A 144,179-nucleotide genomic window follows, 5' to 3' on the forward strand; every position below is an offset into this window, starting at 1 on the left:
TGCGTGCACGTCGTTTTACAGACGTCTTAATGACGTCTTTTTGGAGACGTCTTTTTATGTCTGCTGCTATTCTGTTTTGCATAATTCGAATTATTTTAAAATCGTTTTACAGGTGTAAAATGTGATCTGCAGCTGCAAAATAAATGCTGTTATATAAAATCTACAGGTGTAATTTTGAAATAATTACGACTGTAATTTTTAACAAAGATACAGATCTTTCACATCTGCAAAATTTCATATAGGGCTCTTTTGTTTGCTGGGTATAAGTTTCAGTCTACACTGTAAAATGAATACAATACTATAACCTACATATTTTCACATAGATTATCTCGTTTCATGTCTCATAAATCAGCATTGACTTTTGCAAACCTTTTCGACAGATACCCAGTTCAAATTTCTTTTTCGTTTTCGTGACACTGACTGTAAAGCACTATGAATAGCGCTTGATATATAACCGCCAGATAAAATGGGTCAATCTTTAACTCCACGTATGGGTTGTTAACATTTTCTTTTTTTCCTATTATAAGGAGGTAAATGTGAAAAACTGTGTAAAATTGATTTTCTGATAAACTCTACAAAAAAAAAAAAATCTAAAAAGACTTCAAAGTCCTCTGTTACCTTCAGTTTCTTTTTTTTTTTTTTTTACTATATTGTATAGTTTACATGTAATACAAACCAATATAGAAATAACATGAATGGCCTTTTGTTTCAAGTATTGGACACTGTATGAACTCATATTTGACATTAATAGAGATAAACACAATTTATCAGTAGCATTAAAATATATATACCTGCTTAATATCGAGTAAATAATCAGGTATCAGGACAATAGAAAATAGAAAATGCATCTTTTTAAAGGATAACTTATTTTGTACAGATATTATATTTCTAAGGCATTCAGTACATAGCAAATCATTGTGACCATGATCAATTTATGCAGTTTGGACATGTGTTTCTAAACAGGATACAATACGAGTATTATTGACATACCATTAAATTATTTCCCTCATACTGTAAATATGCATTGCACCTTCGTTATTCTGTTATTCTATTTATTATCATTTATCACGAAATCACTATTTTTTTACATTTGATACCCATATATATTAATATTATATTTGGAGTATAAAACACAAATGAAATATGTTTCGTTTTTACATCAGAGCGCAATCTGACTAAAATACTTGATCTTCTAAACGAAGATCTGAGGATAACCCATCCACATTCATCTTTCTGTATATCGCAAATCTATTTTTATTTGAAGCAATCAGACGACTCGTTTCAACAAGCATTCGGCCGAACCATCAAAATGGCTTCGATGAAGTTTTATAGTGACCCGTTTCCTATCTTGTCACCGGGATAAGCACCGTTCAATAGGCATGCACAGGGAGACACTTCTTTGATATTAATGTATTAATTTCAATTCGATGTATACATAAAGAAGCAGGTGATAGACAAAAGAGCTCTGGAGAAGTAAAAATAAAACTGCCGTAAAAGTGCTCATGATAGACAATAGTACTTCCTTGAATCCTGATGATTTCCAGGTGATAGCACTAAGAGCCCCCGTGATAGGGATAAGAACCCCGTTGATAGCAGCAAGAACCCCGGTGACAGGCATTAGAATCAACCACGAAGATAGCAGTAAGGACGCGGGAGATTGCAGTAAGAACCCTAATGATAGACATCAGAAGCCCAGTCTAACCCCGTTGAAAGCAGTAAGAACCCCGGTGAAAGACATTAGAACCCCGGTGACAGCTGTAAGAATCCTGTAGATAGATATTAGAAGCCCAGTGACAGCAGTAAGAACCCCGGTGATAACAGGAAGTACCCCCAGTGATATCAATAAGAACACCGGTGATATTTATTGGAATGTAATAGCAGAAGGAACCAACCTTGATAGACATTAGAACCCTGCAGAATGTAGTAAGAACCTCGGTGATAGGCATTAAAACTTTGGTGATAGCAGTATGAACCCATGTGATAGGCATACGAAACCCGGTGATAGTCATTACACCCCCATTGGTAGATATTACAACCCATGTAATAGGGGATAGAATCCATTTTGATAGACATTTGAACCGTGGTGTTAGTAAAAAGTATTTTTAAGAAGCCCGATGATAGATATTTCAACCCTGGTGACAAGCAGAACTCCTATGATAGCAGTTAGAACCACAGTGATAGGCATAACAACCCTTGTGATAAGCATTAGAACCCTGGTGATAGATATTAGATCCCTGACGATAGACATTAGAACCCCGGTGATAAAAGTAAGAATCGAAGTAATATGCTTACAACCCCGGTGATAGGCACAACAACATCCCTGGTGATAGATATAAGAGCCTTGTCTCGATTTTACGAAGATACCGAGTCAAGTAAATGTCATGAACAGTCACAAACAAGGATTCACTTTAGCAGTCACAAACAAGGATTCATTTTAGCAGTCACAAACAAGGATTCGTTTTAGCAGTCACAAACAAGGATTCATTTTAGCAGTCACAAACAAGGATTCATTTTAGCAGTCACAAACAAGGATTCATTTTAGCAGTCACAAACAAGGATTCGTTTTAGCAGTCACAAACAAGGATTCATTTTAGCAGTCACAAACAATTCGTTTAAGAGAAGTCACGATAGTGTTATATCTTTGGGCTAATATATATTATATTAGCTTTATGGAAACTTTCAACTCAGCTTACACGAACACATCGTCCATGTTCATATCATAAACGCTTTCCGAATGTTTATTACAGGTAGAAGCATATTCGTATCTGTAGAAAATAATATTCAGCCTACAGCGCCGCGGACGGTGAATCATATTGACCATGACCATGTACAGACATTGATGCAATAATTCCAACAAATACAAGGTAGCTTCGGAACACTCTAAGGCCTGCCAACCTTGAAGGAGATAGAAGGAGATGCTGTGAAGAGGTAGTGGAAACCATACAACGACAAGCTGTTAATAATATGAATATACGGGGTAGATAATTGATAAGTACAGTTATAAAATGCGCAATATAGAAAAAAAGTCTAAAGCAACATCAAGCGCATCACCCTTCCGCCGCCAGATCCTCGGAAATACAAAATCTATAAGAATAAATCCTCCGACGTTGAGGAAAGGTAGCAGACAGTGTGCAAAAAACAGTCAACATAGAAATATGTTATAATTGTAACATCCTCGACAAGTGCAGCACCTCAAGTGTATCATAAACTCATAACAATGAATGCGTCACAACGTTTACCATATGTCTGCAAATGGCCGACTACCAAGGATCTTATATTTCGTATATTATGCTGCATAACGTTACGTAACTAATTTTGGTTTATGATTGCTCGAACATAACTTGTGTGTATGTTTACAAAATATGTTAACTATATTTATTATGTTTCTGAGGAACAACATAAAGAATTATGCTTGCATTAATTAAACTAAGATGCATTTTATGAAGAAGGAGAACTCCAATGCGTCAATTTTTAAAACAGAATAATGGGATCCGATGGAACATTTCGTATTATTGTATTACTATTATTTTAATATTTGAATTTTATTTCCTCAGCAAAGGAAACACATTATTTATTACGTTGCTCGGGCAATATACTGCATTTTTACATTTTCTTCAGTATTAGCATATCCTGTTCCCATTAAACTTTGAATGAATATATTTTTACGAGGCATTGATTATTTCAGTTAACTAGTCCGTTTTCGTACAATCGTAGTAGGTGAAAAGCATTTTTATCTGCCATTGTGACCTTAAATCTGCTTTGACTGCGCGGAAGAGAGCTGCCCTTCCTTTTTTATAAAACCAATATTAAGGCGTTAGAATACTTCATGAAACTGTTAGCTGTACATTTTATATGTCATGGCTAGCGGACGAGTACCTTTTGTGTCTTTGTTGTGAGTTGAATATGTAAAATGTTTATTATGGGTGATTGAATGTTGTTAAAATGTTAAATTTGACCAGCTGTTTACTTTTTTAAAGAGAAAACTCTTTATGAAATCTCTAACTGCACGTTCTTTCTTAGCTCTTTTGTAACGATTAATGTATTGTTACATCATTTAATGATAGTGATAATTGCAATCAATCGATATGATATTATACGGAAATGAATCGATTGAATACTAATTCAAACCATAAAATCTATCTGATATTTAAATTTGATGTTGAAATGTACTTCGAAACCGGCACAATGTAATAAATGTTTGTAAAGTGTGATGCAGTAGCAATTTCTGCAATTAAATTTCGGGGAAAAAAACAGCTGAAATAATCTCGCGAGATGTTCTGCAGAAAGCTGGTATTGGGTCGACCATTTTCATGAATAGAAAAAAACCTAACAATTCGGCAGAAATTTCCACTCAATGCTGTGGGACAAATGTGTATGCTGAAAATAAAAAGTACCCAACTTTCATATGTCCTTGTATTTGGACAGAAAACTCTGCCAGAAAGAAATATTTTAGCAGCGTTTACAGGCACTGCAGATTTTACAGTGTGTACATGATATACAAGCGTTTCTTATGCAAATATACACGATATATTGACCGCTGAAATGCATAAAGCCTAAAACAGAAAAAAAAGAGTTTCCATTTATTATTTTGGACACCACTAAGTGTCTACTAATTGCTCTACTGAATGCTCTTACTGCTATCACCGGAGTTCTTACTACTATCACCGGGGTTCTTACTGCTATTACTAGTTTTTTCAGCTACCACCGAGGTTCTAACGACTTTCAACGGGGTTCTTATGTTTATTACCGGGGTGCTTACAATAACTACTATTAAAGGGGTTCTAATGGCTATCACCGTGGTTCTTACTACTATAACCGGGGTTCTAATGCCTATAACCGGGGTTCTAATATCTATCACCGTGGTTCTTATGCCTATCAGCGGGGTTGTAACGCCTATCAACGCGGTTCTAATATCAATCCTCTAGGATCTAATGCCTAACATCAGGGGTCTTATTACTATCACCGGGGTTCTTATTACTATAACCGGGTTTTAATGCCTATCACCGGGTTTTAATGTATTATGGTTTTAACAGATATTAATATTACAGAAGTGTATATAAAACGCAAGAAATGTCTCCCCGCGCATGCGAACTGAGCCACGACTAGATACAGACACTCATTAATATGATACCTCTCAAAACATGGGGGCGCAGTCATGATGTGATCGTCATAAGAATTATTAACATGAAAAATACAGGCTAAATATAGATTTTTTTAAACTTCTACTTTCTACTTCAAAAACATGAAAGCAAGGCTCTGATTGTCTAGCGGAAGGGTCGTCAGAACGAGTCTATCAATAGCACACCGTCAGATCCAAATCGTAGCGTTAATTGGAGATTTACTTTTGTCAAATTGCACCAGAGCGAAGTTCTGATGCGGAAATATTTAAACAATGGAGATAACCCATTTATATATCGATAATCATTAATGTCTATGTCTGATACATTGTCAAACTAGGAAAATGGCATATTGTTAGAAACTTGGAAGGCGGCCCCACTAACAGGAGTTGTTCCATGCTAAAATACATCCCGCATAAGCCGGTGCTAGGGGGCGCGAGGGGTAATGCACTTTTCATCACTGTTTCACGTGTCATGAACAGATTTAATCAAACTGAGTCTGCTATTAGTTTGCTTGCTTGCATTCTTTGCTTCCGAAGAATCTTCTTATAGATTTTATTAAATATCACAATAACAGTATTAAAGTGACGTGTGGCGATCCTACAAATTTCCCCGTTCTTGGATTCAGTGTTCTTACATTTTCTGGTCCTTATAGACAATGGTGTCCGTTCAATATCTGTGTATAAGAATTTCCCTTAAGCTGGTGCTTGGAGGTGGGGTGGGGTAATCGGGCGAGGGGTGTTGCACTTTTCATTAACTCTCTTGAACAGGCTAATTAAAACTTAGTCTGCTATTATTTTGCTACGTCGCATTCTTTGCTTCCAAAGGAGCTTCTTATAGATTGTACGCTGTATTCAGTCTGAACGAATTTCATGTTGACCAGTTTCTGAAACAATAGATTTCTATAAAGTTAACCAAATCTTCAATACGAAAAATGAAATCTACCAAAAACAATCCACCATGCTGGTTAACTTCCGATGCCAAATTATCTTTAATTTTTCCTATTGTTGGGGTAAAGGTGAGGTTAGGTGCACCATAAACCGGTTTAAGATCCCCAGTGGTGGTTTTGCCGCTGACCGTTCCAAGGCGGTGCCCCCCACCCCCACCCCCATTGTGTTCCTTTATTTGATCGTTTTGTCCTAGTTTGCTTGCTTTGTGTGAGTGTGTGTGTGTGTGTGTGTGTGTGTGTTGATCTTGTGCATGTCCGCGTGCTGTGTTAAGGTTTGGGGAGGCTGCGTTTTTGGAACGTGGTTTTCCCTGTTGGACATTCATCCTTAACTTTTTCATTCCATACCAGCATGTGCTGATATGAACAATGCCATCCAAGTGTTCCCGGCACAGAAGTTTGAAATCTCTGAACAGCACAAAGAATCATCAGAAGCTAGAAGTGCAAGGGATAACGCAGACCGTCTTACCACATCTCACTATTCAATGTACAAAACCTTCCTCCAACGGGTCCACTATCAGGAATATTGAAACAAGAGAACTGATGTAAAAGAAATAATTATGAATGAAATAAAAAAAAACGAAAAAAAAAACAACAAACAATGTGTTTGAATATAGTTTTAAACCCACAAACAAAGCAGTTAACAATTTGGAAACTCAGTGTGGATCCTTAATGACATTTTCAGCCCTAAGTAACCGTCTCAGACATCTCTTCAGAAAATAATTAACACATATTTGAATAGTAACTCTGTGCTAATCCATCTGCTTTATGCAAACCGTGTTAGCTCTTGAGTGAAGCACATAAACCTTCACTAGCAGATGCAATTTGAGACATAAGGTCTTATTGTTTTGATAAAATCCCACAGAATAATCCAGACTATGTTATAACTGGTGGGTCTCTCAGACTGGTACATATACCCGTGATACCTAGGAATTATGGAGGATCTTTTGACCAAATACGTTCTAAGAATGTGCATCTTGTAAAGAGCAAATATGGTCAAGCTCATATCATTTTCGATGGGTACAGCTGTGGTCTTATGATAAAAGATGTTTCACATGAACAGCGAGTGACGGTACAAAGATGAATTTGATAGGGGAATTCCGTTAAAAGAAACCTTTCTGTCAATCGATAGCAAAGATGAATTTTGACTAGGGAGCAATTCGTTAAGAAAGCAAATTTCGCTTTCTTTGTCAAATATGTGCGTTTTGACTAGGTGACTAGCATTAAACACCTTTTCGGTGTTTTTTTTTTCTTTCATAGTTGATCTTTAAAAATACAAGTATAGATCTAACGATTTGAGTATAAAGTCTATATGACACGTGAACATATACAAACGAACAAGTAATCATTACACCGCTATTCTTAGACTAGATCACTCTTTATGGGAGTCCTAGATGTTAGAATATGACACATGTTTGTGTGTACGTGTACATTATCTTACTTGTATGAATTAAGTAACTGGTACACTATTAATCTAATTAGCAAACTAAATAGTTTTTAAAGTAATCATTGCATGGCATGGAAAGGGCTTGTTTAAATTATGATTAACCTTTTTCAATAAGAGCATAATAAATATTAAAACAAGAACAAAAATATAAAAGTTTAAGCGCAACCGAAATCTAAACGCCGTAACAGTGTATGTATAATGTATATTTTCAACGTAACGTATACACAAAAAAGAAAGAACAACAACAGCAAACAGCAAACGAGGCAAAAACATATAGTGGGGTACCACATATAACCGGTCAATTGCAAAAGCACAAATGGTGCAGAATCCCCAACATGTTCTTAAGTTAATGATTGGTATGAGTAAAAGTATTCCCTGCTAGGTGAATCTTTACAAGGCAGAATTATCAAAAAAAATAAGTTCAATCCGATTGCGAATGACTTGTCTAAAAAGTATGTAAAAAGGAGTGCAGAGGCGGGGGTGAAATCAATTATGAAGTTTCAGCGTTTACTCATCTACAAGACAATTACAAAATATATATCTATATATACCGCTTTAAGTGTGCTTACATCTCGCGTTTTTTTTTCTTTGTAAAACTAATGACGTCTTTTGTTTGTATTACTACATGTATGTCAATTGTGATTGTATGTCCTGACAATGTTTGCAAATGCTGTTCATAGTGATATGAATATTTTTGTATGTTCTGGTCTGATTCCCTTTAAAATTTTAAGAGAATTTCAACTAAACAAAAGCTGTCAGAGGACAGCAATGCACGAATTTTAAACAGCCTTATCACTAAAGAGAATTAATTGAACTAACACTAAATTCGAAAAAGGAGCCTAATTTAGAAGCATGTAAAACACAACTTTCAGAACCTGTACAAGGCATGTCTTGTCACCACAGTGTACAAGTGTGTAAAGCGTCAATCCTTTCCCTTTAGTGGATACTAGGTTACAAGCTTTCTTGCAAAAAAAAGTGCATATACTTATTTTGGTAAGATTCGGTTTTAAGAGAAGTTCAACTGAGCAAAAGCTGTTAGAGGATAGCAACGCAGGATTTTCAACAGCCTTGTCACTAATGAAAATAAATTGAACGAACACTAAAATCGAAAAAAGAAGCATAACTTTGTAAACAATACAAAGTAGAGTAGTTATGAAACCTGCGTACTGCAAGTCAGATCTGACTATCAGATTATCACAATGGACAAATGTGTGAAGTTACCATCCATTAATGGGTACTGAGATACATTAAACCAAAAATTACGACGTCGTTAAAGGAGCATAATTTTGTAAATCCAATGCAAAGTTGAGTTATGATACCAGTCCTGTACGATGCATGTTAGGTCACCAGAGTAAATAGGTGTGTCAAGTTTTTAAATTAATCAATTCCAGTCAGTTCACACACAAACAATTAACTTAAAATTTCGAGGTCTAAAAGGAGGCATTATTTTGAATAAAAGCAAACAAAGAGGCTAATAGAATGTCACAATTCGTACTGATGTGTTTCATATAAATGTTCTATGTGAAATTGAGGAGAAAATGAAAAAGCTTCAGTTGACACGTTGCGCAAGTCGTCTTCCGTATAGAATCTTTTGTAACCTAAAAAATCTACAGCATTTATGCACGCTCTGTCTATAACTACCATGGCTTTAACACTTAATTCCAGTCTCCACCAATTAGCATAGTTCTCATATTCTTTATTGATAGATTTTCTATTTTTAAACACATGCACCTCTTCGGGAACTAGGAATGGTCTGTCTAGGTCATTATAATTATTTCTTTCAAGTCCATAAAATCTGAATAAGATTTCAGATTTTAATTTTTGGTTTTCCAGCAGATCTTCAAACATCACAAAAGCAAATCTCTTTGGATATTTTTGTTTAAGTCTGATGCCAGCTCTAAGGTCATGAATTATTCGATTACACAAGTCTGTAGCATCCGCTTCAAGCAACTTATAGTCATTATAAAGGGATTCTTTCACATCAAACCACTTTGTTGTAAGTCTAGAATTCATTATTGCACGTGGATCTCGAAACAGATGAATCGCTTTCACTGCTTGGTTATTTCTTAGAATTGTTTCTACATTGTCTAGAGTTAAACGCACAGTTTTTGTAGCTCTGTGTTTTGAAGTTTTGCAAATATTTTCCATAGCAAGTAGACATTCTGAACTGGAAATGTTCTTCTTTCTGCATTCGTTATAAGACTTCCATGTTCTGCCTGTGTCAAAGATATACATTATATTGAACAGGTTTACTATGTTCATAAATCACCGTTAGGCATTAAATTTAAAATACAACATCTGAATCTGTCTGAATTAAATATTCTGAAATTTCAGTTTATCAGAACTTATAAAGTCAACAAATACTTGAATCAGCCCAATGCCATGTCCTTCAAGTATTCAATGATTTCTATGCGTATGTAATAGTAACAATTATTTGACTATTGTATTATATTATTATTATACCAGATTTATATAGCGCCCTTTTCATGATCAATTTCACGTTCAAAGGCGCTTTACATAGTTCAAATGCAGCCACACAGGGCGCATAATTCATCCTCTACTAGTACAGACACAGAGCAATCTGACCAGAGGGACAGAGTGAGACAAAGCCCCCACGACAGAGAGATCAGAAATCAGATACAGGCTAGTCCGGCTAACTTAGCCTAGCTCGTTTCGAATAGACAGCCTGGTTCTTTAACGTGCCCAGTGTATAGCACTGATACACGCAAGGATTGCCTGGGTTCCTGACCAGTACACCTCTAGTTGGGTGGGAAACACTGAAAAGCGTTTCTGAAAATTCCCGAGTAGCTGCCGGGGATCGAACCCCCGACCTCAGGATTGGAAGGCCAGTGTGCAAACCACTGAGCTATCCGTCCATCCGGACTGAAATAAACGGACCTGTATGATTATGGAGCAAGTGTTAAATGCAGACATACCATGCCAACTTATTCTGTTGAATTATAAAAGGCGCTTATTAAAATAAAAAAATGGAATTTTAAAAGGATTTGATCTTACTCCAGTCAAACTCTTATAATCTCGTAAAAATACAAAAAGATATTGTTAGGAAAAGACGTACCAGAGTGGTCGGGTGTCGAATGTTCTGCAACTGCAGTAGAGAGAGACGTTAAGTTGCAGCTGTATATGGCGTCAAATGTAGAGTACACTTGAGATATGTTGTGTCTTGTTTTATTTTTGGCAATCCTTTAAAAATAGATATACGACAGTTAATTGCTATATCAGATTGGTTTAAACTAAGTTCAAAGCAACATACATTAATATTCAAAATATATTTGATACAAATATGTTTAATAAATTTACTACAGCGACTGCTAAAGGCAAAGGCATCCTCTTCTGGCGAAAGGATTTTGCATTATTATGAGATATATTTACAAAGAATTTTTTATGCTTCAGATATCTATGCCAACTGAAACATAATTTATTGTGGATAATATTGTTTGTTTAAAAAAGAAAACATAGATAAAACTCTGTCCTATCACCAGCTTTTAAATAAAAACTTTTAAAGTTTCTTACCCACAAATATTTTTTCCGACACAAATCAGCTCCGAGCCCCAATAATAGACCCCGCTGTCGTAGTTCCAAAGAGGTTCGTACCAATAAAATGTGTCTTGATGCCAGGCAAGTAGCCGACCGAGGAAGCTTGAACCGCTGCGCATGTACGAATTAATCAAAATGTCGTAGGGTTTTTCTGCTAAAACAAATCAACGGCAGAAATTTATAGTTTCTAGATTGTTGAACATACTTGATTGCCAAAACTTTCAGTATAAAATCATAGCCTGGCTATTACGTGAACTTTCGTTTTATATTCATTTATAAACTGTTGTACCTATATTATTATTTTGTTTCGTTTTACATAAGATGACAGTAAAAAGTCTCAACACTTCTTAAATAGAATATATGTTATCACTGACCATCGAAACCAATGGCAAATACATAGATAGAGCTTCGAAATATTCTATAAATATGTCATTCAAATTTGGAATGAATGTATATAGTCTCGGTTGCAACTTGGGTTGGGTGTAATAACTGAGGAGAGTTAACGAATATGTACTTCAGAATAACCAGCTTACTTTTCAAGAGAAATATTATACATATTTTACATTTAGGGAGACTTAATTGCACTGCCTAACAGTCTACGAAAATGACAATGAAACATATTCAGAGACAGCCTGATACAGGGCGTTAAATACGGCATTGAAAACTATCGGCGTTGGTACGAATGGAACTGTGATAACATGAAAAGATATTAACTGAGTATATAGAAGATAACAGAATGATAATGAATAATGTAAACTGATAGAATCTGATATAAATTAAGCAAAGTATTAATACTGTATGAATTGAAAGTACTTAAAGAGAAATCTTTTAACAGATTCAATAAAGCAGTTTTCGGACTTATTCAGTATAGATCTGAATCCTGACATTTTATCTACCGAGCTATGAAGTTATTTTCCAAACATTAACTGCTAATTTAAGGTAGTTCTGCACGTTAGGATCAAAAATTTTTCTACAATGTAGAATTTGATTAAACTCTGATTTTTCAAAACTGCGGAATGTACTAAGAAAATTCAGCAAATAAAAAAGATACTAGGGTGGTGTGCATGATTTTTTGCTAGACGGATTTGAAAAAGTTCGACCTCACGCAAATTTTCATAATGGGAGTCTATGGGAAAAACGCAACTTTCATAACTTTTTCGCGAATAGAATTTTTTCTACAATGTAGATTTTAATGAAACTTCTCACAGTCGTAAATAAACGTATGGCCTAAAATATCGTGAAATAAAATGTATAGGTCCGTGAGTTTATTTTTGAGATATTTGGCTATCATTAAAGTGAACTATTTCAAGCTAATTTTAAGACATTATTTTGAATTATTTAACGTGTAAGATGTTTTAATATTATATTTTAACTTTAGAAAGATAGAAACAGTGCCATTTTAATACATTTATTCACTGGTTGTCCTTAATTCATAAACTGATTTTCGTTTCCGTACGCCGAATCCAGGCATTATTCTACGTTTTCCGGATAAATGACGTTACGCCATCACTTCCGGTATATCAAACGTGCAGAACTACCTTAAGAGGCATAGTGTTTATATACAACATATGAGAGTCCGTCCGCATATCTAACAGCTTGTTTCAAAGAAACTGGTCAGAGGTCAGGGAGGCGCTGTAATGAACACTTCACACTCAGGTTTTTGATGTCACGGGTGACTTGCCTATCAACACTATATTGCTTGTATTCTGTGCAGTGATGAACTACAACAGTATGATTTCATTTGTAACAGTTCTTACCTGAATATATTCCAATCCAAAATGAATGTTGTAGTACCGCTATGTTTAAGATGGTCAAAACAGTCGCTGTAACAAAACATTTCTATTGGTTTATTTCAAGCTGTGAAACGAGAGGAACAGTCAATTCAAATACATGTATATAGAAGTACGTATTTATATAACCGTTTGTCAACCTTAATTCTGTCCAAGAAAGTTCAATTAAATAGAAAAGTAATATGTTTATGCTTCCTGTGAAACAGAACAACATTGTCACGAACTAAACATACTCAAAGTGTTTTATCTGATTTGTTTTCCATATTTCCAGATATTTGATACCTATATTGATGCAATTAATTAATTATTACATAGGCAACAGACACTTTCCACTTACAGTCCGTAGCTTCCTCAACATATTTCACTTTGTAAAACTCTGTGAGTTTTAATCTCTTTTTAAACAAGTCCTCTGCTTGTTGACAAAATATATAGCAGAAATCACATTTTCCGTAGGTCAAACCTTGATTTGATATTTTTTTTTCTTTTGAACCACATTGATAACAGACCAATTTAACCTCTACTCAAACCCATCTACACTTTATATGTCTCTGTGTGTGTGTGTGTGTGTCTGTTGTGTGTGTGTGTGTGTGTGTGTGTGTGTCTGTTCGGATTGTCTTCTTTAACAATTTTGCAGTCACATAAACGACGGTGTCTACTTGTAGCAGTGAGCACAATACCCAACTTCATGGTGCTGCCTCACTGGAATATCACGCTGTAGACTAGTGACATGATACCCCACCAAGTCAAATTTTAATGACACCGGGCTGACCAGTCCTATCACTAGCCTCTTAATGCTGAGCGCCAAGCGAGGAAGCTGCTAGTACCATTTATAACGTCTTTGGTATGACGCGGCCGGGGATCGAACCCACGACCTCCCGCACTCGAAGCGGACGCTCTACCACTAGGCTACTGAGGCGGTATACCTTATATGTCTCCTTTTAACTACATGTCTGGGAGTATAATGGAAACGCATGGTTTGAAAGAGAAGAAAAGTACCTAGTTGTCCCCATATGTCTCAAATATCTTACCGAGAATCCGTCTTTCCTGCTTGTTAACCTTTAGCCTACTAAATTTCTAAAATGGCCTTGTCCATCATTCAATTTGGACAGTACCGCTTATCATTTAAAGGGGTGTTCGTTGTAAATTTACTGACTAAATAGCGAACAATGCGGACCATGATCAGCTTGCACGGATGTGCAGGCTGATCTATGTCTGCACTGGTCGTAAAGGCAGAATAATGTGCCACCAGCAGACTAAAGGTAAATAAGCAAAAACTTTCTCTTAAAAGTTTTCGGAATTGAAATCTGATGCTGTTTACTGCACGTATTTATTTGAAATTAAGGAATATTAAAAACGAAAACAGGTTTTTTGCTAAATATAAAAATAATTATGTAAAAATCTCATGTCATTCAGTTGTGACTCTTCTTTTTTTCCTATGATTCAGTATAACCATAATTCATATCATTTTAAACAAGGAATCTAACATATTTTATGTTAATTCATGGTAAATATAAAAGTGAAAAATATGAAATAGATTCCACAATTTAAATCTAAGGAAAAATTAAAGCAGAAAAATAAAATAATAATAAAAATAATAAAATAAATGGGTTAATTATAACCAAATCTCAAAGTGAGATGATCTTTCACAATATAAAAATGGTATGGATAATTTAGTTATTTTATTATTTCAATTTAGAAAAGCTTAATGGTTTAAAAAATGAAATTAACAACTGTTGTATTTAAACCCAATTTATACATTAAATGATTTTGGTAGCTGCCATATTAGCGAAGAAAGCTTAGCACAATACTAAAATTCAAGGGTACGGGCGTTTAATCCATAGGAGCGGCATGCTGGGTGTGAGTTCGATCCCTGGGCGCCCCGTGTGATAGGAGTGGGGTCGATCCTGGGCGCGGCATATGTTGGACGGTAGTTCAATCCCATGGCGAGGTGTATGACATTGTTTGATAACAAAAAGCTTTTAAAATTTCCTAGGCGAGGCGTAAATTGGATAACATAAAGCTTTTTTTTTTAAATCAACAGCGAGTTTATGAAAAATAATCCACGGTTACAATAGAATGAATTCACTAACATGACCCTTTAAATGTATTTAAATGTCTGCATTTATTTATCAGAATAAATGTCACACTTACCCGCGGCAATGCAAAATTTAATCGCGCTTTTCCTTCGTACATGAAGCATATTATCATATACTCTTTCGCCTGCTATCATTAATACTTATTGTATAAAAGTTTGATTAATGAAATCATTCATGTATTATGTTTGTGCATTTATCAATAATAAAGCGACAAGATGTAATGAAACATGAGATTTGTTGATTACATTTAAATAACCTCGAGTCATTTGTATTGAATTAAGACAGTTAAACTTCCAAATGACCATTAATTTACACATCGTTTGACGTTTTAAATAGCTCGCTTACGCTAATTTAAATGGATTTTTAAATTTAGTTTAGGTCAAATATAAGTAAGTATATGAATTGGTATGACACGACCAGAAAGATACTTCCCTTGAACGTCATAAATACTGGATAACAGTACGGTTTAGTCTAATAATAAATGTCATCGTCACTATCAAAATAAGTGAGTGACAAAACTGCTATAATTTCATTTATAATGACATATACAAATTTTCCGAATTTAGTGCAATCATGCATATTACAGTTCATTGATTGATACATTTTGTAATATTGCCATGAATCGTGCAAATGGCACAGAGATTTTAATTTGTATAATTGTGATCAAGGGCTTAGAGAAAGGGCCAGTCACCAATGGTTTGATGTTAAGTGTTGAAATTAGTCCAAATGGACAATATCTTAAAATGACAAATAATTTTCGGGATGACCGTCCACTGATTAAAATAACTGCTACACAGTACCAATCCTTACGATGATTTTCCTACTAGATATTTATGATATTTATCATTTTTATTCTTTAGTCAAAACTCAATTCATTGCTATTTGCCATTTGAAATGACTATTCGTAAAAACAAATCTTTAAGCCTGTTAAAATCAATATTTACACAAAATATTTTTGACCGGCACACAAGGGAAGTTAGATATATGATCAACGTTCGTTGAAAATGTTCTCCAACAATGTAATGTTGTTTTAGACACTTATATATGACTTTGTATTTACTAAAGGAGAAACAAATGATACAGAAAAGAAATTTAAAAAAAAAACGATTTAAAATACGAAACTATAATATTTTGCCCCAATTGAAAGAGCATTTTCTAAATTGGCTGCTTAAGATATTGTATAAAAAGAAATATAACTGATATAATAAAAACAATACATTCTGCGTGTTTTCATTATTTGGTAAAAGCACAATTTAACGTTCCATTGCCCTTCAACGGGAAGAGCACAGACCGAAAAATTGTAAAACAAAGGCACTGAGCACAGACAAAGCAAACAAAAGCGAGCTTGTCTTAGTCACCGAGTGACTTCATGTAGTACCTTTTATTTCTGTCATGTTTATTTAAGTGTAGAATGATATTTACATTTCATACAAGATATATAAGTCAGACTCAGGTAAGAATTTAACTTCTTTTTCTTCTTGTTTTTTTTTTTTTTTTTCTTTTTTTTGCTATAATTATTGTTTTTGTCATATTTATTTATAATATTTATTATGTGCTTTTGTTAATTTCATACCTATAACGTTCAGAATTATTAATTATGTTTGTAACTTGTATCAGAGCAATATTCTAACTTCAAGCTATGTTAATTACTGTATTATTGTGATACTAGATATGTGTGACAAAATATTCAAACTTATCATTGATTTTACAGTTGCTAAAATCAGCTCAATGGTGATTTGGAACTGATGGACAAAATGGGAGATATAATTGAAGAGACACCAATAGAAACATACCAGCATGTTCCCGACAAACTTGATATATATGGCTGTATAGAAGACATAGCAAAATATCCAGAGAGAGCAAAAACCAGACTAAAAACAATAGAAAATATTGTACAGGAGCTGGTGATTCAAGACAGGTTATCATATCTAGAGAAAGGTATGTTTCCTTTATATCTTTCAGCATATATATATAATTATATTATATGTCATCCAAGATATCGGTTTAAATAAGTATTGGCCACGATTTAGTATAAACTTAAAATTAGATTTGGTTATCAATGTCATTTAATACAGAAAACTGATATGTCATTGCGCTGCATTTCCTATTTTTATGTACTTATAATTTGGTCAACAGATCAAAATTGAAACATTTGTGTTATTAGTTATAGTCTATCACCTTTTGCTTTCTGTGTAGTAGACGTTTCATATTATGTCTAATGAGAATTTCGAAAAGATTTCCTTTGATAACCAGCTGTTTTTCTTTTGTTTTTACCTGACCTATTTGATTGTATGCATCATACACATAAAGACATAAAGAGTTAAGCATACTTTTTACAGATGCAAACGAAAATAGAAGAGGAGAGACTGCTCTCCACACGGCAATCAAGTTTTTCCAGTTTAAAAGCAACGAAGAAAAAGCAGTTGTTGAGTTATTGATCTCGAAGCTTCCAAAGCTCATACTGCAAGACCGTGGGAGCACGGAATATGCCGGACAAACGCCGCTGCACATGGCTGTATGTAAAGGAAATATCTGGTTAGTAAATACGTTGCTGAAACAACTGTCCAAAAAGGACACAAAACATTGGAAATCAACCCTGTTGAAGAGGAAAGCAACTGGGAAGATGTTCACAAATACCGTCATGATGGGAGAATTACCTCTATCCATTGCAGCACTGACGTTCAACAAGGGTAAGTTTCTGTTAAGATATAGAAAACAGATATTATATCTATTTAAAACGAGGACAAACTTGTACTTAAGGTATTAGGTCACTAATAGAGAACCTCCTTTTTGAAGAGTATTCAATTCCTACAATAAAACCTACTTTTACTGCAATTCTAACGGGTGTGTAGGTTCAAGCCCTACTGGGACCAAATGTTTTTTTCCTTATTTTCCTTTTTTTCTAGTAAGTTTTTACTTCTTTCAAGACTTTTTATTGATTTCTTGTACCAAAAGGGAAAAAGATTAATCTTATAAGCGATTTCTTGGTGTTCAAAGTGAATTTACTACTTAAACAGAAGGGGTAGAGTTACACATCTTTAAAAATATTGAGTTACGCGCGGTGAAAGTTCTCTATTTTGCTTTCACTCTTAGATTATATATTGTGGAAGAAATTTAGGTGGGTTTTACGTCTGCCCTAAGGTTATTTTTAAATGGAGTAAGCAAAATTCAAAACAGAAACACAGCATTCGACCTTATTTTTTCAATGTTGAAGTATGAATTCTGTCACATTAAATCCGTTTACTTGAGGCACCATAAAAAAAAAAAAAGTTGAAATTTTTCTTTTTTGTTTTATAATTGTTTACCAATAGTTTGATGGGTTTTTTTTTATTAAAATTAATGGTAAAATGAGTTCCCTGCAAACGATTTGGATAGTGGCTATCACTTTGAAATTTGTCTCTACCCGAGATGGAGGAGAATCCATAAGTTATACAAAATTTATAAAAAAAACGGCACGGTAAAAGTTGTTTAAAAATTACAAAATAGTGCAAAACACGGTTACCTTTCAGAATATACCGAGCAGAGGCCATTTTGTAAACATTACTATTAGTGATCTAATACCTTAACGCATTTTATTGCATCAATCTCGATATAGACATAAATTTCCTTCTAGATTGACTCATTTATGATTACTATCATTGTATGAATAGTAGGGCAAATGGCCGGTGTTGATTAACTCATTAGACTTGCTGTTGTTATTTTCTTCATTTTGTATATGTTATTATATGCATGCTCTCTTCTTTTGTTATAATTCTGATAACCTTCCACACACATGTCAACGGTTTTCTGAAGGTTGCAAATGCTTATGTGATTTGATAGACTATGACTTTTTCTTATTTAGGAATGTTTGACTTGTTACTTAATGAAGGGGCAGATCTTGATGGCACGAATAGATTAGGTGACAATGTATGTCATTCACTTATAAGGTAGGTGTGGCTTACTTTTATTTTGTAAAACTTAGCTCTTTGTTAAATCAGGCATGTTTAGCACAAAACGTTCAATCCATTGGATCCGGCATATACTGACATAAGACAGTGTGACTGAAGTAATGTGAAGAAGTTATTAGTGATACTTTCGGAAATTTAAACAAGTCAGTTCTGGTACAGAAATAAAGAGCAGTCGTTTGCTAAAATACTAACCTATCGACATTACATTATTGAAATGATGTTTCAATCACTGAGTTTAACACATACAAAATAACAAACTTAGCTCTAAGTTTCTTATCATTTCTTTGAACAAAATTAGTGCTATTTGTATAAAGGTACGAACATACTAGCACGTTTATATAATATAATATGTGAGTTTTATTTTGTTGTTAAAATGTTCCGTTGCATTGTAGATATTCATTCTAATGCCATATTATTAAAAGACTCCTACAAAAACTATACTAGACTATATTTCAAGCGCCTTCTTCAGATTATATGTTCCTAATTGTGTTTATCATTTTATTACAGATACGGATATTTGTATCCAAATAAGCTAAATGATGTCCTAGACATGTGCCAAAAAATAAATGAGGATCCAGCGCCTTACGAAACCAGTGCACGGTCTATAAAGAACAGAAAACTGAGGAAGAAGATATGGTTGATGGAGAATCTAGAATGTCAAAATCCCTTGCAACTAGCAGCAGCACTTGGACAACACCAAGTATTTTCGTTCATCATGGACCAAGAGGTACTTCAGAAATCTATCCAGCTTACGAAAATAAAGATTATTATATTATATAATTATTAATACTTATTGTCCTCTTACCATATACTATAAACGTACAAAACAATGTAAAAATTGAACATTTTGATGTCGTGTTGTAACAATATTAATTTGCCACAACATATGGAACGTTATACAAAGAAACTACATGTATATAGCAGTTGTTTGACTTGCTAATTTCGTATCGGTGTAGGCATTTCAAAATGGCGTAAAGAAATACAGTCCTGAGAAATCTTTTACCTTATTGTCAATGTGTCCCCCTCAAGATATCCGTTTACTTTTATTTTATCACAATGTCTTGTCTAAAGAACTGGTTATCGCAAGAATATTTTACCTCATTATTTCTGTCGGCATAAACAGTAGCTGAAAAAAAAAAACATTCTGTTTAATATTGATCGTGTTTTCCTTTTTCCAGGCATACTGTTTCGAAAATTCAAAAGATGGACTGTTTGATATAAAGATTTATGACGTCACAGAAATAGACGCAATTTCCTCGATGAAATCCAGAGAAATAACCGGAGTAAACGAAAGCATGCCAAGCGGATTGACACCCGAAAATATTTCCCGAAGGCAGACTACATTTGAATTTCAACCATTCCGAAAGTCTGTGCTCATGATGCTATTTGACTTGGAGCCTTCTGTTGCATTCCAGTTTATTTTGTTTCCACCACTAATGAGAGTTGTAAACCAGAAATGGAATGCTTATCGGAAATACTTCTACCCTTGGTGGATATTCCACTCCGTTTTTATGTTTTTCCTGACATGGTACTGCGTGGAGCGCTCCAGACACAATCAAAACACTTCAGCAGGCTTTGATGTCAATAGTGCCCCAGTCTTTACAAAAGACATTCCAAACGATGCATTTGTTACGGCCTACGGTGTAATATGTATTGTTGTTTCAGTGTTATATATTGCCCAAGATGTAGTACGTATGATTAAAGGACGGATGAGTTGGACTTTGAAATCATTCTGGAATCCGTACAGCAGCGGATGGTTTCGTGTCCTATTTATTTTGGTTGGACTATGTCTTATCATTGACTTCTTCCTGGCTATTTGGAGTACCTATTATGAGAACTATTTATTAATTCTCGCTATGATGCTCGGCTGGTTTCTCACAATATTTTTCATTAGAGCTATTCGACCATTTAGTTTTTTCTCGGTAATGATTCAAAAGGTTCTCATTGGTGACATGTCCCGTTTCTTTGTGATAATTGGTATAGAAGTACTCGCTTTCGCCACAGCAATGCATATGGCAATTCAAGGGTCAAGTGTTGCAGATGATACTGACTACAAAAACATATGGAGAGTTCTGTTTTCTATGTTTAATCTTATGGTTGGCATCGGTGACATGGCTGCAATTTACGACACCCGTCATCCAGGCTTATGCATCGTAATATTGGTGGGTTTTGTTGTCATGACTACTTTGCTTATGGTAAATGCGCTGATAGCCATGATGTCACGAACATGTATGGAACTAGTTGAGAACGTGGGTAACGTGAGAACAAGAGACCGTCATTGGAAACTCCAAAAATTGTCTGTGATACTTTTCTTAGAAAGCATATTACCAAATCGGTTCATCTTCAGAGTCGGAAAAGAGCAGGAGATTGTCCGCTACAACAATACTATACACCGGCGGAAACTAATGAAACGATACATGCTTGAAGTTCGTTCCTTGCAGCATGAAGATGGGTCTGAAGATGAAGATGGTACATTTACTACTAGCTGGGGATTCAGGACTGCTGTTTTTAATGCCCTCAGAAACCAACAAAACGCTTCCAAGGACAGGCCTCTTTCTGGTATCAGTGAAAAACTTCGACACATTTTCAAGAAGAAAGATAAAACGAAGAAAAAACTTCACGATGCCAATGAACAGGAACAGTATGTAGAGCCTTCAGAACAACTGCCGGTACAAGTCCAGCCGCCTGTGTCACATGTTTTTGGTCTGAACCCTATGGCAGCCGATAATGGATTCCCAAATGGGGGAATAGCAGTTGGAAACCCAAGGCCTGCTGAAATCGACATCTATCATATATCTCATTGCAGACAATGTTCAGTAAATGATGTGTCACATGATTTTAACCACTGAAAACGTAGACATTTCAAATAAACATGTAAAAATTGTTTCATCCATTCAATCAAAGAATTTGGGTCTTTTTTTTTCATTCCAGTCACTGGGAAAAAAATAAACCATTTAATTTCTTCTTTATAATAAATTTCAGACATTTTATAAGCAAATGTTATTTCGCGTCTACGCAGGGATGCATCCAGAAATTTTACGTTGATATTAATTTGATGTGCAAGAAAGGAAAACGGAATAGTACACGAACGTTTTCGTTTCTATGATATGAAATCTTACATAGCTTACCGTGAAGGCTCGTCGCTGCTAAAGGAAACTGATCGAGAGTACACGACAGCAGCATTTGTCGTTATAAGCGTTTGAGGACAAGTCTCAGAATACAACGTTGCTATTGGTCAATATCAGATTTATACACAGAAACAGCTATTCAAATTCGTGAAGATTGAGACTAGTCTAAAAACAGTGGATCCTTGTTTTATTCTGGAATTCGTCTGAAAATTACATATAAAAGCGCTGCAATTCAGCATTGTTTATTCGTACAAAGTTCCATTGTCGAGAAATATTTGCTTTTACAAGTAGAAAAAAATCTTATATCATTTCTGTATGCGAGACATCGTAATCTCATTTGTAATTTTACCCCTGAACTGTTGGGGTGGTTTGTGTTTTTGAAATACCAGGATCTTCTGGAATGTTCTTAAGCATTTTAATAAATGCCTGTATCTCTTTATTAACGATTGTAAAACAATAAAAAAGTACATCTAACTTGCATTATCCTTTTACATTTTCGTCAAATTTTGAATTCAAAATGAAATGAAATTTTCATTTTCCAGGCAGGAGAATTTGAAAATCCATGATCCATGTAACTAAATACTCATAATAAAATTCAGAAAATATCTGGAAATTTTTAATTGCGTTACACTTTTGTTAATGACAAAATTAGACGGCTGCTACATGTATTCTAAAAATGGATATGTAAATCCCGGAACAAGAAATAGGCTATGTAATGAGATAAACTGTTATAATAGCGAATTACGGAAAATCGTTCGTAACTTGGTCAGAACTGATTCAATAAGCTATTTTAAAATAGTACTATATATATATATATATATATATATATATATATATATATATATATATATATATAGTTTTATCGTTTAAAACTTATTTTAAACATTGGTGTTGATGTTTATTTGCTTAAATCAGGATACATCAAATTGCTGATGCATGCCATCATAAAATTCTTCTTTCATTCAGCTACTTGTGTTTTTGGCTCGAGCATTTTGGTTGTTCATACTTGTTTTTACAGGAATGATTATCTCAATTAAACTGCCCTAGTCATGTGAAGCAATGAGTTTAACAAATTCACTAAAAGTGTCTGAAAACAATTGCTGGAAAAAAGAAACGGTTGCAGTATAACGAAATATAATGTTTGTAGTTTATGTAACATTAAGAAATATTAGAGACTGTTCCACCTAAAGGTCTATTACATTTCTGTCACATTACATTTAAAGTTGTCTTCGTTTTCCACAGCCGCAATATTATTGGCTATTCGGCTCACCAAAGCATCAAATTCATCTTTTCCAAGACCGGCCTGCCATAATTCAGTAAGTGTATCACTCACTGACATGTCATGAAGACTAGTAGAGTTGAAATTTGTATGAAGCAAGAGAAATATCGCCGAGCTCTTAAAAGGTGCGTTATCTCCGTCACAATACCCATGTAAGAGCAATGCTACATCCGCTTCAAGCATTTCCAGATGATCAAGAAGTACTCCTTTGTTCGTATTCAAAGCAGCTTGCAAAAGTTCATCCAAGTCTTGTTTTCTTTTGGCAGCTGATTCGCCTTTTAACGATCTAAGATCAATAAATGTATCTGAAAAAGTTCCACCATACACATTGTTTATACTGTGAATGATATCCAATGCCAAGCACATTCCAGTCTGCGATTGTCCGAGTGGTATGGCGATCATGATTACAGCCGGGTAATTCTCTGTGGTTTCAGTTAGCAGTCGCTTTAACTGACTTTCTACTATTCTCCAAAATCTCTCCGTTTGTTTTAGATACTTTATTTTGACCAACTCAATCTTATCTTGAAATGATTGATATCTGGTATTTGGTACGTCTGTATGTGATCCCCTTACTTCATCATTTTGCCCGGGTGTCATAATCCAATACAGTATAAGAACAAGTACAACTACGGCGGCACACAGAACATACCAAGGAAACTTCCTGGAAGCTTTAATGTGTTTTATATTGTGATCAATTATTTCAACGTTCTTGGCATGCTTCTTTTCATTTCTGTTCAATTTTGTATCATAATCTAATTGACCTTTTTCCATATAGCTGCGAACGGTCGGTGTTTCTTTATTTATTTCGTGTCGTTTTCGGACAATATTACATCCATCTTCCGAAAATTGCGTGAAGCTTTCAGTTACTTCAACATTTGTCTCATTCCTTTCGTCATCTATCACCTTGTACGGGTTGTCGTTCCGAGTCATGGTATCGGATTTACTTTCAGTCACCATCTTTGAAGATGAATGCTTGTTGTCTCCGAGTACATTTTCTGACAGACCTTTATCCATATTTTTGTCGACTGATTTCCCACTTTCAGTAACCATGTTGTCATTGTTCTTTGTTTCCTGTACCAAATCTTCTGTATGGTCTGACAAACGATGTGGTTCTTCTTTCGTCTTCTGTTTATTGGATCTAGTTCTCCTTGACACTGGCTCGGTTTCTGAACTTTCCGTAACTGATTTCTTGTGAGCCATATTCTATTGTGTTGGAATATTTCTATGAAGAAACAAATAAATATGTCTGCCACTAACTATATAAATACTAAGCAAGCAAAGCAAACATAGTTGAAAAGGTGTACATGTTATGAAATTAACTTGAAATTATTAATATTGATTTCCATGACTAAAGAAATGCGACCGAGTTTCGTCATCTTTTTTCCGCTTCTACCTATCACAAAATTTATTTGAAAGTTTAGTGTGCTCGGGAACTCTAAATAAAATCTTACGTATTATAAAAATATCATAAGTAAATCCAGTTTGGTATCGTCTTGTTTTGTTCTATATTTATTTGTTAGTAATGTAGCAATTTAAAACGAATAATTTAGAATCACGTTCTCTGACAGAACTTCTACACATTAAGGCCTATGCTATTTTGACAGTGCAAAATTCCTATGTAAAACTGAGATTGTCGTAACAACGCGAGAAATGCACGGGGATAAAAAAGAGACTAATAATAATACAAAACAGTATCTCCCAATAAATTATAAAGTAACAGTGACACTCAAAACCATGTCCCAACAGTGCACTAGAAGAAAATGCATAGACATTTTCGGGATAAGTGTTTGGTACCGTAAGTCTCTCATATATATATATACAATATATATATTATTCAATCGAGGATATGTCAGTGAAAATGAGCTGAGCATTAGTTTTCTATGTAAACGTCGTTAAACTGTGTTACACAAACCACACGTGCACCGCTCTTTTACAAAAATATGTCCGCCATGTTTTCTTCAGTGAACGAAATGAAAGGAGTATTTTGTCTTAGATTTCCTTATTGCAGAGTAAGATTGACATTCTAATCTGAATAAAGCATCACTTTTTCATATCATCCCACTGTCCGATCTTTTTGATCACTTTACGATCACTCACAATTACAAAATAAAACCAATGTATCATCAAAATTATCACTTTACACGGCTTCATGGACATCACGGCCTACTAGCATTAAATTTGTAATCATGCGCTAACCAAACAAATGATGACAGATCGAGACTTTTTCAAAGATATGTTTTATTTTCTGTAATTTTCTGATATTCTTACCTTTAAACAACCGGATTGTATGCACAGAAATAACGAAAGAGTTATGCAAATATAGCCTTTAGTTTAAATTTTGGACCTATCTTTTTCAAGCCCAACAACAGACATGTATATGTCAAAAACACGGCCTGTCCCCGAAATCAGTGTCAAAGGTTATTAGAATATGAACTTATACAAAAAATAAACAACCGCCTAATTACTATGTTCTTGTAAGTCCTGTAAGATGAAACGATTCGTGTTTATACATTCATATGTATTCCGTATCGGGAACATTGACAATCACAAGTCGATCCTTACCAAAAAACATGAAAATTCCTTTGTTTACATTTCAAACATGACAATTCACATAAACGTTCAAGAACGTAAATTTCGTGCTTTCCGACCCACATGGTGTGTAAACTTTTGTAATTAAAAGTATGGTGTATTCGGCAAACCATTTGTAATTGCCGACGTGGTAAATGTCATTGAGAGTATCAGTTATGTTCACGAAATTTAATTGAATATTTATGTTATATACTTGCAAAAGAAAAACTTGATGGACATGGTCGCTGGCTTCGAATTACTCGCCCATCACCGAAGTGGGATTAAAAACTCACTTGATGTGTAAAACTTTTCACGTAAGGAAGCCATCCAACTGAGGTTAGTGTCTCGATCCAGGTACTAGTATGAGCCCCAAAAAATGTCTGGAGGAGCACCTGGAGTCTCTCCCCACCAACAAAACCTGGGAAAATTAATTGTGTCGTTTCGGTGTTACTCTCAATCAAACAAAATAAACATTGTTCGCGTTTTTGATCGTTTGTTTATATTTGTATATAAATAAATACAAAACGGGTTTGTTTGTTTCAGTGTAATACTGCATTATAATATAATCTTACAATTATAGATCAAATGTGAGCGCCACTTGCATTATATTTTCACGGTCGTTTAATGGTTTAAACTTACATGTAAAACAAACATATTCCTAATGTATAGAAGGTAAAGGTAAATATATCTATATTTGTATATGTATGTGTACTCGTAGAATTGAATGTTAAGTGTAAAAAGTATATACCCACAGTGCTAAATAATACGTACGATATGTTTGCTCTCTCACTGTCTAGTATGTCCGAAATGATCTATTCGATTTTTATCACAGAGTTCTAGTTAATTTTTCACCTTAAATTAAAGCATATGTGTTCAATATAATTCTATACTTGAACTTTGAAACTTGTAGGTTGTAGCATTTTGTAGTTCAAGGGTATTTTTATTGCCTTCTGTAGTCAGTCATTATCTGTTGTAAAAAAAATCTTTTTAACCAAAGTGGAAAATTTCAGGTACTTGAAAATGCAGCTTTCTAAAAGGTCAGCTTTCTCGATGTCATTTGTCAGACATACCTTGTAAATAAATAATATTATTACAAAATTAATAATGTTATTTCTTTTGTTGCACTTTGCGGATTTATGATAAAGTTATATATATATATTTATCTGAGCAGTAGACTCCCTGTAAATGAACACTACGTAAGCGCTCAGGCCCTTCTCGCACACCATACCTATATTTCGGACTTCATGTGTAAAGGCATGTGCACAAAATGACAAATTTTGCCAACATCTGGTAAATTGTAATGTGTTTTTTAGAAAAGTAATAAGCGGAAATAGGAAAATAGCTCTCAGCTCATTTACACGGATAGTGTAGCTTTATTATGTATGTTATAGTTTTTCGCAGTTATGCACGATGACATAGAATACTTACCCCGAAAAATGTGACACGAACATACTGATAACTTTTCCCACTTTATTTTTTCAATTAAAGTAAGGAGTTCAGCACTTCGTGGTTTTGATGTATTGTCACATTGGAATAACGTTTGTTTTACAGTAATTTCAAAATTCCTCAGAAATAATAGCATGTACCCCACCCACCTAATTCATAATTTCAAAATAGCATAGGCCTTAATGCGTAGATAGCAGCAATGATAGACCGTAATAATGAACCAAATGAATGAACTGTGCTATAAAGTCATGATAAATACTTTTTTGGAAACAATAATAACAAGATCATAAAATACATACCTGGGTGTTCCCTTAATAACACAAATCTTGCATACTATCATTACTAATTTGGCCAGTTTTATCGTCTTTTCAAGTAGTTTTATTCGCCAGCTTAAACATAGTGTAAATAAAAAAATTATCTTTGTTGATTATAGTTTGTCCATACGTCCTCGTTTGATAAAGATTGTATCAGTCTGTGTGTAATATATGTTTCAAGAACATGTATAAATTAGACGATATGTCGACATGATTCAGTTGCTGTAGTTTACATATATTTTCCTACAGAAAATAGTTAAAGCTAAATTATTTTTTCTGTGATTACTACCGGTAATATTAAGAAAAGCCGTGGCTGCTTTAACGGTAAATCAATCACAGCAGACAAGTATAACGTTAGTTATTTTCCATTTTAATAATAAAAATGTTTTCCTTTATATATCTTTATATATAATTTCAAAAAAGTTTTTTTTCAAATATGGTAGGGGTATTACAACACTACCTTTAACTGCAATTTTGTAATCGATTCAAGTGGATTTTGCGTATCTTTGCATGTCTTTGTACGATACATATCTCTGTTAAAATTCTGAATATTTTGTAACATTTTATTTATCATTTTTATTATTAGAGGGGCCTCCGTGGCCGAGTGGTTAAGGTCGCTGACTTCACATCACTTGCCCCTCATCGATGTGGGTTCGAGCCTCACTCGGGGCGTTGGATTCTTCATGTGAGGAAGCCATCCAGCTGGCTTACGGAAGGTCGGTGGTTCTACCCAGGTGCCCGCTCGTGATGAAATAATGCACCTGGGGTCTTCCTCCACCATCAAAGCTGGAAAGTCGACATATGACCTATAATTGTGTCGGTGCGACGTTAAACCCAACAAAATAAATAAATAAATTTTTATTAGATAATTGTTCCTAAAAATCACCGTTTAGAAGTTGATATACCAGTCTACATTCAAACATGTCTTTGTAACCGTCTTTGCATGGACTTTCTGATAAGATCAAGCATAATTTGTAACAATTTTATTTATCTTTATTATTTTCTTTTTAATAAATATCCCCTAAAATCTCAGTTTAAACATTAAGATACAAGTCTGCCTTCAAATATGTGTCTCTGTGACCATGTTTGCTTGTCTTTGTGTGCCTTTGTATGTCTTTGTATGTTAATGTATCCTCGAGATCAGACATTTCAAGATTATCATGTTTTACAAGATATACCACCAAAAAGGTTCCAAAATGTTTAGGAGCCAGTGCTAGGTTAGACCGGCGTATGAGTCCCCTCGGAGGTCCTTGAAGTCACGTTCCCACCTGTTTCCGTACATGACGGATACCGGAATATGTACTGGTCTTTTTTTTTATTATAATTTTTATCTCCCTTTTATAAAAATTCGCCATTTGCAGTACTTTTGAGAAAATCACTAAAAGCAGGAAACAAATTATTTTCGCACTGGGTAATACGGTTATTATTATTTTTATGTCTCTCATTGATCTATGCATAAGGCCTCAATTAACAACCTAGTACTAGAGTGTCCGCTTTGAGTGCGGGAGGTCTGGGGTTCGAACTTCGATCCCCGGCCGCGTCCACTGGCACCAGATCAGAAAGAAAATGCCTCCGTACGTGTTATACCCTACCCCTAGGTATTCTATAAGAACCATGGTCATGAACGGTAAAATATACTAACCCGTTTCAATTGCGCATTTCATACCTAAAACATGCACGCAGTGCGGTAAATGTATACTATGGATATCAAACAAGTGGTAATAGCAACCCCAGCTGATGAGCCTTGACAGTGCTTATCTACTGGAATGTTTCCAATATCAGATGGTCACTTGAATTATTTGTTCATAAAATCATTATTCACAGAGATAACAGATTGCATCATACACCTTTAGAAAGCCTATAAAATTCTCTTTCCAGTGATATAAATTACTTAACAGACACTTGTGTAAGTTAAACCACATGGCTATATAAACACAGGATGTTGACCTGTTTATTGCACCTCGCTGTTAATTGAGATCACGGACCGTGATGCAAAGTACATGCATGTTTTGCCGACACATGCGGGTACCTAAGACCTAATTAATATTCACAATTTTTTTAACGTCACGTGAAAGCTGATTGGTCGATCTTTCAGTAGGCGTTCGAATTTTTAATGTGGGCCGACCCTTTCCCGAGATATAGTTCGGCGAAAATTTAATCAAAGTCACAACTCGGGGAAAATTATTTGTCCGAAAGTCTTCATACATAATTGAAAAATTCAGTCTTTTATCTTTAATTTGATACCAAAAACATGTTTCGGAACCTATTCTAAGTATACCGCATTTTGATTTGAAAAGTATGACCCTTGACCCGAATCACGCGAATGCTGTCAAAATGGCGGCCGATTTTTCAGTCAGGGGTGTAACTGTTTCAAGTTATCACATTTTATAACCCATTTGAGTTATTGCGTTTACTTTCATAACTTGTTTCAGTTATCATAAAATATTACAAAGCCCTCCTGTGCCAGATCCTTATTTTGAATGTGACTAATGCAATAATTTCCTGAATCCTTGGTCTTTTATCTTTCCAGCTATGCAGTAATTTTTTTTACGCAAGGCTGATAAAGTCTTACGCAAATGGTTTTAAAGCTATAAAACTCTTAACATCCCATTATGCTCATCAGGCCATGATCAGACTAAAAGAGAATTTGATTAACCACAGTTTGCTACTAATTACACTTTGATGGTCAATTTGTGAGAACAGCAAAAAGGCTTTTTATGAATAACTTACCTGGGTTATCTATATTTTATAACTCATACAGGTTATAAAATGCTGGAAAAAGTAACTGAAATAGGTTACATAACTTAAAACAGTTACACCCCTGACTGTTTAATTTTCCAAATAGCGGTATCGATAAAAGGCTTCGTCTTGAATACATTCAACGTAAAAAACCATCATAGCCGACGTAAATCAATGGCTAAGTTAATAATTCATACGAGAATATTATTATTTTTTAAATAATACGACGTAAACATGCAGTAGAAAGGGGATTTTGTGGTTGAATACTGTTCGTCTTTTTCAGCCGCACCGTATACTATTACTCGCCGAATATTTTCCGTTCTACTGGGAATCAAATTCCATAATTGCCTGTAAAAATCGATTTGTATATGATTGGAAACATATTCTCGAAACATATTTACAATAAAAACAATTATTTGCATTTGTATTATCACATAGTGTATGTTATGTTGTGGTCACAAATTTCTCGTGACCACTTTCATTATCGAGGTGTTTGAATATTCGGATAAAACGATTCGGATTACTGGCAAGCTGTGTATCATGTTCAGATATTTATGTGTGATATACATATTATTTTTGGGGGACATCCATTGTCTGCTGTTGGTATCATTGTTGAACATGAAAATGGTTTTTGAAAATGAATCATTTACATTATTAATATCATTTTTGGTGGGCAATAGATTGTGAAACTTTGACCATTCTGTAAGTTTCTAGGACTGACAGAAACCCTACTTGCTGAAGGATTTATATCAGTTTTTACAGTACATCAAACGGTGTGTCTCTTGAACTTAAAAGTTATTGCGGCACTAAGAATTTGACTAAGAAACAGTACATTAACATCCCATATTCAGTCAAGCTGCAGGTTACCCGAAAGTACAGTCCATCCAACAGCAACTACAATTAATGTACAGGAAAATCATCGAACGTGAAAACATGCATTGACAAAGTTTACAGAAAGTTTCATTCAATGTTCTTTTAATTATAAAAAGTAACACAAAGTGGAATTTACACAAAATTACTATGATATATTTGCTAAAAGTCTTGACCAGTTTAATATATATATTAAAACATTACCATCTGTATTATGATGATATTTTTTTATGAAATTAAAATGTATTCTAAATATTTTAGTCGGCATCTGATAATGTTTTAAACTAAACAGTGTCTTTTATATGAAGTATATCACTGTATGCATTTGCTTTTAAAAACACTACACTATGATTGATGAACATTCACAACATTGTATCACATACTGATTGTTGGAAATTAAATTGCTATATAATTTTATGCGGAGACTGAAATAAAAAATGAAAAAAAAACCCCTGAATTTCCTTGAATTTTTCTGTATTATGGCAGTGCCTGTTTGCACTACACAAAAACTGATGACAGAAATGGATTCTACAGGAAAAATCCTATCTGACTGTGAAGTTTCATGAGTATAGCTTAAAAAATAAAATAGTTATGAAGATTTGATGTTGAAAATTTCCCTTTCTTCGGTCCGTGAATGCGAGTTGATTTCCTATATAATATACTGGTAAAAATTTCCAGAAAAATGCGACTTTTTCCAAACTTCAATTCTTCATAACTTTTTTATTGTTTAAGATATTTCAAAAATTTAAACTGTTCTGAGTTAGGAAAACACAGCCCTTTAAGATGAATTTAATTAATTTGCAATATTTTGATTTTGAAAATTTAGCTGGGGTTGCTAGTGGTAATTTAGCTTCCATTGTGTACCGGTCACATTTTTTCAATACATCTTATCTTCGAAAAACAACGCGTAGTTTATAGTTATTTCAACGTTACACAAAAAACTTGCTTGAACTTCCCTGGTGAAGTTCCGTTCTAGATTACAAAACCATTCTGATTGACTGTTGTGAAAATGTATGTCAAGCGTCATTTTACTACACGTGTTCGCTAAAATGTGAAAATGCAGCATAAATGTGCAAAATAAATAAAATAAACAGAACAGATGCAGACCAATGTACGATTTCAAATTAAAGATCATATACAAGATGAATTTCATTCATCATTTCGAGTTCTAGTGTAAAATTGTGATTTGTTTTAAATTCTGTTCATGTTTGTTCACGTTTCGACAAACGTGCACACTGCTGTGACCTCTAGACAGGATGTTCATTAGGGAAGGTCAAGCAAGTTTTTTCAGTAACGTTGACGAAAGCATAAAATATGTTGATAATCTCAGCAATATGGAATATTGAGACAATGTGACTGACGCACGATGGAAGATAAATTATCGCTTGTTCAATATACTAGGCACCCATTCACCGAACTGTGCGTTTAAGTTGAGAAATGTATGATTGAAACGGGTTAGTGCACTTTCCCGTTCATGACCATGATTCTTATAGAATACCTAGGGGTAGGGTATAACACGTACGGAGGCATTTTCTTTCTGATCTGGTGCCAGTGGCTGCGTCATCCCAAAGACTAGTCCTATCAATAAGACCTGACATAGCATATTTTAACATTTTGACATCTATCGGTTATGTCAGGTCTTATCGGATCGCCATTTATAACATGTAGTGAGAAGAGAACACACTTCATGTCGCCTTTAATTTTCAAATTATGATCAACATAAATTAATCCGAAGTGAAAGAACACTACTTACACCGAAAATAATCCTTTTTTCAACTGCATATGTGAATAATTACAAAATAAAAGTTACTTTTCATGTATAAATATCGAGTTGTTTCTTTCCACTGTATGTATCGCCGTGTATCTGTATTATGGTGTGCAACATTGCCAGTCTATTCCGAATGTTGTGTAAACACAGTTTATTTTGGGAATCAATTTTAGACGAAATATTTTCCCTCTAGATCACTTGGCAAATACTAGTTCACATGGAAAATTGTTTTCGTCTAAGTCGATTCTAAACATACTATAACCAGCTGAATATGCTTGAAAAATGGCGGAATGTGTATTCAAAACTACACAATTGACATATATTGGATATAAGGGGTTATAAAGATAAATTAAAACGATATTTTACTAGAATACGGTAAATAACGGTAGGCTAAACTGTTTAAACCTGCATACATCGTATATTTTACGTATGAGAAAATGCTACATTCTACTGATTAGGGCCCTTTTAGACGTTACAATGCAGATTGAAAATGAAATGTAAAATAATAAAATAATGAATGTTGAAGGTAAAATGAGCATGTATACGTCTAATATTTTGGACTACCCAAAGATGTTAAAAATGAGTACTGCTAGCTCCCATGCTTGGCACTCAGCACTGAAAGCGTTGTCCCAGGAGGTAAAATAAGCACAGGTAAGTATCTGTTACTTGATATCTAGTTTGTCACACAAGAGCTAAATGTAGCTCATGTTGTACATTGGATTATATGCGAAATTGCGATGTATTACAAAAATGGCAGTGGCTAGGATTACGGTACCGTAATCCTAGCCTCCGAGTCTAGGATTACGGAAGTTCCATATTCCTAGACAACCCTGTGCATAAATGATGATGTAGACTTACTTTTTTTTTCACTTAAAATAGCGATTGTTCATGCTTGTCGTATCATGTTAATGATCCGCCACTTGTCGTATCGTGTTAATGATCCGCCATTTAGGATTAACGATATATTAATGGCGGCAATCGCTACCGGGTGTATAAACAGAGTAACAGCTGTTAAAAATCTGTAGTCAAATGTTAAAAAAGAGAGACACCAAAAAAGAAGGAAAAAACAATAAAAAAAAGAAAAAGAAAAAATAAATAAATAAAAGAAAAGAAAAAATAGAAAAGAAACAATGAAAATGAAAGAAAAAAATGCAAAATCATTAATAACACACACACACACACACACACACACACACACACACACACACACACACCCACACACACAAAAAAAATGGGTCTGAAGTCGCCACCGTTAATATATCGTAACCCAAAATAATGGATCGACGATAACACAAAATAGTATGACTAGCATGAAATCGCTATTTTAAGTGAAAAAGGTATGTTTACAACATAATTTATACATGTTCTAAAATATATTTGATGCCTCGATCTTAAATACTTCAGTAATCCTAGCCTATCCTTGTAGGGCTGTCTAGAAATATGTAACTTCAGTAATCCTAGACTCTGAGGCAAGGATTATGGTACCGTAAACCTAGCCACTGCCTACAAAAATAAAGCTTACCGTTACCTTTAGTAATAAGTAAATACGAAATTGGCGCTGCCAGCTTAATGGGAAGGGAGTGTCTAGGTTCTTCTTCTACATGAGGGACATATCCTACTCGAACTAAAAATGTTCAGCTCAGACAGAGATGTTTATAATAATATGCTGTTATCTCTTGACATGTCTGAGCTGAAATGAATCCTGTATTGAAACCTAACCAGAATTTGTGCCAGAAGTCAATGCCACGCTATAATTTCATCAAATGAAATGCAATGGACTCATTTTTTACTTTAAAATATTTCTATTCCATTTTACTTTTGATCTGGCACAAAACAATACATGAAACATATTTTGAAGTTATACACACAAGTTTCAAATTGGTACCCCTGTCTGCAATATTTTGTCCACCATTGCAGATGTCATGTGGTCAGGGTACTCTTCATTTTGAAAACAAATATTAAAGCAGAATAGAATCATTTTTTATTGACTTTTTCTGAGAACTTTAACCTTCTAAGGTATGGGTTTTTTTTTATGAATTTTATTGAAAATGGTTAATTTTATGATTAAATTAAATTCATAAATAGGTAAAATTTTTATCTTGATTTTCAAAAATAACCACATGCTCTGAACTGTTGCATTACGTCATCAGTTTCTCACAAGAGACTGTGCAAGACGTTGCGGTTTGATACTGGTTAGTTAACCAAATGGGGTTTCGCCATAACGTAATGGACGCAACCATCAGAAAATAAAAACAGCGTCAGTTAAGTTATGGTAGCCAGAAGTAATCCTAATCCTAGATAGGCCTCTTATAGTCAGAATTATTGTACCCCCCGACAACAAAGTTGTAATGGGGGGTATACTGGTTTCAGGTTGTCTGTCTGTCTGTCTGTCTGTCCGTCTGTCTGTCTGTCTGTCCGTCTGTCCGTAGACGAAATCTTGTGCGCACCATCTCTCCTTATCCCCTTGACAGAATTTAATGAAACTTCACACAAGTGATCAGTACCAACAGTAGTTGTGCATGGGGCATGTTAGGTTCTTTTAGAAAAAAAATTTGCAGAGTTATGGGACTTTGTTTTTTTGTTACTATGCTATATACATAGACACAATCTTGTGCGCACCATCTCTCCTCATCCCCTTGACACAATTTAATGAAACTTCACACAAGTGATCAGTAACAATAGTAGTTGTGCATGGGGCATGTTAGGTTCTTTCAGAAAAAAAAATTGCAGAATTATGGGACTTTGTTTTTTTGTTACTATACTATATACATAGACACAATCTTGTGCGCACCATCTCTCCTCATCCCCTTGACACAATTTAATGAAACTTAACACAAGTGATCAGTAACAACAGTAGTTGTGCATGGGGCATGTTAGGTTCTTTCAGCGACAAAAATTGCACAGTTATGGGACTTTGTTTCTTGTTAATATACTATGTACATACAGTCTGCGAATGCAATCATGTGCGTGCCTAATCTACCAAACCCTTACACACAATTTAATGAAACTTCACACAAGTGATCAGTACCAACCCTAGCTGTGCATGGTGCATGTTTACGTTCTTTTAGATAAATATTCTGCAGAGTTATGGGACTTTGTTTTTTGTTACTATACTGTATACATACAGTCTATATACACACAGTCCACATAATTATGCAATCTTGTGTACGTTAAATTGCAATGTACTGTGTCAGTGCATGCGGGGGGTACATTCATCACCTTTAGTGATAGCTCTAGTTTGGTCAGATAGTTTCATATTTGTGACGGGCAATATAACTGGTATTTGGGAATACCCAAAACTACTCCATTACTGAAAACTACATAAATATAACTGTCAAAACTTCGAACGGCCAAAATAATGGAGGAAAAATCACAGTACACCGTCATGTAAAGTTATTGGTTTTATCGCTTGCACATATTGGGTGGTGACGTGATAAACGTTAATCGTGCACAGTATATATATGTAGGTTTGAATGAACAGAAAATTCATAATTTTGGAAATTATTTGATAATTTTTACATAAATCAATGAGGAATTGCAGGGCTCGCGCTGGCATTCGCCAATTGAGCCATTGGCTCAAGAAAACGAAAATTGGCTCAAGAAAATTCCGATTGGCGAAAATCGTCAAAAAGTATGACTTTTGACTTTTGGGGAAAACCTACGTACTAAAAATAGACCAAATTGGTAGTTTTGGACCTCGCTTTGAAATATCGCGTGACTGATTTTCCAATACATTGCCGAAGGCGCTCCAGCGAGAGATAATTGTTGGGCACAGTCTACTTGATTGTGTATTTTTAGAAGCGGGTCATGGTCGCAGTTTGTCAGCTGTGTGGCAATTAAAAGGATGACACCTTCGTCAATTGACTATGATTGCGGATAATCGTTAAACAAACAGCAGTCGAATGTAACGAAGATCACAGGCGGCGCCTTTCAAGTGATTATCGAGTAGTTTGATTTGTACAGGGTCGGTAAACAAAATCAAAGGAACCGTTGGTGGTTGTCTCTAAATAATTTCGGTAATTGACTTTATTTGTCATAATGATAATCGGTAATTTATTGGTGAGCATTGTCGAGTAAATTATTGAAGTTATATATACTGATGTTCCTTACTTATTTCATTTCTGCTTGAAATTGAAAAACATGGCATCAAAACGTAAAATTGACTCTGGCATTTATCCCCCTGCTAAAAAATCAAAAACAGAAAGATCTTTTTGGATAGTTGGAAATCTGGCAATGCTTGGTTAACGTTTGATTCTGAAACTAAATGCATGTACTTCAACCTTTGTAAGAAGCACAGTAAATCAAATACATTCACTTCTGGGTGCCCAGTCATGAAGAAAGATGCTGTTACCAAGCATGCTACAAGCACAGGAGCCTGAAATTCTATCTATAATGCTCCAAAATGGGTAAATATAAAAATGACCCCTCCTATATTTTTATATATATAGGAGGGGTCATTTTTATATTTACCCATTTTGGAGCATTATAAATAGAATTTCAGGCTCCTGTGCTACAAGCAAAGGTATTGTGATTAGTTTATTAAGAGTTTTGTACATGTAATTACAATTGCTCAAGTTGAAAGTCTCTTGTTTAAAAGACCAAATTTAAAGTTATGTTGTTTTTTTTAACAAAGTAAATGTGTTAGCCATAACTACATGTATGTATGTTGCACTTCAGTCAAAATAGCTATCATAGCACCATTCACACTTGAAATTCACAAAAGTTTTCATCCCGCAAACAGCCCCGCGCCCCGCCCCACATCCGCGACATACAATTGGCTCAAAGAAAATCTGACCCAGAGCAGGCCCTGGAATTGTGTCCCCTTTTGATAATATAAATTTTATTTGATTTTTCTCATATTCAGCATTTAAACCCGAATCGGCAGCAATGACAATTTCATCGGAAATTTCCTCTGGACACTATTTTGTGCTTTCCGAGTGTTCCACGTGGTTGTAGATATTGCGTAGATAAGAAAAATAACTCATTATTTCCTAGTATTGCATCAAATTTGTCAGACTATGCCTCTTAGGGATTTTTTACTAGTATAGACCTCCTTTTTTATGAATCTTTATTTTTCTGCAAATAAAGTATCTAATAAGATTTATTTAATATTCACCCAAAACTTGAATTTAAATGGTTCACAGATATAAATGTTCACTCATTTGATTACATTTTCTTTCAAAAGGTAAATAACCAAAGAACATCAATAAATCGTGAGGAATTGAACTGGCACTAATGGATTTAGACAAAATGTTCATAACTTAAAATATATGGTGACAAACCCTTTTTAGCTCACCTGTCACAAAGTGACAAGGTGAGCTTTTGTGATCGCGCGGTGTCCGTCGTGCGTCTGTGCGTCCGTAAACTTTTGCTTGTGACCACTCTAGAGGTCACATTTTTCATGGGATCTTTATGAAAGTTTGTCAGAATGTTCATCTTGATGATATCTAGGTAAAGTTCTAAACTGGGTCACGTGCCATCAAAAACTAGGTCAGTAGGTCTAAAAATAGAAAAACCTTGTGACCTCTCTAGAGGCCATATATTTCACAAGATCTACATGAAAATTGGTCAGAATGTTTATCTTGATGATATCTAGGTCAAGTTCGAAACTGGGTCACGTGCCATCAAAAACTAGGTCAGTAGGTCTAAAAATAGAAAAACCTTGTGACCTCTCTAGAGGCCATATATTTCGCAAGATCTTCATGAAAATTGGTCAGAAAGTTCACCTTGATGATATCTAGGTCAAATTCGAAACTGGGTCACGTGCCTTCAAAAACTAGGTCAGTAGGTCAAATAATAGAAAAACCTGGTGACCTCTCTAAAGGCCATATTTTTCATGGGATCTGTATGAAAGTTGGTCTGAGTGTTCATCTTGATGATATCTAGGTCAGGTTCGAAAGTGGGTCACGTGCAGTCAAAAACTAGGTTAGTAGGTCTAAAAATAGAAAAACCTTGTGACCTCTCTAGAGGCCATATATTTCATGAGATCTTCATGAAAATTGGTCAGAATGTTCATCTTGAGGATATCTAGGTCAAGTTCGAAAGTGGGTCACGTGCCGTCAAAAACTAGGTCAGTAGGTCAAATAATAGAAAAACCTTGTGACCTCTCTAGAGGCCATATTTTTCATGGGATCTGTATGAAAGTTAGTCTGAATGTTCATCTTGATGATATCTAGGTCGAGTTCGAAAGTGGGTCACGTACCTTCAAAAACTAGGTCAGTAGGTCAAATAATAGAAAAACCTTGTGACCTCTCTAAAGGTCATTTTTTTCATGGGATCTGTATGAAAATTGGTCTGAATGTTCATCTTGATGATATCTAGATCAAGTTCGAAACTGGGTCAACTGCGGTCAAAAACTAGGTCAGTAGGTCTAAAAATAGAAAAACCTTGTGACCTCTAGAGGCCATACTTTTCATGGGATCTGTATGAAAGTTGGTCTGAATGTTCATCTTGATATCTAGGTCAAATTTGAAACTGGGTCAACTGCGGTCAAAAACTATGTCAGTAGGTCTAAAATTATTAAAATGTTTTGACCTCTCTAGAGGCCATATTTTTCAATGGATCTTCATGAAAATTGATCTGAATGTTCACCTTGATGATATCTAGGTCAGTTTCGAAACTGGGTCACGTGCGGTCAAAAACTAGGCCAGTAGTTATAAAAATAGAAAAACCTTGTGACCTCTCTAAAGGCCATATTTTTCATGAGATCTTCATGAAAATTAGTGAGAATGTTCACCTTGATGATATCTAGGTAAAGTTCAAAACAGGGTCACGTACCTTCGAAAACTAGGTCAATAGGTCAAATAATAGAAAAACCTTGTGACCTCTCTAGAGACCATATTTTTCAATGGATCTTCATGAAAATTGGTCAGAATTTTTATCTTGATAATACCTAGGTCATGTTCAAAACTAGGTCACTGTCAGTTAATAGAAAAAACGACGTCATACTCAAAACTGGGTCATGTGGGAAGAGGTGAGTGATTCAGGACCATCATGGTCCTCTTGTTCATAATATTGAGGGCATGATTCTTGATTTAAAAAATCAGGGTATTTGTTTTCCTCACATAAGGTGATCATTATGAGATATACTTAGGGAAAATTCACTAGTCTTTCTGCTTGATTACTGTGAAATCATTTTTAATCCCGTAGGACGAATTTTCGCGTATTTCATGCTAGGATCGATGCGCAAATTAAAGACCATGCTATTACTATTTTTATATTTATTTTTCATTCCTAAAACTGAAAATGCGCGAATGAAAGCCCGCGCGAAACTGTCCTTTTTCACATATGCGCGAAATTTCATGCCAGCGAATTTAAATGATTTCACAGTATGTCAGTGAATTGATTATAAAATACACTGTTTCATACCAGTCAATCAGTTGTTAATTAATAGCATATAAATTAGTGCATATATAAGCCTTCCCATAGTGCAACTCTTGTTTTATCAGTTTATCAATGTTTATGTTTTTTCTGCTGAATTCTAAGTATAATTCAGTAAAGGATTTGATACATATGTTAATATCTTAAAAACAGAAGTTCTTCAGCATGGAACATACATGTGTGTTTATTTGGTGTTCCTCATTTATTTACGTTTTGAAAGAATAATAATGTAAACAATTTGGGTGAACAACGTATCTGTGAACCATTTAGGTTCAAGTTATTTGTGGATATTGGTTACATTTTAAATGTATATTATATTTCATTTGCAGCAAAATTAAAGATGTTAAGATGTGATTATATCTGGAAAAAGGAGGTCCGTACTACTAAACTACCACTGTCAGGCTTGTCTATGTCTACAGATCCGTACATTTAAACCTAGAATAAGATTCTAGAGGTATAGATCCATACCCTGAGATGCTTCCTAACAGAAAACCCTTGCATGTACCACAAATTAATTTCATGAATATTCAAGCTCATTGAATAACCCGCAAATGATTGACCGCGGGAGCTATGAGCCAGTTCAGGTGCACTCGGACATTATTGGTGATTTACCTGAAATTTTCACTGTGTATTGCATTTAACCTCCGATTAAAGCAAAATGATATAACTCACAAATATAAGATTTATATCAAACGGAAGGTAATTTTATCCTCTTTTAATATATATAATTTTTATTAATACCAGTCAAATAGTTTTAAAGATATGAATTATAAACCAAAACCAGGTATTGATTTTTACCAATATTCTTAATGGGCAAGGCTTATCAGCTATGGTTGCTACCGCAATGCACAGGTAGAAGCAACATACCTAGGATACAGTATGGGTCCATGAGCCATATACACTTAATTATGTAACAATAATAATGTTTTCAGAGGAAAATAAATACCAAAAAGTCATTTGCAAACTTTTTTTCCCAGTGACAGTGAGCCATTAGCAAGGTGGAAAAAAGCATTTGACATGTACTTTGCTGCAGGGTCTGCAGTTTTTAAAAAAATATTTGAGCCGTGCCATGAGAAAAACAACATAGTGGGTTTGCAACCAGCATGGATCCAGACCAGCCTGCACATCCGCGCTGTCTGGTCAGGATCCATGCTGTTCGCTAACGGTTTCTGCAATTCCAATAGTATTTAAAAGCGAACAGCATGGATCCTGACCAGACTGCATGGATGCGCAGGCTGGTCGGGATCCATGCTGGTCGCAAACCCACTATGTTGGTTTTCTCATGGCACAGCTCATTTCTTTGTCAATGGTTGGCAGTCTTTTTAGGCAAGTGTATAATTTTTTCAAAAAAATCTTTCTTTAAAGCCCAGTTGCAAAAGGTTTACGCACAAAAAGCAAGTAAAAATTAGGTTTGATCCTACTTAGTTATACTAATTTACAGGTTTGCTATTTAACTTTTACCTTTCACAAATTACCTTCGCCTGCCATAGCTACTTAATATTCGAGTAAGAAGTGGATTTTATCATTGTATATAAAAAGGAAATTGTCCCTGCTAATGAAAACCGTCTTTACATCTGCGATTTTGTCATTGAAAATCATGGCAGGCTAGATTAGTTTTTCTAAGACATTTCTAAAAAAAAGTATCAATGTAATTATCCTGTGATCAAATTTACCACTCACACAAAGTGAATGAGAGTCTTTAGAAGTTTTAACCATCGGTAATTACATTTAGCTTTCTACAAATTTGTTGATCAGACAGTTACGCTACCTATGAGTCGGTTCTCGAAAGATTTTCAATTCAGTTTTTTTTGTATAATGAAAATAGACTGTAGACAGTTGGCAAGTCTTTATTCAAACTGATAACAAAAGGTGTGGCTTCCTTTTGTTCTGTTCTGTTAAAGATCTGTCAAATGGCAAGTAATTATTCGCAGTTAGCAGGGAGGCCTGCTATGTCACCTTGTGTGAGTCAGTTAATGAACACTTTGGTTTGATAAGCTACACTCTGAAACCCGAGAGACTGTTATAAGTCTTTGGAGTAATCGAATAGTCTTTTCTTCTTTTTGTTTTTTCAGATATTCATTTATTCTAGACAGTTCTTAAATAAGATATGGTGGCAGTGACAGTGTGAGGGTGTTATCAACATGTCTGCTACAAGCATGGCGGAGAACCGGGATGATGATGAACTGAGTATACCTAGAGCATCACTGAACAAAATGATCAAGGAGATAATACCCAATGTGAGAGTGGCCAATGATGCTCGGGAACTCATACTTAACTGTTGTACAGAGTTTATTCATCTCGTCTCTACAGAAGCAAATGATATCTGCAATAAACAGTTCAAGAAAACAATCTCACCAGAACATATACTAGCTGGTAATGTTTTGATCTGTTATTTGAACATAATAAGTATATAATAGTACCTTGATCTAGATGTTGTATTTGGCTGGAGCGGATTTTGCCAGGTCAAGTGATTTAGTCCGGCTAAATCCAAGAGACCTGAACACATTATACAGGGCTCCAGTCTGGCTAAATCCAAGAGACCTGAACAGGGCTCCAATCCAGATGATTTTTTTTTGTCTCTATAAAGTATTTACTCATCATAATTCTTTTAAATGAGTAAAATGGTAAAACCTGAAATTGACTAGGAGTAATTTTACTCCTGAAATGTTGTAAATGAGAAAAAAAACAGAAATCAGTTTTATAATGTATTTTTGGGGTGTAACACCCATGAATTTGTTTGCAGTTCAGTTTCAATTCAGCATTTTAAGTTTTGCTGGCTTGCTTTGGCACTACCAAATCCAATAGATTATTCAATATACCGGTTACCATTGCCAAGTGGTTAAGGCATCTGCCTCGGAATCGGGAGGTGGAAGGTTTGAGCCCCATAGGGAGCTTTCATCCTGGGAATGTTTGTCATTGGACTTGTTCCAAAATGCCCAGTTTGTGAGCCCCCGAGCTTGTTAAATGAATGGTTACTGTAAAAATGTTTTGGGGACCATACACTACCGTACCATTAATATATGAATTCCAAACTGTTTTTGTTATGCATGCATTGAGTGTATAATATAATTTAACCTAACTTTATAGAGTCCGTTCAATGTGGGAGAATTATTGCCGACCGTGCTCTGTTACGCACAGCATCCAGATGATTCAGATTTTGTATATGCTAGTAAAAAGTCTTTGATTGTGCATTTCTGTATTTTCACATGCATTTTTATATGCTAGAAAATTATCAGACATTCCAATTAGCATTTTTTCAAAGCGTAATTTATGCTAATATGCATCTTATCTGGAGCCTTGATCAAGTTTCTGTTATAATGTTCCTTTTACTCTTTACCGCAGCCTTTATTGATTTGTTTTTGACTAACGAACAACGGGCGAAATCTTCAAAGTTAATTAATTTTAAAATAGAACTGAATGGGTTATTCCTGTTACAGTAAACCTCACCTATAAGGAACTCGGATATAAAGAAGACTCGGTTATGTCGGTTATAAGGAACAGTTTTCAATTCCCCGACCTAATTCCTTCTTTATTCAATGTAAAAATCCTCGGTTATAAGGAACTGGGTTATAAGGAACACTGTTATAAGGAACACTTTTTCAAGTCCAAAAGTACGAAATTCAATGGAAAACACCTCGGTTATAGCGAACAGACATAAAGAATAAAAATGATTGAAAACCAGAAATAAACAGCAGAATCGCTGATGACGTCAGAGTAAAGCCAACACTTTCACGTGCTTTCATGCACATGAATAAACAAAATTATTTCATTTTTATGATATTCATGGATACGATAAAAAGAAAATATATAATAGTATCAGTAACATTTACCAATTACTAGAAGATAGTAGACTAATATTTACTCAAAATTATGTACTACTCTGAGCTGCATGTATTAAGGTGTTTCATGTTAACAATAGTGAACGGAAATCGGTCACGATCACGGTCATACTGTCCTAAACAAATGTGCTAATTACGCGTGATTAACAATGGCAAACAGTCCAGTTTACCAAATTTCCAATTGTAAAAAATAAAGCAAGTGCTAAAATGGACAGTAGGGAATTATAGGTATATAATTTACACTTTAATCCGTATGTCGCAATACAGTGTATGTCAAAACACCCTACTTTTGAATCTTAATGTGTAGTCTAATTTAACATTTTTGTAAAAAAAAAAAATTTGAACATTTCTTTTAATATTGATGCCTATTCACATAACATGCAGTTGAGCAAGGTAAGGGGAGATACTGCAACATATCTTATAGTCATAATGAAGCGCTCTCTAAAAAGAAGACAGAAATAACCGACAAAATATAAACACAAATTACAGTCATTCTTATCGACGTACATTTTGGCTTAGGGTTTAACGCCGTGTTTCAACATTATCTCTGCAATGTAAATGCAGACCTTACCATCTGTCCAGGAAAGGACCTGTACTAGACTCGTAACTTTCTCACATAAAGATTCATGGTTGGTCCAGAGTGTGAGTGTGCCCTTTTCAAACGTTAGTCAAACAGTGTTTGCAATACAAATTGTGTCCATTATACAAACCTCTGTTACAAGGAACTAGTTCGCTATATGGATATAAGGAACCTCGGTTATAAGGAACAATTTTTAGAGGCCCCAAGCTGTTCCTTATAAGCGAGGTTTACTGTATAGAACTGTGTTTAGTGATGAATATCAATTAATGAAAGCTGTCTGGCAACATGCACAAAACACAGGATTTATGGTACAGTACAGAATTTCTGTTTTCTGCCTGTGAAATGCAAACTTTGCAAATTGTATTTTTAGCTAGATTTTATGTAGGTACTACATACATATAACAAAAAGCTGTATCACAAGTTTACATTATAAGGAGTAGCTAACTGATCTTTATGGAATTTTACATGACAAAATGTACCAGTTTCATAAAAGGTCTAAAAAAGTGTGTTTTCTTTTTTTTTTAAGAAGATCAACTTTTAATCTCCAGTTTATACATTGTTCATTAATGGTTTGCCTTTGTATTATGAGGGAAGTAACATATTTTTTTGAATGGAACTGAAAATTTTCATTAGTAAGTAGTTACTATAAAGCACCTTCAATCAAAATATTCTTCACACATGAATTCCTAGCATATTTATTTCAATAGCTTCATTGTACTTACAATTGTTATATTGCAGAACTCTATATTGTAGATTTATTATTTGCTGTGTTATTACAGAATGCATGTACATTGAAGTAAACAATTCTATCATGTATTTAAATGTCTTGCAACCTTATTCTCTACGTATAAAAAAAACAAAGTTGGTATTATTATTTATTATAGTTATACCAGATTTATATAGCGCCCTTTTCATGATAAACACACTCAAAGGCGCTTTACATAGCACAAAGGCAGCCACTCAGGGCGCCAAATTCATCCTCTACTAGCAAAGACACAGAGCGATCTGACAAGAGGGACAGAGTGAGACAAAGCCCCCAGAGCAGAAAGAGTGAAATCCTTTTAGATACGGGTCTGTCCGGCTAACTTAGCCTACATGTAGCTCTTTGCGAATAGATAGTCCGGTTCTTTAACGTGCCCAGTGTATAGCACTGATACATACGAAGCCGTCTTTCCTGGGAAGGACCAGTGCATTATCTATAAATGCAACTACATCAAAGTTCACCAAAGAGAGTCATTCGTTATAAGACAGGAAATAAAGGAAAACAGATAAATAAATACATAAGCCATACATGTATGTATTATAATTCATTTATGTCTTGAAGGAATACACATTTACATTACACAATATTAAGAAAGAATGTTCACGCTATTTCAGCTTTAGACAGTCTAGGATTTGGAGCATACAAAGAGGATGCTACAGAAGTTTTAAAAGAAGCTAAAGCTGTAGCAGCGAAAAAGAGACGGGGAAGTTCTAGACTTGAGAATCTTGGTATACCGGAGGAGGAATTGCTCAGACAACAGCAGGAATTGTTTGCACGGGTTTGTTTCCATTCCTTTAATAATTTTGGTTTGACTGTTCAAAGAAAAGTGAGAGCTACACTGACATTGACAGTGTCTTCAGCATTACAGTTTAAGTTGTGCTTGCATTGTCATCTTAGAAAACATTACATATATTTCAATGGAACTTCACACAAAGCTTTCCAGTCAACACATCTATCAAAATAACAGACAATATACTTGGTTGAATTTAATATAGGTTGTTGCCCTTTTTATGCTCTCCTTCTAAAGAAGGAGGGTTATATTGTTTTGCAGATGTTGGTCAGTCGGTCTGTCAGTCGGTATGTAGACCAATCCGTTTCCAGATGATAACTCAAGAACGCTTAGGCCTAGGATCATGAAATTGAAAGTTGATAGGGAGGTTGGTCATAACCAGCAGATGACCCCTATTGATTTTGAGATCTGTAGGTCAAAGGTCAAAGTCATAGTAACCCAGAACAGTTTGACAGTTTCCAGATGATAACTCAAGAACGCTTGGGCCAAGGATCATGAAAATTCAATAGGATGGCTGGCCTTGACTATCAGATGACCCCTAATGATTTTGAGACCTGTAGGTCAAAGATCAAGGTCACAGTGACCCAGAATAGTTAAACAGTTTCCAGATGATAACTCAAGAACGCTTGGGACCAGGACCATGAAAGTTGATAGAGAGGTAAGTCATGAGCAGCAGATGACCCCTATTGATATTGAGGTCAGTAGAGCTAACGTCAAGGTCACAATGACCCAGAACAGTTAAATGATTTCCGTATGATAACTCAAGACTGCTTGGGCCTAGGATCATGAAATTTGATAGGGAGATTTATCATGACCAGCAGATGAACCCTGTTGATTTGGCGGACAGTAGGTCAAAGGTCAAGGTCACAGTGACCCGGAAAAGTTAAACCATTTCTTGATGATAACTTGAGAATGCTTAGCTTAGGAAATCAAAATTTGATAGGGAAGTTGATCATGATCAGCAGATGACCTCTATTGATTTTGAGGTTAGTAGGTCAAAGGTCAAGATCACAGTGACCTGGAACAGTTAAACGGTTTCCTGAGGATAACTCAAGAACGCTTGGGCCTAGAAACATGAAAGTTGATAGGGAGGCTGATCATGACCAGTAGGTGACCCCTATTGATTTTGAGACCAGAGGTCAAGGTCACATTGACCCAGAACAGTTAGTTTCCGGACGATAACTTGAGAATGCTTGAGCCTAGAATCGTGAAAGTTGATAGGGAGGTTAAAAGGTCAAAGGTCAAGGTCACATTGACCCAGAACTGTAGAACTTTTGTGTACAGTGACTAAATAATTTGTGTTCCTTGTGCATTTACTAAATGCATCAAGGGGGGCATTTTGTGTTCTATGAGCTCTTATTCGATTTGGAAAGTTTTGTAAAAGTTTTTTTTATTTTTTTTTTGTGCAAGTACATGTATCCAGTTATATTACAGTAAGAAATATATGAATTTGGCTAAAATTAAATGCAATGCTTCCTAGCCATCAAGTATCCTAGCCATCAAGTATAGTGAAATATCTAAGTTATATTACTCATTATTAAATATTTTGTAAATTACCGGTATAGCCTTTTTAGCTCTCCATAAATTTGTGAACATTACATTGTTTTACAATGGCAGCATTCGCTGAGTTATCTTCCCAAATGATTTGACAGGTGTCGCTACGGGCGAATAGGTCCTATCATGCGGTGTACTCTCGGCTTTTAGCATAGTGTTCAAACTCTCTTCTTAACCTTTCATGCATTTGACAGCTGAATAAAAAAGTATTTAATTTAAAAGTATTTAAAAAAATAATTCTAATTGTGTAATTTATCAATATCATCTATTCGGATAGCTGTTTCTTCTTCATTTTTTAACATAAAATTTAAAGCCTTGTAAAATTTTCATCATTTCAAAATGCTGGCTAGTTGGCTAGTAATATATAACTGAAATTATTGTTATAGCATTAATTTAAGCGAGTCACATTTCCATTTAATTTATAAGCAAAGAGGGGCTAGCTAATGTAGCTAGTTGAAAATATTGCTAAATTTCACCCCTGAATGGAAGCTTTGTTTCAAATAGACAGTGGTTACTCTGGATACATTAAGTTTGCATAAAATTTCCTATCCAGTGGCTGCATACTGATTGTTATCATAAAAATGTGCATGCCATGTGTCCTGCTAACTCTAGGGGGTTCAAGAATATGTCCTTGAAGCAGACTTAACACTTCCTGCTCCCACTTAGGTGTTAAATGTCGGTCAGTCTGATGTTAATTTAATGTGTATAATAAGTTTTCTTAATACTTTCAACAATTTAAAAAAATAATGTCTAATCGGTGTTACATTTGTTTTTATTTTCAAAGCTTTACAAATTTGTGGTCTGTGTATTAAAAATCCTACAGGTGTTTTTATTAAATGTAAAGATTTATATTTTCATAATATGTGGGCAAGTTGCTGTGAATTTGAATTGACTGAAAATTAAAGAGGCAGCACCATCAAATTAAATTAACACGTGGTTTGTCAACTTGTCAATAGAGATCATTTATGCCTATGGATGATATTTTTCATGAAATATATGAGAAAACAGCTATAATAATTAATTGGGCTGATGGAAAATTGAAGGGACATCTTATCACAAGGGCATATATTCTAACATTTTACATTAATTACATTATAATTTCTATATTATTCAAGATCTCATTGCATTAAGCTGTGTATGCAGATCTTTTGGATTAAGATGTAACTTTAGGAATATATACTGTCTATATTGATCCTTATTTTAAGAATATAGTCTGAATACTTGCACAATGATAAAAGGATTTTCCAAGGAGGGCATTTCAATATTGAAAAATACTTTAAAGCTAAATAAAAGCATGTATTGTCACAATTATAAAACATAACAATCATACAGTCCATAAATAAACTGACACACAGATAATGCACTTCAGAATAGTCCTTACAGCTAGTCTCATATTTTTCAAGGCATAGAATATCAATAAATATAAATAAAGCTCTTTTCTCAATTGCTCAAGGGATAAACAGCTGAACTTTGATGACATTATCGGATACTTTCCAAATCTACTAATATAGTTTGAAGTGCCAGCGACTGAATAATGATGTAAATAACGTAGACAAACTTTTCTAGGACCTATTTGCATGTAGCGCCATCAATACGCGCACCTGTTTAATCAGGGGAATTAACTGACCAATATCGCCCATTGGCCACTTAATAGCTGGAGCACTTTATATTTGTTCTAATATATTTATTTTCAGTCATTCTCTTGTGGAATGTTTTACTATAACATTGAAGCAAAGTTTGAAAACCAGCTAGCCCAGACAAATTTTCCAGAGTTATGGCTCCTGAATTAGGCAAAGCTACAGACTTTTGAGTGTCTGCTAATTTGCTAAATAATAAATATATTAAATTAGTTAGCTGTGACACGCTTATTTAGCAACTTGGGTTGTACTTTTCATAACAATGCTTAAATTATACTTTATTTAATCAATTTTCAAGGTATGACTTGGTTCCAAGTGACTGTGAAACAGGTATATATGAAAGTACATAAAATAGTCCTGTGGTTGGTAATATGACGCAGTTAAGACTTTTTGATTTGCTCAAAATATTATAGCACCTACATTTTCACCAAAATGTGAATTCATTATAAAAACAAACAGCACTTGATCTATCATACTGACTGTCAAGCAAATATGATATTGAACATAACTTGTTTTCACGTCTATAACAACACAACCCTTAGTTTAATGTCGCACAAGTACGTAGCCATGTGCAGTGTGTAATATGTCATACAAAACAGTTTTTAGCTACTGCTACAGTATGTATATTTTAAGTGTTTTTAGTAATTCTAGTAGAGATCAGTAGTACAGGAGTGATCTCAAGTGATATAGAATTATGCAACATGGTGTCTAGAATTACACAATAAAACATGACAATAACATCTTAACATTAGTTTGCTTGATAATTATTTGCAAATTAAGATTATTCCTCAGATTTTAAATTTCTGCTGGAAAACATGAATCCTTTAAAATATTCAATGTTCAAATTATAAAAATTGCAATCTACCCAAACATATTTGCGCCCTATAATACAATAGTATGCATGTTTTTGTTGTAATGGAAACATACGATCGATGTCATTCCAAAGTCTAAAGATGTGCTTAGTGTAAAATGAACATTTGCTTAAAATTACTATAGCTGACTATTCATGTAGTACTTCCCCGTTTTTTACCTCCCTAAACGCGTTTTTACTTAGCAGATTTGCCACAAACAAGTATTTTACATGTATTATAAATAGCGACGTCAATTGAGCCATATTACCAGCCACGCCATATTACAGGCTTTTGTGATATTTCAGAAACAAATAATAGTATGTTATCTGAGATAAAAAAACATTTAAAGTCTCATGATTGACATTCCTTTACAGGCAAGACAAGAACAGGCTCAGTTAGAGCAGCAGCAATGGCAGCAAATGCAGCAAGCATTACAACAGCAGCAGCAGCAACAACAACAAGTGACCAACAGTGGGGAGGATGAAGATGATGATTATTCATAAAATTGTGAAAATTTGTTCCCTGCAAAATTAACTGTTGTTTTGATGTACATCATTTTAGTGACATTGTTTAAAACTGAATGTAAAAATAAAAAAGCCATGAAAATTGATTTTAGTTTAGTCTGTCCTGTAAGCAGAAATAGCTTAACAGCAATACATCCAAACTGTTGGTCGCAGATTTGAATCCAGGGATGCTTCTCAATGATGCTTGGCTGAATATGATATATAGGAAGTCATTTTGCCTGTCTCTGATTTTTTTGAAGGTAGTCATTTACTTCTTAGGGAGAACAGATTACTGTTAATATTGTAGTAACACTACTTGTATTACATAAAAAGCATAATTAGTCACCTACTGGATTAAAACCATTTAGAGACTACAGGTTTACACCTTATTCATCTGTCAGTCCATTTTATGCTTGTAAGGTCAATACCTCTGCACTGAAATTGAATTCAGTCCATTCATCCGGAGCCTCCATGGCCAAATGGTTAAGGTCGCTGTGTGGGTTCAAGCCTCACTTTGGGCATTGAATTCCTCATGTGTGGAAGCCATCCAGCTGGCTAATGGAAGGTCGGTGGTTCTACCCAGGTGCCCGCACGTGATTAAATGCACATAGGGGCACCTGGAGTCTTCCTCCACCACGAAAACTGGAAAGTTGCCATATGACCTACATGTTTGATTGTGTCAGTGCGGTGTTTATCCAAACAAAAGGAAAAGTCCATTTATCCGTTTAAGATTTATCAAACGGATGGTTAAATTTTAAGCAGAAAAGGTGTCATACTTGTAACGGAAATAGACTTGGGTCTGTATTTTTATGTATTGTTACCAAAAAAAAAAATGAATTCAATACATTTATTTAGAGTCTAATTAGAGGCATTACTTCGAAAAAAAGCGAAGTAGAGTTATGGAAAATGTGTAGTGTAAGTCAGTTTATCACTAAATAAGTGTGTGAAGTTTCAATCCATCCCACAAGTGGTTACTGAGATACCAGCTGTTTGACTTTTTTTCAGTTGACGAGGCTGTTAAATAGTTGAGCGTTGTTGTCCTCCTACAGCTCTTAGTCTAGATGTCACTGTTACCTAGACGTTTGACCTATAAATCACAAAACAATAGGGGTCTTGTCATCATGTGAAGTTAGACAAATATAGGCCATAGCATTCTTTCATTACTCAGTGGAAATTGTTCTCCCCTTCTATGTCACTGACTTGACATCTGACTTACTGATTCCTAAAAACAATACTGGGCATCTCTTCATCACATGCAGTCATTCTGTGAAGTCTGATGACAGTTGACCAAAACGTTCTTTACTTATCGAGTGGAAATCCTTTTAGTTTTGTGATCTCTGTGACCTTGACCTTCCATCAACTGATACACTAAAACAACAGGTCATCTACTGACCACCAACAATCACGTTATGAGCTTTGATGATTTGAGACCAAGCATTCTCTGATTAGAAACCAAATGGTGTACCAACACAGACAAACCAACTGAAAGTGAGCAAAACAATATACCAAAGTGACACAATATTTAGCTCACTAGAGCACAAGTACTAGAGGTAAGCTACTGTTTTCGCCCTGTATCTGTTGTCTTATGTTGTGCAGTGTTAGAAATGTTACTGTTTGCCCTAATAAAATTTGCTTCAAGTTTGAAACTGGTTTATATTGGGTCAGAAAATGGGTAGCTGGGTCAAATTGTGGAAAATCTTAGATAACAATAGACGCTACATTTACTATGTCACTGACACTAGGTCACAGACCTGGGGTCAATTACTTTAAAATGTAATTAATTAAATTACAATTACATTGAGAAATGTCCAATTAAATTACAATTACCATTACATGAAATTTAGCGATGTAATTAATTAAATTACAATTACATTGGAAGTTGTAATTAATTACATTCAATTACAATACCAAATGTGATGCTTCTTACACGAACACTGTAGCAAAGTTCTTTACTTTGTACTACACAAACATGATAATCCACATGTAAACTGATTTCAGTTATTTCAAAATTGAATTTAAGCTCAAAGTAAAATCTGTGTTTGCGGGAGAACATTATTCTGTCTTCAATATTATTGCAAAAGGAGCTACAAGTCAGCCCTAATTAATAGTTAATACATCGTCTAGCAGAATTCGGTTAGAGAAGATGCATGTAAAGTCAGGTATTTCTCTGAGGTCTGTATTTCTCTGAAGTTTATAGGATCATGGTTCTGCAATATATTTCAAATTTAACTAGTCTAGTTCAGTATTTAATCATTTACATTTTAAACATATATTTTAAGTTTTTATCCTTGACACTACAAGTTATCCAAAGGACCACATTGAAAATAAGTTGTAAAACATTCATGAGTCATCCTAGAATAACTATGTCACCAAAACTGTAGAATACTCATAATGTCTACAATAATAATTAAATTTTTTATCTTGTTAGAACTGTGAAATGCTATGTTGTTTATATCATTTAATACAACAAATTTTATCACAGATAAAAATGATTAAACTAAATGCCAAGCATTTGCTCCGATAAAAATCTAAATACATTGTAATAATTATGCAAATAACAATTTCAAATCCTAATTTGATCATTGTCTCCAAAAACATAGTGACAAACATCATCAAAGATTACCAGTTGGTTCTAATGAAACAAATATCAGAACAAAGGAGCTATGTCCAAGGGGTTAACACCTACCATAATATTCTATTGTTGTTTTTCACAGCTATGAAATGCATATTAGCATGTTAAAGTGAAGTGTCACTGGTAATAAACATAAAATAATAATCCAGTTTGTTGAACAAATTATATATACTATTTGTTCAACAAACTGGATTAGCATGTGCCACGAATTGGAAAGTAATTGAAATGTAATTGTCAATTACACCCTAGAACTGTTCTGTAATTAATTAAATTACAATTACATGTAATTGATAAATGACCCAATTACAAATTACATTCAATTACTTGGGAAATGTAATTTAATTGCAATTAATTACAATTACATTTTTAATTACCCCAGGTCTGCTAGGTCAAATTAATTTTATTATTTTTTCTACCTTGTATACATGAAACTTCATAAGAACGTTATAATGAAATCTAATTCTGGTTAGATATGTGGTCCATGTGGAATACAAAGTAGGTCACTAGGTCAATTCTTAGCAGAACATTGTTAAATTCCTGAGGCCACATACATGAAAACTAGTCGGAATTATGCTTTTCATTATGGTATATTTTGTCATGAACAAACTAGGTTATCTGTTGGCTAGACCTCTCTTTTGTAATTCAGTAAAATGTAATGTCAAATTAAATCAAATCAAGGTGCAATTTTGCCTATCTCATAAAGGGTAACTAAAATGTATGAACATTTCCTCAAGGAAAGTCACATCACCAATGTTATTTATAAGAAAATGAACACTTTCTTTCCTTTTTCTATAATTAAAATATAGTAAATATAAATATATATATATAAAAATTCACAATAATCGTACACATAAATCAAGCATAAAATAGTCAGATGCTCTAAAATCTAAATTCATATATTAACATTTGCAGTTAAACAAATCTTCAAAAATGAAATTCGGCTTGCTCCAAATATAAAAACCCACAAAAAACATGCCCTATGCAAGTTACCAATACACTACCATGTAAGGATCTTTGAGTAACAAATGGTTGTAAAATCATTTATAAATAAGAAACATGTCCTTACGTAAAAGGTGATTTTTGTGACATTTAAAACATCACTACTGATGCTGGCTTTTATGTCTTAAATTCATTCCTGTCAATATTATATAAAAATAACAACAACATGATATGGAGTCTATTTCAAAAGATAAGTTAATACCCCGGGGAAAAAACTGACTGGGGGGAAAAACTGGGCTGTTACTACGGTAAGTCAATTTCATAGTCTGGACAATGAAAAATGTTCTGTATATTATATAAATTTGATGGAATTAACTGCCTAATCTAGAATATATTGTTAATAACATTGTATCAACTAACAGGCTGTATCGTTTTTTGTTACTGATATAAATACAGAGTAAGCCGGTTTATTGTCTTACTGCAGACAAGAGGGCCATGATGGCCCTATATTGCTCTTTTAATTCGAATCGGTGCAGGATTTCTTAGTAGAGAACCTCTACACAATGCTATATTGCCAAATATCTAAGCTCTTGGCTTTGAGGTTTTAGACAGTCGAGAAGATTTTTAAAGTTGTTCTTACACTAGTCTTGACCCCAAGGGCATAACAAATCTGGTAGAGAACTCTATACATTGCTAATCCTCCATGCATGGTACCCTCAAATAATATTGATACCTTTTATATATTTATTTTCATACCCAATACTATGAGCAGTTTGCTTTACAAGTGAAGTGGGTTTATTATATCATAACAATTATATCACCCGAGACACAAAACCACAGAATATCAATAAACAATCTTCATTGACATTTTCCTACATGTATTTAGGAAACAAACAAGTTATTTCTTCTCCTTTTTCACACGTCCCATCAGATAAAAGTCTTCATTAGGTTTTAGATTCATTGTAAATGCCATTCTGTTTGACAGGGCAAATAATGCGACCACTGCTCCAATATCCCAAACATCATCGCGAGTCAACCCATAGTCTTTAAGGCTGTTGATTTTGTCTTCTGACAATGCTCGGCAATGACATATATTCATAGCAACATCCAAGATGGCACGTTGTCTGTCGTCGAGGTCAGCTGTCTTCCAGTTGGCAGCAATCTATATTAAAAATATTAACATTCTGTTTAGTAGAAACAATTCAAATATACAGGATGGGCAGAAAGAACTGGCAGCAGACCTTTTTTCTTGATTATCGAAGTTTGCAAACAGTTCTCTTTTCAAGGCCACTGTGGGAAAAATATCCAACTAAGCTTGCTGAAGGTCAATGATTCCAATTTCCACCCATGAGTCAACCCCTGCTGGACATTATGCCAGAAATTGTGCTGGCTCGCTGAAGGTCAGTGGTTCGGTTCATTGGCCAACTCAAGCCAGCCATTAAGCTCTTTGAGACATCTTGGGTCTTTGCAACCACTGAAAGTTGCCAAAGCAGAGTTGATATAACTTATATCCCAATAAAACATCAAAACACTACATATGGAGAGAATGACAATGTTGATCATAGGGAATTACATTTCTAAAGTGAATAAATTATATATAATAAGCTGATCTTTGTGTAGTAAAAATTCTGAAATTTGATTTAGAAACCATAATTTGCTACCAACCTGGTCTGCTAGATATGGATTTTTGGCATAAATTCTGTGTACAGCACTATGAGCGACTATACAATACAGGCACTTGTTATCTGCAGAGGTTGCAACTATTATCATTTCCTTGTCTGCTTTTGTCAAATTTCCTGTAAATTTTAGGAAAAATTAAACAATATCGTGACACACAAACATGACATTCATAAAACACTTATTAATTTTGCAAGAAACAAACTTTACCAAAGTTTATAAATGGCATTTGAAACTTTTGTAGATTCTAATATCAGTAATATTTTGATACCACAGTTACTCTAATGTTCAAAATCAGAAGTAACCTTAGTGAAACATGAATTCAAGAAGTTTCAGAAATATCAAGTTTGAGCCTTTAACACAGCAACCTACTTTAAAAAATAAAGTTACATAATATTATACATGGCTCTTTTTAAAAAAAGCTACTATCGATCAACAACTTCAAGCTACTCTCCTATCGTGAAATTGTTATACATGCGAGGCAGTATGCTGCAAAATTTTGTTACCTTGTGACCTTGACCCAAATAATCTCTTAATGAGCACAAGCTGCATCTTTTTAGTATTAATGACATGACCATGACCCTAACTGCTCCGTATGCTATCACTTCATATGCAATCACAGCTTTTAAGTATGATTGTCATAATTAAGCTTTCTGCTGGTTCACTTATCTTTACTACTTTAGGCCTAAAAAAAAATTCTTTGTTTCCGGTAACATGCTCAAAAAAATTAGGGTAGGTAGGTCGGAAATTTTTTTTTTTGGATTTTTTTTTATTGTGAGACTTCGGAAATTATTTTTATGTCAAAAAATGAATACAAATAAGGGGGTAATGCCTTTAGAGCATCAGTAAGTTGGTTTCTAACATCACTGACCATGTTTAAAGCATAAAAAGTGAAGTTTTGCAGCTTTTTGTTAAAAAGTTGAAAAAAAATATTCTCCAAGGCCATAAAAACATTTAGGGTTGGGCCAAAAATTTAGGGTAGGTCGGGATACCGGAAACAAACAATTTTTTTTTTACGCCTTAGTAGAAATTGTTTTTGTAGTTTCAGTACTTGTGACCTTGATCCCAAAAGACCCCATAATTTATGTAATCACAACCTTTGTCCTACTATAAGTTACAAGATATTACATATCACCTCAAACATCTGAATAAAAGTCTTTATTTTAGCAAAAAATACATTACACAGGAGGTCCGAACAGGCTTAAGTCACTCAACTGAGGAAAACCTTGAACTTGAATGAAAATGTACAGAATCATACTGTAAAGTGACAAGATCAGAATGAAAACTTACCACTGCCCAGTGACAATAAAAAATCAGTCATTTTTGATGTTCCATAAAAAACCATCAATATGTATTTAAACATATGACCACAAAGCCTGTTACTGAATATGTGAATAAACATATATGGAAAATAAGCTGAGTACAAGAGCACTGGAGTGCATAAATGATTATGTCAAACTTTATGACTCTCATGCTTGCAGGTATGAAAAGATAATAAATCAACTATGATTTCAATTATACCTCCTTCCCTGTCATTCATCACTGCATCATAATACTGGAAGAATGCTCGGAACTCATCTGGTCTGTAGGACATTGCACTAAACACATTTGGAGTGAAACCTGACTGGAATATAGACAATACAACAGTGCATACATAATGAGCGTCTCTTATATAGTCGTGCATGAAAATTAAAAATTATTTTAACAGGGTATTTCCCGTGGTAAATTTACTTTTTAAACTATTTCTACTAACAAAATTTTGAAAACTAGCAATTTTGACAACTTTTTTCATTTTGTCAAATTTCCAGTATAACTGTATTAGCATAACAGCAATAAAAATAAAAAAAATCAGGAATTTTATAACAAACTTCCTCCATATCACAACATTAATTACTTCTGACTTTCAAACAATTTACTTATTGAGCAAACTTGTTCTCAATTTTCAAAATTTCAATTTTATTCAAAGGCCATAACTCTCCAGTGACAAAGACTAGCCTATAAATAGATAAATACATTTGTATGCCAGTTTTAACATTCTGACTAAGAACACTGGATAAGAACTGCTTCAGTAAATTTTCACAATTTTAAGTTATTTAAAGACAATAACTCAAAAGTGACTAGGATTATCAAACTTGTCTGAGATATTAGGTCAATAAACACTGTGACCAAGGTTGGTGAACATTGGATAAGAACTGTTTAAGTTAAAGAGCTGGCAGTCAGTTTTCTCAATTTTTAGTTATTCAAGGGCTATAACTCCAGAGTCACTTGGACAATCAAAATATTAGAGCAGACACTGTCAATTGTCACAATTCTGAGTAATTCAAGCACCATTACATCAGAGAGACTTGAAGGATCTAGCTGGTTTTTGAATATGGCTGAGATAAAATGCTCATAAACATTGTGATTACTTCATAAGAACTGCCCAAGTTAACCCTTATCATGCTGGACACGATTGATTCTGCCTTTGCGACCAGTGTAGATCTGTACTGTTCGCAATTCAGTCAGTATCTTTTTGGTAAGCACCCCTTTTAACAGTTAATGGTACTGTCCAAATTGTAAGATGGACAAGTTCATTATAGAAATTTAGCAGGGTAAGGGTTAAAGAGCAGACACTGTCAATTTTCGCAATCTTGAGTAATTCAAGGGCCATAACTCGGGAGACTTTGAAGATCCAGCTTGTTATCGAACGTGGCTGAGATATGCTGTTGTGACCAGGTTTGGTGAACATTGGACAAGAACTGCTCAAGTCTGAGAGCGTACACTTTCAATTTTGGGCAATTCAGGGCCATTAACTCCTAAAAAACTTGTAAGATCCAGCTTGCCAAGATATTATGCCCAAAAAGTACTTTGACTAAGCTTGGTGAACACTAGATAAAAACTGCTGAGTTGAGAGAGGACAACTTTGTGAAAGTCACCCTTGGCAGGTTTTCCCATAATGTGTCTGGTTTCAGTGTATGAAAACATTCATAGGGCTAAAGTTTACACAATAATTTTCCAATGAAAAACATACTTATTAGTTTCATTCTCAGAAAATGATTGTCCTTCTATTCTACTGACATTCAAAAATATCACTCTTCAACAAGACTGTCCATAAGGCAGCACCATCCACTTTTCGACAGCTTCTGAGTCAAACAAGGGCTATACTTTGGAAAGACTTACTAAATGAGATTCTTTATTACAATTTGTTGCAAATCTTATTATGGCAAGGATGACAACTTGCATATAAACCACCAAATTTTCTACAGCAAAGAAAGGCCATTATCTGAAATAAATTCAACCAAGAGTTCTCTAACTTGGCTATGATGAGAAAATATTTTGTTGTGTGAAGTTTCAATCAAGTATATGTAGTTGTTACTAAGATACAGCTTGATAGTTACTTTAACCAATTGTTCTAAGTCAAAACAGGCCACACTTTGCAATTATAAATTCAACTACATAATATCTACCATGGGTATTAACATAGGTTTCATGACTGCAAAGCCATGAATTAAGTTTCAATCCTGGATTCCAATATATGCTTATCGAGATATAGTCTGTGTTCAGACCTTATGTTTTGTTCATAGGAGAGAACTCTTGAGACTATTCAAAATTAATATAATTATGTCCCTTTTCTTCTCAAAACATTAGATAATCAGAGCCAGGACTGATGAAGTCAGAATTATTTACAGAAGTTTTTTCTAAAAAAAAAAAAAAAGATTATCTAGTCGGTAGCCAGACTAATCGAGAGACTGAGAATATGTTACTGAGAAAATGTTAACTTGGGCACCAATGCCTACACCCTGGGAAGCAGAATAGCTATTCTTTGAATAGTCCAGCTAAAAATACATTAAATCTTGTAACGCATTTCCTTATTGACTAAACTGCATGATTATTCAAAGAATTCATTATCAACAGTGAACATAATTATTAATATTTTATGAAATGTTATCCAAAATTAAAAGATGAATAAAGTCTTAAATTTCTTTCAATCAAGATTACCATTAATATTACATAAGTTTTAGAATTCTAACCTTTTCAGTGACCTCATTTATTCTTTCCTGTACGTCTTCAGGCAGCGTATCTAACTTGGGCACTGGAAATCTGCTGATGTCTTTCTTCTCAGACAAAGAATAAGATAGCTTCTGAAATGTTCTCGCCTGCAATCTGACCACACCCAACTTTTTGGCCAATACTGGTAACTGCAATAACAAGATTTATTCAATGTCCTTATGGTATTGCAGAAGGGCCCTACTGGTGGAAAACTTTCAATAGTGACCTTGACCTTTGACCCACAAGCATAGGCCATGTGTTGACACTCTGTTTCATATCATGGGGCACATTACTGTGTAGCACTAAAATAATCCATCGATGCATATATAAAAGTTATGGAGCAGAAACAATTTTTACTTGACCTTCAATAGTGACCTTGACCTTTGACCTACAAGCTTCAGTCATTTATGCGAGCATAATCTACATATTGCCCTCTATTCATACACCAAGTTTTATGAACCTTGCTTGAATACTTTTTGACTAAACAGTCAGGGGTGTAACTGTTTAAAGTTATTGCAGTTTATAACCCATTTGAGTTATTGCTTATACTTTCATAACTTGTTTCAGTTATCATAAAATATTATAAAGCCCTCCTGTGCCAATTCCGTATTTTGAATGTGACTAATGCTATTATTACCTGAATCCTTGACGTTTTATCTTTCCAGCTCTGCAGTAAAAATTTTTACGCAAGGCTGATAAAGTTTTACGCAAGAGTTTTAAAGCTATAAAACTCTTAACATCCCATTAGGCTTATCAGGTCATGATCAGACTAAAAGAGAATTTGATTAACCACAGTTTGCTACTAATTTCACTATAAAGGTCACTTTGTGAGAAGAGCAAAAATACTTTTATTGAATAACTTACCCAAGTTAACAATATTTTATAACTAATACATGTTATAAAATGCTTGAAAAAGTAACTGAAATAGGTTACATAACTTAAAACAGTTACACCCCTGACTGCTAAAATACAGGATCCAGATTTACCGACAGATGGATGCAATATCAGTCTGAATTGAAATGAAAGTGATAAATACGTCACAAGTTGGACATAAGAACTGTATTGTGCCAGCAGTGGACGCAAACATTACCTGACTAAAAAACCTACGAGACGATCAATAAAAGTGAAATCGTATACAAACTTTTCTACATCTAACATTCTAGACAGACACATATCTAATAACTGCTGTTCACATGATCACACAAATCAGTTTAAAAACTATTTTTTCGTGGAAACAGTTGTGCACTGGAATCATCCAGAGGATAGTGTCTATAGTGTGCATATCTAGTCCAACTAATTTGACACAATCCAAGGAAACACTGAGATAATTTTTTTCATATGGGCAATATCCCCACTTGCGTCAAACACTCGAAAGACCAAAATAGTTGAAGTGACTACCAATGAAATTTTCATCGCTGCCAACGCTTTACATGCTATCAGTTTAAATGCCGATTATTTCATAAACTTGACATAAATTCAAATAAAACTTACATGTATCGAAAGGGGATTCAATGCCTCATTAATTTATGTAAAAATTATCAAATAATATCCAAAATTTAAATTTATCTAGTGATAAAAACCTATGTATGTACTGTACACGATTAATGTTTATAGTGTCTACACGCAGTGTGTGCAAGCGATCAAACCATTACTTTTACATGACTTTGTACTGTGATTTATCTTCCATTATTTTTGGTCCTTCAAAGTTTTGACATTTAGATTGCCGGTCACAAATTATAAAACAATCTGAACGTCGAATTATTTTGACTATATGCACACATCTACAGTGACAGGCTTTAAGAAAGCCTTGAGGCCTCTCAGATCACTTTTAGTCTCCTCCCCATAGAATTTAAACCAGAAATGGTCCTTCTACGTATTCAAACAGATACTAATACTAGAATTCAAGTGTCTCTGTCCCAAGACTTGCCAAGTATACAGATTGTAACAGAAGCTGTATCCTAAGGCTAGAAAATATATGAGACTTTATTTTCTTCCAGGGAGTTGTCATGCAAAATGTAGTTTACAGAGTAAAAGAAAATAACTTAAATTTTAAACTTGCATGGCTCTTTTTAACCATTTACCTTTCTTAGTATCCCAAACCCCGGTTGTGTTGATGGCATCATTTTGTTTACCTTTTTTGACAGAATAGAAAGTTACCTCCCTTTAAACAGGGAGAATATATTTAGTTTCGAGCAATTAAAGTGATACTTCATCAAATGTAGCCTAGATGTATGTCTGATTTAGATTGTCTTTCGACTGTTGTTTCTTTATTGTATATGTTTTCTGTAGCTTATAAAGATAAATATGTTTTGTCATTTCATTAATTATTAGTGGTACGACCAAAGTTTTACTTCTCCCTAGTGACGTCACAGATAAAATGGCAGCGTCCTGTGTTTCAAGATTTCGTGCCGGCAGAAAAGCTACAGATTTGGCTTGTTTGGTAGGTGTTCTGTAATCAAAAGATACGTGTCTGAAAGAATTTTGAAGATTTAATTTTTTCCGTATTGTCTCAGACATTTATATCTCATAATTGGTAAGAAAATTTTCATTTTTTTCTTGTCCTTGAACACTGTTATGATAGAGAAGTGGGAGGGGTTACCTGGTCGGTCAAGGTTGTCATGAGTACCTGTAATTTGACTGCTACAAAAGATTTACCAAGTGCTATCATTTTTCAGTTGTCAAGGTCCTCTTTATAGAGTGTTTTGATTTTTTTATATAATCTTATAAAGTCTTTGTTGTAGCCTTACTCATTATGATAGGGGATGAAAATCCCCGAGACGGTAACGTCCGTATATAGTTATTCGTCTTTGTTGTCTGCATATACTGAGGCAATTTTTTCGATGTTTTCCGGTTCCGGTTTATGTACAAAACGCAGACTGGTTGTCTGCAAGAACATCCGAGCACCCCGAATCAGTCACAGAAATTCGTAAACCGCACCAACATGATTCTTTTTCGTAATGAAAACTGTACATGCAACTGAAAAACACTTTTAAAACAGTAAGGAAGTGTAAAGGCTGTCAAGTTTCTACGTGGATTGCAAACAAACAAACAAAAAATCCTAAAGCCAGTGCGAGAACGCTGTGAATGACGTCACCGTCACGGCTTCCCATAAATTTTGCAAAGTATGATATTCGCTGTAAAAGGTATGACGGCACTAAATGTAAACTTCACTGTTTAGAGTGAAGTTTCACTTTCTTTTGAGTGTTGATTATTTCTTCGTAAGTAGATATATAAAAGATCAATCCCCATGCTAGGCAGTGCCTTAATTCATATTAATTTGTCATAGGAAGTGGCTACGATTACGGTACAGTAATCCTAGCCTCCGGTTCTAGGATTACGGAAGTTCCGTATTCCAAGAAAGCCGTATGAGGATTAGCTAGGATTACGGAAGTATTTAAGAGGCATCAAATATACGGTACCGTAATCGTAGCCACTGCCATTGTCTTATCAGAATGACTTATTGATTAGGTTGGATATCCGGGCACTTCACCGATTACGTTGCATAGCAACAAGAGCTAGGTAAAAGTAGACTCCATTTTGTAAAGAGAAAGCATTGTGTGTATCATGGTTGTTCATTGTTTTCATTAATTTAAAGTTATTGAATGGAGAAATAAAAAGATGCCAGAAATTTATAATGTTGCAGAATGCATCTATAATCATTTGAGAGAGAGAAACCTATCGTTCTTTTAGATTCCTGATGTGAAATTGAACAATGATCGCTGATTTAAATGGAGTCCTGCATGCGGCAGACAAAATCCTGATGGCTCTGAATGGATACCAACTGCAAAGTATATTTACATTTGCAGTCAGCACTTCCTTAGTTTTTAGTATAAATTTATTTGATTCATGCCGTAATAATTGCGAAAAATCCGATCCCCTTTCAGTTTAAGGACGAGAAAATAAACTGGGTAAATGGGTCTCTCTATCCATTCCAATCGTTCTGTAGATGGCCTCCAATAATAAAACCTCAATTAATATTTTTTCATAAAGCCTTTTGTCTTAAATAGCTTTACATATCCAGCAATTTCATGTTGTTGTTTTTTTAATAGATGTTGTTACTGTTTATCAATATTTTTCTACTTTCATTTTTGATAAAATTATTTCTAAACACTCCACGTCTGCTCTGGACTACGTCTAATTTGGACTTGTGAAATGTGTTACTAGATATAATTGTAAATGGTTGATTTATCAACATTAACTTTTATTCTATCAACACTTTCAATGTGGGATTTAATTAGCAGTTGTCATAATATCACCTATATTTAACCAGAAAAATGTGTGATGAATAATGGAGAAAGGATTATTCTAATAATTTCTTCAGCAACATTTCATAAGATAAAACAACACAGTTATGTAAATAAATTCCATTTATTATAAAATCAGTTTTTTGTTTCAATGTTATATGTTGATTATATAATTATGATGTTAAATAAAGCTTACATTTACCTTTTACATAATAGGTTAATTTTGAATTTCAGACATTTTTCATTGTCTCAGATATCAGTTTTCATTTTCAAGAAATAAGTAAGCACATATCAATGTTAAATAGTACCAAGGTTTTTTCTTTCTGATTTGGGAACAGCATATACCCCCAATATTGGGAATTTTAATGCATAAATGTTCCAAATTGGGAAATATTTAGTCTCATAGGATATAGTAAGGATGTGTTTAAGTACTTTCTCATATACTTGTTTCACATTGTACAATCTCTTTAGCATACTGCCATTACAAAATTTTCCATAATTTGGTCAATGTTTGTGCAATTTTGGTGAAATTTTTTTCAAAATGTAGATTGGGAATTTTTGCACTAATTTTGGGAAAAATATAAACAAATTTATACTTTTTGGCATTGGGAATATAGCCCAATAACGGCTATAAAAACGGCCGAAAAAAAACCCCTGAGTACAAAGTTCAACTGTATTAACTATTTACACAGCCTCATATTTCATGGAAGACTAAGAGTCAAGTCAAACGTATTCACTTTTTTTCTCTGTTCTTGACTCAAGCCAAGCGGTGCAAGTTATTTGGAAGATAATGCTGTTCAGTATGTGCCCTATCACTGTATTCACAGAGCATTCTTTAAAATGGCTTCAAAATGTTCAGATTTTGAATTGATGATCTAGAAGTCAAGTATGTTCGTGTTTCAGAATGCTTATCAGGGCTCCATATAATTTCTTTGGCCAATGAGTATTTACTCAACATATTTTTTGTGAATGAGTAAAATGGTAAAATCTGAAATTGACTAGAAGTAATTTTACTCCTGAAAATTTATTAATGTGAAAAAACCAGAAATCAGTTTTATAACATATTTATTGGGTGTAACACCCATGCATTTGTTTGCAGTTTAGTTTCAATTCATCATTTAAGTTTTTGCTTCTTTTTTTCCCTTGGCTTGCTTTGGCTTCACACTCGCTACCGAATAAAATAGAATATTCAATATACCTTTAGCTATGTTTTGGGGATCAGTCTTGTTGGTTTAAAGAATGCGTAGAGTGTTTGTTCACTTATACATTCTTAGAAAAGAGACAATTTTGTTTATTCCGCACTGGAAGTTGATATTTTAAATTGACACCGCTTTAAAATACACTACCGTACCATAATGGCATCAATATTAATTCCCAACTATTTGATATACGCAGACATTGAGTGTAAAAAATAGTTTAACCTAGGTTTATAGAGTACCATTCAATGCGTGTGTACGTTCAATGTGGGAGAATTAATGCTGACTGTGCTCTGTTACATAAAGCATCCGGACGATTCAGATTTTGTTTATGCCAGTAAAAAGTCATTGCATGCATTTCTGTTATTTCATATAATTATGTTTCTATACGCTTAAAAATTATCAGACATGCGTATATGTATTATTTCAAAGCGTAATTTACGCTAATACGCATCTTATCTGGAGCCCTGGCTTATACTTTATTAAACTGGCCAATTTTAGAACAATATAGAATAAATACTTCACTGATCATGCTCTACAAGATCTCTAACAGCATCGTCATGGTAGACCACAACCACACAACCACCTTTAGAACACTATCTAGAAACAATAACTTCTTTGTGCCATTCTCATGAACACAGTTTCACATCAACTCTTTCTTCCCTTGCACAATATATCAGATATTGGAATGAACTCCCATACAATATCAAGGCTTGTGCAAGCATTCAGTATTTCACTGACAAACCTGAGACTGACCCATCTTTCTTAAATTTGTCATGATTAAAGCCACAAATATTTCTTCAATTTTGTGTTTTTCAGGTTCTAAAACGTGATGTTCACCAAACAGCTTCTAAAGGGGTAATATAAAAGTCCTTTGAATTTCTGTTTGATTGTTTTTTCTGGATATTTTATTTTGTAAGGGTATTGTTAACTTTTAGACAAAATGATATTGATTGCATTAATTATGGGCAGTGTAGCCAAATTACTTTTTGTTTCACTAATTTATTTTTGAATGCTTCGTCTGATTTGAAATACAACAGCAACACGAAATTCCGACAGAATATCATTTTCATTTGAGTTTTTGTTTTCATTTGTTTCTTATTCAGGGGCCTCCGTGGCCGAGTGGTTAGAGTCGTTGACTTCAAACCATTTGCCCCTCATCGATGTGGGTTCGAAACCTCATTTGGGGCGTAGAATTCTTCACGTGAGGAAGCCATCCAGCTGGCTTACGGAAGGTCGGTGGTTCTACCCAGGTGCCCGCTCGTGATGAAATAGTGCACGGAGGGGCATCTGGGGTCTTCCTCCACCATTAAAGCTGGAAAGTCGCCATATGACCTAAAATTGTGTCGGTGCGACGTTAAACCCAACAAAATAAATAAAATAAAAAAAGTTTCTTATTCATTATTACAGAAAAGATACTGACTGAATGGCGAACAGTGCAGATCTTGATAAAACTGCATGGATGTGCAGGCTGATCATGATCTGGCCGCAAAGTCATAATCAGTCATGTCCGGCATGATAAGGGTTAATTTTAGACAAACTATAACTTCATACAATCTGAACATGAAGGAAACTTTAACATGTTATTAGAATACAGGTTGTGCTTATGATTCATAATTCAGGCTGTGACAGAGCAAGTATCTAAACCAGATGGTAAACACGTGGTGACCCTGGTGCCAGGGGATGGTGTAGGACCGGAGATGATGGCCAGTCTGCAGGAAGTATTTAAAACAGCAGGAGCTCCTGTAGAATTTGAGGAATATTTCTTAAGGTAATAATACCGCGTAGCTTTTAGGAAAGTAGTATACAATAAATCCTCAAATCTGTATACTGCACTGATGGCTACCCACAATACCACTCTTGACATACAATTTACATTGTATCTTAATACAATATAGTCAAACTTCGTTAACTCTAACTTTGAAAATTCGTACACTACCTTTCTCTCTAACTTGTGATTAGGTCCAGGAAAAATCCTTGTATAATAATGAATTTTGTCCTTAACTCGACCAACCAGTCACAAAAAAATTTTTGCCTGTCCCGTCTAATTCGAGTTAACGTAGTTTGACTGTAATGAGAACTACTGCATTAATGTGGGGCGTCTGTCTTTTATTGATGTCACAGTTGCAGTCCTTAGATAGTTGTCCAATGTTTTGGACTGTACTATTGTATTGTGTAACAATGTTTTTGTTTACCATTGATTGTAATAGATGCATTGGCTATAATAAATATACAACAGTTGCTGAGTTAACAAAAATTATAGACATATAGTATTTGAACCGGTCATTGGTTTGCGGTAACCTACCCATGAAAATCACTGCGACGTAACTTATTTTTGCGACCAGTCAGATGAAATTTTTTCCCCCTATATGATCATATAAAAAAGAAATTCCCTACTTACCTACCCACACAGAAAACTGTGGAATGCATTATTGCAAACAATTTTTCAATTATGACCTTGTCTTAAGGTAGTTCTGCCCGTTTGGTAAACCAGAAGTGATGGCGTAACGTCATTTACCTGGAAAACTTAAAATAAATCCTGGATTCAGCGTACTGAAATTGAAATCATTTTACAAATTAATCGAAACCTGTGAGTACATTCATTACAATGGCACTGTTGCTATGTTTCCAAATTATAGGCCATGTGTTTATTTATTACTTTGAGATGTTTCATCAAAATCTACAGTGTAGAAAAATTTCTATTCGCGCATATGTTATGAAAGTTAAGATTTTACCAGAGACTCCCATTATGAAATATTGTGAAAGGTCCAAATTTTTCAGATCAGTCTAGCCAAGAATCAAGCACACGATCCCATTTTTTTTCTGTGCTGAATTTTCAAGGTATATTCTGAAGTTTTGAAAAATCAGAGTTTAATCAAATTCTGTATAATTACATTATTGTAGAAAAAATTTCAATTCAAACGTGCAGAACTACCTTAAACAGCCAGTCAGCTAACTTCTCAAATTGACTTTTTTTCTAATTTCAACTTTCCTTAAGCAGCCATCTTCATGAAGCAGCCAAATTGTGTTGCTCTCTTGCCTGGCTGCTGAATACAGGTTTGACTGTATTTAATCGTTTGTTTCAGTGAAGTACATTCATCACAGAGTGCTAGCTATGAGACAGTGTTAGAATCATTCAGACGGAATGGAGTTGGTTTGAAAGGCATCATATCTTCACCCCACACATTCAAAGGCACAGAGTTGCAAACACTTAACATGAAAATTAGGTAATGTATATTTTTCCTTCTTTCCTGTTAATTCAAATAAATACTAAAACAAAACTTACAAAAAAGGAATAATGGGTTGCATTTTTTTAAAGGATACATATTGGCGACAGCACTTTTTTACATTAGTGTATTTAGACATTCAGAATGACATTTTAGTATATGCTTTGAAAGCCCTAACAGTTTTTGAGATTTTTCTTTAATTTATAAATTATTTGTAAACAGATGTTTCATTCAGCTACTGATAAAACCAAGCTGCCTTTTTTGAGAGAATTTCTACCTGTATATCATATGTGTATAAAAATGGCTGTTTCTTTTCTTTAGGAGAGATTTAGATTTGTATGCCAATGTTGTATTAGTGAAAAGTTTACCTGGATATCAGACACGACATAATAACCTGGACTTTGTAATCATCCGTGAACAAACAGAAGGAGAATACAGTGCATTGGAGCATGAGGTACATCTTTGATTGTACAATTAGACTAGATCTAATTGTGATGTTTGGTTGGCGTTTATTCTTGCAAAGATTCTGATGAATTTGATTTTTAATTTTGGTTGAACTTTTGATTTTACTTGCATTTAGTACAACTTCCTTTTCTTTTTTTAAAAAATATTTATCTAATGAAGAGAATTCCAAGTAACTTGATACAGTGATAGATGAAAAAGAAATAAACTGAAACAAGATGTGCTTGTACAACATGCAAGTGATAGTCTCCTAAGGTCACTATGACCTTTGTACTTTGACCAACTGGTTGAATTCTTCATGTGAGGAAGCCATCCAGCTGGCTTACGGAAGGTTGGTGGTTCTACCCAGGTGCCAACCCCTGATAAAATAATGTACGGAGTGGCACCTGAGGTCTTCCTCCACCATCAAAGTTGGAAAGTCGCCATATGACAGGTCCTATGATTGTGTTAAACCCAACAAAATGAATAAATAAATTGACCAACTGACCCCCAAAAGCAATAGGGGTTATATATTGACCACAGGCAATCATTATTTATAAGAAGTTTGTCACCTGTAGGCCAATGCGTTCTTTAGTTTTCGAGCCGAGACCATGACCTTGACCTTTGACCTACTGCCCCCAAAAGAATAGGGGTCCATTAACAACTACAGGCAATCATACTAATGATGCTTGTAAGCCAACACGTTCTTCAGTTAACATGTTCTTCAGTTAACAATCAGAAACTGTTTTCGGTCTCAAGGTCACTGTAAATTGACCTCTGACCAACTGACCCAAAAAACAAAAGGGGTCCTCTGTTCACTGCAGGCAATCATCCAATGATGTTTGACACGTGTATGCTTAAGGGTTCTTCAGTTATCAATTGGAAACGGGCAGAAGGGTGGGGGGACGACTGAAAAAATGATAGAGTATGTATTATTTTGTATTGCAGAGTGTACCAGGAGTTGTAGAATCTCTAAAGATTATAACACATGCCAAGTCTAAAAGGATAGCCAAGTTTGCATTTGATTATGCTCTGAGACATGACAGGAAAAAAGTTACAGCTGTACACAAAGCAAATATTATGTAAGATATTTGAGCCATGCCATGAGAAAACCAACATAGTGGGTTTGCGACCAGCATGGATCCAGACCAGCCTGCGCATCCGCGCAGTCTGGTCAGGATCCATGCTGTTCGCTAACAGTTTCTCCAATTCCAATAGGCTTTAAAAGCGATCAGCTGGTCTGGATCCATGCTGGTCGCAAACCCACTATGTTGGTTTTCTCATGGCACGGCTCATTTATTTGTTACTGTGTTTAAATAGAAATTGAATATATAATACTTCCTCTGATTTGTTTATTTTGAAATATTTATTGAGCTGACATCATTAACATTGACCTGACTGTTTTGCCGAATTTGTAAAATGTGTCTTTTGGTCTTATTACAAACTTTGATTAAAGCCAGTATGTGTATACCACATATATTTGACACTGTAGTACCTTCAGTGTGCTACTGGGATGTTAATCTACTGCCAGATCATTATTACATGTATTTGAAAGTGACTTAAATATTGTGAATTTCGTGGTTGGGTCAATCCACGTAACTAAATCCAGCAAAACCCTAAAATTCTCATTCATTTATTTGTTAAAATTTGAAACTTGTTTATTGTCTGATAATTGAGAAATATACTTACTCTAAGTTCAGCGAAATTCTGTATTGTTCTTCCACTAGCAGAACTCTGATGGGTGTTAAGGTGGGAATGTGTTAAACACTGAACCAAAACATTCAGCAACTATTTACATGTACTAGTTTTAAGATTTTTTTCTCAGACAATGACATGTAAGGATGTCATATCACTGTAAATGCTAAGTAGTTGCTTTCACCAATGCAGGAAACTTGCTGATGGTTTATTCTTGAAGTCATGTGAAGAAGTAGCACAGTATTATCCAACAATAAAGTTTGAAACAATGATCATTGACAACTGTTGTATGCAGGTAAATTTGTTCTTCATTTATTTTTATGTTTGTATGGCAAAACCCGGTTATAGTTCCTTCTATTTATGGAATGAACAAGTATGATAAAGGGGGCTCCATGGTGGAGTTGCTAAGATCACTGACTTCAAAACACTTTCCCTCACCAATGTGGATTCGAGCCTCAGCAGCCATCCAGCTGGCTTACAGAAGGTCAGTAGTTCTACCCAGGTGCCTGCCTGTAATGAAATAATGCCTGGAGGGGCACCTGAGGTCTTCACCATGAAAAGGTGGAGTGTCACCATATGACCTAGAACGTGTCGGTGTGACATTAAACCCAACAAAAAAATAAAAAATAAATAAAAGACAAAAATAATAAAGGTAGATAAAATACATCTATTTAGTAACTCTTCCGTATGAATTAATATCTGTAAGTATAAGACACCTTTAGGGCTAGTGTTCTGGGATTTAGATGGATATAACACCCTTCGTTTTATAGAGGGGATTATTACTGAATAACGCCGTGCTCTCTGGAGGCAAGTCATGTGTATTGTTATGGAGATTGCAATCATGTACATAATAGCCAGTTAATCATGTTAACTGTTCTGAATGTAAGGATTCTCGTTCTTGTGAAAGCTCATGTAAAAGTTCAGATGACAGTTGAGATTGATATTTCAAAGATGAAACAAAGAAACTTTTCAGAACATTTTTATGCCAGAATTTGAAGCAACACTGTTTTGAAAAAAAGAAGAAAATACTTCATATAAGAAAATTTAATAATTTTACTAGTGCACCTACTGGCAAGAAAAACTTAAATAGGAAACAATTGACACAGCTGTTCTGTATAATCTGCAGTCAGGGGAGTTACTTAAACAAGTGATCACAAAAATCACTTAACTAAGTGATTATTTGCGACTGATAACTCAATCTCAAGTCAGCCCAAATTCGCTCCTGATCTAGTCCTGACAAAAAATGTTCCACTTTACAGTTTTTGTGTTCAAAGTGCAAAATAAATAGATGTTCATTTTCTCAGTCATCTGAATCTTGATTTGAAAGCAGTATACAGTTTACTGATTTTTTCAGTTGGTTTCAAACCCACACCAGTTTGATGTTATGGTTATGCCAAACCTGTATGGAAATATAATAGATAATTTGGCAGCTGGCCTTGTTGGTGGTGCAGGAGTCGTACCTGGAGAAAGTTATAGTGATGATACTGCAATATTTGAACAGGTACCTACCTTGTTACTGCTTCTTTTTTTGAAAGATTTCATATACTATAAAATCCTTTAATTTAGTGGGCATGAAATTTCATGGTTTTGGTCAAAATGCCAATTTCATGGGGATAAGAATTCGTGGATTTCATTTTTTGAACATAAAATGAATGGCAATTTTACTTGTTCATTGGGATTAAATTTCTTTGATTGACTCCACCAGAAGATCCACAAAAATTAGTCCCTAACGAATATATCTGATTTCACAGTAACTAGTTTGTTAATGGAAACCAAACCGTATTTTAAAGTTCTTGTTACTTACACTTTTTATGTAGGTTACCTAATTGCATTCAGTGTTAGGAGCCAAGATATGATAATTATTGGTTTGTGGTCTTTTACCACAAGTCTGTTTATGTATGCGGAATAGTCAGTGTTTCATAATTTATATAACCTTGTGTGTTGTATCTGATATATGAATTGTTATATAATATGTATTTATATACAAATGTAGCAGTTTAATGGAAGGTCTTTTGAGAAAGTCGTGATCATACCTTCATGAATGCCATGATATTTTGTGGCAACTAGTTGTTTGATCTAAAATAATTATATTAACCTATGTAACATTTAAAGACATAGGTTTGACCTGCATTTTCCCTACCTGTTGCTTAAGCTACAGTCACACATACGGATATGTCCGTGCGTTGAGGTACGGTGCGGATAAGATTAGTCCGTGGGTGTATAACTACGGAGCAGTACGTCTTAGTACGGGGGAAATGACGAGAAACAGGAAACAAACAAAACAATACAGGACGCGAATAAGTACGGATAGGTATGAGGTACTACGTTGAATTACGTTTTACTGCGCCTTGCAACTTGCCCAGCGCACGGACGGGCCTGCGGTAAACTACGTTGAACTACGCTTAAGTACGAACAGCCTCGGATAACTACGTTCGGCTACGGCGAGGTACGTATCTGCACGGATAACTACGTTTAAGTACGTTTAACAACGGATGAATAAGTTTCAGCCAAGTTGGACTTAAGTCACGCTCAAATGGCTACGGTTCGTTCAAACTTTTGTGCATGTTCAAAAGTTGGAGAAACTTGCAAGTTTGGAATAAGTTTTGAGTACGTTTTGACCACGTTTTGGTACGAATTAGTACGAATAACTACTCTGAGGTACGGCTCAGGTACGGACCGATACGGATTACTACGTTTCTGTCCGTAGCTAGACGTAGCTATCCGCGCCGTATGTGTGACTGGGGTATTATGGAGAAGTGTACAAATTCCTGACTTTACTAATTGATACAGATAATAACATTTCTTATTATAGAATGACATTTTACCTCGAGGCAACATGTAATTTCTACAGAAGGATTGAATAGACCTTAATCAGTGTCTAACTTTGTGGAACTATTTTTTTTATAAAATATTAGAATATAAAATAAACATTCTGTCAAAATGTTTTACTGTAATTCCAGGGAGCAAGACATTCGTTTGCTACTGCTGTTGGAAAGAACATTGCAAACCCCACGGCTGTATTGTTTGCTGGATGTAATATGTTAAGACACTTGTGTCTAGATTATCATGCAAAACTCATAGAGGATGCTGTACAGAAAGTGGTCAAAGCGGGAAAGGTATTTGTTGGTCTAAATATATTTCTGGTGTGCAGTTTACTCTGGTTGATTAATATATATTAAGATAAGACAAAAAGTTACTATTACCTTACACATTAACACGTTGACATTTACAAAATTTCTGTGCGGTTAAACCCTTTGAGCCACCTATGTATTTCTCTGCTCATTAAACTGATCAAAACAAGTATTCTCCAGCCTGTTAACAATATTAGATGTCTCTTTTTTTGTAATGGGTAAGGTGCCATTTTTGCACACTTGTTTGATTTGACATTATGTGATAAATTCCACAATCAGGATAGCACTATATACTGTACTTGTATGAAGACTGTAGACATGGAAGAATTTTTTTCCATTGATTGAAATAAAATATTTCCATTTGGCAATGGAATATCCTAAAACAGTGACAAACATAGCATGTAAACGTCTAAACAGCCTAAACTTGTAAAAATGTTATCAAAAGTTATCTTGAATTTATGATATTTTTCCTATTTAATACATTTACAATTGTGGGCCAGTATTATACTAGGGAAAAGGCCATCCAGACTCACGATAGTTTGTGATAGACATAAGGATTTCTTATTTGTTTGGTCGATATACCTAAACGCCAGTTTTATTTATTTACTTTCCTAAATAAAATACATCAATGGAAAAGGAATGTTTTTTTTTATATAAGTAAAGAGCGTAAATTACTGTTTTACAGGTGAGAACGCATGACATGGGAGGCTATGCTACCACAGCAGAATTTACAAATGCTGTTGTAAACTCTCTTTAGGTGACGACATGATTCATTTTGTCTGTGATTCTATATCAGCTTAAACAACAATACAAGGAATTCAGAGTGAAGGGTGATATGGCCAGACAACAACAAGTTGATCCAACATATTTGGAGAAAAGATTAATACAGACATTTTATATTCATATCTTATTGGAAACACATTTTGCTTATTTAAAGAAAGTACAAAAGAAGGTATATATTTTCGCTGAGGATTCTGTTACATGAATTCTAGTTAGGTGTATAGTTCTAAACTCGTTACAGAATTGTTATAACTCAAGAAACAAAGTATATTGAGATTACATTGGAGTCAGGTGCATGCATTGATCCAGGCATCATTCTGTTCTGGAATCATGTCTTTAAAACCATAAATCACTACTCATTGATGTTCATCATCATTATGCAATGAGATACATACATGATCAATGCCACTAGGTTAAAGGTCAAAGTGGTATTTGAAGGTAAGATGTCTTTATGGTGGTTATGATTTATCTAAACCACTTGAATCAGTTGTTCATCTTCAAGGTCACTAGGTTCAAGGTCACACTTGGGAGGCCAAAGGTCACATTATTTGTTGATCAGTATCTTCTAAACAGCTGGAAAGATTTTTGTAACACTATCATTGTCTATCTGATGAAGACAACATACAGCATGATTACCTTGTGTTATTAATCACCTTCAGTGATAGTTCTAGTTAGTTTATGTTCAAGTGATTAGTGTTGGTTGCGAAAACAAATAAGTCTACAACGTTTCAATGCTATTTAAAAATGAAAATGTTCAAGAAAGAACAGTCAGTTCAGCCGTAAATTATCTCTGATCATTTGTCATCTTGCTGTATTCCTGCACAAGATTCTGGGAAGTGTTCACTAGCAACATCCCTGTATATTTGCTTTACAAAAATCTAAAAATTACTCTTCTTCTTTGTGTTCGTAGGATAATGTGTGTTCAGTTTGAACGCCAAGAATCTCAGAATTGTACAGAGTGAATGTTTCAGTCTTATATAAAAGAAATCTTAATAGCCATTATGAATATGTCTGACATCATTAACAAACTTATGTTTGCTTTCTGAAGGAAAATTCTTACTAAGAATTGGATATATTTAGTTGGTTTTTTTTTTTTGCATCAAACAGTTACATGTATTGTTATATGTTCATTTTTACAGTTTGCATGCAACAAATATGCATGTTTATTATAAGTAGCCAAGTTTTTTTAAATATAGATGCAACTCTTGTTAAATAGAATGCAACAATTTCAGACACAGTATACAGTTTTGGAGCTGTTACCTGTTTCGTGTGGCTGTCTCTTATATAAATTTTAAACAGTTTCTATTATTGGTTGAAGTAAAGTCATATTTATTAAAACAGGTTCATACTGGTACATTGTGAAAGAAGATTTTGATAACAGCCTATTGGCAATTTTTTTATTCATACCCAAGTGAAGTACAGTAACTAATTTGACAGCAGTGAAACAGCTGAGGGACAAAAATCAACATTCTGTTGGCAGCGTCCACAAAAGTTGTCTGCTCTTCAACTACAAAAGCTGTTCTTATCTAATCACCAAATTTGGTGACTACTTTTATGGGCATAATATAACAGCCAAGTTTGATAACCTGCCAGATCGTTCAGTGACTGGAGTTATGGCCCTTGAGTTGACAGTGTCGACTCTCTAATTTGAGGAGATCTTATCCTATTTTCACAAAACCTGGTCACAGTGTTTATGGGCTTATCTCACAGTGGCTTTTAAGTTATGACCATTGAATTACTTAATATTATGAAATATTGCTTTTGTCCAAGTTCAATAACCAGCTTGTTAGCTTTTTATTGCTTGGGAGTTATGACCCTTGAATTTGTCCAAATTTAGAAAATTGAATACTTGTTTGCTTATTTATTAGAGTTTCATAAAATTCAAAAGTGATTTTCTGTGACAGACTTCTGTTATGCCAGTTTGACTATTTTATTTTCTGTTGTACCAGTATAAGTGTGATAAAAAATGGTTTCATTAAAGAAATATTTACTGCAATACTGTACTTTCCTATTAAAAATGAGAAATTTGTATTTATTAAATTGACATATGGTGTTATATTTAAGATGACTGTTCATGATTTGACTTCCATTTCTGTTCCCTCACTTTTTAGTTGCAATATTGTCAGATGTGCTACTTAAGATGTTGATATTACGTATTGTTGATTTTTAGTAAAACTGTTGTTAAAAAGTATGTTGTTGTCTTTTCTTTATTATGCCCTATCTTCGAAGAAGGAGGGGTATATTGTTTTGCAGATGTCTGTCGGTATGTAGCCTAATCCATTTCCAGGTGATAACTCTAAAATGCTTGGGCCTAGGATAATGAAAGTTGATATGGAGGTTGGTCATGACTAGCAGATGACCTATTGATTTTGAGATCAGTAGGTCAAAGGTCAATGTCACAGTGACCCGGAACAGTTAAACGGTTTCCAGATGATTACTCCAGATTGCTTTGGCCTAGGATCATGAAAGTTGATAGGAAGGTTGGTTATGACCAGCAGATCGACCCTACTGACTTTGAGGTCAATAGGTAAAAGTCTAAGGCCATAGTGACCTGAAACAGTTTTCGGATGATGACTCAGGGACACTTTGGCCTAGGGTTATGAAAGTTGATTGGGAGGTTGGTCATAACAAGCAGATACCCCTATTGATTTTGAGGTCAGTATGTCAAAAGTTCAAGGTCACAGTGACCAGGAACAGTTAAACAGTTTCCGTATGATAACTTGAGAATGGTTGGGCCTGGGATCACGAAACTTAATAGGGAGGTTGATCATGACCAGCGTATCTCCTCTAACAATTTTGTGGTCAATAGGTCAAAGGTCCAGGTTACATTGACCCAGAGCAGTAGAACTTGTGTACAGTGACCAAATAATTTCTGTTCCTTGTGCAATAACTGAATGCATCAATGGGGCATTCGTGTTCTGCGAGCTCTTGTTGCATTTAAGAAACAAGTGACAAAGGTCCAGAATTATTTACTCGACTTTTTATTTGCAGTCACGTGCCAACAGTACAATAAATGTATGGTCTTCCAAAAATTTCAGGTCACCTGAGCAGGGAGACTCGGTGCTAATGATTCAGTTATTTTTGTAACCCTTATGTGACATTGGAGATCTCATTTTTAGCAGTCCTTGTGAAACTTTTGTAGAATTTATATGCTTACAAGGTATTGAAAATGATCGATATTGGTCAAGATTGCTTCTGTAACACTAGAGCTATGGCCAACAACTTGTTCATTTTTTTTATATTTAGGTAATGAGGTATACAGGTGCCAGGACTTTTCATATTTTGATGAAATTATAAATCTTTTGTACTTCTACATAACACTGTAATTCTCAATAACTACATACATAATACAACTAAATGAAACTTCAAACTTGTCTCCTTCAGAATTCTAACTCTGTGCCAAATGTTTAATAACTCTCAACATTTTGTACCTAGGCATTTGTTTCAAAACAAATGGTCGAGCACATTTTTAGCTCGACTATTTCAGATATTTCAAATTATAGAGCTTTTGTTGTCGCCCTTCTACTGACGTCGACTAAGTTTTGCATGTAAGCATGTTTCTTTAATTCCATTACGCCTAATGCTTTCAAACTTCACACATGTCTTCTGGCAGCATGTCACTGGTCAAGCTTTCGCTTTTATTTTGTCATAAATATGCCCACTTTTCACTTAGAATTTCAAGTTAAAGTTTTGCATGTAAGCAGGTTTCAGTAAAACTACACCAAATGCTTTCAAACTTAAAACATGACTTCGGCATCATGAGTTGACCTCACGCACAAGTTATATAACTCTAGCTTTTATTTTGTCAAAGTGATGCACCTTTCTAATAGTTACAAGTCATACACATTTTGTGACAGTTTTGTATGAGCATAATTCTCAGGAATTACTTGACTCGGATTTAAATTCAGAATCTCTACACATCTTTGGGATCATGGGATGATCTTATCGCCTGCCCGCTTAGCTCAGTAGGTAGAGCGTCGGTCTACGGATCGCGGGGTCGTGAGTTCGATCTTCGGGCGGGGCGTATGTTATCCGTGACTATTTGATAAACGACATTGTGTCTGAAATTATTAGTCCTCCACCTCTGATTCATGTGGGGAAGTTGGCAGTTACTTGCGGAGAACAGGTTTGTACTGGTACAGAATCCAGGAACACTAGTTAGGTTAACTGCCCGCCGTTACATGACTGAAATACTGTTGAAAAACGGCGTTAAACCCAAAACAAACAAACAAACAAACATAACGCAATTTTCATAAGTTTGGCTTGTGTTTTAGCAAAAGTATGCCCCGTTTTGAACTCAGAAAATTTTGCTAAAGCTATTATATGTAAGCAAGTATTAGATTGAAAGGCTACAAATAGTCGAGCTCGCTGTCATTAGACAGCTCTAGATTTTCTATTTATCATATTTTTTTTATGTCCTGAAAACGATGGGAATTTAAGTAAACGTCTAACAACTATACATCCCATTATAATTTTATTACAGTTTGAAAATAATTTACATAAATGTAGAAGTCCTATTTCAATAGACGCAGCATTGGTGTCTCGATCATAACGTATGCATATAGCTCATAGTATTCATAGGAGTACATTGTGTTATTACAAACTGAACCGAGATTCAACTAAATTGTTTAGTGATTTGTGTGTGTGTTTTTGTTTTGTTTTTTTGTTTCTTTCTTTTTTTTTTTTTGGCTGTCTGTTGCACTTTTGTAGTACCAACAATACTTTTCAAAATAAAAAATAAGACACTATCTTTTTAATATGAACCGATAGACAATGAATTAATATACATTTCCACATATATAATGTCTGATATGGAGGACTCTGTGACCAAGTGGTTAAGATCACTGCCTTCGAATAATATTGTAGGGTTCGAGCTAAATTCCCCTAAATCGTTTGTCAGACGATCTTGAGGCCAGTGCCTTTAAAACGGGCCACAGGGCTAAATTATTGGAGAGGTCTATCAAGACCTCTCTATATCAAGACCTCTCCATAGTGTTGGCTTTCAAACAAGAAGAATTTAGACTAATCTACAAATTTCACGGCGTTAGATTTCACTTTCTTGCGCAAATTACGGTAAGCCAGTCTAAAATGGCCCAATGCGCTTGAGCACAAGTAAGTTTTGAAATCTTCGAAGACGAAAATAATTTTTCATTTAAAATAAAGAAGTATAGCGTAATACTTTTGTTACAAATGTTGGAAACGGTTCAGCTATTAACAAGAAATAAATAGATATATATTTACTATTCTTTGTTCGCAGTATTCAAAGATATGCATATGAATTGAATTACGTTAACATGTTTTTCGTTCAATTAAATGAATTTGTAGTTTAACTGGCGGGTTCGTTTGCCCCGTTCGGAAGACCTGCCAGAATAAGAAGAGTTCTTCCGAGCTTCTGATAGTCGGAGATGTTAATCAAGTGATCAAAACAAGGCGGCAAACTGGGTAATAAACTAGAACATATAAAATGTTTAGAATTTCAAATAGCACATTAGCACAAAAAATATCTGAAAAAAATCATTTAAAAAAGAATGATTTTTTTCACTTCCGGCAGACGTCCGTTCGATTGGGATTTTCTTCTAAGTTTTTCTAAAGCTTCTCGGAAGCTATTCTCCTGGGCCCGTTGACAAACAAGTCTGTCAGGTGAGGTGCTCGCAAAAATGGTAAGATGCTAATTTGGCAGCTTTCACCAGGGCCAAGTTCAGTGTACAGTTATTGCGGTGGTAGCTTTTGAACCTTTTCAAATGAAATTCAGTAACTAGGAAATGCTTGGGCTTACAGTCCTCGGATTGGCGGAGGTTAGTCATTACCTGAAGATGACTTCAGAATTTTGAGGTCATTAGGTCATGGTCACAGTGACTACGACCCCTAATAGATCACAGTGACCTGCAACAGGGAAACCGGTTTTCGTCTATAGCACGGCCTGTCATATTCACTCGGGATGCGCCCTTCACTAATGACCTCACTGTAGTGGATCGGAATGCAACCCTCACTAAGCACACGTGCTCTTGTGAACTAAAATAGACTAAACTAGAAATTAAGAAGGAAAATGAACTTGAAAATTTCTAAAGTATTTCACTGCAACTAAAATTATCAAATGATTTCCGTTTCAAGAACTCCTGTGAAAATAAGATCAGCTTTTAAGATCGAGTCTTTCAGCAGCTTGCGTGTTTGTTGGTGCGTGTGTTTGTAAGTGGAGATCCTCCAACTCAATGTTGAAGAGAATACTGCTCCTTATACTCTCATATTAGTCCCATGAAAAAATAACGCATTGAACACAATTGTTTGGTAAAAACATTCATGCTACTGTACCAACCTTGGTTCGAATGACTTCTACAATAATTTGCCCGAATGTTTCGGTGGCAGTGGAGTGCAGATTTGCGAATTCCACATTGACGTGTGGGTACCAGTGTTGAAATATTCATAGAAATCTCGTTTTTGCTTATTTTTCTTTGAAACTACTATGGACCATTGCAAATACTATAGACTACATAAAGACGACTCTCCGGTCCTATACACCTGTCGCTTTCCACGCCAGATGTAGTGAAAATCGGCCAAATCACCCAAATTTTATAGACCAAAAATAGCCTAACCGGGCCTCACTTTGAACTCTGCCATTCACCCATTTTATATTTTTAGATCCAATTTCGTAGCATATATGTATAGTACGAACATAGATGCATACCGAGGTGGTGTGGAATATGTCTGCCAACCACCACTTTATTTTCCTAATTTTCACTTGAAAAAAAGCGGATGGATGACAGCCGCGCGTCTGGCCGACTTTTTGTTCTGATATTTATGTTTTAGCCTCAACCGGAAGTACGAAGCTAGGAATTTTAAAACACCCGCCATGTAGAATCATTAACCGTTCCTCATTCCCCAGATATATTAAAGAATTAATAATGATAAATAACCAGTAAGATAGATATGCCTTTATATCTACCCTGTCCTGTTTATACAGAAAATCGACCGGGGCCAAAACTACGAAACCGCTCCCCTGCCACCTTAATTCACTTCCGTACCTAACACCGCCAACATTAAATCGCTCCTATTGGATGGACTTGCGCCAACATTGAATCGCCCCTATTGGACGTACGCACAGTATACAATATACCGGCTAAATGAATAGGGTAAGATTATTCGACGCCGCCCAGGAGGCGGTGTCGAGTAAATGGGATACACTTTTAGGTAGCAGGGTACACCTCGAATTTCGGCCCCCGTCAATATTTGTTATAAATAGAACTTCGTGATTTTGGATGTCTGTAAATTAAGGTAAGAGATAATGATTATTAATTCTTTAGAAAATTTATACAGCTGATACATGTACAATTCTGATGTCAGTTGGATAACTAACTGCTGGTAGCTTTGTATGATCATTGAGATACCTTTTCGCGGAAAAATTCAAATCACGGAAGGGTTCTGTGCTTGTTAATTGATACTCAGGTACATTTTCGCTATTTTGTGAAAAAAACGAGCTGGATGGGCCCCCATTCCGTTTATATCCTGACGTTCAGTAAGGACTATTAAATTGAGAAATGCAATAAAATTGGGCATTGTTCTTGCAGCGGGATCATTGCAGGCTGTTCAAAAAGTGCAAAATTGATGATTTTGGCAAGCTATTTTTCATGGATGGTGTAAACCTTTCGTTTTGATAACTTTCTTTATTCTTGTTTGAGAATCCTGATCTTGCCATTAATTAAAAGCACAAAACATGCATGCAATTTATAAAATGGCCACCCTGATTCTGCTCATAAGGGAAGTGCAATATTGCGACTCGCTACATGTAAGACTGTCCATGCCCAAAATTTTCGCATCTAAGTGTACCCTGCTACCTTATTTCGGACCCTGTAAAGATGGTAATGAATAGTTTTGGAGTGATAAACTAAAGAGTGGATAGTTTTTAAAATGACCAACGATAATGCACAATAGATTTTAGTAAATAAACAAAAAATGGCAAAAAGAAAACATAAAAACATGTATGTAATGCAGAAAACTCTATTTGTAGAGCAGAAAAGATTTTTTTATTTACAATTTCGTCAGAATGTTGATCCGATTTATTGATATGGGAGGTTACTCTGTAATTCTGATCTTAGCATGACCTACTTACCTATCTCATTTTCTATTAATAGAACACACCGCAGATATACCGCAACGTGTGAATTGCGGACAAGTGAGCATTCATGTATTTTACAATACTATTTCAGTAAACTTCGAAGAGAATATTAAAAAGTAAAAATACGGAAAATTACACATTGCCTGCATAAAATTCATTGTAAAACGTATTAACAAATTAAAAAAAGGAATCAATAAGCATATATATGTTGAAATGAACGAATTAAGGAAGTGCCGCTGTTAATTTTTTAACCTTAATTTTGTCTTATTTACGGTTCAACGAGGACTTCAAGATAATTGTTCGTCCGAAAAAAAAAATGAATTCTATGATATTCCAAAAATATACAAGAAAGATTCATGCTTTGTGAATAGGGGCAATATAGAGATTACTCATGTTAGATCATTTTTTTCTTGGACAAAATTTTTGGTTGTTTTGGCAACGGAAACAGTAAAATGCTGTGTATAATCTGCATTCTGAAATCTATAATATAGGTGACTAAAGTCTATGATACTTCATCAATGAATAGAAAACACTCATTACATTACATGATAATAAAAAAAATGGTTTCTGTGAACCACAACTTTGAAATAATTATCTTTTAACACAACCTCATTTTCCAACAAACGGCATTTCTGTGAAACTTCATACACACGCTCCTGCATATAAGATTTCACAGGTGCTGGCCTTAGTGAAATAATAACTTTAATTTTGTATGTAAAGAAACCACCTACTCGAAATGTCAATGTCATTGCAAGCAGAGGATTTGTATTGCATGTACGTAATACTTTTCTATCATGTTTATTCTTCATGTTTTAAACAGTTTATAACATATATTGTTTCATGTGCTAATGTTGATAATTTGTAGCCGGTCAGGTGATTTCTCATATTGCAATACGTACTTTAGACACAACACTTGGCGGCGTCTTTGATGCTTGCATCAATGAATGTCCTTGTTGGTTTTTGAATAGCCTTATAATTTATCTCCTGTGAACAAAACATAGAGTATGAACACAGACTATGTCATACAAATGTAATATGCGATAGGCCTACATGCGCTTAGTGTTCCTTCTCAAGGGAAGAAACCCATCCTGTCTAACAAGACATACGCATCCCCACTGCTATACTCAGATCCTCACTCCCTGTAATTACTATAAGTACTCTTTCTTTCCAGCCACCAAAGTGCTTTGGAATTCCCTTCCAGTACAACTTGTGCAAGCCTCCACCCTGAACCAGTTTAAGCAGGATGTGACCAAACTTGCACACAATGCTTAACATGATAGACCTGTTTTAAACTGTTTTTATCTGTAAATCCTTCTTGTTTTTAACACTATCAATTGTATTCATGCTTGCAATACACATCGTGTATTAGTTTTATCCTCCTATCCATTCTACTACAGGCGCACAGCTGCACATTATACTCGTAAAGAGGAGTGTTGCAGTATAAATAGATAGATAGAACATGTCACACAATGAATACGAGGGATCGTCAAAGAAATCCGAATTCCCGTTGGGCGCGGCCATCTTGGACTCATGCATATTCCTTACAAATAGCCTGTAGCTAAATAGTTATGACATGTTTAAGCACAATTATGTCTCCCCCAGGAGACATATTGTTTTTGCCCTGTCCGTCCGTCCGTCTGTCCGTCCTTCCGTCCGTCCGTCCGTACGTCACACTTCATTTCCGAGCAATAACTGGAGAACCATTTGATCTAGAACCTTCAAACTTTATAGGGTTGTAGGGCTGCTGGAGTAGACGACCCCTATTGTTTTTGGGGTCACTCCGTCAAAGGTCAAGGTCACAGGGGCCTGAACATTGAAAACCATTTCCGATCAATAACTAGAGAACCATTTGACCCAGAATGTTGAAACTTCATAGGATGATTGGTCATGAAGAGTACATGACCTCTATTGATTTTGGGGTCACTCCGTGTAAGGTCAAGGTCACGGGGGCCTGAACATTGAAAACCATTTCCGATCAATAACTAGAGAACCACTTGACCCAGAATGTTGAAACTTCATAGGATGATTGATCATAAAGAGTAGATGACCCCTATTGATTTTGGGGTCACTCCATCAAAGGTCAAGGTCACAGGGGCCTGAACATGGAAAACCATTTCCAATCAATAACTGGAGAACCACTTGACCCAGAATATTGAAACTTCATAGGATGATTGTACATGCAAAGTAAATGACCCCTATCGATTTTGGGGTCACTCCATGAAAGGTCAAGGTCACAGTGGCCTGAACATTGAAAACCATTTCCGGTCAGTAACTTGAGAACCACTTGACCCAGAATGATGAAACTTCATAGAATGATTGGTCATGCAGAGTAGATGACCCCTAACGATTTTGGGGACACTCTGTTAAAGGTCAAGGCCACAGGGGCCTGAACATGGAAAACAATTTCCGGTCAGTAACTTGAGAACCACTTGACCCAGAATGTTGAAACTTAATAGGATGATTGGTCATGCAAAGTAGATGACCCCTAACGATTTTGGGGTCACTCTGTGAAAGGTCAAGGTCACAGGGGCCTGAACATTGAAAACCATTTCCAGTCAGTAACTTGAGAACCACTTGACCCAGAATGATGAAACTTCATAGAATGATTGGTTATGCAGAGTAGATGACCCCTAACGATTTTGGGGACACTCTGTTAAAGGTCAAGGCCACAGGGGCCTGAACATGGAAAACCATTTCCAATCAATAACTTGAGAACCTCTCGACCCAGAATGTTGAAACTTCATATGATGATTGTTCATACAGAGTAAATGACCCCTATTGTTTTTGGAGTCACTCCGTTAAAGGTCAAGGTCACAGGGGCCTGAACATTGATAACCAGTTCCGATCAATAACGTGAGAACCACTTGACCCAGAATGTTGAAACTTCATAGGATGATTGAACATGCAGAGTAGATGACCCCTATTGATTTTGGACTAAGTCAATTAAAGGTCAAGGTCACAGTGGCCTGTTCATGTAAAATCATTTTTTGGAAATAACTTGAGAACCACTTGACCTACAATGTTGAAACTTAATAGGATGATTGGACATGCAGAGTAGATGACCCCTATTTATTTTGAGATCACTTGATCAAAGGTCAAGGTCACAGGAGCCTGAACAGTGACTTGAGAACCACTAGGCCAAGAGTGTTGAAATTTAGCGGGATGACTGGACATGCCAAGTAGATGATCCCTATTGCAGCCAACCATCAGTGTCTCTTTGACTTTCGGTCCTGACCCCTATTGACTTCTTGCCTATAGGACTTTGCATTTGGGGAGACATGCGCTTTTTTACAAAAGCATTTTCTAGTTAATCTTTATTTCAATCTTTAGTGCAATATAACAAGTTAATTAACAGAACAACAAGACACAATAATAAAGTTAATTCATGTAACTCCTCAATTGAATATATCATAATAAAGAATCGAGATAATAGTAATGAAATACGTAATGAAATTGTCCCTGGTCACGTGATGTTTTTATAGTTTCTGACGTTCCGGATTTGCGTATTTTTTACACTTCCTGATTTGATTTTTCGAATCGTAAATACATGTATATTTTTTTAATGTTAAGTGTGCAGGTACTCGCTGGTGTAGTCGCGTGATGAAAAATCCGGAATTGAAATACAGACTGAAAGACAAATGTTTCCAAATAGCAGAATATGTACTGCATTTGCTTATATTAAAAAAACAACAACTTTGGAATATGATAAAACTGTTAATACTTAGATTAGTGTTTAAATAGTTAAGTTTGCATTAAAAATGACAGAACATATTTTTCTCATTGCATTATTACACATTTGTAACAATATGCTAAAACAATATCTCTTAAAAAATATTTTATGTGCGCTAGAAGGAACCTTTTGTGAAGTCAAATCTTGTTGAATTGTAGTCATGTATGATGCAAACACTCGAGCATGAATTGGTTAAAATGTATATAGATGGGAAAAACAGACTACTGTTTTAGTTTAAATGATATATGCTTTGTTTCAGCTGTAACTTAATACACCCCCAATGGTTTAAACTACCGCATTTATTTTATCACAATTGACGATGTTGAATCTATGTTAAAAGTTATATCAGGCCTAAGATTACAGTTAATTTTACTATATGTTCTATATAGGCATTGGACACTATTGCAATTTTGCATGCATTCCAACCCCCCGCAAATACCTGAACTCACAGACATTTAAATTTAATTTGATGGATCAGTCAGGATCTGTGAACCAACGTTTTTTTAATTGAACTAAACAACTGGCAACAAATAGTTTGAAGACTTTCTGAACAATATTTCTATGTTTAATCCAAATATTTTTAATTGAAACCCCGTGCACGTCTTACAAGTCGGGCACTGTTCGTAGAACGTGCCTACTTTACTTCATCACCTACCGGCACATCGAAGGCCAAGTGTGGCATTAGCACAGAAAATCCAGGTTTAAAACAAATGATGAACAACATTATAGTTCCTGACTTTTTGAATTTGAGTCATCAGCTACCTTTATTACGAACGCATGAATTCCGATCAATATCACTTTGACGCATTAAAACAGCGATAAAACCTGTTTTGCCGTTATCATTCCGGACCGCGTAATCAGAAAAAATCGGAGATTCTTACGTACGTGTGGGCGGGTGTTTTTTTCTTTTTCTTGGGAATGAAATCATTGATGCGGTAGTTCCGACGAACGACAAATCAAATTTGGTATGGCCTAATCGTTAGTAATATTGCACGACTTCTTACATAAATATCTAGTTCATAGTTTGTGTTTTATGACATGTCTAATTGAGAATAATAGTTAATATTAATGTCTAAAGTCATGTTGTATACCACTTACTGAATCGCTTGCCAATCAGTATTCATGATTTAGCCCTATTTTTACTATTGACCAGCAAATACTTCCATTAATAATTATATTGTATTGAAGTTGTCTGTTCTTAAGATTTTTATGTTTACCTGAAGTGTTCCCCATGTTTAGTACGCCTGTTAATTAATAAAAATAGACTGCAAAATAGTGTGTATGAACTTTAATATATGTACAAATAAAACTGGAATTTACAAAGATGGTTGTTTTTCACTCATGATAGCCATGTTGAAAACTAAAATCTTTTAGCATTTCCAGTTACATGTAGTAATAGCAGAGAAATTTTTCTCTCTTTGGTCTAACTGTCAGTGGTGCTCCAAGGGAAGGACTAGACTATCAGAACTGCAATATGTAAACTTAGAGTAAGTGTTTGGTTATTAACACTTTGAACAAAATATGATATACATGTACACTGACATGGGGTGCCAGCTTGTATATCAGGCCACACAGTATGGCAAGGTATATTCCTTCTTGATGGCATGACTTAAGCACTCTATTTGTGCATCATTTAGACGTTTAGGACATTGATCTTATGATATCTAAGTTTCCCAATCCATATTTAATATACTATAATTACGTTGCAATACTATAGTATAGGAAAGTGAAAGTAGAGTTTCCATTTTGTCAAACAATAATTCTATGACATTGAGTCAGAGAACGCTAACGGTTTAAAAAGTTTAAGTAATCACAATCACGCATATTGCTTGTAATAACATGCAAAAAACAAGTAAATTCTGAAAATTTCACCTCCTCCATGGTGCTATGTTTTCGTGTATGTACAATTATCCAAAACCGGCTAGTTACCAGTTCCTAGTATAGGTCATAATGCAGTAATTCGGTCAAAAATGTGCTTTCGTGGTGTATCGAAAGAAGTCCCTAATAAATAGATCCTAATTTTTCCATTTACATCGGGGGCCAAATGGGCATTATTTCACTCGTGGAATGAATTTTACATAAAATAGGACACTTTTCCTGCTAATATTTTTGTAACAATTTTGTTACAGTTTCTAGATTTTCACTCCGTCCTAGACCTATTTTCCGCAAGATATTTATACATTTGCTTCAAGAAAACGAAAAGAAAAAGGTTGAATAGTATGCAGTGAAATGCAAGTCAACTGAAGTCAGATACCCTCATATTGCCGCATTTCAGAAAGCGGTCCGCAGAATAAACACCCTACTTTCGTTTTCATGTAAACAACTCGAAAACATGCGAATATTAGCTGGAAAAGTGTCCTATTTTATGTAAAATTCATTCCACGAATGAAATAATGCCCATTTGGCCCCCGATTTACGCGCAAATGCGCGAAAAATGGAAAAATTAGGACCTGTTTATTAGGGACTTCTTTCTGCTACACCACGGAAGCACATTTTTGACCGAATTACTGCATTATGACCGGTTAGGCGGAATGTGTGACGTCACGCTCTATGTGTAGAATGTTTTAGAGTGTCAGTGGGTATTTTGCCGCTAAATGCCATTCAAAAAAGAGTGTAGCTTTGTCTGAAGAAATATTGTAGAAAACGGGTCGGATAAGCCTATATAAAATAAAATAATCACATTTTTGTGGCCATTTCACAATCATGGCGCATGTGATCTACAGGGTACTATGTCTTTTCTTAAAATAGAAGTTATATATGAGTGTTTAACTGCGTGATATTTATCGTATGGTTAGCAAACGTAGGTTCAGTTTATACGTATAGATACTGGCGTGTGGTAGTATATTATTTAATAAGGTAAGTCATAATATTTATAGCACTAAATACTTATAATGATAATATGTGTTAATAATGATGATTGTATTAATATATATTTTAACATTTTTATGAATTAATTTACACCCGATTTAAACTAAAATCGTGACAAAGAACTTCAATTTTTTATTTATGTATTATTAACTTTGGGTATGTTTATTTTACCCATTGCCCCCATTGTAAGCATTTAGCTTAATGGGTTATCCATAGGATCATAGTACACGTAGTAGTCACGTTTTTGGTCATAAGTAAAGGTACGCTATGAACTTAGCTTTTATATGCAAACTGTCTAACTTGTTTTAATGTTGATTTTTAATATTTGAAATTTCTGTCTGTGATACCTAATTTTAATAGTTTGTCTTGTTTTTATATTGTGTACCATGTCCTAAAATAAATAATATAATATATATAAAGAACAGCTTTGGCACACAATTACCCGAAAACTTTGTTAAAAAGAGTAAAAATATTGAATAGAATTGCGTAAAAAATAAATCACGTGTATCTTTTTACATGAATCAATCTTGAAACAATAACATATTTATGAAATGCCGTTAAATCGCTGGTGAAAGACCTGCTCCAGTCCTATCTTTTAATCTTAAATTGCCACTGTAAAAAGCATGAAAACTCTATGTGTAGAATGTTTAAGAGTGTCAGTGGGTATTTTGTAATGCATATTATTGCTGTGCCCCCCTGTGCCTGTTTCAACAAATCACTCGCATTGCTGGTATACACGTAATCCTTCTCAGACTTGGGACCACATTGCGTGTCGATCTGGTCTTGACTATGTAGGATAATAGGGGCATTCACTTATAACCTATTGCATAATGAACCTGTTACTTTTATAACAAATAATATTTATTTTTTACTTTTATTCAATCATGTACACAATTCAAAACAAAACATCGAAATTCCTTTGCACAAAATCCATTCCAGTATTAATAATTCTTAATGTACGAAAAAACAGTCTGGCCAGTTTTCGAAAGGAACCGAGCTATTCTGCCAATACAAGTTGTTTGCAAGTTTGATGAAAAACAATTACAACCCACAGAATATCAAAATTGAGATTTTTAACACAATAAGCCTTTAAAACACTATTGTCAGAATCGTAATTGAAATTCCAGTCTTGAACGTTCATAAAATATAGGACGATATAACGACGAAAGCTGTAATACACTAATCCTTCACGACCAGAACCAAAAGTTCCCCGGTTGCCATGACGACACCCACCATCACGATCTTCCCGTCCACGGTATGAATGAGAATTACAATTCCCGCGATGAACACGGTTATAATCAAGACCTGCTCCATGACTTGCACCGCTTGAATAATTTCTGTTACGGCTGCTTGGAGATTGATCATGACATTTCCTTACAACACGTGATCCATGCATTTTAAGGTCAGATTTTCCATTTTTTGGAGCTGATAAAACTGATCTAAGTTGTTAGCCACTAAACATTCAAGTCTGTGTTGATCATGTTTAATGTATACGAGGGCATATTGGCGAGAAATTTTTCAAAATTTGCTTCGTTTCCCTAACTTCTTTTTTTTTGACTTACATGGATTGAATGTTACAACAACACAATCAGCATTGCCAGAAGCTTTCTTTCTAATAACCTTTTCAATCTGAATATCTCTCATCTTCAATCCTTCCCGTATAAGAGCATTATACATTTTTCGATTATAACGCTGATCAGGATAGTACACTAACTCGCTTAAAAATTAAAAGGCATCACGCTGAATTTAAAAAATGTGTGACCTTGTGTACGAGAGTTATCTCTGTAATGTCTGCTTAATACAACTTATTTAGAGTACTTCACATATCTCCCTACCTGAGTTTCAGATGGCTTCTACATTAATCTAGCATGACGGACAAATATACTAATGTGACGTCATTTCGTTCATATGAGTCCCATCCCGAAAACTGACTGCACCCAATCCAATTTGACATACATATAGACGAAGAAGGAAAAAAGTGATCTAGAGAGATGCCCTCCACTACACGTAGAAATACATTATCCTGATTTCCCCTTCCCCTTTTGTAATGTTTTTAGTCACAAATTGTTTGTAAGATTTCGCATACTTCTTCTCATCCTCAAATATTGCCAATCGTATTTTGTATTCTTTGACAAAGTACAAATGTGTTCATATTAATTTTGTTCTTCAAACGTTTAAATGGTCTCGTCCCAAACATTCTCTAAAAATTTGACGCCAAAAACATTCAAAAAGAACATTTAATTATAGCTTTAACTAAATTTTCTGACGTCAAAATTACAACTAAATGATACGACTGTATAAATTATCACTGGAGTTAAACATATTTTAAATAAAAACCAGGAACTGTATTTTTATCGGAAGACGAATTACAGTTGAACTTGGGCGCGTCTTTTTTACTGTGACTAAAAGCTCGATATCTTGACATTTATTTTCTGATACTCCTAGAAAGCAAATTAGTTATTTCTGTAGCAATGGTATTTTTGTGCGTTTATATGTGCATAAACAACACTGGGAGGCTTCTTGCCAATTAATCAATAGAATCGCTAGGGCGATTCATGAATATTCAAGATGTCCCAGAAAATAGCATTCAATTCTTAAATAAAGTGCACATGTATGCATACGTATTACAATGGAAAATATGCAAATCACCTTGCATATAAACTGCCTAGGAACTGATTAGACTGCTGAGGACAAGCTTTGACTTATGCACAATTTTAAAAGAGAGAAAAAAATGATGAAGCTTTCTCAATAGATTCTTATTTCATTCTTCAAGTACAAATAATTAATTACTAATGTCGTCTACACATTTCCTTTATTATTGTTTCGTGAACTTCGATTTGATATTTCAGCCTAAACATCTGTCACAAGACTTTTGTCTCTGTATTATTAATTACTTGATTTCCCAGGACGTAAATCAATGTTCATTGCAAGGACGATTGTTATATCAAAATGCAGCATGAAACTTGTAAACATGCAACAGATGGCTAAAATAACCTTGGTCTAGAAATCAATATAATGCTTACAACATTATTCTTTAACTGCAATATTTAAAAGAGACTTTACCGTAAATGCAGGTTATGAGCATTTATTGCATAATTTATCTGTATCCTAGGTTTTAAGAAATCGAGGTATTACCTCATTTCAAAGGTATTTAGGTGTAGGATATATAATTATTTCATGCATTTAATAATTTTGATTGATGTATTTTTCCGGCAATAAATTTTTGGAAATGGGTGTCAGGGCATAAGAAAAAGGTGACTTAAGTTGAAACTTTGTTTCTTTATACTCCCACTTCCCACGACTGGGTAAAGTAGGGATGAGTAGGTGCCTCTTAGCATAATGACCCAGAAAGTATGTAAATAACAAATTTATGAATTGGTACTAAATTTGCATGACTGTTATACTATGGCAATGCGGATAACAACGCCTAAATGTCAATTTATGAATTTGTTCTTTTTGCTCCCATTAACTCTCTTGATTATGGAATAGATAATTTCTTTTTGTTTGAGCGTAGCGAAATAGGAATAATTAACAAATAATCAAGGCCTTCGGGTGGTTTATCTCTCATTTACCACGGTTCAGAGTTCAGAGTCGTAGGAATTGAACCACGAATGCGTTAGCCCGCGCGGTTAAATACTGAAGCATCTGAACCGTTGTAAATTAGACAATAAATCACAACATTTCCTTCTTCGGTTGACTGGAAATCAAATCGAGCCATGTTAGAATACTTGGGAATTCATAGTTGTTGTTTATCTGTCTAAATTTTACTAGTGATGGACAATTGCCATTCAGCAAATTGTTCTTATGGTCAATAGCAGCTATAGTATATATTCATCTGAAATCATATGTGTATTTAGAATTTTAGATATATTTAGATTTAAATAAGTATTTACAATAACAAGTGCAAGTGGAGCAAGAAAAATCAAAATTTAGAAATTTTGATAGAAATTTTGATAAAAGAGCAATAGCAGTCTGTCGTCACAAAGACTTATAACAAAGTCAAGGACCAAGACCACAGCATACTCATATTCTATGACATTGTCCGTACCTCCATACCCACTCCTGATGAGCTTTTTATTGTTTCTATGGAGTTTTTACCCTTTTTATTTTTGGATCTTAAATGATACTCAGCTGAGTAACCGAGTATGCTACGCTACGCGCATGTGTGTGGCGCGTATGACCCGTGTCTCTCAAGTCAAGTGCAAGGTCACAAAATGATTCATACCTAAACTATTCTGGCATATTTTGCGCACACCACTGTAGCATTCTTGGGCTCGCTTCGGGGGCATTTGTCACTAATAGTGACAGCTCTAGTTATAAAAGATTAATGCATAAAGTTTGTAATGATTATTACTATTAAGTTTCTAAATTAGCCATATCATACCCATCATCGTAGACAGTTTCAATATCCCCCTGGCACAGAATGGTCTGAAACTTTTTCTGAAATCATTCTGTTGCTCTAAAATTTGAAAACAGAGAGTGATAAGAGTACCACACATTAATTAACTACAGCACATCCCTTGGGGTAGACATACGTAAAATAATCTGCGACCTTTAATATGCCCACTGAACATAAATAAATCACATAAAGTTATAAAACGGTCTCCGTAGCAGTTGGTTTGAAAATCAAAGACATCTTTTGGCAACACAAACAAAATCATTATTACCGCTACATAAACTGAGAAATTTAAGTCCGCAAATAGATAGTGAAACAAAGTCCTGATATTCATATATGAGCTTAATTCAGTTCAAGTCAGTTCTTGCCGACGTGTGTTCGGTCGGTAAATAACACTACAGGGTATTTCAAAACATAATTAATTAAGAGAAATACTTGTGAATGTGAATATTCGTGGTTAAATAAACACACTATAATTATTTGACCATAACGTCATTGTTGTTAAACATTGTATATATAAAAATATTTTAATACTTTCTGAATAAAATTAATTGATTTTTCTTTTTGTCCGGGTTTGCAAACGTATAAAACATTGTATCAAGCCTGTGCTTCGCCCTGGGGTCCACACTTTAGAGGTAAGTGTGCAAACCTTTCACTTTCCAGACCAAAAGGGTTCAAAATTCTATGTCAAATTCTGAACGCAAAATGTGAAAGATGAAAAAACTTGCCTTAGCTGCAAACATTCATGCTAGAAATAGTAATAATCAAACCTTCTGATGGCTAGTGATCGTGGAATATACATGCTGGAAATTTGAATAAACTAATTTTTCTACTAAGACATCTGCGGCGGATGTGGTTAAGGTCGCTGAGGCAACATTACTTGCATCTCACATCTGCGGAGACAAGCATTGCTTCGTTTATTGTTTTTACTGTTATTCATTTACAAGATACAGCAAACATATCAGACAATATCATTTTTATACAATAAGCATTTTGTAAGATACTGAACGTACCTGAAAACTGATTACACGGATTGTTGTGCAAATGAAAATATGCCTTTTTGGAACTTCAACGAGCGGGGAAAGAAGCCTAAAGATGTACCAAACATTTCAATTTTTTTTTCAGATAAATACGAAGCTGATATGACATTGGCGTTCTATTTTCGTAACTTTATCAATTATGCTTTCCATTTTAACAATAAATATTCAAAATAACTCGAACATCTTTAATAGATGCAACTTTGTGAAAGCACAAACATATTGAAAGAGTTTGACCTAAGAAATAACCCAACACCTGTCTGAAAGTAATATACAGGTAATATTGATGTGCAGGTACCGCGCCGACGAACGGACTTTCTTGTCCAAAGCAGTCCGGATACGGCATTCAGCCTTTGATGAAACCTACTAAATTTACAAAGTCAATATTCAACAACAACAACAACAACAACAACAACAATAATAATAATAATAATAATAATGACATCGTATTTATAACGACTACTTTTTAACGAGAATGATATATTTGGCTAAAAGCCAGGCTACCATATGGTTCTCTAAACACAAGGCTTTTCAAATGAAAAGCATGCATATGAATAACGAATTGTGAACAAACTTGCCTCTAGTGCCATGAAAATATCACTGTAACAGTGTGTAATATTATAAGAAAAACTCGATATCTGAAAATATCAGAAGTTACAAATACAGCTGAAAATCTTCTAACGCACCACTTACATTTTTATCGTTTTGCCAATGTCTTTAAACAATTACCTTAAGTATATCTATCTGAAAGTACATTGTATAATACAGGTAAAATTGTTTTGCAGGTACTATGGCGATGGCTAGATATTCGCCTCAAATGCAGTTCGGATGGTACAATCCACCATATCCAGGACAAGGTAAGTTCACCGAGAGCTGAGTAACATTTCCTAAGTCAATATTCATAAAATAAAAACAATAAATTATAATACATGTAATACAATTGAAACATGTAATAATAATACAATAGAACCTTCTGTTTCGAACAGTTAAATTTTTTTCTAACGTATCACTTACATTTTCATCATTTTGCCAATGTCTTTTAAATAATTATCTAAAGTACAAGTACATTTCAGAAATCTAGCATACAATTCGACACTCATTAATGCGTCCGTTTTTTGAAAGCAAACGAAAATTTCTAATGGTTTGCACTAGGAAATAACCCTTCATCTATTTGAAAGTATAGTAAAGGTAAAATTGTTTTGCAGGTACTATGCCGATGGTTGGATATTCGCCTCAAATGCAACCCGGATACAACAATTCTCCATATCCAGGACAAGGTAAGTTCACCGAGAGCTGAGTTACATTTCTTAAGTCTATATTCATGAAATAAAAACAATAAATGATACAACTTTCATGTCTAGTTGCCTGGATGGAAAAGTGCGTTCTGTCCAGGGTGAATATTTCGAGGGACTGTTGTAAGCAGTATGCTTAAATACAAGTCTTTCTGTATTTCATATGGACAGTCTGAATCTTTTCTGTATTACCCTCGTAAGTTATGCTAGCTTCGCAACACTACTAGATATATATTCCATTTCAACAAGGAATACTTGATTAATGTTATATATTATTGGAAACTATATTTGTTAATGCAAACGCAATTTTATAATGGCTTGCCTTAGAAAATAACTCGTCTATCTGAAGGTATTATACAGGTGAAATTATTATGCAGGTACAATGCAGATGAATGGATATCCTCAAAATCCGCTTTTCGGAAACTACAATAACCCAAATCCTGTATCTGGCAATTCTTTAATGGCACAAGGTAAGTTATGTTACATTTCTTAAGTCAATGTTTAACTGAATAACAGAAAATGGTAAATGAAAGACTCGAATTGAAATAACATTTTGTGAACAACCTAATCTTTAGCTGCTCGAAAATATAATGTATCTAGTATTAAAACAAAAGGACTCGATATCTGGGCAATATCAGAAGTGAGGGTTATGTGTACTTATTTTATACAGTCAAACCTGTCTATAAAGACCACCCTTGGGAGAGCCAAAATATTGTCTCTATTGGGAGGTGGTCTTTATTCACGGGTTAGAATACACTGTAAATGTTACAATGAGAAACAAAACATGTGGTCTTTAGAGTCAGGTGGTCTCTGTTCAGAGGTGGTCTTTAACACAGGTTTGACTGTACATTGATTAATTACAATTATTCTGACAATCTTATCAATTAAATTACAAAAAAATAATTAATTACAATTATTCCGGATAAGGAATTAATGATAATTAATTTTCATCATTAGTTTTAATCATGCCTTAAAATTTCCACTGGATTCTATTGGCAAAATAAAACGTTTCAATGCAGCCAAGTTCATGGTGTGCCTAAGCAAACAAGACTAATAATGTTTTTCCTACAAGCTGGCCTCTGTACTATATTAAGTGACACTAATGCATTCACTCAGAAATCGCTTTTCAGTTACTTAAAATTATTTCATACTGGTAAACAGTACTGGACAAAAACTTGTTTCCCTGATATTTTTTCATCAAGAATAAATTACTATCAAATACTGATACATTATTTTAGCAATACAATATTTTCTGACAAAAAGAAATGCAAAGGACAGCTTTTGTGTAGCAACCACAATTAAAGTTATTACAGACCAGAAATGCACCTTAAAGCTGCAAGTGATAAAAGAATACAAAAGATGTTGACACTTTGTTATTTCTAGCACAATAGGTATAAACTGACTACTTTACAGTGTGAAATTTCACCTGAGCACTAATAGATGAGGCACAATAATAACGAATAATTAGATTTAATTGTCAATAATTGGTCAAATCTGAGTCAGTAATTAATTAATTACAATTATTTTAATTGACTTTTGTCTCAATTATTAATTACTTTCAATTATTTCAGATCTGTTAAATAATTATAATTAATTAAGTTATAATCATAATTAGCATGATTAGGCTCAAGCCTTCAGAAGTTGTGTAAACAAATCTTCTCACGCATCATTAAAATGCTTGCGATTTCGCCTGAAGTAAAAGTTTGCAATCTGCTTTACATTTAGGTGCATATTTGGCCAACTAGAGTAACATAACAAAATAAGTCTAAATAACTGCTTCACAAGAACCACCTTATGATTCTTCACCATAACTGGACAGTTGCATTTTGGATAGAACTTTCTCAAGTGTGTCCAAACAGTGCGCTTGTTTGCGCTTTTACCTTAAACCAGAAACAAGACAAGTAATAGAAAGAGCTCAAGGGTAAACGATTTGTACGAGGGGGCGTAGCCCCCGAGTATAAATCGTTTACCCGAGCGTTTTAATGCTCTTTCTGTTTTGTATCATAGCCATCCGTATATGGTAGTTCAGTAGGCGTTCCGCATTGCCATATACAGCAGTTCAGTGAGTACTTAAAATCCTTGCTTTACAAATGTGTAAAGCTCGGGCAAAATAAACCAATGCGAGCGCAGAAAATCAATACAATGTACTTCGCTGTTTGCTTTTAGAGACACGCCCATACACGCTGGCATACTTTCCTATCCAACAGTGCGGTAACTAGCGTGCGAGTATTTAATACCTGCACACTTTTAGTTACCGCACCCAGCGCTCAGTGTATACGATTTACCTGCACCAAATTTGTTAAGAAAAAACACCGAGCTATGATACAAGTGTAAATTCCACGGAAACCAAATTTCAAACAATGCATCACTCCAACAGGCTCGTTTTGAAAAAGGGTCATGTTCTTTTATACATATCTGACTGCATCCAGTCATGCCATTCAAAAGTACAAGCATAAGAAAAGTACATGTGTTATTGCTCTATATAATTTATGATTCTTTAATAAAAGCTACCTTAACACAAAATAGGTTATTTCCTATTTTTTGTAACAATGACCCAAAATACAATCCAAAGCCAGTCCCCATTTTTCTATTTTTAGTTACACAATGACATTAAAATTACAACAAAAAAGAAAAAGGAAAAAATGAATTGTTGGATCTCAGTGGGATTTTTAACCGACATACTTAAGTTCCACAGCACAAAGACCTATTTTTTTTCAATTATGACCCCATTTTCTATTTTAAGTTAAAATGACATTGACCCTGACTCAGGCGACCCAAAATACATTCCTAACATTTGTGTTTGATAAAAGCTATCAATATATCAAATATACTATTATAGTATACCCAAACTAAAGATATTGAGTGGAAACAATTTTTCTATCTAAGTAACAGTGATCCCAAACATCATCTAAAATAAAAATAAAAGTAATCCTTCAGATAAGCTTGCTGTACACAAAGTTTGGTTGCATTAAGTAAGTCCAAACTAAAATAATAAAGCGGAAACCACCTTTTTGATGATCACATTGACAAAAAATAACTTTTTTCAGGCACCAAAGAGGGTAACCCAGTTTATTTTCAGAAAAAAAAAAATACATATACAAATTGATGACATCTATTTCTTGTTACCATGTACTACATATATTGTATGAAAGATAGCACATCAACAGTAGTGAATCTATTCTTATATTGTCAATAAATAATATAAGCGAGATAATTCAGTTTGCTAATATCAATAATATGTAATACCATTTTTAGTTTTCAAATTATGAACAGTATCAATATCAAATATATCCTATAAGAAGTGATAAATTTTAGATTAGAAATTTTTGTTAAAAATGAAACAAGTCTTGCGAAAAGGGAAAAGCCAAAAAAAAAAAAAAAAAAAAAAAAAAAAAACACACGCACAAAGAAAAAGAACGAAATTCGAAATGCAAGACTAAGATGATAGGACTTATAGGGTTTTTTTTTCAATAACGGGAGAAAACACTTTTCTTACTTATTTTCAAATCCAGATTGTCCTTCATCATACAAGATACTTTGTATTACAATAAAAGGGAAAAAATAGAAAAGAATAAACAAAAGGCTGAATGTCATCATGCAGTCTGGAGAAATGTTATTTATCAGGCTTCAGTGTTATATACACACTAATATAAAAGCGAGCACACGAAAAAAAGGAAGGGTGCAGTATCGAGGGATCCCCAGGCCTCTATAAAAACAAAGAATAAAATATTAATTCTGATTTGTAATCAATGCCATATATTCGCTCCATTTTCTATCAAACTTAGGTACCTTGTTTTCTTTCATTGCATTGTATAACACAGTCTGTAAAAGTAAATTAAATTCTTTTTTCAATACATTGTAATAATAATTGTAAACTTGGACCTGAGTTTTTAAATTTACAACGATATATATTGAATTTGGTCAAGAAAATAAGATTTATGTTTGCTTTATCTAATTTTTCACTACCTAGAATTATGTCTGCTATTGACCAGTTGTATTCACATCCGAACATTTTAAGTTAATCCACCTTTTGACATTTTGACATCTAAGTGTTCGTTAACTGATAATTAAAAAAAAAAGATGTTTAATGGATTTAGTTTAATTTCCACAAAAGGAACACCGGTTTTAATTTTTAATTTTCATTTTTGTCGAGCCCGCTTGCGGTGAACTCGATATAGTCGCCACTTTCAATGTATCTGCGTGCGTCCGTCCGTGCGTGAGTCCGTCCGTCCGATTTTGTCCGGACCATAACTTTGACATGCATGAACCAGTTTTGTTTATATTTGGCATGAATGTTTACCTCAATGAGAAGGCGTGTCATGCGCAAAGCCCATGTTCCTATCTCAAACGTCAAGGTCACAGTTGGAGGTCTAAAGTCAAATTGAAGTTTGTCCTAAGCATTTCGTCTTCATGCATGATGGAATTTTGATGTAACTTGGCATGAATGTTCTCTATTATGAGACGGAGTGTCATGCGCAAGAAGCAGGTCTCTAGGTTCAAGGTAAAGGTCACCCTTGACAGCTGGCGGGTTCGACATTCTGCCCCTGGGCATACCTGTTTGTAGTAAGTAATTTGTTGAAAGAATCCTACGATCGATTTTATACTGAAACCACTGTTATTTTGAATCTTTGGTAATTTTGAAAGAAAGTTTGTATGTGTATTTACAATTGAAATTGGCATGTAAATGAAGTTCATCATTCCATTTTCTTTTTGAATTGAGAAGTATATTTAAATATAATATAAGACGTAGTCATAAATGTATCTGCAAACTTTCTTTTGGTTATTAATTAGTTTTATTGGCAAATTTTTTAAATGATTTTCTTCCTTTTTCCCTAAGTGTGGAAAAGCCATGTTAGCTAGAAACGCTCTAAAAGATTTAATAATATTTTGGTACTGTAAAAAGTTTGTGTTTATATTATATTTGTTTGAGCAATCATTATAAGAATACAAGTTGCCATCACTGTTCAGAAAGTCTTTCTCTAGAATTACTCCTGTATTTACAAATCTTAAGTAACAAAAACTAGTGCCACCTATTTTAAACATAGAGTTATGCCAAACAGGCAGAAAACAAATTTCATTTCATGTCTTTGGATGTTGCGTAGTGAGAAATATTAGTCCTTGAAAAAAATCTTTCCGAAACTGGATTTTATCTGCTTGAATTTTAATTTTCAAATAGTCATCACCAAACTTACTAAAGTTTAAAAGTAAAGGAAATATCTCCTTTATAAAATTGAAGTACTTGGTATTATATGTCATTAATCTTCTCATCCAAGTCATTTTAAGGATGTCATAAATATTTGTATATTCACTAGTCTAAGTCCTCAATAGTCAAAACTTTCAGTTACAATATCTCTCTTTATCTTACCTGGTCCTGAATTCCATAAAAAAAAATTAAAGAAAGAATTTTGTATTGATTTCAAAATATCTGACTTTGGATTTGGTAAACTCAAAATAAGGTGATTATGTTTTGATAAAGCTAATGTCTTAAGGTATTAGGCCCATAATAGAGTACCTTCTTTTTGAAGAGTATTCAGTTCATACCATAAACCTACTTTGACTGCAAGTTTTAGGGTGTCTATATGTGTGGAGGGGCTGGAGGGGAGTGGGGGGGGGGGGGGGGGGGGTCGGTTCAAGCTCCACTGGGACCAAATTTTTCTCCTCTTAATTTCCTTTTTATCTAATACGTTTTCACTTCTTTCAAGACTTGTTATTGATTTATTGCATAAAAGTGGGAAAAAATCATTTGATAAGCGATTTCTTGCTGTTCAAAGTGAATTTACCTCTGAAACAGAAGGGGTAGAGTTAGACATCTTTAAAAATACTGAGTTACATACGGTAAAAGTTCTTTATTTTGCCTTCAATCTTTAGATTACATATTGTGGGAGTTAGAATTCTGTCGCATTAAACCCGTTTACTTGAAGCATCCTAGAAAAATGATATTGACAGTTTTATTTTAAGTTTTATAATTGTTTACCAATAGTTTGATGTTTCTTTTATGAAAAATAATGGTATAATGAATTCTCTGTAAACGTTTTAGATAAAGGCCATCACTTTGAAATTTTTCGCCATTTGAGCTTGAGGATATACCATAAATTACACAAAATTTATAAAAAACGGCATGGTAAAAGTGTAAAAAAATTTGCAACACAATGTAAAACACGGTCAGCTGTAAGAATATACCAAGCAAATGCCATTTTTTAAACATTACCATTAGGGGCCTAATACCTTAATAACAACATTTTTTTCCAATTGGTGCGATTATTCTTTTTGACCATTGGGTGAATAATCTTTTAATTTCTTCCTCTTTGGTGAGATAGTGTTAGCATTAACAATTTCATTTAAATTTATTGTAAAATTGACACTAAGCAGTTTAAAACATTTCAATTCCCAATGTAAATCAAGTTCTGGACAAATTCTAAGATTACTGCCTTTCTTTGAACCTATCCATAATACTTTTGTTCTCTCCATGTTAACTTTTAAACCTGAAATCTTAGCATAAAATTTAAAAGTTTGCATGGTGTAGTATAGAGACTTCTCAGATCAATCTAGCATTATAGTTGTATTATAGTTGCATACTGAGACAACAGAAATTCTACATTATCTAACTTTATTCCTTTTATATTGAGTTTTTTTAGCTCACCTGTCACAAAGTGACATGGTGAGCTTTTGTGATCGCGCGGCGTCCGTCGTCGGTCCGTGCCCGCGAAATGATGGTTAAGTGACTGCATAACGGTACTTTCTCTTTGATGTCATTCATTCCGTTCTGTTTATGTGACCTTTTTCTTTTTTTTGTGACTGTTAGAACAATAGAGAGAACAATGGGGGTGTCACATAAATATCGTTTCGTTAGAACTTCCGTGCGTGCGTCCGTGCGTGCGTCCGTAAACTTTTGCTTGTGACCACTCTAGAAGTCACATTTTTCATGGAATCTTTATGAAAGTTGGTCAGAATGTTCACCTTGATGATATCTAGGTCAAGTTCGAAACTGGGTTACGTGCCATCAAAAACTAGGTCAGTAGGTCTAAAAATAGAAAAACATTGTGACCTCTTTAGAGGCCATATATTTCAAAAGATCTTCATGAAAATTAGTCAAAATGTTCACCTTGATGATATCTAGGTCAAATTCGGAACTGGGTCAACTGCAGTCAAAAACTAGGTCAGTAAGTTTAAAAATAGAAAAACCTTGTGACCTCTCTAGAGGCCATATTTTTCAATGGATCTTCATAAAAATTGGTCAGAATATTCATCTTGATGATATCTAGGTCAAGTTTGAAACTGGGTCACGTGTAATCAAAAACTAGGTCAGTAGGTCAAATAATATAAAAACCTTGTGACCTCTCTAGAGGCCATATTTTTCATGGGATCTTTATGAAAGTTGGTCTGAATATTCATCTTGATGATATCTAGATCAGTTTCGAAACTGGGTCAACTGCGTTCAAAACCTAGGTCAGTAGGTCTAAAAATAGATAAACGTTTTTGACCACTTTAGAGGCCATATTTTTCAATGGATCTTCATGAAAATTTGTCTGAATGTTCACCTTGATGATATCTAGATAAAATTTGAAACTGGGTCACGTGTGGTCGAATCTAGGTCAGTAGGTATAAAAATAGAAAAACCTTGTGACCTCTCTAGAGGCCATACTCTTCATGAGATCTTCATGAAAATTGGTGAGAATGTTCACCTTGATAATATCTAGGTCATGTTCAAAACTGGGTCATGTGCCTTCAAAAACTAGGTCATTAGGTCGAATAATAGAAAAACCTTGTGACCTCTCTAGAAGCCATATTTTTCAATGGATCTTCATGAAAATTGGGTCATGTGGAGAAAGTCAGCGATTCAGGACCATCATGGTCATCTTGTTTTAAAAAGTATTCTAAGAATTTGCACATAGTGTAAAGATATAGGGGGATAACGGATCGCCCTGACGGCAACTACGTTGAACATTAAACCAGTCAGAAAGATGTCCATTTATTGTAACACAAGACTGTATATGTTATAAAACAATTTTACCCATTTTATAAAACATTCCCCTAAATTAAAGACATCTAACACTTTATACATAAAAGACCAAGATAGGGAATCAAAAGCCATAACAAGATAAATCACAATATCATTCCTGGGACCTGATGCTCATCTGTAAAATGCATAATTTCATAAATTAGTCTTATGCTATCGCCTGTATATCTTACAGACAAGAAGCCTGTTTGATCTTCACTTATAAGCTTCTTTAGAAAATCTTTTAAGGCGCAATTTTGTAAGAGACATCTAACAAAGAAATAGACCGCCATTTTTTATGTACTGTTTATATTTATCTTCTTTTGGAATGCAGGTTATGACCTCTGCTTAAAAGAAACTGATAATTGTTCTGTGTCAAAAACATGATTAATTGACCTGACTAGAAAATGACAAATATCATTCCAAATACATTTAAAGAATGCTTTTGTAAAACCACTGCTGCCTTGGGAAGAGTCATTTGACATTTGTTCAAGCTTGTCAACAGTTCATTATAATTCAGATGACGTTCGAGACTTAGTTTTTTTTTTCTTCATTCAGTTTATGTAAAACTATATCATAACGCTGATTATAATATTACGCTCAATATTTTCCGTCTATTTAAAAGCATATAAATTTTTATAATGGCTTTCTACTTGTTTCAAAATTTCTGTTTGACTCATTGATAATAACCCAGAAGAAAAGTATAAAGAGTTCATTTATTTAGATATAAAGCTTTTATTCTCTAAGTTTAAAAACTATTTTGAAGGCTTTTCTCCCTCAGAAATCCTTGCATTTTCTTACTTCTAATTTCGGACAATTCTTACTTTTGTACTTCTAACAGAGGGCAATCAATATCATTTTGTTTTTCTACAGCTTCATTTTTTACCAAAAGTTTGTCTAGCCGTTTGTCTTCATGTTTCTTTTTATAAGAGGAAGACCATATAGTTTTTCCCCTTATTTCCATTAAAACAGTTTCAAAAATAATTTATCATCTATATAAAATTTTATATTTTCATGTCTTATTTTTTCTAAAGTCTTGTCTGTACGTTGCATATCTGACGCGTATTGTATTTTAATTTTGTTAATAAGCTTTTTAAATTGCTCGACATAGTGAATGTCTAACAGCGAATTATTAAATTTCCAACAAGATTTACCCTTTTTAAATTTACCTAATAGAATTCTTATTAGTGAATGATCCGTTCTTTATCTCGGCTCAATTGCAATCTTACTCATATCTGTAAAAGGATTATAAGAGATTATGAAAAAGTCTAGTCAAGCTTTCTTAATTGGATTTCTATTAAACTAAGTAATAACTATATTTTTTCTTCCATATTTTGCTCCCTCCAGCTGTCAGTTAGATTACATTCTAGTATAATTCCAAGGACAACGTCTTGTGCTTTGAGATTATTTATATTTATATAATTAAAATAATCAGTATTTGGATTTAAAACTAAATTATAGACACCTACCACATTACATGCATTATCAAGCTGTAAAATCTTATCTTTAATATTTTTTGTGAAAAATTTTTGGTTCATCTCTATTTGTGCCATATAGGCAAATAACAGTGATATCAATAGTTGTTATGCTTGCAAGCGTGCAGGATAAGTAAATTGCAATTTTGACCTGTTTCACAACTTTTAAATTTGAATTCAAGAAATGTTGTTTATAAATATTTCTACCCCTCGTGACTTTCTATAATAGTTACTGAAATAACAATCGTAAGATAAGATAAGATATGTTTATTTAAGTCTCACTTTGCATGATAATTATACATAATACATATTAAAATAACATCAGATATTAAAACATGCTAACCTTTCTAATCAGAAATATGAGACTATAATCTATTCACAAATAGCTAAAATATTTAAGAACTTCCTTATATTTACATACTAACTTTTATAAGCATAAAAACTTTTAGTAATTTAAAAGCTTTTTAAAAATGTACAGCCAAGTTAGTACACCGTAATATATACGTATTTATACATTTGTACTTATTCAATGATATAAAAGAATTCACCTGTATATCTACACTGTGTACGAATATAATTAACTTCTTTATCAATGAAGTGTGTGTCTTGTAGAGAGTATACATTATATTATTTTCCCTTTTAAGTAATTAAAGAGACATCTTTCATCTTTCTGCTACCCCCTAATCCTTGCACATTCGTTGAAACAGTGATATTGAAAAAATAATGAAAGAATAAATTAAATTGAAGTCTGTGTGTTTTATATCATATCTAACAAGCTATGAATTTATGTATTAACATCTTACTGAACTAATATTCACATTTTGTTTAAACTGTATCATTTAAATATCAGCTACCTTGATTATATTTGTTCTGAATAATAATCATACATTAATGATAGTCATGCATAAATATACAGTGGTACATTCTAACAACTAGACATATCCATATATCAGTTGTAGTACCACAGGTGTTTATCAGTATCCCTGCGATATTTTAGAAGAAACCTACAAAAAAACCCCCGCACTTCTTCTTCTCGTACGCGAAGCACAACATTGTTGAATACCGGATGGATGTGTAGTCATAGCGATATTGCATGATGCTGTGGTTCGTTAAGAGAGTGCCAATGGCCCAGCACCTCTGTCTTTAACTCTCTAGGTTTCTTTCGGGGTACCTAACCCTTAGTTCCGTGTTAAAACCCTATCCTGAAAACACAGGAGCTATTTGTCCCATAGCTGCGGGTCTGTTCATAGGCATCGGGCGTGTCCACACACCGTTGGACCTGGCATACCACATGTCTGGAGGCAGACCTCCTCCGAGTCCCCTGCAGTTCTACCTGAAGCCGCAAGGTGCTCCGTTACCGTGTGGCGCCAACTGGGAGGCACTGCAAAAGGGCTTGTCTGCAAAGAGGATATGTACTGGCAGGAAAGACTTACACAGTCGGCTTCTTGTTCACCAGAAGGCTAGCCAGCGGTGGAGGCTGTAAGCGGAAGATGACAAGCACACAACACACAGTAAACAACACTTGACGCATCAGCAGACCAATGCTACACACACCGGCCCTTAAAGCCCTGCTCCGCGGCTATTCAAATTCTATTGTGTGTATGTCTAACAGACACAAAAAATACTTGTGTACAAGTTTGAGCAATATAATCACTAACCTGTCTATATACATAGCCTTGTCTATATGAATTGACATATAGTAATGTCTCACAAAAGGTGTACTAATCAATATTAAAAAATTGTCTGTATGACAAGAATCAATGACAAAGCATTGTCATGTAATGTAGCAAACATAACTTCAATTGTACAGCTTTGAACACTAAATGCAGTACATGTTTGTCTACCTTTAATAAAGCAACCATGTCATGTAATGTAGCACAGAAAATAATTCAAGAGTCATCTTTGAACACTAAATTCAGTATATGTGTGTCTTTCTATTAAAAAGCAACTGTTTCATGTAATCACGACATTGTCTATGTGAAAAGCACACCGGAAAATTTGCATAAAATCACTTCCATCAGTATTTATCTGTTTGGCTATCACTGTGATAAAGCAACCGTTTCATGTAACATATCAATTAAAAACTTTGTGTACAACTTGGAAAAATATTGAAGCGTACATCTTTGAAAACTAGAATCAATGAAAAAGCAGTTGTTTCATATAATGTAACACAAAAAGCTTTAATTGTACAGCTTTGAACACTTAATTAGGTATCTGTTTCTCTATCTTTAAAAAGCAACCGTGTTATGTAATGTTGCGCACGCGCGCGCGCAAAACACACACACACACACACACACACACAAACACACACGCGCACACGCACGCACGTACGCACACACACACACACACACACATACAAAAACAATTTCAAGTGCACAACTTTTCACATTGAAGTCGGTATTTGTCTGTATGGTTATAGTTGTAAAAAGAGACCGTTTCATATAATGAAGTAAAAAAAATTAAAGTGTACATCTTTGAACACTGGTATAAGCATTTGTCTGTATGGCTATTACCATGAAAAAGCAACCATGTCATGTAATGTAGCACGAAATAAAAGAATTCCAAATGTACATCTTTGAACACTAAAATCAGTATTTGTCGGTCGCCACGAAAAAGTAGTATTTGTAAATATGGTTATCTTCGTAAAGAAAACAACAAAAACGTATCATGTAATGTAGTATAAGAATTAAAGCGTACAGCTTTAAACACTAAAAGCAGCATTTGTCTGTACAGCTATCAGCATAAAAAGCAACCGTATACGTAATATAGCACAAAAGAAGACATAAAAGTGTATATTAAACTTTGAATACTAAAATCAGTATTTGTGTGGCTTATCGCTATAACGTTAGAAAAGCAATCGTTTTGTAACTAATGTAGCACAAGAAAAAAACTTAAAGTGTACAACTTTGATAAAATGAACACTGAAATCAGCATTTCTCTGTTTATTTTTTTTAAAGTGTACCGCTTTGAACATTTAAATCAGTACTTAACTGTATGACCATCACTGTGAAAAGCAACTGCTCCATGTAATGTAGCACAAAAATACTTTTAAGTGTGTAGCTTTGAAAATAAAAATCAGTATTTATATGTATGTCTATCACTTTAAAAATCAACATTTTAATGTAATGTTGCACCAATACTTTAAGTGTACAGCTAACAACATAACTATTTTAAGTATTTTTCTGCATAGCTATCGCCGTGAACCAGCAGTCGTTTCATGCACAGAAAATACTTTAAGTGTACAACTCTGCATATTGTTATAAAACGTAACCGTTTCATGTAATTTGGTACAAGAAACTAAAGTGTACAGCTTTGACCAATAAAATCAGCATTCATTTTGTCTGTAAGGCTCTCAACATGGCAAAGGAGCCGTTTCATGTAATGTAGTACAAAAAAAACTAATGTGTACAGCTAAAATCAGTATTTATCTGTATGGCTTTCGATAAAAAAGTAGCAGTTTCATGTAATGTAGTACCAAAAACCGGAAGTGTACTGCTTTGAACACTAAAATCAACATTTGTCTGTATGACTATTCATGAAAAAGCAACTGTTATATGTAATATAGCACAAAAAAACTTCAAGTCTACAGCTTTGAACACTCAATTCAGTATCATTCTGTCTTTTATGACTGTTACCATGAAAAGGCATCCCTTACTTATAATGTAGCACAAAAAGGACATTGTACAACTTTGAATACTAAAAGTAATATTTGTATGTCACGTTACTATCACTTAAAAAGCATCCTTTTTATACGCCCGAAGGGACGTATTATGTTATGACGCTGGTGTCCGTCCGTCCGTCTGTCCGTTAGCAATTTCGTGTCCGCTCTGTAACTCTTGAACCCCTTGAAGGATTTCAAGGAAACTTTACACAAATGTTCACCACACCGAGACGATGTGCAGAGCGCATGTTTTGGATGTCTCGCTTCAAGGTCAAGGTCACACTTAGGAGTCAAAGGTCATATCAGTTTGTTTCGTGTCCGCTCTGTAACTCTTGAACCCCTTGAAAGATTTCAAAGAAACTTGACACAAATGTTCACCACACCGAGATGACGTGCAGAGTGCATGTTCCGGATGACTTGCTTCAAGGTCAAGGTCACACTTAGGGGTCAAAAGTCATATCAGTTTGTTTCATGTCCGCTCTGTAACTCTTGAACTCCTTGAAGGATTTCAAATAAACTTGACACAAATGTTCACCACACCATGACGACGCGCAGAGCGCATGTTCCGGATGACTTGCTTCAAGGTCAAGGTCACACTTAGGGGTCAAAAGTCATATCAGTTTGTTTCGTGTCCGCTCTGTAACTCTTGAACTGCTGGAAGGATTTCAAAGAAACTTGGCAGAAATGTTCATCACATTGTAACGATGTGCAGAGCGCATGTTCCGGATGACTCGCTTCAAGGTCAAGGTCACACTTGAGGGTCAAAGGTCATATATGATTTTGCTTTGTGTATATTGCTCTGCATTGCAGTGCTCTTGTTTTTATTTGGCAGATCTCTTTTTTGTACTTACAATATTTTTTTTTTAATTACTTCCCTTTTATGTTACTATAAATAGCTTATTTTGAAACTTTTTTATTATTGGCTGTAGGGAAAAACCGAGACCACTTTTCTGTGGTACAACATGGATGGTACCTCCAATTTTAAGGTGTATTTTTACATACCTGTACCTGATAAGGATTTTTTTGTAGACTTTGAATATTTTTTTGTGGACTTAGATTTGTTTTTTGAAGTTTTCCTTTTGTTGTTCCAGTCCTTTGGGGCTGCAACAGTCAAGTTCTTAAAATTTTGCTCCCATCCTATTATGTAAGCCTTCGAGCGTATATTGCCCCGCTTGGCGGCGCTCTTGTTGTAATAATTATCATACTACCCAAACCTAAAGTGTACAACTTTGATAAAATGAACACTAAAATCAGTATTTCTCTGCGTGTGATAAAGCAACCATTTCGTAAAGTGTAGCACAAAAAAACCCCATAAAGTGTGCAGCTTTGAACACTATTTTAAGTATCTATCTGTATGGCTATCACTGTGAAAATATTACCATTTCGTGTAATGTTGCACAAAAAAAGCTTAAATAGTACAGCTTTGAAAACTAACATCCGTATTTGTCTGTATGACCATCACCATGAAAAATATTCTTTTCATGTAAAGTTTTGTTAAAACGTTTAATTACTTAACTGTCTAAAAGTGATTTTGCTAAGTCTGTGTATGAGTCAACTTTTATTTTCTTTCCATTGTTTAATATTGCTATGATTTTTCCTTCATCGGACCAGCAGGTTTAAACTTCCTCCTGTCCAGAAAGCTTTTCGAGCAGTCTTGCATTTTTCAACGTGAGGTCTTCCCTAATTACACGATTTGACCCCTTTAATATTCTCCTTGCAGCAATCACTTTGAGTTTGTGGGTGCAATACACAAATTTGCATATTGCCGGTCTATTCCCATCCACACTAAATGTCTGCACAGCTTAGTGTGTCAATGCCTAAGTGGTCTTTAAAAATATGTTGTACCTTTTTCTCTGATTCTTCACGGGTTTCGTATTTATTTTCGTTATCTATACCGTATATACGGATGCTGTTTCTTCTTGTATATTGTTCTAATTCGTTAAGCTGATACTCGTTATACTTGAGTCTGTCGTAATTATTACAGATTTTTTCATTAAGTTCTTTATTCCTTATTTTAAGTTTTTCATTTTCTTCCATCACTTTCCCGACCTGTACTTGTCGATCACTTTCTGAATTTTTCAACTGATTTATCTCGCACTGAGAATCTTTTACTTTTGACTTTACAGACCTTAACTTAAATAAAGTTTTAGTAATTGTGACCTTGACCTTTACCCAAATGGCATTAAAATGACATGTTTACCACAATAAAAGAATAAAATGTATCTAGGTGGGATTTGAACCGATACCCTTCCGTTCCACAGACCGAGAAGGAGCTTTCGGTCAAACCCTCTAGACCATCGCGCCACCGTGGAATTTTCAAATAAGGTTAGGTTAACTACCCGCCGTTACATGACTGAAATACTGTTGAAAAACGGCGTTAAACCCAAAACAAACAAACAAAGAAAATATGTTAGGCACACAACAAATAACGACATAATGTTCAAAATAGTTTTGAAAAGAAAGTTTGATATTTTCTACAAAACAGAATGTGGACGAGCAAAGTACATGTGATATACTAGTAAGAGAAAATTTATTATTCCAAATATAACTCTTCTCTTGAAAGACACTTCTACTTATTCTGAACAGTTTTGTATACATTTTATGAAAAACAAAGATCTATGATGCCTAAAAACATAAACCAAAAATTCACCTGAGGGACAGTTTCAAAACACTTTACATGAACCTTATTCACAGTGAGAAATTGGCTTACGCTGCATAGGTCCCATAACTCTTTTTTGTATAAAACTGTGCCCCTTTTACGACTTAGAATTTTTTTATTAAGGTTTTATATGTAACCTGGTATTTCAGTACCTACGAATAGAAATGGATTAAAACGTCACACACTTGTTCACTGTGATGATCTGATATGCAGTGCTCAGATGTCATACCTCTATATTGCATTTTTACAAACTTATGCTATTTTTTTCGACTATGCAGTTGTTGGTTATTTTTTGTATGTAAGCTGGTATCTCAGTACCTTCTAATAGAATGGATTGAAACTTGCACAATTGTCCATTGTCATGAGCTGATAGCACAGGTTCCATAACCATTTTTGCAATTTTACAAAAAGATGCCCCCCTTTTCGACTTTAATATTCATTCTATTGACAAAACTGTTGAATAGACGAGCGTTGCTGTCCTCCGACAGGTCTTGTTTTATTATCATCTATTTTCGACTGAAAGTGCCATATCAAGTGTATATCTGCGATACTTTTCTATTGCGATTCAAGAGTACACAAAGAGGACTTTACTACTTTCTAACGGTTGAAGATTTACTTTTGGCACATTGTTTGATTTTCATTTGACTGATAATTTGTGGGGCGATTTGGGTTAAAATCATACGTTCCCCTTCAGGTTTTTTTTATTGCAGCTACAAAATTTGAAAAAAAAACGTTGCAGTTTATATTTCGAAACTTTCGAATTTCATAGGTTGATGTACTCGCACCTCTCAACGTACAAGGTTATTACTATACCTGTCCATTATTAACCTGTACCTGTCCATTCTGAAAGTATCCATTATTTTAAGAATGGACAGTTACAGGTTAATAATGGACAGGTATAGCAAAATAATCGTGTGAATAGAGCGGCATCGGTACAATAACCTATATAATGGACAAAACTAACAAAGGATTACATCACAACCGTGTTTTAATAATTATTAAAAGTGTTCAGTAAGTAATTGTAAAGATACTTTACCAAAAGTAAGTGTTGCATTAGCTATATATACAAGTGGATGTAATCCTCATACTAAACCCATAAAAACTCTTATGAAAGTGGTACTAAAATACGTTAGGTTAACCACTTTAGTGTTACATGTACAGGGTAAGCATAGGATGAAATACATTGAGATGAGGATCAGTAGACAAAAAAATTAAGATAGCACGTGAATTAGGTTTGCTGTAGGAACTTTTTCAGATAAAGAAGAGACTATTATGAGAGACTAAGTACAAAATTTCAAGTATATTTTAAGATGTTTTAATTGACCTAAAGATTTCATGAGTGGATGAATTTAGCATTATTGCGTCATTAAGTGAGAATGACCCATACTGTTTATTCATTCCGTTTGTAGTGAACAAAGTATCGATCAGTTGCCGTTTTAAATATGATCTTTGTGCCTCTAACGTACTGCGTTTGGCATCTGCTCTACTAGAAAGTCATCAGTAACTTAAAAATATTTTAGGCTGTAAGTCTTTTTTTTTAAAAAGCGGCTTAACATTTACAAATTTTAATTTTGGAAACCGATGACTATCATAACATTTTATTACTATAATATCAAGAATAAAGATTTTGACATTGTTTATCTGCATTACTTTTTTCAATACCAGTATGTATAAAAGCCATACCATGGTGCAGCTATAACAACAAACTGTAATACATTTATTTGAATAAAAAATAATGTAACTGCAACAGCATTATCATATAAATTAACAACAACTGATAGTATACGCCTGTAAGTCATTTTAACCGGATTTTGATAGATAAATGGCAAAACGGTTATTACAGTATGAATTTAATACAAGCACTGTAATGCGTGTCAGTATCTTTGCCGCCAACTTATCATTTAAATAACAAAATCAATGTTTCTTTTTGTTACAGGACTCACACCCGCCACTAATATCATAAGAAAAACGTCTACTATAATTATCGAGGGAGACAACAATACTATCAACTATCAAAAGAATGCAGTTGTCCGTGTCCAGATTTAGACGAATCTGGATACTGTGCGAAATGTGGAGGACAAGGAAATTGCGGATATATGAACCTTCAGGTCGGAGTAAAAGGAACCAAGAATAAAATCAATGTCCATTATTAATAACAAAAAGAAATGCAAAATGCTGACATTTCTGCAAGCTTGACTTTCATTTCAAATGTTTCATTACCTTTGACGTCTCTGTTAACTTAGAATCATTTTGTTATTGCTTTATCGTGAATTATTGTTAATTATGTCATTCTTAAATCACTTCCTTGTTTTTTCTTGCGGACATCGTGTTCCGATTCTCTTTTTAACTTGTACGACGACACGCTCTTTAAGCAAGTGCGCAAGTCACTATTTTTATACTGAGTTTGCTTGGCGCTAAAATTGAATTGTTGTGAATTGTTAGCCGTAACTTTTAGATTTTTTTAATAGGAATGATGTATAGCTTTTTATTATAATGTTCGTGTGCCGTCTTGTAATGTAACACTTTGTTGTATCGGTTATACAACCTGGTGAGAAGTTTTCAACAGTGGAGGGTTTCCTTTAGGCACCCCTTCAAACAAGCCTCCAGGTACTGTGGGATTTGTTGGAATTGTTTCGATATAATAGGCCTTGATCGACCTTTATTCGGCACTTCCACTTTGATTAAAAAAAGTTACAGACGTTATTACTTCCTTTTTTCATTTAATTTAATTATTAAATTAAATAATTTCAGGAAGCCTTCAGTAAAAGTACAGCTGTTTTATTGTGCTGTTGTTTTAGCAGCTTTTTTCAGAATTTTTATCTACTTAGATTTTTGCAATCATATCAAGTATTTAGAGTTACTAGATCATACATAATATTTTTCTTGGCATTTCTTAAGTGTTACATCCTCAAGTAGGTTTATTTTCGGCACCTGTAACTTTCGGGTCGGTCATAGGCAGCCCCTTTCGTGTGTTCGTTAGAAATTTATCTCGTCGGACTTTTAGTCAAACAGATTTTACGGTTCTGTTTTATCGCTATTTGTTTTATCATACTTTGAAGCCTTTATTGTTAGGACCCTTTAAAATAAACGTTGCACATTTATAAAACATCTCATTTTGTTTTGTTTTTTTTCTCATTAGTAGTACTTTGTTATCTTAATTTGTGGAAGTCAATCCCTAATCCTGAGAATGCTGTAGACCGTGAAGGCATTACAGCTTAGCACCGGCAAGTTAACGAACGTTCACAATATTTATCGTTTATCGTCGTCTGTTGACTTGCCAAGTAGCCCCTTCTTCATCATTGAACTCTAGTTCCAGTGAGGCACCGTGTACTTAAAGCGCTACCAAGACGCCCTATTAGTGTACTCTGGCACGTAACAGTATTTTATTTACATAAAAGATACAACCTAAGGCAGCGGTCATCATCCATCCCGGTCCTGTCCGCTTTCCAGGTTTCATCTGAATATAACGAGGCTCGTAGCGTGGGTGTTTTGTACGAGTATCTGATTATCAATCAATAGTAGGGAAGTTACGCGTCCCTAGATGCATACATTGACAGACCGGCTCCCGCGGTCTGGCCTTAAGACTCTCCTACATATATATCATATTTGTATATGTAATTCTATATGTAAGAATTGTGCTTACGAATAAATATTTTATACTCAAACTACATAAGCAAGCGAGGAATAACCAAAACTCGAGTAATTCTTACTAATTTATTTGGCAAAACTGGCTTGATACACCATGACTAAAACAATATGCAAGATTCCATTGCATGTAACAAAAATTGAATTAATTGAAAGTATAACTCTTGAGTATTCGGGCTAGTCTGCTGCAATCTTTCTTGGGAACGAGGCTATTTATGAATAGCCGAATGCCCCAAAAAGAACCTCCGTGACAGCATATAACTGCTGTTGGAGGCGGAAGGAGGTTCAGCTCCAAGATAGGTTGCTAAGTCCCCATTGAGCAATACAAAACACAAACTAGAGATGCTTTTGAGAAAAGCGAATGTCTCCCAAAACTGCCCCTATGAAAAATGTTAGTTTCTCTAGATGTTTTAGACGAGTGGATCCAATTAGATGGTCTGGATGAGTGGATCCAATCAGTAATTCAAGGGCCATAAATCAAAAGTGCCTGGGCAGATTTGGCTAGTTATCGTACTTGGGTAAGGTCTTGTGGCCAAACACATTTTGTTCAATTTTGGTTAAGGTCGGATGAGAAATGTTCGACTTAGAGAGCGGACAAGTGTCAGACGGATTTTTCCGGTAATTCAAGGGCCGTAACTCTAAATTGCCTGGACCGATTTGGCTAGTTAGCGAACTTGGCCGAGGTTTCATGGTCAAACACATTTTGTTCAAGTTTGGTGAAGATCGGATGAGAAATGTTCGACTTAGAGTGCGGACAAGAGTAAAAAGGCCGATTTTTCGATAATTCAAGGGCCGTAAGTCCAAAATGCCTAGACCGATTAGGTTATTTATCGAACTTGGCCGAAGTCTCATGGTCAAACACATTTTGTACAAGTTTGGTGAAGATCGGATAAGAAATGTTTGATTAAATGTGCGGACATGAGTAAAAAGGCCAATTTTTCGATAATTCAAGGGCCGTAACTCCAAAATGCCTGGACCGATTTGACTAGTTATCGAACTTGGCCGAGGTCTCATAGTCAAACACATTTTGTTTAAGTTTGGTGAAGATTGGATGAGAAATATTCGAATTAGAGTGCGGACAAGAGTAAATAGACCGATTTTTGGTAATTCAAGGGCCATAACTCCAAGACGCCTGGACCGATTTCGCCAGTTATCGTACTTGGCCGAGGTCTTATGGTCATTTACATTTTGTTCAAGTTTGGTAAAAATCGGTTGAGAACTGTTTGACTTAGAGTGCGTACAAACTTTGTGACAGACAGACACACACACACACACACACACACACGCACACACACGCAGACACACACACAGACTGGAGTAAATCAATATGTCTCCCACACCACTGTGTGGTGGGAGACATAATAACATAACAAGGCAGATGTAACAATATAAAGTGTGCCAATAATGTAAAAGTCTATGTTGAAAGACCAGACTCTGGAAGTTCAGGCAAACGATGTCAGTGCGAGCAAACGATGTTGAAGTCTACAGTCTACGATGACAGAATATGGCAGACTCCAAAAAGCCTAAGGTGGCAGGTTGCGGACAATAGATGCATAGGTTTACGGTGGAAGACCTTATTGAAAAAGCCTACGATGGAAGACAGCGGGCAAATGATGCTGAGGTATACAGTCTGCGATTGCAGACTTTGACAGACTTCAAAAAGCATACGGTGGCAGGCTGCGTGCAATGGATGCATAGGTCTACGATGACAGACTTGGTTGTTAAAACCTACGATGGCAGGTTGCGGGCAACGGAAGCAGAGGTCTACGATGGCAGACCTTATCGAACAAGCCTAGGAAGGCAGGCTGCGGGCAAATGATGTTGAAGTCAACAGTCTACGATGGCAGACTATGGCAGACATCAAAAAGCCTACGGTGGCAGGCTGCGGGCAACGGATGCAAAAGTCTATGGCGGCAGGCTTTGTTGTTAATGCCTACGATGGCAGACCTTATCGAACAAGCCTACGGTGGCAGGCTGCAGGCAAATGATGTTGATGTCTACAGTCTACGATGGCAGACTATGGCAGACATTAAAAAGCCTACGTTGGCAGGCTGCGGGCAACAGATGCAAAAGTCTACGATGGCAGACCTGGTTGTTAAAGCCTACGATGGCAGGCTACGGATGCAAAGGTGATGTTGAGGTCTACAGTCTACGATGGCAGACTATGGCAGACATTAAAAAGCCTACGTTGGCAGGCTGCGGGCAACAGTCTACGATGGCAGACTTGGTTGTTAAAGCCTACGATGGCAGGCTGCGGATGCAAAGGTGATGTTAAAATATACAGTGTACGATGGTAGACTAAGACAGATTTCAAAAAGCCTACGGTTGCAGGCTGCGGGCAACGGATGCAAAAGTCTACGATGGTACACTTGGTTGTTAAAGCCTACGATGGCAGGCTGCGGACAACGGATGCATAGGTCCACGATGGCAGACCTGATCGAAGAAGCCTACGATAGCAAACTCCGGGAAAATAATGATGAAGTTTACAACAAACGATGGCAGACTATGGTAGACTTCAAAAGCCTACGGTGGCAGGCTGCTTGCAATAAATGCAAAAGTCGACGACGGCAGACTTGGTAATAAAAGTCTACAATGGCAGGCTGCGGACAACGGATGCATAGGTCTACGATGGCAGACTTGGTTGTTAGACGCGGGTAACGAATGCAGAGGTCTATGATGGCAATCCTTATCGACCAAGCCTACGACGACAGGTTGCGGGCAAATGATGTTGAAATCTACAGTCCGCGGTAGCATACTATGGCGGACTGCAAAAAGCCTATGGTGACAGGCTGCGGGCAACAGATACAATAGTCTAAACAGGCAGACTTGGTAGTAAAAGCCTATGAGGGCAGGCTGCGGGCAAATGATGTTGAAGTATACAGTCCACGGTGGTAGACTATGGCGTACTGCAAAAACCTACGGTGACAGGCTGCGGACAACATATGCAGTGGTGTATGATGGCAAACCTTATACAGAAAGTTTACGATGGCAGGCTGCGGGCAAATGGTGTGGAAGTTTAAGTCCTTGGTGGCAGACTACGGCAGACTACAAAAAGCCTACGGTTGCAGTGTGCGGGTAATGGATGCAACAGTCTACGATTGCAGACTTTGTAGTCAAAGCCTATGATGGCTGGCGGCAGACAACGGATGCTGAGGTTTACGATGACATACCTAACTCAAAAAGCCTTCGACGGCAAGCTGCAGGCAAATGATGTTACGGTCTACAGTCCCATAATACGCAAAACCTACGCTTGCAGGCTGCGGGTAAAGACTGCAAAAGTCTAAGATGATTGACTTGGTAGTAATAGCCTACAATGACAGTCTACGTGCAATGCATGCAAATGTCTACGATGGAAGACTTGGTTGTTATAGTTTACAATGGCAGATTATGGCAGACTTCAAAAATCCTACGGTTGCAGGCTGCTAACAAAGGATGCAAAAGTCTACGAAGGCAGACTTGGTTGTGAAATCCTACGATGGCAGGCTGCGGACAACGGATGCATAGGTCTACGATGGCAGACCTGATCGAAGAAGCCTACGATAGCAAACTCCGGGAAAATAATGACGGCAGACTTGGTAATAACAGCCTACAATGGCAAATGATGTTGAAGTATACAGTCCACGGTGGTAGACTATGGCGTACTGTAAAAAGCCTACGGTGACAGACTGCAGACAACATAAGCAGTAGTGTATGATGGCAAACCTTATATAGGAAGTTTACGATGGCAGGCTGCGGGCAAATGGTGTGGAAGTTTAAGTCCTTGGTGGCAGACTACGGCAGACTACAAAAAGCCTACGGTTGCAGTGTGCGGGTAATGGATGCAACAGTCTACGATTGCAGACTTTGTAGTCAAAGCCTATGATGGCTGGCAGCAGACAACGGATGCTGAGATTTACGATGACATACCTTACTCAAAAAGCCTTCGACGGCAACCTGCGGGCAAATGATGTTACGGTCTACAGCAAAAGCTACGCTTGCAGCCTGCGGGTAAACACTGCAAAAGTCTAAGATGATTGACTTGGTAGTAAAAGCCTACAATGACAGTCTACGTGCAATGCATGCAAATGTCTACGATCGAAGATTTGGTTGTTATAGTCTACAATGGCAGATTGTGGCAGACTTCAAAAATCCAACGGTTGCAGGCTGCTAGCAAAGGATGCAAAAGTCTACGATTGCAGACCTGGTTGTTAAAGCCTACGACGACAGGCTGCGGATGCAAAGGTGATGTTAAAGTTTACAGTGTACGATGGCAGACTAAGACAGATTTCAAAAAGCCTACGGTTGCAGACTGGGGGCAATGGATGCAAAAGTCTACGATGGCACACTTGGTCGTTAAAGCCTACGATGGCAGGCTGCGGACAACGGATGCATAGGTCTACGATGGCAGACCTGATCGAAGAAGCCTACGATAGCAAACTCCGGGAAAATAATGATGATGTTTACAGCCAACGATGGCAGACTATGGTAGACATGAAAAGCCTACGGTGGCAGGGTGCTGGCAATGAAAGCAAAAGCCAACGACGGCAGACTTGGTAATAGCAGCCTACAATGGCAGGCTGCGGACAACGGATGCATAGGTCTACGATGGCAGACTTGGTTGTTTGCCGCGGGTAACGAATGCAGAGGTGTATGATGGCAAACCTTACCGAACAAGCCTACGATGACAGGTTGCGTGCAAATGATGTTGAAGTCTACAGTCCACGGTGGCAGACTATGGCGAACTGCAAAAAGCATACGGTGACAGACTGCGGGCAACAGATACAAAAGTCTACACAGGCAGACTTGGTAGTAAAAGCCTACGAGGGCAGGCTGCGGGCAAATTATGTTGAAGTTTACAGTCCACGGTGGTAGACTATGGCGTACTGCAAAAAGCCTACGGTGACAGGCTGCGGACAACATATGCAGAGGTGTATGATGACAAACCTTATATAGAAAGTTTACGATGGCAGGCTGCGGGCAAATGATGCGGAAGTTTAAGTCCTCGGTGGCAGACTACGGCAGACTACAAAAAGCCTACGGTTGCAGTGTGCGGGTAATGGATGCAACAGTCTACGATTGCAGACTTTGTAGTCAAAGCCTATGATGGCTGGCGGCAGACAACGGATGCTGAGGATAACGATGACATACCTAACTCTAAAAGCCTTCGACGGCAAGCTGCGGGCAAATGATGTTACGGTCTACAGTCGCGTAATACGCAAAACCTACGCTTGCAGGCTGCAGGAAAAGACTGCTAAAGTCTAAGATGATTGACTTGGTAGTACTAGCCTACAATGACAGTCTACGTGCAATGCATGCAAATGTCTACGATGGAAGACTTGGTTGTTATAGTCTACAATGGCAGATTATGGCAGACTTCAAAATCCTACGGTTGCAGGCTGCTAGCAAAGGATGCAAAAGTCTACGAAGGCAGACTTGGTTGTGGAATGCTACGATGGCAGGCTGCCTGCAACGGATACTGAGGTCTACGATGGCAGACCTGATCGAAGAAACCTGCGGTGGCGTGCTCAGGAAAAATGATGTTGAAGTTTACAGTCCACGGTGGCAGACTATGGTAGACTTCAAAAGCCTACGTTGGCAAGCTGCGGGAAACGGATGCAAAAGCCTACGATGACAGACTTTGTAATAGTAGCCTACAATGGCAGGCTGCGGACAACGGATGTATTGCTCTACGATGGCAGACATGATCGAAGAAGCCTACGATTGCAGGCACCAGGAAAATGATGTTGAAGTTTACAGTCCACGATAACAGACTATGGTAGACTTCAAAAGGCTACGGTGGCAGGCTACGGCAACGGATGCAAAAGTCTACGATGGCAGACTTGGTAATAGTAGCCTACAATTGCAGGCTGCGGACAACGGATGCATTAGTCTACGATGGGAAACTTGGTTGTTAGCCGCGGGTAACAAATGCAGAGGTCTATGATGGCAGAACTTATCGACCTAGCCTGCGGTGACAGGCTGCGGGCAACGGTTACAAAAGTCTACACTGGCAGACTTGGTAATAAAAGCCTGCGATGGCTGGCGGCGTGCAAATGATGTTGATGTATACAGTCCACGGTGGTAGACTATGGCATACTGCAAAAAGCATACGGTTGCAGTGTGCGGGTAATGGATGCAACCGTCTACGATTGCAGACTTGGTAATCAAAGCATACGATGGCTGGCGGCAGACAACGGATGCTGAGGTTAACAATGACATACCTAACTTAAAAAGACTTCAACGGCAATCTGCGGGCAAATGATGTTACGGTCTGCAGTTGCGTAATGCGCAAAGCCTACGCTTTCACGCTGCGGGCAAAGAATGCAAAAGTCTAAGATGATTGACTTGGTAGTAATAGCCTAAAATGACAGCCTACGTGCAATGCATGCAAATATCTATGATGCAAGATTTGGTTGTTATAGTCTACGATGGCAGACTATGTCAGACTTCAAAAAGGCTACGGTTGCAGGCTGCTGGCAACGGATGCAAACGTCTACGATGACACACTTGGTTGTTAAAGACTAAGACGGCAGGCTGCGGGCAACGGAAGGCAGACTTGGTTGTGGAATGCTACGATGGCAGGCTGCCTGCAACGGATACTGAGGTCTACGATGGCAGACCTGATCGAAGAAACCTGCGGTGGCGTGCTCCGGGAAAATGATGTTGAAGTTTACAGTCCATGGTGGCAGACTATGGTAGACATCAAAAGCCTACGGTGGCAGGCTGCGGGAAACGGATGCAAAAGTCTACGATGGCACACTTGGTAAAAGTAGCCTACAATGCAGGCTGCGGACAACGGATGCGTATGTTTACCATGGCAGACCTGATAGAAGAAGCCTACGATGGCAGGCTCCGGGAAAATGATGTTGATGTTTAGAGTCCACGATGGCAGACTATGGTAGACTTAAAAAGGCTACGGTGGCAGGCTGCGGGCAACGGATGCAAATGTCTACGATGGCTGACTTGGTAGTAATAGCCTACAATGGCAGGCTGCGGACAACGGATGCATAGGTCTACGATGGCAGACTTGGTTGTTAGCAGCGGGTAACGAATGCAGAGGTCTATGATGGCAGAACTTATCGAACAACCTACGATGACAGCCTGCGGGCAGATGATGTATAAGTCTACAGTCCATGGTGACAGACTATGGCGGACTGCAAAAAGCCTACTACAGCAAGCTGCGGGCAACGGATGCAAAAATCTACGATAGCGGACTTGGTTGTTATAGCTTACGATGGAAGGTTGCCGGCAAGAGATGCAGAGGTAGGCCTTATCAAATAAACCTACGATGGCAGGCTCCAAGCAAATGATTTGAAGTATACAGTCTACGGTGGCAGACTATGGCGGACTGCAAAAAGCCTACGGTAAAACCCTGTGGGCAACGGATACAAAAGTCTACATTGGCAGATTTGGTAGTAAAAGCCTGTGAGGGCAGGCTGTGGCAAATGATTTTGAAGTATACAGTCCAGGGTGGTAGACTATGGCGTACTGGAAAAAGCCTACGGTGATAGGCTGCGGCCAACATATGCAGTAGTCTACGATGGCATACCTTATATGGAAAGTCTATGATGGCAGGCTGCGGGCAAATGATGTGGAAGTTTAAGTCCTCAGTGGCGGAATATGGCAGAGAACAAAAAGCCTATGGTTGCAGTGTGCGGGCGATGGATGCAACCGTCTACGATTGCAGAGTTTGTATTCAATGCCTGCGATGGTTAACGGCAGACAACGGATGATGAGGTTTACGATGACATGCCTAACTTAAAAAACCCTTCCGTGGCAAGCTGCGGGCAAATTATATTACAGTCTACAGTCGCGTAATGCGCAAAGCTTACGCTTGCAGGCTGCGGGCAAAGAATGCAAAAGTCTAAGATGATTGACTTGGTAGTAATAGCCTACAATGACAGCCTACGTGCAATGCATGCAAATGTCTACGATGGAAGATTTGGTTGTTATAGTCTACAATAGCAGGCTATGGCAGACTTCAAAAAGCCTACGGTTGCAGGCTGCGGGCTACGGGCTACGGTTGCAAAAGTTAACGATGTTAGAGTTAATTGTTAAAGCCTACGATGGCAGGCTGCGGGCAACAAATGCTGATGCCTACGATGGTAGACCTGATCGAAGAAATCTACGATTGCATGCTCCGGGAAAATGATGTTGAAATTTACAGTCCACGATGGCAGATTATGGTAGACTTCAAAAACCTACGGTTGCAGGCTGTGGGCAACGGATGCAAAAGTCTACGATGGCAGACTTGGTAATAGTAGCCTACAATGTCATGCTGTGGGAACGGATGCATAGGTCTACGATGGCAGCCTTTGTTGTTAGGCGCGGGTAACAAATGCAGAGGCCTATGATGGCAGACCTTATCGAACAAGTCTACGATGACAGGCTGCGGGCAAATGATGTTGAAATCTACAGTCCAAGGTGGCAGACTATGGCGGACTGCAAAAAGCCTACTATAGCAAGCTGCGGACAACAGATGCAAAAGTATACGATAGCGGACTTCGTTGTTATAGCTTACGATGGCTGTCTGTCGGCAAGGGATGCAGACGTAGGCCTTGTCGAACACGCCTACGATGACAGGCTCCGGGCAAATGATTTAAAGTATACAGTCTACGGTGGCAGACTATGGCGGATTGCAAAAAGCCTACGGTGACAGGCTTCGGGCAGCGGATACAAAAGTCTACATTGGCTGACTTGGTAGTAAAAGCCTACGATGGCAGGCTGAGGGCAAATAATATTGAAGTATACAGTCCACGGTTGTAGACTATGGCGTACTGCAAAAAGCCTACGGTGACAGGCTGCGGACAACATATACAATGGCATACCTTATAGAGAAAGTCTACGATGGCAGGCTGCGGGCAAATGATGTGGAAGTTTAATTCCTCGGTGGCAGACTATGGCAGATTACAAAAAGCCTACAGTTGCAGTGTGCGGGCAATGGATGGAACCGACTGCGATTGCAGACTTCATAGTCAAAGCTTACGATGGCTGGCGGCAAACAACGGCTGATGAGGTTTACGATGACATGTTAACTTAAAAATCCTTCCATGGCAAGCTGCGGGCAAATGATGTTACGGTCTGCAGTCGCGTAATACGCAAAGCCTACGCTTTCACGCTGCGGGCAAAGAATGCAAAAGTCTAAGATGATTGACTTGGTAGTAATAACCTACAATGACAGCCTACGTGTAATGCATGCAAATGTTTACGATGGAAGACTTGGTTGTTATAGTCTACAATGGCAGACTATGTCAGACTTCAAAAAGCTTACGGTTGCAGGCTGCGGGCAACGGATGCAAAAGTTAACGATGGCAGATTTGGTTGTTAAAGCTAACGATGGCAGGCTGCGGGCTACGGATGCTGAGGTCTACGATGGCAGACCTAATCGAAGAAGCCTACGATGACAGGCTCCGGGAAAATAATGCTGAAATTTACAGTCCACGATGGCAGCCTATGGTAGACTTCAAAAGCCTACGTTGTCAGGCTGCGGGCAACGGATGCAAAAGTCTACGATAGCAGTCTTGGTAATAGTAGCCTACAATGGCAGGCTGCGGGCGACGGATGCATAGGTCTACGATGGCAGACTTGGTTGTTAGGCGCGGGTAACGAATGCAGAGGTCTATAATAGCAGACCTTTTCGATCAAGCCTACGATGACAGGCTGCGGGCAAATAATATTGAAGTCCACGGTGGCAGACTATGGCGGACTGCAAAAAGCCTACTATAGGAAGTTGCGCGCAACGGATGCAAAAGTCTACGATGGCGGACTTGGTTGTTACAGCTTACGATGGCAGGCTGCGGGCAAGGGATGCAGAGGTAGACCCTTATCGAACAAGCCTACGATGGCAGGCTCCAGTCAAATGATTTGAAGTATAAAGTCCACGGTGGCAGACTCTGGCGGACTGCAAAAAGCCTACTGTGACAGGCTGCGGGCAACGGATACAAAAAGTCTACATTGCAGACATAATAGTAAAGGCCTACGATAGGAAGCTGCGGGAAACGAATGCAAAAGTCTACGATAGCGGACTTGGTTGTTATAGCTTATGATGGCAGGTTGCGGACAAGGGATGCTGAGGCATGCCTTGTCGAATAGGCCTAGGATGACAGACTGTGGGAATATGATGTGGAAGTTTAAGTGCTTGGTGGCAGACTATGTCAGAATACAAAAAAGCCTACGGTTGCAGTGTGCGGGCGATGGATGCAACCGTCTACGATTAAAGACTTGGTAGTCAAAGCCTAAGATGTCTGGCGGCAGACAACAGATGCAGAGGTTTACGATGACATGCTTAACTTAAAAAGTCTTCGGGGGCAAGCTGCGGGCAAATGATATTACAGTATACAGTCGCGTAATGCGCAAAGCCTACGCTTGCAGGCTGCGGGGAAAGAATGCAAAACTCTAAGATGATTGACTTGGTAGTAATAGCCTACAATGGCAGCATACGTGCAATGCATGCAAATGTCTACGATGGAAGACTTGGTTGTTATAGTCTACGATGGCAGACTATGGCAGACTTCATAAAGCCTATGGCTGATGGCTGCGGGCAACGGATGCAAAAGTCTACGATGGCAGACTTGGTTGTTAAAGCCTATAATGGCAGGCTGCGGACAACGAATATTGAGGTCTACGATGGCAGACCTGATAGAAGAATCCTACGATGGCAGGCTCCGAGAAAATGATGTTGAAGTTTACAGTCTACGGTTGCAGGCTATGATAGACTTCAAAAGCCTACGGTGGCAGGCTGCGGGCAACGTATGCAAAAGTCTACGACGACAGACTTGGTAATAGTAGCCTACAAGGGCAGGCTGCGGGCAACGGATGCATAGGTCTACGATTGCAGCCTTTGTTGTTAGCCGCCGGTAACGAATGCATAGGTCTATGATGGCAGAACTGATCGAACAAGCCTATGATGACAGGCTGCGGGCAAAAGATGTTGAAGTCTACAGTCCACGGTGGCAGACTATGGCGGACTGCAAAAAGCCTACTACAGCAAACTTGGGGCATCGGATGCAAAAGTCTACGATAGCGGACTTGGTTGTTATAGCTTACGATGACAGGCTGTGAGCAAGGGATGCAGAGGTAGGCCTTATCAAACGAGCCTACGATTGCAGGTCTTGGGCAAATGATTTTAAGTATACAGTCCACGGTGGCAGACTATGGCGTACTGCAAAAAGCCTACGGTGACAGGCTGCGGGGAACGGATACAAAAGTCTACATTGGCAGACTTTGTAGTAAAAGCCTACGATAGCAGGCTGCGGGCTAATGATGTTGAAGTATACAGTCCACGGTGGTAGACTATGGCGTACTGCAAAAAACCTACGGTGACTGGCTGCGGACAACATATGCCGTGGTATACGATGGCATACCTTATATAGAAATTCTATGATGGCAGGCTGCGGGCAAATGATGTGAAAGTTAAATTCCTCGGTGACAGACTATGGCAGACTACAAAAGCCTATGGTTGCAGTGTGCGGGCAATGGATGCAACTCTCTACGATTGCAGACTTGGTAGTCAAAGCCTAAGATGGCTGGCGGCAGGCACGCCTAACTTAAAAAGCCTTCGACGGCAATATGCGGGCAAATGATGCTACAGTCTACATTCGCGTAATGCGCAAAATCTACGCTTGCAGGCTGCGGGCAAATAATGCAAAAGTCTAAGATCATTGACTTGGTAGTAATAGCCTACAATGACAGCCTACGTGCAATGCAAACGACATTGTGTCTGAAATCATTAGTCGTCCACCTCTGGTTCATGTGGGGAAGTTGGCAGTTACTTGCGGAGAACATGTTTGTACTGGTACAGAATCCAGGAACACTGCTTAGGTTAACTGCTCAGTCTCGCAGTCCAGCTGAAAATCGGACCACGCATGTAACGCTGAACATTTGAAATGTCTGTTTCATACTTATTTCACCAAAAACTTTTAGAAGTCAATTTGTTATAAGTTTGCTCTATAACTGTCACATACAATATAAATGTATTGTGCCTCTCCGTGCAAATCTAATTTGCTATTTCACATAAATAATTCTTTGATATGTACTTCTTTAGTCTAAGATTTACTTAAAACAATTACTTTGTTTCAGATATGGGCAGATACGCGTGCCAAAGTGTTGTCAAATATAATTTGGAAAGTAGATCCTTCGGAAGCACCGAAAACCGTTGAACGCAAAGTGTGAAAATTGCAGACTCGGTTTGATTGAGTCTGTTCATGAGCAGTAATGGAAAATGCAAAATTGCCCACGCCCCTAGCACCGGCTTAAGCAGTATTCAATTTTCGAATCTAAATGAGCTGAAATCAATGATTCCGAAGGACCAGAAAATATAACAACACTAAGATGAAGTCGATGCGAAGTTCAACAGAAGATTCAATTTAAATCAACACCTTGTGGCAGTCCATGCTCAGCAGGCAAGTTATTTTTGCTGCGGCAAGGCGTATCAATCAGGATTCGTACCACTTAAGAATGCATAGAACATCAAACCATGGCAGTCCCAAAAATAAAATTGTGTGCTCCACATGTGGGAAGGACTTCCCCAGTAGAAGTACATTAAAGATTCACATGAGGAACGAAAAGAGAAAAGTTTTCAAGGAATGTGAATTTTGCAAGTATAAGGCCAGGGACAGCGGTGCTTTGAGAGAGAGCATAATGGCCACTCATAATACTTGCAACACGTGCATACTCCTGTGACAGGTGTGACAAAGTTTACAAGCATTAAAGTAGCCTTTGTAGGCATACGTAAACTCCGAGCACCGTTGAAAAATGCAGTCCGTTTGAAAAAAGAGGTCATCTATTTTGATGTGGGTTTCAGTTATTATTGTGGCGTTACACGATTATATCATTACAGTACTGTGTACCTGGAAGTGCCACATACTAGAAGAATTGTTGGCTCTCATAAAGGTTTTAGCATGTGTCTAAAGTATTAGATCGATTGTAGAAACTTTACATGTATGAAATCGTCATAATTATGATTTTGCACAAATACGGTTTTGCAAGTGATTTCATTCATTCTGTAAAACTTGTAAAAGTGTATGTCATAGAAATCTGACACCTTTTACAAACCCTAATGATTTAATATTTTGCACTGCCATGCCGCTTAGCGACTCTGTTTGTTCCCAGCCTAATTCTGATTGGCAACCGTATTATTTTATTCTGTTATTAATTTTCATGTATAATGATATAAAATTATGAACATCTATATGTGCACTCATTCAAGAAGGTTTTTCACTTCAATAAAATTGTACTGTGATTTTGATGCGGAGGTTCTCTGTGACAATTTGATATATAACATTGTGTTTGAAGTCTTCGTCCTCCGCAATTGATTCATGTAGAGAATTTGGCAGTTACCTGCCAGAACAGCATACACTGGTATAAAATCCAAGAACACTAGTTAGGTTAAGGCCTTTACATAACTACAATACTGTTGAAAACGGTACCAAATCCCAAAACAAACACACAGACCTCCACAATAAAATCTTAAAGCTGAACAACATTCTTCCTTTGTGACTTAAACAAAAAACGAAGAAGTAAAAATCTACCTTTTTTGTTCATAAAGTTTATTATTTATGACAAGTATCAGTCCATGTAAATGTTAAGTGTAACTAGAAAGTTTCTGATCAATACCCATTCTAATATAACCTGCTGTCATGTCTACGCGATTGTTCCAATCGAACAACAAAGGAACCCCGAAGTATAGCATTACCACTTTTAGACACAGTGTTTCTTCTCGTTTTCTTCCTTTGACTCGTGATCTGGTCTGCGTATCGACGGAATGGTCATTGGAAATGTAAACAGTCCTTTCAGTTATGGTGAAATACAATATTTAGGGGATCATCTTATAAATTATATCCTTTTAACAAATGCACATAATCAATTCAAATTTTAATTTGAGAAATAATGTACGTTAGACCATGCTTAATCGTCATAAAAACAAAAATGTCACACGTTTGAAAAATCATTACTATGGCCTTGAATGGTGAGAGTTTTTGATAGAAGTTGAGTGTTTTAATGATATTAAAGATTTTATTTTTCAAATTTATATGCTTACATATGTATAGGTTAATTCTAGATTGCTGCACTTCTAGCATATGCGTGGCGCGAAATACAAGTAGTAGGTTGAGCCTGTCATAATAGAATTCAAATAGTTATATTTGAAGTTTCCATGTCAAACAGAACAAGATTTTTTATTCATATCTCAAATAGTGTTATTACTGAGTAATTCACAGGAGGTATTCTATAATCAAGCTTTATATACACATATTATATTCGATGAACTTACTTCAATGTGATGTGTTCTTTAGACGTCCTTTCGCCATCTTTATCAGTCATTAGTTTCTACACTGATTTTCTTTTGGTACATTACACACAACGCCTGAAATCCAACAACCAAGCATATATTTCACACAATCATCGGAAAAGGTTTTGAAATTCATTAACACATACAAGGGACACAATATTTCTTACAAGTAATAAAGAAAATATGTAAGTAAATCTGAAAAATGTACACCAATCATAACCTTTTGGACAAGAGTTCCTGATAGGGAAACAAAAACTTTTTTTGACGTTTAACTTTTGTTATTTTATGTTTTGACAACTGATTGAGGGAACCATATTAGTTAAAGAAATTTGACAGAATCTATTAAATCCCATAACATGTGTTATAATGTAAGAAGGATATAACCTCTGCTACTACAACTCTTAGTTTCATCACTACCATGTAAGACAATAAATTCACAAAGCTAACACATTATGTAGGCTACAGTAGCTTGACATACGCCAGTTTATCTAGGCCAGGGTACTATGAAAAACGTTCATCTGAATGAACGATGTTCGTGTATGACTCCAAAAGATACAAGCATGGTCCGATATTCAGCTGGACTGCGAGACTGAACAAAATGTGAAATATCTGCTCCCCATCATAACTTTTTTTAAGTGCTCCCCGACATAGCTATTTCATATGTAGCCAAAAAAACAGGCATAAACTTATATAAACAATTGCTTTTCAGCTGTATTAATGTTAAATATAATGTATTGCAATATATTTCATCCAAAGATTCACGAGAAATAGCAGGAATCAGCAGACTTTGGCATGGTTATGGTTTCTGCTCCCCATCATATCGCTGCTTTTTACCCGACCAAAATGCGCGGTTGCACTTTCTGACGAAATGAAAGAATTTCCAACAAAGCAATTAAGAGCAACGTGTACATCTCTTAAAAAAGACGGCCCTCATTTTTGTTTCATGAAATTCCATCAAGTAATTAGAAAATAATCTGTAAAAATGTTACCTGTCCTGAAGAGCTTTTGATGTAAATTCTGCTCACTAACATAACATTTGGTCACGTGGTATGGCCGCAGTGAGTAAAAGCCTATGATGCCTACCTGCAGGCATTGGATACATAGGTCTACGATGGCATACATTATTGAAAAAAACCTACGATGGCAGGCTGCATACAAATGATGTTGAAGTTTAAGGTGGCAGACTATGTCAGACTTTACAAGCCTGCGGTTGCAGGGCTGCGGACAACAGATGCAAACTCTACTACGGCAGAACAGCTTGTTATAGCCTATGATGGCAGACTACGGGCAAATGATGCAAAGTCTAAGATGGCAGACTAGATTGTATTTGCCTACAGGCAAGAGATGTAGACGTCTACAGCGGCAAACCTTACTGGAAAGCCGACTATGGCAGGCTGCGGGCAAATGATGATGAAGTCTACAGTCGACGGTTGCAGATTATGACTCCTAAATATATGCACTTAGTAGTGGACTATCTACGATGTTTACGAAAGACAAACTCCATTGAAGATGTGGACAATGGCAGGCTGCTAGCCAATAATACAGGCAATACATCCAGCGGTGACAAAGTATGGCAGACTTCCATGTTAAGCCTAATGTGGAAGGCTGCGATCAACGGATGCAAAAGGTACAGCTGAGACTTCATTGCAGACGATGCCAGGCTGCGGGAGCAGACCTGATTATACAGTCAACTTGAGCAGGCTGCTGACAGTAGATGTAGAAGTGTACAGTTGTACACTTGATTGTAGCCGACGAGGGCAGGCAACAGCTAGCGGATGCAGACATGTTACCGACAGACTGAAGTGCATATGCATAATCAAATGCAAGGCTCTGAGTAAGCGGTTGCAAAGAAGGGCTAGGACTGTTTCAAATTTTTGAAACCGGTTAATCATTTGTTTGAAATGGAATTGAACAGGTTAATAGGCCGTCATATTGAAAATGCTGTTTTCTTTCCTGACGAACGTATCAAGGTACTTCCAGTAGCTGACTGCATTACAAACTTACCAACTTATCGGATGCAAGTATTGTGACAAAATTAATCAGTCGCATTTTGATGTATTTTATTCTAAATGTATCACAACAAGTAAATCCGAGACTACTGATTATGTTCAGTTAATGTGTGTTAGCGGAGAGATACTGCGGATCTATGTGTTGGTCAAAGGAATGTATATAGATAAAGTACGACTCGTGATGTTTATTGTTTGAGAGCAAGTACCGGTCTTGCAAAATTGAAACCGATTTCACATATTAATCGAATCGGATCCGACTAACCGAGTAATCGTCCAAGTACTATTGCAAAGTGAACACTGTCTAAATTTATAATGATATCACAGGAGACAATTTATTGGTAGAAATAGCTATGTAAGCGGGAACAGTGAGAGCTAACGGACGCAGAAGTCCGCTAAGATAAGTAAATAGACGGATAAATAATAAAACTAAATATCTGAAATCTGGAACGAATAAAATAGCAATATACGCTACAATTTCATATATATATACAAATATAAAATACAGGTATATCGTCATGAAATTACGAGCAATTCTTAATTTTAGTAAAAGAAAAAAAATACAGCTACATGTATGATAATGGTAAATGATCATAAAATATCTAGGAGAGAAGAAACAAAGAATAATTAACTTTACGGTCATCCTGAAAGATAAAATGTTCTAATGCCAACGGGACTGTGCTTTGTCTCAGCTGCATATAATACTGTAAATAAATAAATGGGTCTTGGGTAACGGGAAAGTATTAATTGCTAGTAAAATGCGTTGTTTGCATTAATGTTGCCATTCGGTTTAAAATGCAGAGATAAGAAAAATGTTTACTTATGTATCAATACCTAATTTGTATCTTTATAGTACAGGAAATACGATATTAGAACCATCTGCCATAATTAGTGTATATAACAGTTTATCTTACGACAGACGTCGACGGGCCTGTAATGGGAGTACAAACGTGGCGCCAAACAGATATTTACATAACTTGAGCGGAGTGTGAATATTACTGTTTGTAACAGTGTCAGCCCTATGATTGACAGTATGCGATCGTGGTTAATCAAACAAAACAAAGTCACACATGAATTCTGACATTGAGAGATGAGCATCCTGAATTGTGTTAGTCAGTACGTACGTATCGCGTATATAATGGCAAATGCTTTTATCAAATGACCGTTCATTCAAAGTTTTGAATACTTGCTGCCCCTATACGAAAACTATAACCATTATAATTTGTGTCATCAAAACTCATGAATATGTTTCAAAACAAACTTAAGATTGCTTAATTATAAACTTTGTTCTTCCGAGAGGTACACCATCATTTGACACATAGAGAGATACGTAATGTAGGCTGTGAGAAAGTTCTACTGTTTCGAATCTCCCTTTACACTGTAAGTTCAGATAAAAGATACTGTTCGTTATTTGTGGCATAGACATAAATATCGGAACCAGCTTTAAATGGATCAGGTTTTAATATCCTAAATTAACTACAGTTTCCAACACTTCTGGGCACGGGTCTGGATAATGTTTGCCGCTGGTGCTGCTTGCGGAAGTGATCCATCTGTAACTGACATAAAGGCTCTGCTATTACGTTATCTTTTTTTTTTACTGAATTGTTTGATTTAAATAAAGGTGAAATTATTATTGACTGCTAGCCAAGTTCATTTTTCCAAAAGCTGCATGATTTTGGATTGCCATTAGTTCAAAATGTTAAGCGTCATTATTACAGGAAGATAAACTGTTTACGTCTCTATCGGTCGCTCCATAGCACAGCAGCAGCAGCGACAATTAAATATAGTTCAATAGTCACCGAAGCAACGATTCTGAAAGAATTCCGAAAACCCTAGAGTTGATCTAGCATCAATATTAAGTTCCCTATCATCAGAGGTTGAGAACTTGTCTTCATAGACCATAGACACACCATTCCGCGTGTGTAGAAATTGAAACACATAAGAAAGGTCCTCTGAACATTCTTTACTCAAATGCAGGTGATGGTATAATTCTAAGATTTTTCCTTTAATAATCCATTTATGAACTATATGATTCAATTTCGTCCCTCGGAAGTCTTGTTTTCTGCTTAAATAAAACAAGTATTACTGCAGTTGGATCCACAGTTTTTCGATTTTGAAAGAAGTACTTTTAGTTTATCGAATATGAGCTTCAGTCGATATCCTGTCGTAAGCCAACTGTAGGCATTTCATTCTGGGCTTTGCACAGTAAGCAAATCATCTAGCAGATGATACAATATTTCTACTCCGCTATCCAACATTCCGTGTGAATACTTTGGTGAATCGGAACATGTTGAAATTTTTCCTTGTATTTGTCTTTGTGAATGAGTATGGTACGCTAATTACTATCCGTCACTAAGTTCCTTTATTGTTTTATTTCTGCTACGAGACGCATTCCTTTGACCTTTGGTATCGTTTATAGTGAAATACAAATATTCCGAAATTAAGTAATCTATATAGATTTACAATTGAAATGAACACTGTTTAGTTATCCAGTAAACACATTGTACTTTACGATTAACGATGAGAAAAGTGCAAATTTAATATTACCAGCCTTTGGAATTCGAAACGCGCCTGACAAAATTGTTAAACCGCGTGTATTGATATGCGTGCCGCTTCCAATGAATATTAAGCTATATGTCACATGACAGATCTGCAGGTGACCTTTAATTTCCGTTTTTGTATAAACCATGTTTATTACATAAACAATAAATATTGTGAAATGAATAGTGAAAAACACCATTACTGGCAAAAGATATCGGTTTCTTTGTATTGGCAAATCTAGTTTAATTTTGCGGTACGATAGAGACAGCTAGGCTCAACAGGTTGTACCAAACTTAGAATACATAGTCACAAGGTGAAAATGACCGGCGTAACATTAAATATTGACCCCACTGATCAAAATTTAATGTTTAAATATTGGTGGGGTCAATTCTCAACGTTGAAAAAGGACCTTTTGATCAAAATTTAATGTTAAAATGTTGACGCTGTCAATTCTAAACGTTGAAAAGTGAACTTTTGATCAAAATTAAATGTTGAAATGTTAACGGAGTCAATTTCTCAACGTTTAAAAAGGACCCATAGGGTCTATTTTCAGCGGGGTCAGTATTTAATGTTACACGGGCCTATTTTTGTGTCATATCATATCAATAGCAAACACGTTTCTGATATGCGCTTTTGTCTGGTTTTCACAGATATTCAGTATTGTCTAATAAGGTATTTGTCAGTACAGTGTGTAAAAAATGCAACTTCAAGACATAAAATCACTTCATTACTGGTATATTTCCATTTTATACTCTATGATAAGATAAGTTAGATAAAACGTTACACTTGTAACTCATGAATACACTCGGTCAAAGCGAGTAATTCGTTATTTTTCTTGGTTACATACATTTACTTATTGAATGATATAGGCACTGCTAGTCCGATATGGCATCTGCAAAAACAGACAAAAACGTCATTCAATTTTGTTTTGATTTCTACCAAATAAACACATATTCTTACATAAAAGATTATTAAGTTATAGATAGGTCAAAATCATTCGGTATAAGTCACTGGCACCAGACCAGAAAGAAAATGCCTCTGTACACGTTATATCCTACCCCTAGGTATTCTATAAGAACCATGGTCATGAACGGGAAAATATGCTAACCCGTTTCAATCGTACATTTCTCAACTTAAACGCGCAGTTCGGTGAATGGGTACCTAGTATATTGAACAAGCGATAATTTATCTTCCAACATGCAAAAGTCACATTGTCCCAATATTCCATATTGCTGAGATTATCAACATATTTTATGCTTTCGTCAACGTTACAGAAAAACTTGCGTGACTTTCCCTAATGAACATCGGTCTAGAGGTCACGGCAGTGTGCACATGTTAGGCGAAACGTAAACAAACAAAAACAGAATTAAAAAAAACAACACAATTTTACACTAAATCTCGAAATGATGAATGAAATTCATCTTGTATATGATTTTTAATTTCAAATCATACATTGGTCTACATCTGTTCTTTTTATTCTATTCATTTCGCACATTTATGCTGCATTTTCACATATTAGCGAACACGTGTAGTAAAATGACGATTGACATACATTTTCACAACAGCCAATCAGAATGGTTTTGTAATCTAGAACGGAACTTCACCAGGGAAGGTCAAGCAAGTTTTTTGTATAACGTTGAAAAAACAATAAACTACGCGTTGTTTTTGTAAGATAAGAAGTATTGAAGAAATGTGACCGGTACACCATTGAAGATAAATTACCACTTGTTTGATATCCATAGTACACATTTGCCGAACTGCATGCTTTAGGTATATAATGCGGGATTGAAACGGGTTAGTATATTTTCCCCTTCATGACTACGGTTCTTATAGAATACCTAGAGGTAGGGTATAACATGTACAGAGGCATTTTTTTCTGGTCTGGTGCCAGTGGTATAAGTAAACGAGCAGATTATGACAACGAAGAAGCAAACACAAACTTTTCAAATGATGTCGTCAAAATTCTTTCAATTGTTTTATTAGGAACATCGGTTGAAAATAAAGGAAATCAAAACACTGAAAGTACTGGAGGATCGATTGTCTCTGAACAACACAGATTGTACACATTACGTGTAAATATCATGGGAACCTTTTCTAGTGTACAAATGCACACAAAGTTTGACATTAAAGCATATTTGTGAACTTCACTTTTGATGTAGGAACGGACGGCTTGCCTTTTGCATTCAGTAATCATATTTCACCATCCTATGACCTATCACAGCAGTATCTTGAATGGTAATCGAGAAGTAGATTTTAACAATACTGAACTGAAAATTCAAAGCTTGCACAACCGGTAATATTAAGTTAAACGTACTTTTTGTGAAATCAATTCAATATTTATTTATTGTCTGTAAACAATATTATTGTTTAATATAACAAAACAAACATATTAAAGCTATGTATATTGTATAGCTTTTGACTTTGGTATATTATGGGTGGGTGTTACACTATAATTTTTACATTTCCTTTTTAGTCACTTTTTATGCAGAGCAGGACTGGTATGTTTTTATCCAGTCTACATTTTTTTATACCAGTAGTAAACTACTCTCCACTGGGACTTGAACCCAGACCTCTTCCTACATGGTGTAAGAAGCATTCTTACATTGAAATATGAAGAGGATTTAGCAAAATGTTGTAAACCTTGAAATACAATATCAGAAGAATTCAAAACAAACGTATACACATTAGAATGTATAGTTATGCCTGCATGTATTTTCCTCCATCTATTTTATTTCAAGAAACTGAAAATCATGAGATTAATCCAAAATCAAATTCTTCAACCAAATGCAAGTTTAAGGAATTACCTATGTAATTATTTTGAAATAGGATGAGAATTCTTCATAAATACTTTCAGGTCTGTTGTGCAGCATTTTTTAAACCAATAGGTCTCTTGTAAAACTAGAAATACTTCAGTCACACTGGTAAAATTCACTAAAATTGAGTTGTAAGAACATACAAATTGGACACTCTGTCTGTTTTGGGCAATCAGGAACATAAAGCAAAAGCACTTAATTGCAGTGCCACCTGCAAAATCAAAGGTGAATATTCATTCCAAGTTACATCAAAATCCATGCATGAAGAACTTCAATTTGAAATTTGACCCCCAACTGTGACCTTGACCTTTGAGATAGGAACATGGGGTTTATGCATGTCACATCTTCTCACTTGGATAAACATTCATGCTAAATATAAACAAGATGCATGTAGAAGTTATGATCCGGACAAAATTGGACGGACGCACAGACGCACATACAAACACCAACTCACCAAAATGATGACTAAGTTCAGCCAGTCGAGCTCATCCCAGGCAACTCATTTCTGTTGTTTCATTTATATTTTTGCTTAATCTGGAATTTACACATGTTCAGTTAAAGTTTACTCAGGAACCAATGCTTTTCCAAAATCTTGTTTCAAATCAAAATTTTGGTTGCACATAAGTATCAATACCTTTAGTAAATAACAGGTATCAGTAAGTTTATTCATTAAGAGAGCCGCGTCATGAGAACACCAACACAGTGGCTTTCCGACCAGCATGAATCCTGACCAGACACAGGGCGGATATTCGCAGATTTGTCTGGATAAGTGGTGGTTGCAAACGAACTATGTTTGTTTTCTCATGTTGTAGCTCAAGAAATCTTTTACTGGACGGCTACAAAATCCCCTGGCTAGGCATCAAGTTACCGGACAGCTAGACACTTCCTTTAATATTTGCCGAATTTGCAATTGTATTTTCACCATTATGTTTCCTGTAACTTTCCACATAAATGGACAAGAAAAAAAGTAGGAGAGCAAACTTTTGAAAACATCGCCCGATTTTATATAGGAATGTGACGATTCCTTGGTTAATTGGATCCGAATTGATTACTAGGTGAAACCGGTTTCAATTTTGCAAAACCGCTAATCGTTCTCAAACAAATTAAAAATCAAGAGTAGTACTTTATACAACCATTTCTTTGACAAGCAAATATACCCGCAACATATTTCTGCTAAAACACAGTGAACATAGTCAATAATTTGCTTGTCATGATATATTTAAAATAAAATACACCAAAATATGACTTATTAATTATCACACTGCTTGCAAACGATAAAGTCCGGAAGTTCATAATATCAGCGCTGGATATACCTTGACACAGTCGTCAGGAAAGAGAACAGCATTTTAAATATGGCGGCCGATTAAACAAATCGGTTTGATTTCATACAAATAATTAATCGGTTTCAATATTTTGAAATCCTCCCAGCCCTAATTTTAAAGATAAAATATATGTCTCTCAGTATTCATATTGTCCTGTACCTGTTGTCTAGAAGTTCGGTATATAGCCCCCTAATAAGTCATTGCTAATTTTAATATTTTCGTACCGATGACAATTCATCTTTGTTATTTTTTCTCTTACTGTGAGTGTGATAATGTCTGAATACTGAATATGAGACATTACATGTATACATTTCTTTAAGATTTTTAGATTTTAACAATTTTTTTCAATGGATTTTCAAAGGTAAAACAGTTTTGAAATATTTACAGTTTTCATATTTTAGTATTTTTTTTTTTTAAATTACATGTAACACCAATAGCGGCAATGTGATGTTCACAATTTTAAAAAACCAGTCGTTAAGTGTTTATAAATAATCCATTTTATTCGAAATACATGTGTAAAGTAAAAATTGATGAATGAATTGCTTGGTTTATATTTAGCTTTCAATTCATCAAAAAGATATTTCTAAATTTGTGTTTTATGGATGAATGTTTATGCCGTTAAAAAAGCATAACACGGACGTTCGGCAATCAATGTTTTATCATTTCTAAAAGAAAATAACAATGGATTTGTATACAAACACGATCTTATTCGTTTTATCGACTAATAAATTGGTAATCTATCCGAGACGTTGACAAATGTACATTGGTATGTATTCTATGACAGTGTGAATTTCATACAATATTTTGTTTACAGATAAGTACTGATATTTTAAGTAAATAACAGTTAAAACTATATAAAATCATTACTTATTCATTAAGAAATCAATAACATGACAGCTAGAAAATCACCTGAGAATTTGCTAGCTGTCCGGTCACTGGAGGGCGCGTCAAAATAATTTGACATTCATACTGTTTATATTTGTGATAGGCAATCTTAAGGTAGTTCTGCACTTTTCGATCGATTTGTTTTTCTACAATGTAGAATTTGATTAAACTCTGATTTTTCAAAACTTCAGAATATACCTAGAAAATTCAGCAAATAAAAAAGATAGGGTCGTGTGCTTGATTTTTTGTTAGACCGATTTGAAAAAATTAGATCTCACGCAATTTTTCATAATGGAAGTCTATGGGAAAATCATAACATTCATAACATTTTCGCGAATAGAAATATTTCTACAATGTAGAATTTAATGAAACTTCCCATAGTTGTAAATAAACATAATACCTATAATGTGGTGAAATAAAATGTATAGGTCCGTGTGCTTGATTTTGAGATATTTGAAGATGATTAAAGTGAACCGCACTTTTCACGCTAATTTTAAGACATTATTTTGAATTTTTAACGTGTCAGATATTTTTAATTAATATCATATTTTAACTTTAGTAAGACAGTAACAGTGCCATTGTAATAAATTTACTGATAGGTTGCTATTCATTCATAAAATGAGTTTCATTTCCGTACGTCGAATCCAGGCTTTATTCCATGTTTTCCGGATAAATGACGTTACGCCATCACTTCCGGTTTATCAAACGTGCAGAACTACCTTAACATCAGAACTTTGAAGGACCAAAATAATGGAAGATATAAAGCAAAATACACAGTCATGTAAAGTTATTGGTTTTATCACTAAGGCGTAAAAAAAAACAACATAGTTTGTTTCTGGTATCCTGACCTACCCTAAATTTTTCGCCCGCCCTAAATTAATGTTTTATATGGCCTTTGAGATTTTTTTTTTTAACTTTTTAACAAAAAGATGCAAAACTGCACTTTTTAAGCTTTAAATATGGCCGGTGATGTTGGTAATCAACTTACTGATGCTCTTAAGGCATTACCCCCTTATTTGTTTTCATTTTTTTAACAAAAATAATTTCCGAAAAGTCTCTCTGATAAATAAATAAAAAAAAAATTCAGAATTACCTACCCTATTTTTTTAGCATGTTACCGGAAACAAAGAATTTTTTAGGCCTAATTCACTTGTGAAGTAACAGTAGATGTTAATCGTGTACAGTACATACATAGGTTTAAATCACCGGAACATTTGTAATTTTGGATATTATTTGTCAATGATAATTTTTACATAAATCAATTAGGAATTGAATCCCCTTTTGATAAATGTAAGTTGCATTTGAATTTATTGCCAATACCGTGAAATAATTGGCATTTAAACATTTAGCATGTGAAGCGTCAGCAGCGATGAAAGTTTCATTAGAAATCGCTTCAACTATTTTGGTCTTTCGAGTGTTTGACGCGGGTGGGATATATTGCCCATATGAAAAAATATCTCAATATTTCTGAGGACAACGTCAAATTAGTTTGACTACTGAACGCCTAGAACTCAGGCTCAGTGAGTAGTGGACATCCAGTTACCAGATGACAAGACACTTCCAATGATAAAATATATATTTAGCAATTTGTACACCTTAATCAGAAGCTAAAATTTCTTAAATTCATATTTGTCTCGGAACTGATTGATGAAAATAATTAACGTTTCCTTCAGTCAAAGAACTATAAAATACAACGAATGGCAACTGGAGATACTTCCGCATCATCGCATGTTAGCACGTTATCTTATTTCAAAGCGTTTGACAACTTGATCAATTGTGATCAAATCAACAGACGCTTACCTTCATGAAGTATAAAACAGACGGTACGCCTGGCCCTAATAAACCGAATCGAGTCCATTTTTCAAACAACAACTGTTGATTTGCCAGACAGTTCCAGTCATAAGTTCATTTCTTTCCCATGTAGAAAATACTAATAACAATAACAAAACACCATTATCATTGTAAACAAACATCCGAAATTAATCTAATTTCAAAGCGTTTGCCCACTTAATTAATAGTGATCAACAGACGCTTACAATGAGATCTCATTCAGTAGTCACGGGATGTTGGCAAGATTTGTTCTACTGTGAAATCATTTTTATTCGCGTAGGACGAATTTTCGCGTATTTCGCGCTAGGACCGATGCGCGAATTTAACACCGCGCTATTATTATTTTTTGATTATATTTTTCCCTTTCTAAAATTGAATATGCGCGAATTTAACACCGCGCGAAACAGTCCTTCTTCACGTTTGCGCGAAATTTCATGCCAGCGAATTTAAATGATTTCACAGTATATGCCTTTCAAGTTGCCGATCTATTTATTTTTATAGCTCTTTGGTTTAGTAAATAAGGCATGGAGTGTGCTCATGAGCAAAGGGGTCCGACACGTGTGGGTGACAGTTATGTATCTAGTGACCAATATTTTTGCCCCCAGTGCCTTAGGACTATTTATTATGCCATATTAATGTGACCCATACGTGTCGGACCCCTTTGCTCATGACTTGTTGTAATTACCAGAATTATAAATAATACATTTACAAAAATCATGATAACAACTAATCATCAATTTTTCCAGCAATTACTTTATACACTTGCTTTACAGTACATAATACGTACATGTTACTTATTGTATATTAAGCAACGGATCTCTAACCAAATTATAACCCATTAAAATTGGGGACGAATTGACTGGGGCGAAATTACGCCTTCATCCTGCATAAACAGATATTAACAAACTACAGCAGAGTCTAGAGCATTTACAGATTAAATCAGCATGTCTGTTGTACAATAAAATTATGGCTGAAAAGTTGGAATGAGATATTAACCTCTTTTTGTTAGTGTAAAAATGTCTTTCTGACATGTATTCAAAGGACGTAAATGAAACAAAGGGAGGTAACTTTTTAAAGACGAATCGAACTACAGCTGTTTTCCTTGCTATCTCGGACTTTGTTTTCAGTTCAATAAAATCTTATCGATCAAAATCGCTACAGAAAAGACTCTTCTAGGTTAGCTGTAACCTTTAAACAACGTCTAAGGATCAGTCCGTGCTGTAAACAAAACTGGCATCGTAGGTTTGTCGGCGGCCTAGTTTTCGCGCATTAATATGTCACTGCAGTCAGAAATACACATCAGAAATGTATGTAATAAAACTTGGAAAATACGTTAGGAATTTCTTGTTTTGGACGTTCGACAGCTGAAAATACAGTCGTACCAGAATAGTTATATTTTGATGGTTGACCTATTCTATGGCATGGAACAACTTTCCGCACTATTTTGTTCGGTTTGCAGTAAGGAAATTTCTGCATTGTTAACTTTGGATCGACAATCGATCTAAAAAGAAGAAACATTTTCGCATATGTTGCCACCTGTCTTTAAATTAAGTGTTTAGTAGTTTTGCGGGGAAAAAACATCTGAAGTCATCCACATGTATCAAGTGTGTAAAAGTTTGAATGCAAATAAACGGGAACAATTAACGGTTTGAATCCAATCCATGTAACTGTTTGGATAGCAGGAAGATTCACATTCCTGCACGAAAGATTGGTATCAAGGTTGATAAAACCAGACAAAAACATAGTTACATTAATTTCTGGAATATCAGAGGCAACCTTTTTTCCGGGATGATTTTTAGAATCACTCTTTGAATTTATATATTTTGATAGATAGGTTAAAATGACTTTTAAAACATGTGTTGTAGATCATTTGAGCGCCACGCCGTTGTGCAGGTTATCAAAGTCATTCGTTTTTGAAACCATCTGAAGTATGATTTTACATAAACTTTTCTAAGTTCATTTTGTTTAAAAGATTACTTATTTGTATTTTCAGAAGTAGCGTTTAGAAAATGTTTAGACACTAGGCCCCAAATAAAAATGAACGTTTCGTTTGTTTGCCGTCTCTCGTACGAATTTTTTTCTGTACAAATTAGCTTTTTTTCACTACTAGTGCACGCAACCACGTTCCATTATGCCAATCATTTGTATGAAAGCTATTATATCAGTATCAGTAACCACTAGTACAAATTTGTTGAAACTAACGATTTTGTTCAATGTGATAATCTGACAGCGCGCCATGGTGGCGTGTGACGCTAAACACATTTGTTTTACTAAGGCTTGTAATATCCTGTGCTGTTCTCACTTGCGTCGAGCCGTGCTTATATAAAATATCCCTTTTTCCCACCAAAATATTTTACACCTCGTCACCTCAACGCAACAAAGTCGTATCTCTATATAAATTTGTAATAAGATACGACTTTGTTGCGTTGAGGTGACGACCTGTGCACCTTTAAGGAGCTAGGAAACCAATTCAATCATTTTTTTATGTAAAACACCAATTAGTTATACGTAGGAGTCCCTAGTTCTATAAACATAATACTTAATAAATTGAATGCAAAGGAATATGTAAACACCAATCTCTTCTATTCAGAAAACGTACCCGGGCAATAATTTTCTATAAACATGAATTTTCTATTAACATGATGTGGCCCACGAACGCCAGTGTTTATTTTAATGTAAAAGATGACGTTGGAAAGCTAAAAAATAAGACCAGGACAGTCTTATGATTATAACTCTCTCATAATCATAG

At 35.6% G+C, this 144,179-nt stretch overlaps 7 protein-coding genes across 7 annotated transcripts; 4 read left to right on the forward strand and 3 right to left on the reverse strand.

Moving 5' to 3' along the window:
- Positions 1-8,992: 8,992 nt before the first annotated feature.
- On the reverse strand, positions 8,993-10,706 carry LOC123555249 (carbohydrate sulfotransferase 1-like). Its single transcript, XM_045345920.2, has 2 exons — positions 10,587-10,706; positions 8,993-9,726 (listed from the first exon to the last, which is right to left on the reverse strand). Exon 2 carries the CDS (start codon positions 9,656-9,658, stop codon positions 8,993-8,995), a length of 666 nt encoding a protein of 221 aa, XP_045201855.2. The 5' UTR covers positions 9,659-9,726; positions 10,587-10,706.
- Positions 10,707-16,285: 5,579 nt separating this feature from the next.
- On the forward strand, positions 16,286-22,772 carry LOC123555206 (transient receptor potential cation channel subfamily V member 5-like). The gene is made up of 6 exons (XM_045345880.2): positions 16,286-16,404; positions 16,663-16,889; positions 17,291-17,641; positions 18,793-18,877; positions 19,406-19,625; positions 20,077-22,772. The coding sequence occupies exons 2-6, from the start codon at positions 16,697-16,699 to the stop codon at positions 21,745-21,747; spliced, it is 2,520 nt and encodes an 839-aa protein (XP_045201815.2). The 5' UTR covers positions 16,286-16,404; positions 16,663-16,696; the 3' UTR covers positions 21,748-22,772.
- A 149-nt stretch (positions 22,773-22,921) lies between these two features.
- LOC123555231 (torsin-1A-interacting protein 1-like) lies at positions 22,922-27,752 on the reverse strand. The gene is made up of 2 exons (XM_053524246.1): positions 27,619-27,752; positions 22,922-24,527 (listed from the first exon to the last, which is right to left on the reverse strand). Exon 2 carries the CDS (start codon positions 24,503-24,505, stop codon positions 23,222-23,224), a length of 1,284 nt encoding a protein of 427 aa, XP_053380221.1. The 5' UTR covers positions 24,506-24,527; positions 27,619-27,752; the 3' UTR covers positions 22,922-23,221.
- A 1,155-nt stretch (positions 27,753-28,907) lies between these two features.
- Positions 28,908-51,014, forward strand: LOC123555273 (protein Dr1-like). The gene is made up of 4 exons (XM_045345937.2): positions 28,908-29,044; positions 42,463-42,763; positions 46,187-46,350; positions 50,779-51,014. The coding sequence occupies exons 2-4, from the start codon at positions 42,532-42,534 to the stop codon at positions 50,905-50,907; spliced, it is 525 nt and encodes a 174-aa protein (XP_045201872.1). The 5' UTR covers positions 28,908-29,044; positions 42,463-42,531; the 3' UTR covers positions 50,908-51,014.
- Positions 51,015-54,635: 3,621 nt separating this feature from the next.
- On the reverse strand, positions 54,636-62,419 carry LOC123555294 (uncharacterized). The gene is made up of 5 exons (XM_045345954.2): positions 62,266-62,419; positions 60,166-60,333; positions 57,677-57,779; positions 56,144-56,274; positions 54,636-55,640 (listed from the first exon to the last, which is right to left on the reverse strand). The coding sequence occupies exons 1-5, from the start codon at positions 62,305-62,307 to the stop codon at positions 55,377-55,379; spliced, it is 708 nt and encodes a 235-aa protein (XP_045201889.2). The 5' UTR covers positions 62,308-62,419; the 3' UTR covers positions 54,636-55,376.
- A 91-nt stretch (positions 62,420-62,510) lies between these two features.
- On the forward strand, positions 62,511-77,087 carry LOC123555284 (isocitrate dehydrogenase [NAD] subunit beta, mitochondrial-like). The gene is made up of 10 exons (XM_045345947.2): positions 62,511-62,624; positions 66,444-66,482; positions 67,247-67,395; positions 68,711-68,851; positions 69,173-69,305; positions 70,241-70,374; positions 71,180-71,282; positions 72,342-72,488; positions 73,948-74,103; positions 74,804-77,087. Exons 1-10 carry the CDS (start codon positions 62,562-62,564, stop codon positions 74,873-74,875), a joined length of 1,137 nt encoding a protein of 378 aa, XP_045201882.1. The 5' UTR covers positions 62,511-62,561; the 3' UTR covers positions 74,876-77,087.
- An 18,727-nt stretch (positions 77,088-95,814) lies between these two features.
- LOC128549091 (uncharacterized) lies at positions 95,815-115,230 on the forward strand. Its single transcript, XM_053525312.1, has 4 exons — positions 95,815-95,896; positions 96,245-96,316; positions 96,709-96,801; positions 114,059-115,230. The coding sequence occupies exons 1-4, from the start codon at positions 95,830-95,832 to the stop codon at positions 114,166-114,168; spliced, it is 342 nt and encodes a 113-aa protein (XP_053381287.1). The 5' UTR covers positions 95,815-95,829; the 3' UTR covers positions 114,169-115,230.
- The last annotated feature ends 28,949 nt before the right edge of the window (positions 115,231-144,179 follow it).

Source organism: Mercenaria mercenaria, chromosome 15 (assembly GCF_021730395.1).
Source record: "Mercenaria mercenaria strain notata chromosome 15, MADL_Memer_1, whole genome shotgun sequence".
Taxonomy (NCBI): domain Eukaryota; kingdom Metazoa; phylum Mollusca; class Bivalvia; order Venerida; family Veneridae; genus Mercenaria; species Mercenaria mercenaria.

What these genes read in the sequence shown, in the direction of transcription:
- LOC123555273 (XM_045345937.2), top strand. Translation starts at nt 42,532, where the DNA reads ATGTCTGCTACAAGCATGGCGGAGAACCGGGATGATGATGAACTGAGT. An exon ending in ACCAGAACATATACTAGCTG is followed by an intron (nt 42,764 to 46,186) that starts GTAATGTTTTGA and finishes ACGCTATTTCAG; the next exon opens with CTTTAGACAGTCTAGGATTT. An exon ending in AGCAGGAATTGTTTGCACGG is followed by an intron (nt 46,351 to 50,778) that starts GTTTGTTTCCAT and finishes ATTCCTTTACAG; the next exon opens with GCAAGACAAGAACAGGCTCA.
- LOC123555231 (XM_053524246.1), bottom strand. Translation starts at nt 24,505, where the DNA reads ATGGCTCACAAGAAATCAGTTACGGAAAGTTCAGAAACCGAGCCAGTG.
- LOC123555284 (XM_045345947.2), top strand. Translation starts at nt 62,562, where the DNA reads ATGGCAGCGTCCTGTGTTTCAAGATTTCGTGCCGGCAGAAAAGCTACA. An exon ending in ACCAAACAGCTTCTAAAGGG is followed by an intron (nt 66,483 to 67,246) that starts GTAATATAAAAG and finishes TTCATAATTCAG; the next exon opens with GCTGTGACAGAGCAAGTATC. An exon ending in ACAGTGCATTGGAGCATGAG is followed by an intron (nt 69,306 to 70,240) that starts GTACATCTTTGA and finishes TTTGTATTGCAG; the next exon opens with AGTGTACCAGGAGTTGTAGA.
- LOC128549091 (XM_053525312.1), top strand. Translation starts at nt 95,830, where the DNA reads ATGGCGATGGCTAGATATTCGCCTCAAATGCAGTTCGGATGGTACAAT. An exon ending in TTCTCCATATCCAGGACAAG is followed by an intron (nt 96,317 to 96,708) that starts GTAAGTTCACCG and finishes ATTATTATGCAG; the next exon opens with GTACAATGCAGATGAATGGA. An exon ending in CAATTCTTTAATGGCACAAG is followed by an intron (nt 96,802 to 114,058) that starts GTAAGTTATGTT and finishes TTTTTGTTACAG; the next exon opens with GACTCACACCCGCCACTAAT.
- LOC123555249 (XM_045345920.2), bottom strand. Translation starts at nt 9,658, where the DNA reads ATGGAAAATATTTGCAAAACTTCAAAACACAGAGCTACAAAAACTGTG.
- LOC123555206 (XM_045345880.2), top strand. Translation starts at nt 16,697, where the DNA reads ATGGACAAAATGGGAGATATAATTGAAGAGACACCAATAGAAACATAC. An exon ending in GTTATCATATCTAGAGAAAG is followed by an intron (nt 16,890 to 17,290) that starts GTATGTTTCCTT and finishes TACTTTTTACAG; the next exon opens with ATGCAAACGAAAATAGAAGA. An exon ending in CGTTCATCATGGACCAAGAG is followed by an intron (nt 19,626 to 20,076) that starts GTACTTCAGAAA and finishes TCCTTTTTCCAG; the next exon opens with GCATACTGTTTCGAAAATTC.
- LOC123555294 (XM_045345954.2), bottom strand. Translation starts at nt 62,307, where the DNA reads ATGATGCCATCAACACAACCGGGGTTTGGGATACTAAGAAAG. An exon ending in TAAATGAGGTCACTGAAAAG is followed by an intron (nt 57,780 to 60,165) that starts GTTAGAATTCTA and finishes TCTATATTCCAG; the next exon opens with TCAGGTTTCACTCCAAATGT. An exon ending in ATCCATATCTAGCAGACCAG is followed by an intron (nt 55,641 to 56,143) that starts GTTGGTAGCAAA and finishes TTTTTAATATAG; the next exon opens with ATTGCTGCCAACTGGAAGAC.